The sequence below is a fragment of the Crinia signifera genome, chromosome 4 (genome assembly GCF_055691185.1).
Source record: "Crinia signifera chromosome 4, ASM5569118v1, whole genome shotgun sequence".
Taxonomy (NCBI): Eukaryota; Metazoa; Chordata; class Amphibia; order Anura; family Myobatrachidae; genus Crinia; species Crinia signifera.
Window position 1 is genome coordinate 243,105,207 of NC_139220.1, and position 144,179 is coordinate 243,249,385.

General features: G+C 43.4%; 1 protein-coding gene and 1 pseudogene across 7 annotated transcripts; one reads left to right on the forward strand and one right to left on the reverse strand.

The window, feature by feature from the left end:
- Positions 1-11,295: 11,295 nt before the first annotated feature.
- On the reverse strand, positions 11,296-11,431 carry LOC146076279 (U2 spliceosomal RNA; annotated as a pseudogene).
- Positions 11,432-11,537: 106 nt separating this feature from the next.
- LOC146075202 (uncharacterized) lies at positions 11,538-105,471 on the forward strand. 7 transcript variants are annotated; one of them, XM_083184185.1, is made up of 3 exons: positions 11,538-11,641; positions 73,413-73,591; positions 99,807-100,174. In XM_083184185.1, exons 1-3 carry the CDS (start codon positions 11,605-11,607, stop codon positions 99,834-99,836), a joined length of 246 nt encoding a protein of 81 aa, XP_083040311.1. In that variant the 5' UTR covers positions 11,538-11,604; the 3' UTR covers positions 99,837-100,174. The 7 variants fall into 7 exon arrangements, 2 of the variants coding, with proteins under 2 accessions (XP_083040311.1, XP_083040310.1); XM_083184184.1 differs by lacking the exon at positions 99,807-100,174 and adding an exon at positions 88,489-95,958; XR_014473523.1 differs by lacking the exons at positions 11,538-11,641; positions 99,807-100,174 and adding exons at positions 72,965-73,233; positions 105,259-105,471.
- The last annotated feature ends 38,708 nt before the right edge of the window (positions 105,472-144,179 follow it).

Below are 144,179 nucleotides of genomic sequence, written 5' to 3' on the forward strand. Positions count from 1 at the left end.
TAATGATTGTTTTAGCATCAAATTGCATATTAAAAGTTACTGAAGTATGAATAATAACGTAAAATATTATGTCTGCATACTGAAATAATGTAAGTTACAATGTGTAGCAAGCTGATAAACTTTTGCCTTGCACAATGACTTGTGAAGTGTCGTTACTCACTGCTCCATGTACCGAGCCTGTACCTTATATTGTAGTCACATAATAGACACCTCGAGATCTCCTTATCTTGCTGACAGAAGATTTCACAATCAATTACCGATATAGTATACCACACTCTATACAGAAATATACAACTTGTATGTAGAGGAGAGTGGAACAGATCTTTAAACAAAATCTAATACATGTTTATATATATATATATATTCCTTATTATATGCAAAACTCAATAAAAAACTATTGAAGTGTAAAGAAAAAAAAAAAGAAGCGCGCTATAATCCTTTCATTAAATAAGTAGTAAGCCAATAAGTAGATGTGCTAATTCAATACCTTATCATACTATAAGTAAATAGGTGATTGCACATACACGGTTCCATATGTAGAGTGTACAAAATATTCTCCTAGGGTACTGCATGCATCCTCTGTATTGTTAACAGAAAATGTATCACCTAATAATATGTATATGACTTCATGTATTGTAACGCATCAAAATGAAAATCAAAGCTAACATAAACGGTGTATACTGTGTATATTATATTCACCAGTACCTTATAAACTCCACACTATACAGGAGCAGAGCAGGTTCTCATAACTCAATGCTCACAAAGCAGGTAGTGCATAGCCGGATCACTGCTGTTACTACCTACTCGGGAAATGTGTACAAAATGCATGCAATAGAACATTGTTGAATGTCTACAGTAGCGTTATGGAACACATGTCATATTCTGTATACAAGTGTGTGTGTGTTTACAAGCACATCATATTTGAAACCGTTCTGTGTATATATTCTGTGCATATAAAGTAAGGAAAGTAAAAACTAGGTGCCATATATTTAACAGCAGGCTCAAGATGATCTTCTGACGTCAGCCCCTAATGAGATGTTAATCTTATGCAAATATACACGAATCCTCAACTTTTAGTGCCGCAGATAGCATTGCCATACCATTTGAGTCAACAAATTTGCATTAGACGTCTTATGTATAACCTAATTTACCTGTGCAGGTGGGGTGTACGTAAGGATTAATAATCCTGTACCAGGTTAAAAGATCTATGTTACACACACACACACACACACACACACACACACACACACACGTCAAACATGTGAGCTCTGTCTGGCACTAGATTTGTATGAGACACACATTCTATTACTGATCTGCTATTATTTCCCCTTGCCTGCGTGGGTTTCCTCTGGGTACTCCAGTTTCCTTCCACAATCCAAAAATAGACTGGGAGGTTATCCAAAAGTGTAAGTGTACAGGTACAGTGTACAGTGTAAATGTACATGTGGCAGAGAATATATATATATATATATATATATATATATATATATATATATATATATATATGACACTGCAGAATTTGTGTGCGTTATATAAAACATTTGAATAATAATACAAATTAAAATAATAATAACACCAGCTTTATTATTGTTTGTTGCAAATTGTCCAATTATAAAATGCAAAAGCATTAGGTGTGCATGAACCAAAGTGAGATTTCTGATGACACCTACAAATATGCATGGTTTCCAAAATCTAGAATTACAATGTACCTGGCATTGCTATATACTGCACTAATGACTAAAACAACATACAATTATCACAGTCAGATTGTCTACTTTACAAAACCTGTTTACATCAACTACCAACACTGCTGTACAAACTAAACTGACATCATACAAATAGAAACCAAATATTTATTTAATGTCCTTTCCTGTTTTAGATGTCATGTAGCCGAGTGTTGTTTAGCGAGTTCCATTTTTATATAACTTACAAAGAAGTAACCACTGTTCAATGTACATAAAGTCGCTTTGTAGTGCACAGCTGTAGGCCTCATTTAACATTGCGTGTACATGTAAAATGCGCACGAACCCATGGCAACTAATCAAACAACACTGACTTTGAACCTGCTGGCTGACTGTTGTGACTTGGGGAAAACCTCGCAATGTTAGTAAATGGGACGTTCTGGGTTACTAAAATTCTGTGAATTGTAAGCCAAGTGTGCAGCCAGCATGAACAAGTATTGGAACGGCTGCACCTGTCCTTTATAAATAGGAGAACGTCCGAAAATGAGAAATGATTCATGGATGCCAATACACTTGTCCTTTCATAAATCTGCCCTTAGCTTTGAATATGTTTGTGTGACAAGCATACCATTTTGGCTGTAATAATGCTCTTCTGGGCACACACAGGGTTATTACGATGTGTGTACACAAAGCAAATGCTCACACATGTGTGCATATATATATATATATATATATATATATATATATATATATATATATAAATAATACAAATAGCTGCACCCAGTGCACTCACCCCAATGGGGTAAATATAGTGTGAATGGTGTGGTACTCCTAGTAAAAAGCAGACAACTACAGTCAACGTATTTGTATCAACGTTTCATTCTTTGTTAGAATTTCATCAGAATGTATATATATCCTGATGAATTGCTAACAAAGAATGAAACATTGATACAATTACGTGATTACAGTTGTCTGCTTTTTACTATGAGTGCCACACCATTCGCCCATTCGCACTATATATATATATATATATATATATATATATATATATATATATATATATATATATTATTGTTAGATACACCCCTGTGTTACTCTTATGGCAATAGTGATGTCCTCCAAATAGTGAAGGATTATAAATCACTATTAATAATAATAAAAAAAAACAATATACATAACATAAGAAATTCTAAGGTTAGAATTCAATTTATTTTCTTTATCAAGTTTCAATTGACCTGCAATGCCTTTTTAAATTTGCAAAAACATCGTTGAATGAAGCCTGCTCATGGATTTAATACAGAAGTATTTATTTATTTATTTTAGTGTTGAGTTTTTATTGATACTCATTTTATTTAGTTTTTTGCCTTGGTATATTTGTTTATTGTCTAAAATTAATAGAATGGAAAGTCTAAATGATACTATGCATTTGCAAACTGACCAGCTGAGTCTTTGACTGGTTGGATAACAATTATGAGGCTTAATTGAGATGCAAAGTAGTTCGTTTTGTGCCAGGGTTCTCTTTGAAAATCGTTCAGACATTTTTTTAAAGGCCATAGCGGTGACCGTGCAAAGCTGAACAAAGCCTGCGGATGTCCCCAGCATTGTGCATGCAGACGCTGAATTTCTGTTTTTTTGGGGGTTAAGAATTTTCAACAAGTAACAAATTATACCTATCAGACAGCCATAATGCCCTTCCTAGAGAGAGGGGCCAATATTTCCAAACAGCCTGGAGTTTTAAGGCTCAATCTGCTATTTATAAAGCACAAAAGCTGAAAGAATGGTATATCCAACCAAACCTGCAATCTTCTGCCCAATGGAGAAGATAATTACAAAACAATAAAAATACTTATTTTACTACTCCAAGTAAGAGGTATTTTATCAAATACTGAAGCATGAAAAACAGGTAAGGCTTTCTAACTCACACATATACTCTACATACACAACAGAGAGATAAATACACGGTGGGTCTTTGAGAAAGATGTGGATATAGATTGGTAGAAATGCACTCTGTGTTACAATAGTAATAATAATAATAATAATAATAATAATAATAATAATAATAATAATAATAATAATAATGGTATAAGCAAGTACTTGAGGTACATTACAAGAGATGCCATTGCTTAGGGGGTTCATGTTCCATATCAAGTTTACCTGTATTACTATACCCAGCTGTCATGTGAACCCTTTATATGCTCTTTGAACTACAGTAGATTCTACAGGAAACTCTGGTTTATTTGGCTTTATACAGTAGTCACAGGTGAGGCCCGGACTGCTTTAGGTACAACACTGGATTCTAGTACTGCATAGTTTTGGGGCAGAAGTATATAGACAAATCACCATGAAAAGCATCCTTCTAGTTACCAGCAGCTTCACTAGAAACTCATATATAGGGCAGCTCTGGCAGACCCGTTTTTGGAAACGTTTCCAAATACAGGGTCAAAGCCAGTTATGCGGTCTGAAAGCAGCATAAGAGGATCAGTTAATGGATCAGTGTACAGGCACTCCATAGACGTCAGGATAACACAGTGAGCAAGAGCTCACATTCACAGTACACGATGCACTGTATCAGATCCACAATCCTCACATATTACACAGGTGTAATCACAGGAGCATCATCACTGTCATAGAGAAGGAAGACCAGGCTGCATGCGGGTGCTGTACTCACCCCCTGCCATCAGCTGCTCAGAGTCGCTTGTGCAGCTACATGATCGGGTGCTAATAAGAGCAAGTATAACTCTATTCTGCTCCTAATTTTATGCTATAGAATGAAAATCGATGTGTATGTTGCATGGTTGCCACTTATGTCACCGTGAAGACTTTGCATTGCCAGATAGACAATTCAAGCACGTCTCATTGGCTAATATGATTGCAGAACAAAGTTGCACAGTGCACCAATGTTAGTGAATAGCTATATACTTCTCATTTATCTCACCCTCACCTGTTTGATTTTTTTGGGAATGTCCTTGCTCTTTTACATACACGCTGCTAGACGCTGTCCAGGGTAACCCTGTAGCCCTCCTATCAGCTGCACCAGATTCGCCGAGAGACCCATTAACCTATCACCTTGATCTACATCACCTAAAAGGGTTCTTTATGTGAAATGTATCCTGGATCGTCAATGCAAACATCTTACCACACGTATTTATGATATATAGGAAAATGGTCAAGGAATACAATCATCTCCACTCTCCTTATATATACACAAACAGTTGCAGTATGCGGTGCCAGTGTGTCTGTGGCATATAACATTCTAGTACTTTCCCTGAAATGAAGCACATTTATTTCCTGCCCACCAATGGCGTCCATCATTTTTGTCCGATGAAATGTTCTCCGTTCCTTTCCATTATTTGCACAATAGATACACAGAAATGTAGAAAATCCCCCTTAAATGTCTCATAGGCAGTGATGGTGAATTAATCACGTTATTAGGACAAGCAGATGCCCCTTTGAAGGCTTGCTCGTTAAAAAAAAGTCAACATATTGGACCTAACAGAAACCCTGCATAGGTCCAATCAAGTTAAAAGCTGGAATGATTAAGGGATTACAGCATCTCCTCCTCCAGTTGCTACTAAAAGAGCATTTGCCATGTACTATGAGCAGCCCTGCTGGCCTGGCTGCCTCTGCCTGAATGCAGGTGTAAGGTCACGTGATCCGTGTTGATGACTTGTTTTAATTCATTTATTCTTTGGTGATTTTCTGCTTGTCAGTGAGATGAATAGATCCCATTATACATAGCACCAGACAAGATCTCCTTGTTCCACGGAGGCATCTAGAAATGACTGTGTACATGTGAGAATGCCTAATAAAACTTCTCCCATCCAAACTGTGTGTAAATTAATTTATAAAGCTGAAAGCTGATGATATTATCTATTTTGTATGGTGATGAGCAGAAGTGCAAGGATTTCCAAAAACACAAACAATAATTGCATGTTTTCCAGGAAGACAGTAAATGCCATAATGAAATGTTTTCTGCTAAGTACATTTTTAAACAGGATTGAGTTCAGGCAGAGGGCTGTGTGCTAAGCCAAGCAGTGTGTGTCTCCCTATTGCAGCATGCAGTGTTATGCTACCCATACACTTGCGCGATTGCATTCGATGCAAAATCGGGTTCCATTTCCCTTGAAGCTCACCTTGCGATAAATCGCATCGAAAATGCTTTTTTTTGGCGTACAGTTTTGCATATAATCAAGCGATTTATCGAATGCCCCTTGCGATAAAAAAATCGTGCAGGGTCGCATGATCGAATGCTGTAAAAAACACACTAGATTTTCGAACAGATCTGTGCACAGTGGGTGGAAGAGGCGTAGCCAGGTAGTGACCAGAAATCATCCGGAATTGAAAGTCGCATTTAGAAAAATCGAATGCCCACAAAACAGCAATCGACCGCATGTACAATTAGATGAATATTATGTGCAGAACATAAGATCATGAGGCGCGAGATTCGACCGTCGTGTCCACACATCTGGTCGAATGGTACACAAAATGTGCATAGATTCAATCGATTTATCGAACAGATGTGGTCAAAATCGAATGATTGCATGCAATATCTCACAAGTGTATGGGCAGCATTACACATACTGCCACGCTACCTTTTGGCAAGTTTCAAGCATTGTGAGACTGCAATGGAAGGAAGTGGGTATTTATGTGGCTGTTTATGTCTTTGACATCGTTATATATTGTACGTCATCCTTGTAATGAAGATAATATCAAGCCAAGGTCCTTTTATCGGTTATAGTATAGATGATGGACAATGTCAAGGTCAACATTCACTAGGTCGACCACTAATGGTCGACAGTGACTAGGTCGACACGAAAAAAGGATCGACATACCTTAGGTCAACACTGCCAAAAGGTCGAAAGCTTATGGTCGACATAGGCAAGGTCAACAATCAAAAGGTCGACATGAGTTGTGCATGAGCTTTGGAGTCTATGTAATCGACATTGACACCGAATATATGTACCGTGTGCCCTTGCAAGACTCACTATGGTTTGGGGACGGTGCCTATCTGCACTCGTCACACTGTTATATTCCCACTCTATGCCCACTTGGATAGTAAAGTGTGGAAAAAACACCTTTTACAAAAAAACACCTTTTAACTGTCAACTTTGCCTATGTTGACCATAAGCTTGTGGGGAAGATGTGCGCCAACAATCTGAGCAATTTAGATTGCTCAGATCACTCAGCACACAGCAGCGATGTTTGCTGAGCGATCTATCAGGGCCAGTGTTCTCCGGTGAGAACACTGGCTATCTGACTAGTTTTATCATGCATGCATGATCTACATTGGCCGGTGATAGTGATGCGTGGGGCCACGCATCACTATCGCTATGTCCCCTACACACAGAGGGATTGGGTAATTTCCTAAGCTATCTAGTCAAATTAAGTCAGATTGCTTAGAAAATGACACAATATTGCTATGTGTGTAGGCCCCAATGAGCCTGATTTGGCGTTGGCAGCAAACAAGGTTCCTGGAGCAAACCATGCTGGAATGCAAGGGGTGCAAATGCATTTATTGTTTTGCACGCAGGGACAATACTGGCCACTTCATCACAAATATTGCGCAGTTGTGTTTTGACAATGAAATGTAGAAATAAGGATGGACACACACGTTCCCAACTATGAATATCTCTTCTCATTTTAAACCTGCACCACCTGCAGTGCATTATGGTTCTGCCAAAGTGCAAACTACTCCATTTTTTTTAAATTTTATTTAGCTCATGCTATGGATTTGCTCCTTCTCTGATTCAGGCCGTGTGACTATAGTAGCAGCAGGGGCTCAGCATCACGCTAGCACTAGGAATTAATCACTGAGCCATGTAAATTATTTCCTTTTTAATCCATCTGTATTTGGCTTGTTTCTGGATAACAGGATTCAGGATAACCCCAACCCCCATAAATGTGCTTATTTTAATACTAATTCTAAGGCCAGTGCTGTGTTTCTGGCATACTGTATGTACTAAAAAGGCATTCACAATTGCTATGGCTACTGACAAGCATCTATGCATCTTTGTACAGGTCTGCATGTCTTTGTAATTGTATTATTATTTAATTATTCTATTGAAGATGAGATGTTGCCCATAGCAACCAATCAGATTCTTTCTATTATTTTCTAGAATAGGGGTGGGCAATAGACGGCCCTCCAGTTGTTTATGAACTATATATCCCAGAATGCCTTGCATCAGTTTCAGCATTACCAAATAGCAAAGCTAAGGCAAGGCATGCTGCATACCTGCCAACTTTTTGAATGGGGAGATCGGGACTCCTGCGCGGCGAAGCTGCGCGCTCCTGAAAAGGGGTGTGGCCTTTAAAAAGGTGGCGTGGCCTCGCGGGATGAAGCGTCCTCCGGCCACACACCCGTTTTCCGCCACTCTGCGGTGCTGCATGCACACAGCGTCTATTCTTGCCAGGCTGGGGGGATTACCAACTGCCCCCCCCACCGCGGGACAATGGCGGCCCCGGGCGGGACGCGGGAACATCCCCGAATACCAGGACGTTCCCGTGGTAAGCGGGACAGTTGGGAGGTATGCATGCTGGGATGTGTAGTGATGAAGGACCGCTTATTACCCACCCCTGTTCTATAAGGTACTAAATAAATAAGAAGTAGAATCTGATTTGTTGCTATGGCAACATCCCATCTTCATTAGAACACCCATCTTAAGGCCCTCATACACGTTGCGATGAAAAGCCTGCAATGCAACGCGATGCGATGTGCGTTCCCGCAAGCATCGCACAGTACAAAAAGTATGTGCTGCACATACTTTTTGTACTGCCCTTGGATCACAACGCACGCAAATCGCATGCAAAACGCATGCAAAATGCATGCGTTGTGATGCTATCTGCCCGGTAACGCATTGCATTGCACGCTGTTATCACAACGTGTATGGGCACCGGTACTCTTTACCTAGAACGGCGCCCACGATTGAAATCGCGGGCGTCGGGGGTAAAAATCGCGGTGATCGCGGTAATCGCGGGCATCGCGGGTAAATCGGGATGGCCGCGATGCCCGCGATGACCGCGATCACCGCGATTTTCCCATAGGGAACAATGTTAAAACGGCAGATTGACCGCGATTTTACTGTTAAATGCCTCAATGGACCCGATTTGGGGCCAAATAGGCCAAATTAACCCTTAAATGTCCCCCCAAATTTTTAACGCCACCCCACGATCCATGCCAACCCGAAGCGTGGCGAGCGCAGCGAGCCCGCGAGGGGCGGCGGTATGCGTCCTCCGACCTTTTCATGCCCTACTATCCACTAGGGCGTGGTGTGAGAATATAATAGTGTGGCGAGCGTAGCGAGCCACCGAGCCCGAAGCGTGGCGAGCGCAGCGAGCCCCGCGAGGGGACGCGGATACCTTCACAGGTAGACGCGTCCCCTCGCGGGCTTCACAGGTGTCCGCGTCGCCACGGACACCTGTGAAGCCCGCGAGGGGACGCGCATAACTGTGAAGGTATCCGCGTCCCCTCGCGGGGCTCGCTGCGCTCGCCACGCTTCGGGCTCGGTGGCTCGCTGCGCTCGCCACACTATTATATTCTCACACCACGCCGTAGTGGATAGTAGGGCATGAAAAGGTCGGAGGACGCGTACCGCCGCCCCTCGCGGGCTCGCTGCGCTCGCCACGCTTCGGGTTGGCGTGGATCGTGGGGTGGCGTTAAAAATTTGGGGGGACATTTAAGGGTTAATGGGCTCTGTGGCCCATTTAACATTGATTCCTATGGCCAAATCGGGTGGATTGAGCCATTTAACAGTAAAATCGGGTCCATCGCGCCTTTTAACATTGATTCCTATGGGAAATCGGGAGCATCGCGTCGCGGGCATCGCGGGTACATATATGGCCGGCCGCGACGCGACCGACACGATTTCCATGTTTAACATTGGTTTCAATGGGAAATCGCGGGCATCGCATCGCGTCGGTCGCGTCGCGGCCACACATAAATGTACCCGCGATGCCCGCGACGGGCGCCGTACTAGGTAAAGAGTACCTGGGCACCTTTAGTAAATTTACCCCTCTGCCTGTAGTCCGCGTGTCAGGGTTGCCTACTTTCTGGCTGCCCACTCCGGGAGATTCAGCCAGTTCAGTGAGGCAGCGTGGGAGGGTCCGCCGATGGGACGGGAAAGGAGAGGGATGGGGCTGGGGCCTCCATCTGACATCATGTTTGGGGGCAGGCTCCCTCTCCTGAGGCCGCTCCCACTCTCCGTGTTGCACTGCTGCTACATGTCAAAGCTGCAGCCAGCGCTACCACGACACAGAGACACACGGTGGCTGGCATTTAATAGGACTGCCGCAATGTTATAATGTGCTACATCATGACATTGCGCTTATAGAACCCGCCCCCGGCACTTCCTGACTTGCACATGCGCAATCACAGTTTATTGCCGTGCAGCTAAAAACTGGGAAGATCCGGTGTATTCCCGGGAGACTGGGAGAAATACTCAAAAAGCAGGAGACTGCTGCTAAATGCGGGATGGTAGGCAACCCTGCAGTGCATGTTATGAGTTTGAAAAAACTCAGGAGCCCGAGGTGTGCTCCCCACCACCAGTGCTGTGCCTAAACACGTGCAAAGGGGGCCATGCGATCGAATGGGTCCGTCTCCTAGGAGACAGGGCCCCGTTTTTTCCCCTAACCCCTCTCAACCATAAGGCCGAAGAGGGGAAAATAGGGAACGGTGGGTCCTCTTCGCCGAAGCTTAGAGAGACCCTCATTCCTCAACCCCCGGAAGGGTTAGGACGGTGGGTCCTCCGCACCCGAAGGTTTGGAGAGACCCTCAGTAGACTTCCCTCCGCCTTGCGGCTCGGGGTCGTCCTCGGGGGGCACGAAGCTCTCCCCAAAAGGCGAGAGCTTCGGCACATTGGGGAAATGGAAGGCCCGACGTGACAAACTACAAAAAAACAAGGAACGTGAAAAGTGACAAACGTGAGAGGGGAAGAGAAATAAATAATAAAGGACCCTAGCCAGAAGGCCAGGGTGGGGGTGTGAAAAATTGTCCTACCTCATCCAAAAGGACGAGGTAAGGACGTGAAGCGTCGCCTGAAGGGAAAGTGCGCAGTGCAAGTGCTTACTAGTGCATGGTGATTTTGGGATCACCAGTGCATGTTCGGCACCCCCGAGTTTCCCCGGGGGCACAGTGCAGCCTCAGACTCCAAGCAACCGACCGATCAGCGTCCGACCAAGGTTTCTCTGTTTCTCGTAGGGCATTTTCCAGCCCCTGGCATGGGAATGGGTACTCCACTGGGCTTTTCGACCAACTCCCTTAGGGGCTGCGACCCCCTCGGAAGAGCAATCTACTCAGTCTCAGTGTTTCTCCGATCCCAAGGTTAAGGTACTAAGCTGGGCCTTTTGCGGTCTCCCCATCAGAGGCTACGAACCTCTGGAACAGGAGCCATCTACTCAGTCCCAGCCTTTCTCCGCTCCTTGGGAATGGATACTAGACTGAGCCTTTCGCTGTCTCATCCTTCGGGGGCTACGAACCCCGTCAAGAGAGTCAAATTACTAGGCCCAGTGTTTCTCCCCCCTCTTACCTCTTACCAGTGGATTTACGGAAACAACACCTCCTACCAAAGGCAGAGGTGAAGGTACTCAGCCAGACTTTTCACCACTCCCAGGCAAAAAAGAGGGGTCCCACACCCTCCGCCCATCAGAGCAGCTACTCAGTCCAGCCTTTCTCTATTCTCTGCCAGAGGCCAGTCCATACCCACTGATAAGAACAGATACTACACTTGATCTTAGCCAAAAGGCAGAGAAGCGATGTTATACACCACCACAATTGCCAATCCCACATTACAAGTCACAAGGGGGCACAAGTGGCAGATGCCAGAAAACCTACATATTAAAATGCTTGCTGCTTTTTTTTGTAGGCATGAACAGTGCACATTTAAGGATGCTACACTACATAAACCAATATATAGCAGCATGAGAACCAATGTGTATGAGACCAATACCAAGAAGTGACGAGGAAGGTGGGTAGACTTTGATAAAATATGGCAACAAGCAGTGAGCTGCATTGACATTCAAGGAAAGGTGTGACAATGCAAACTATGCTGCTCTTCAAGAATTTATATTTTGTTTTATTGGGGGGGCACAGGGGGGAGTTTTAATCGGCAAACGCATACATACTTGACAATACTAGCAGCGATGGAGTAGGGGCAGGGGTCATGCTACATTTTGCAACAGTGCCCTTGCTTTCGATATCCTCTATCATCTTGCATGGACAGATGATATACACTAGTGACTAGAAAATATGAAGATTTTGGTGTTCCTACTCATCAGAATTGGCATTATCATTTATATTATCGTTAACTGTATATTCAGCTTTAGGATACCTTGAGGGCCGAATTTGGGAACCACATATTTATACAATATACATAATAGCACAAGCTCAGAGAAACCTGCGTCAGTGCAATGTCATGTCTAATAGTCAAAGTGCCCAGGTCAGTTTTTAAATGTCAGGCTTATCTGCTACAGAACACAGGAGAGACCGTATGCCAATGCCAACTGTTTTCAAAGTGGAGTGCCCACAAAATGCATCTCTGGCTCCACTTGAGAACTGCTTACGGCACACTTGTGTGGTTGATTTAGAGCAGGCCTGGCCAAGCTGTGGGTCTCCAGCTGTTGTGAAACTACACATCCCAGCATGCCTTGCCATACTTTTAGCATTCTCTAAAACAAAATTGTAGCAAGACATGCTGGGACTTGTAGTTTCACAACGTCTGGAGAGCCACAGGTTGGCCGGGCCTGAGCATCAGGGTATGCGGTTTCAAAGCAGTTTTCAAATGTATAGTGCAAATGTATAGAGCAACGCTCTGCCACAGCGTCTGCGGTATGGATGTAAATCATCCATACCGCAGACGCTGTGGCAGAGCGTCGTACTGAGCTAACAACAGTAACAAGCTACGGTGTGGAGGCGGCTCTTGCTGGAATATAGGGATGCGGTAATCTATTAGAATGAACTTAGGTCTACAGTCATTAGGTCGACCCCACTAGGTCGACTGGCAGGAAGGTCGACCTGACTTAAGGTCGACATGGGCCAATGTCGACATGACTTAAGGTCGAATTTGCATAAAGGTCGACATGAGGAAGGTCGACTGGTCATAAGGTCGACATGGGGTTTTTTACTGTTTTTTGAGCCGACATGTGCCGACAGGCGGTATTTCATGCCCTACCATCCACTAGGGTGTGGAGGAGGTTATTAAATCTGTGGCGAGCGAAGCGAGCCACCGTGCCCGAAGCATTGTGAGCGAAGCGAGCGATGCGAGGGTCCGATTCTCATTGCCAACTGTGTCCATGTCGACTGTGTCAACATTCGGATAAAAAAACAGTGAAAAACCCATGTCGACATTATGACCAGTCGACCTTCCTCATGTCGACCTTTATGCAAATTCGACCTTAAGTCATGTCGACCTTAGCCAATGTTGACCTTAAGTCATGTCGACCTTCCTGCCAGTGGACCTAGTGGGGTCGACATAATGACTGTAGACCATTCTGACAGATGTACCGATTCCGGAATATCACAGCTGGCTGGATCCACACAGAGGTTCAGCCGTGAGGTACGGACGGAGCGGGCGCTGCTGCGCACTATACATTTGAAGACTGCTTTGAAACCGCATACCCAGCAGAGTGGTAAGAGATACCTGTGCCTACAGTGCCTTATACTGTCACTCTGCAGAAAAGCAGACAAATGCTTCTAAATTAACGGGTGTCCACATTACACATTTGCTACAGAGACATTGTGGTGTTGCCCTATATCTTACAGTGTGTACACTTGTTATACAATTGGATGCTGTATGGTCCAAAGGAAACCGAACCCACAGCTTTAATTAGCTGGACTTGAACTGGTCTATTAAATATCATCCTAATCAAATCTAAAGGATATAAGGCTTATTGTGTTTATGCTCACACATCCAGTGTTTATGAATTTATTTTAACTAACGTAATGTCATTTTACACATTAAATATAAAATGAAGCTAATGAGCACAAGATGTTTTTAACATACAAGAGTTGTAGTAAACGGAGTACAGTCAAAGGAGGGAAAGGTTACAAGTGGAGTACCCCAGGGATCTGTACTTGGACCGGTGCTTTTTAATATCTTTATTGGTGATATTGCAAATGGAATTGAGGGTAAAATGTGCCTTTTTGCAGATGACACAAAGTTATGCAACAGGGTAGACACACCAGGAGGGGTAAAAGAAATGATTGAGGATCTAGGTAGATTAGAGAAATGGCCAAGAGAATGGCAACTACAGTTTAATGCCAAAAAATGCAAAATCATGCACTTGGGTCTCAGAAATCCAAAGACTCAATATAGTATAAATGGCACTATAATGGAAACTTCTGAGGAAGAGAGGGATCTAGGTGTCACTATTTCAGGGGACTTAAAAGCAGGTAGGCAATGTAACAAAGCAATGAAGAAGGCAAGTCAGATGCTTGGTTGCATAGGGAGAGGTATCAGCAGTAGAAAGAAAGAAGTAATAATGCCACTGTATAGGTCATTGGTACGACCTCACCTAGAGTATTGTGTTCAGTTCTGGAGGCCATATCTCCAGAAGGATATAAATACATTAGAGACTGTACAAAGAAGAGCAACTAAAATGGTGCATGGCCTACATCACAAAACGTACCAGGAAAGACTAAAAGATCTTAATATGTATACTTTTGGAGCAGAGAAGGGAAAGGGGGGACATGATAGAAACCTTCAAATATATCAAGGGTATTAACAAGGTACAGGTGGGAGACATTCTTCACAGGAAGAGGAGCAACAGAACACGAGGACATGCACTGAAACTAGAGGGAGGAAGAATCAGGGGAAATGTGAGGAAGAATTACTTCACAGAAAGAGTAGTAGATAAGTGGTATAGCCTACCATCAGAGGTGGTAGACGCAAATACAGTAGTACAATTTAAACATGCTTGGAATAAGCATATTGATATCCTTACAAAAAATAAGGATCAAATATGGTTTGAGGTAACATGTTTAAAAAAAGGGGCAGACTAGATGGGCCAATTGGTTCTTATCTGCCGTCTAATTCTATGTTTCTATGTTACAATACGGAGCTCCACATAAAGTGGCTTTCTTGTTGAATGAGAACTGAATAAAAGTATATATTACCATCTGATGTTTATCTGGTATTTTTGGTGTATACACCAGATAGGGGTGATGATGGAGTCCCAAATAAAGTTCCCTTGCTGGGATATAGGTTTTCTCCCTATTAGGCGTCTTCTCCTTTAAACTGGAAAAATTAGGAATATTGCGAGAATCCCATATAGTTGTAATCCAACCAGATCAGGAGGTTGTGGGCGTCAGTGGGAGTAGGGACATCACTTCATGGCAGATGGACAGTGGTCATTCAAATAGCTCAACGCGTTTCCCAGGATGTTTACTGTCCGGCTTCCTCAGGAGCTTCATGTTATATTTAATGTGTTTTATATGATTATATTTATGTGTATAATAATAAATTGTTTAACTTTCTGAGAAACTGTCTGGTCTATATATTTGTTCAGCCAGCGCTGGCACACCCTTTTTCTTCTACCACTATAATTATTTGGGCTTGACAACCCAGTGCCAGCTGCTGTTGATAGCGCACCACCCAACCTATCTTTTTCGCTTGTAATGTCATTTTAGGTGTATGTTATTTGTTTTGTTTTTTAATAAATTGTATATTCATCTTGTCCACCTTTGATCACCCCATGTTTTCTTTTCGTTCTGGTTTTACTTGTGGCAGATGATCACATCTGGAGTCACTGGGGTTGTTGGATAGGTGAGCAGGGGTCAGCTGATCGCAGGTGTCATGGCATTGCCCATGTCCGGTAATGTTTGTAAACAACGCCTGGTGACATGTAGCCATGTAGCGACAGTAGACATGTAGGACACAGGAACATCATGCCAAACAACGCCAGTGGCCACTCTGTGGCGCAGAGTGCACGAGCCGGTCGGTAAGTGACATGCATGAGCAGTGCGATTACCTCAGCCACCGCGATTCCTGACAGTAAACTATTATGACACTCACAGAAGGCCACCAGAAACCTATGTTATCCTAATGGTCTAGCTTTCCCTGGTAGCAGCAGTGTTAAAACATGATTCATTAAAGTCTTAAGCCCCATATATACTAGAAAATGTTAGCTGCAGTCGATATAGGGAACAATATCAGCTGCGGGTGGCCAATATTATGTGTACACACTGAACGATTTCGGTAAGCGATATCGTTCAGTGATGTCATCGGGACCCACTGAACATGCAGGTTGTTGGCTTTATAGTCAAATTGACCTGCATGTTCAGAAGAGGGCAGGAGTTGTTAATGATGCGCAGGTGTGCGCATCATTAAGGATACTGAGTGTACACACTAGAAGATATAGCCCTTTCTGAGCGATTTATTTTATTACTTAATCTAGTGTGTATGGGTCTTTACTCCTGCTTTGTCTGTTCCAGCAGCTCATTAGTACAGGAAAAAATCCCCATACACACTAGAGGATATTGTGAATAATATCGCTCATAAAGGAGTTTCTTAGCGATATCATTCACAATATTGTCTAGTGTGTACACTTAATCAGGGCTGCCGTTAGAAATGTTGGGGCCCGGGACTGATTTCTAGTCCAGGCCACAGCCAGCACTCCACCCTCAGCCAACGCCCGCCACGATGATTGATGTTTTCTTAACATTCAGGTCAATTTGGCTATACAGGTTGAGTATCCCGTATCCAAAATGCTCGGGACCAGGAGAATTTTGGATAACGGATTATTCCGTATTTCGGAATATTTTAATATTTCAATGATGTATTTTGAAGTATCTTGCATTTATGCTGTATAAACACATAATATACACACAAATATATTTTATTACCACATAAAATACACACAAATATATTTTATTTGTTCAAAAAACAAGGTTTCAAAACGTGAAACAAAATGTGTGTACTATCTCAGCACTGAATTTGAATGCCAAGCAATCATTTTCTTGTACATATATAGTGCCAGTTACATATCATGTCCTCAGTGATGCTGTTACAAATGTCCCCAGTGAGTTTTTAGCAAAAAAAAAAAATTTTTTCACTTTCTGGAATGTCCGTATTTCGGAATAATTCGGATAACGGATATTCGGATACGGGATACTCGACCTGTATAGCCAAACGACCTGCCTGTTCATCAGGTCCTAGTGACATCACTGAAAAATATCACGTTCAGTGTGTAGATGCAATATTGGGCCCCCATTATTTGGTGTATATGGGTCTAAACTCTTAAGCAGGGGCGTAACTAAAACTTTTGTGAGTCCCATAGCAAAATCTTGATGTCTGTTGTCGCTACAACATTCTTTTGGAGACAGGAGTGTACGAGACGAAGAGTGTGCTGGGGAGAGGAGATAGAGTGGGTCAGGAAGAGAGAGGGCTTTTCTGGAAAAAGAGGGAAAAAGAGAGAGAGAGTGGGTTGTAGGGAGACAGAAATGGGAGAGAAGGAGAGAGAAGGAATCAGAGAGACAGAGAGAGAGGGAGGGGTGGGAGCAGGAGTGAGTGTCAGGGTGGAAAGGAAAAAAGAAAGAGAGGGGGGGAGAGAGAGAGAGAGAGAGAGAGAGAGAGAGAGAGAGAGAGAGAGAGAAGGAGAGTATCAGGGATAGAGATAGAGACCCAGTGCCAGAGACTGTATCAGGGAGAGACAGGGAAAGTATGTGAGGAGAGAGATAGTCAGAGATAGACAGTATCATGGAGAGAAAGTGTCAGAAAGCAGTAAAGAGAAAATTGTGTGTGTCAGGGAGATAGAGAGGAGGAGAGAAGTGAGGGGGAGCGAGCAGGAGAAACTCTACCAGGAGAGGAAGTTCAGACGGGCATAGACAGATGGATAGACTGGACAGACAGAGCATCATATTAGAGCATAGATGGACAGACAGATGGATGGGGTGGAGCATAGATGGCCAAACAGATGGACAGAGTACCATTTGGGTGCATAGACAGATAGAGGGACAGATAGGGCATAAATGGACAGGGGTACATAGGTGGAAAATATATATATCCAGGGCCATATTGGGAACTTAAAGTGCCCTGGAAAAAAACTCTGAAAATGTAAGTAAGAACAAATAAAATATAGGAGTGGTCCAGCAAAAACACCGGTGGGATGGCACTTAGGAGAAAAAGGGAGAGGTTATTGCACAAGGAGGGGAGAAAGCAGGGAGGCTGAAACATACAAAGGCACAAAGGGGAGATAGGGAAAGGATGGAGGTGCATCACTGCACACATATGTGCTGAGCAATATTTTGCCTATTCTTATAGGTGATCTTTGCAGGATAGACAGTGCATGCACTGTCTATCTGAGCCGGACCGTGCATTGTCATCACTATAGGGTGTCACACAGAGCGATCTGTGCTTACTTTTTAAGTGATCCAGATTGCATAGAAAACAGCACAAAATCGCTATGTGTGTGCCCCTTTAGCCCAAATCTAGCACAAAAATTATATAGGACACTCCAGCTAGAAATATCTGAAAATATTCAGTTCCTTTTTATTATCTAGACATTGCACACTTTTTAGAGCTCAGTACTAAGAGCCATATTCATCCCTCATCACTATATTACAAAAAAAAATCTATATCATGTTGGAGATTAGAATATTCATTACAGAAGATGAAGACACATCTTCAGATAATACTGCTTTATTCCATTATTTAGATAAGGTTTAGCATTGAAAGCTAGTCACTTATATACTAAAATGACAAACCGAAATAATTCTTGATGCTATGGACCAGTGGGACTCATTCCTTAATGTTGTATAAGAATGATATATACAGTACGAAGAAGTGTAGTTCAGCAATAGCTTGGCTGACACCTGTTATATGCAGACAGGGCTGCCACTATGAACTTTGGGGCCCAGGACTGATTTCTAGACCCCCTCACTTACCTCCCGTCATTTGGGGTGGAGCGGAGCGAAGCGCAGACCCCCCCCCCTTCCACTGCACTGTCCCCGCTGACTGCCAATTAACATATGGCGCCAACTTGTAAGACAATTGGGACTCGCCACCCGGCAGCCGATCAGAGTGGCTGCTGGTATGCAAGCTCTGATTGGCTCACAAGACGGTGCTTAATTTTAAATGGCTGCCAGTGCCTGAGGGTGAAGGAGAAGCCTGTGCTGAGTGCTCCGGGAGCAATGGGCTGTAGCAGTGGCAGCTCAATGGATGTAGTCGACGGGTTCAGTGGGCGGAATAAGTGGCCTGGGCCCTTCACTCTCTGTCAGAGTGTCCGGGCCCGGGACAGCAGTGCCCGCAGCATCCCCTTGATGGTGGTCCTGTATGCATTCCATGTGGTCTAACCAACCGCATAATATCGGCTGAAAATGTCCCTCCAAAAATGGCCACTGCCTAGGAGTTGACAGATGCTAGAGGGCCTTCTTTACCTGTAGTGTTTGTCAGGGAAGTGCAGTGTGTACAGTGCCATGATTCCAGGCACGCTGGTGTACTGGTAAGCATAAAACCACTAGTGATGAGTATGAAACCTCTTTCAAGAAGCATGAAACCCATAGCAATGAGCATGAAACCACAAGCACGAAATCCCTGGCACCAGAAATGTTTTTTGGCAGGTGGGGCGCAAAACTTCTAGTTATGCCACTTTTACAAGTTCTGTGGTGGATGAAAATCAGGTGAAATGCAGGCATGAAGTTAGGAACAGGGGCGTAACTCCCAGAAGCAATGGAGTCACCTGCCTCCAGGCTCCAAGCCCTGGAGGGGCACGTGCATGTACAGCAGCACCTGTGTGACTGCTGCTCTTCCAATGGAGCTCTGTGACGGACCCGCTGCATAGTTTATTGTCTCTGTCCCACAAGCCCTGGTCACACCTTCAATAGGGGACAGGACCACTCCTGTCTGGTACCACTCAGCCTTCTCTGCAGCAAAAAATGGTGCACCACTACTGCTGCTGGACTGTTATATTGGACTCACCAGTGAATGCTTATGATGAATTCTGCAGACAGGAGAAAGCGCTATGGGGAGGGGTCACCAAACTCCAAATTTCCTCCGGGGGCGACTGGGATGAACTTACTATTCGCCACTGATTAGAATAGAATCTATATTCCCTTCATGAAAAGAACCTGAATGTGACAGGTGAGGGCAAACTTTCTTTCATGCCGTTAAATCATTTTTATCATTTTTATTTGTATTTCTTCAGTCTAGGTTTATTGTAGATTATCTTCTTTTATTTAGCTGCATTGTACCTTTGTGGGATCTCTTTTCTTGCCACACTTAGAGCCAGATGGTTTGCTTTGCTATGCTTGCCAAAAGTTACTTTTCCCAATAGAGGATGATGTGTACCCAGTGCATGATGGGAAAGGTCACTTCGGTAAAGGGGATCTAGGTGTTACCTTGATGTCAGCCAGCCACAGAACCTGCGTAATACATTAAGGCCATATTTAATTGTCATATAGCACCCAACCTCCCAGCGACAGGAGATGGCGGGAACATATGCAATTGTTTTTTGCTTTTGTACTAATCTCATTAAGGCCGGGTTTAGCTAATGGGCGCACCGTGAATAGTCCTGTTTCAGCCTTTAAATGGGTAACTTTTCAGACACTTAAGCTCGTCACGAGGGTGCAAATTCTGGCACCAATAACAAGATGCGCTTGAATGGAGCTACATTTGAATAGATCCGTTGAGCTCACTCTATTGGCTGCCTGGCATATGAACATTTCAAAAGGGATAGTAGGGCAATCATAGTTATGGCATTCCTCTCATTAGCTATATTTGCAAGTGCATCGAGGACATTTTTACCAAAATTAACATCCGCACATACACAAACCAGAAACCCTGGATGAGTGTGGAAATACGTGCTAAACTTAAAGTGCGGTCTACTGCCTTCAACTCAGGGGACTCTGAGGCCTATAAAACAGCCAAATATGACCTCTGGAAGAGCATGTCTACTTACATCTTCTATCTCTCCCTAAATCAGTCGGTGGTTCCAACGTCTTTTAAAACATCAACGAATGTGCCCATATCCAAGAAATCAACGGCTTCCTGTTTAAATGATTACCGCCCAGTAGCACTTACGGTACTTATGTACTAACTGGGCTGCCGATTTTGAAATCAGGTCCATCGCATCGCATCCGACCATATCGCATGCGATGCGATGGACCCGATTTTTCCATAGGATTCAATGTTAAAATGGACTGAGTCCATTTTAACATGGAATTCAATGGGAAAAGGGGTCCTTTTCATACCCCTACTATCCAAGTGGGCATGGAGTTGGATATAAACCTGTGGCGAGCGTAGCGAGCCACCGAGCCCGAAGCGTGGCGAGCGTAGCGAGCCCCGCGAGGGGACACAGAATACCGTCCCCTCGCGGGGCTCGCTTCGCTCGCCACGCTTCGGGCTCGGTGGCTCGCTACGCTCGCCACAGGTTTATATCCAACTCCATGCCCAATTGGATAGTAGGGGTATGAAAAGGACCCCTTTTTCCCATTGAATTCCATGTTAAAATGGACTCAGTCCATTTTAACATTGAATCCTATGGAAAAATCGGGTCATCGCATCGCATGCGATATGGTCGTATGCGATGCGATATCGCATCGCATCTGATTGTATGCCTTAAGTTAAGGCATACAATCAAAAAATCGGCAGCCCAGATAATACATAAGTACCGCACTTACTTCTCTCATCATGAAATGAGCGGTTAGTGACCTACATTTACTCCCTTCTTTCTGATACTCTAGATCCATTACAGTTTGCGTATATACAGAATAGGTCTATAGACGATGTCATAGCACTGGCGACTCATACTGCCCTAACTCATTTGGGAAAGAGGAATACATATGTGAGAATGCTGTTAATTGATTACAGTTCCGCATTTAATACCAATATCACTTCCAAACTCATCTCTAAGCTTGGTGATCTGGGGCTGATACCTCCATTTGCAGCTGGATTTTTGACTTCCTGACAGGGAGGCCTCAGGAGGTGAGAATAGACAGTCATACATCCTCTTCTCTGACTCTCAACACAGGTGCTCTGCAGGGCTGTCTGCTCAGCCTTCTCCTGTATGCCCTGCTCACTCATGACTGTGTTGCAAAACACATCTCTAATGTCATCCTCAATTTTGCAGACGACACTTCGATCTTGGGTCTGATCATGAACAACGATGAGACAGCCAATAGAGAGAAGGTCAAGGCACTAACTTGATGGTGCCAAGATAACAACCTCTTCCTCAATGTCAGCAAAAAAAATAGATGATTGTGGACTATAGGAAACATCAATTTTTATCGGAGATACCAAGGCCAAGGTTGAAAAGGTGAGCAACATTTGGTTCCTCAGTGTTTACATCACTGAGCATCTTTCTTGGACTTTTCATGTAGACACTGTGGTAAAGAAAGCTAGTCAGCGGCTCTATTTCTTGAGAAGATTGAGGAAGTTTGGGCTATGGGCTCCAAAATTCTGACCAACTTTTAAAGCTGTACCATCGAGAGCTTGTTGACTGGCTGTGTTACGGTGTGGTATGGGAACTGTTCTGCTCAAAGTTCTGCTCAAAGTTCGGCTGTGCGAACCAGTGGCAACAGACTCCCTGCAATCCAGGATATCTATTACCAGCGGTGCCTGGGAAAATTTATTAAAGACCATAGTCACCCAGTTCGCAGCTTTTTCTCCCTGCTACCATCGGGGAGGTGGTACAGGAGCATGGTTGCTTGTACTACAAGACTCAAAAATAGTTATATCCTCAGTCGATTAGGTTATTTAACACTGTATTTTTAATCCTGATCTTTGACATACATTACTGATGACATGGTTCTTTTATTTGTGCCATTTATATTTTATTTAGACTCTGTATCCTTAAATGCATACCTTAATTTTTATATTCAGTATTTTATTTTTTGCTGAGTTGACCGACTTTTTCGTCTAGCACATTTCAGTGTATGTTACTTTGCGTTAAAGTGCATACGACAAATAAACGAAACTTGAACTTGAACTCAACATTTTCAAACTGCATTTCAAGGACATATAGGTTTTTAGAGAATTTGCTGGAGGAACAATTATTTCTACCTTTATACCTGGCCTGTACAATATTATCCTTTAGAATCCATACATATGTAAATTATAAATGAAAATTGAATAAAGCTGGAAAAGTATTAATCATTATAAACTGAATATATATATATAGATAGATAGATAGATAGATAGATAGGATGTTGCTATGTGCAACCAATCAGGTTTTATTATCTTCTAGAAGGTACTAAATTAAAAAGAAGTAGATTCTGGTTGGTTGCCCATAGCATACTTGTCTACCATCCAGGAATGGCTGGGAGGCTCCCGAAAATCGGGTCCGCCTCCTGGCCCCCTGGAAAAGTGGACAAGTCCCCCAGAATGGAGGCAGCCTCCTGCAGTCCCTCCTTGGCAGGGGGTCTGTGGGGGCCAGATGATGCAAATTGCATCATCATGGCCCCTGTGTAATGCCTTTATTACCAGCATTAAACATCGGTGGATGTGACTACTATGATGCAATAGCAATGACTACACCAACTTGTGCACTTATTTGGACAGCCCCACCCCTGGCTCTGCTCCCTTCTGTGGCCCGTTCAATGGCCCCGACCCCTACCTCAAGTAGCTGGCGGCCCTCTCCCTGGGAAGGGCAGCCTCAACCTCAGCAACCCTGGTCCATAGCAGCATGCCATCTGAAATAAAATTCCCATTTTAGTAGACAAACCCCATTGTTTCTATCCTGCGTTACACAGCTTCACCAGTCTGTGGCAAACCAATTTGTGATACCAGGGGACAGCTGGGTCCAGTGATGATAATAAACCATTCTTTCCTTACGTGCAACAGGATGCAACATTTAGGTCAACATTTCTATCCCTTCCTTCGGAATATTTCCGAATGATGATTTCAGACATCCTCCTTTTACTTTTACAGAGCAAATAAAAAGGCAGAAATTGAGCAAAAAAGAACATGAATGTCACGGCAATCATCAGCCAAGCAAAGAGTTGATTCTTTATTACAGTCAGAGGGATTTCAGGCATTCCCACACCCAAACACCATCACCTGACTCACATAATATTGCCAAAGGAAAAATGCTTACTTGTCACAGGAATCATAACAACCCTGATTGTAATATAAGTAGGCAGAGATGCAATTAGCTATAGAGCTACTACTCTCACAAACAGAGGGCCCAGGATTATTGCAAAACCATTTATATCTTCCAGGCCAGTAAACCCCAGTGTCTGCATTATGTGTTAGCATAAGAATGGGAGCAGGTCCTGTGAACCTCTCTGACCCCATGACCTTCTCCCCAGAAATGAATAGCTGTACTCAGTCTCCCCAGCCTCTCCAACAGGATTGAGCTATGCCTAAATTCCTAATCATGGTAATTTAATATATCTTAAACCCCTGGCTGCTTTATTTTAGCTGTTCTATAGTTTGTTTTAGGCATTCACTGGCTCTCACCCCATCATTAGGGCTCCTTATTTGACGAATGTAAGAGTTTGCTATGAGACTACAAGTCTCTTTTCATCTTCTAAGTAAGCTGTGCTCCCATGTCATTAGAATGGTATTCCCAGCCATTGAGTCTTTTCATAGCAGCTTAACAAAAACTTTCAGGAGTTGAATATTCCCAAACTATAAACCCAGCGTCTTAAGCAAATATGTTCAGTAAAAGGAGTTGGCAGCGAGTGTTTTCTCCTGCTCTGGGCAAGCTCGGAAGTTGGAGACGTGTATTAGTGACGGTCAAGGAGGAAGAGAAAAACTTTTATACTTCACACTTTTTTTTATTAAATGATATATTATTATTGTATTCCATGTGTTTTTTTTAACCCCCCCCCCCCCCAAACACACACATAGGGCCTTATTCTAGTTTACTCTTTCTGACAAAATCCTTCTTAGATGGACAAAACCATGTGCACTGCAGGGGGGCAGATGTAAAATGTGCAGAGAGAATTAGATTTGGGTGAGTTATTATTTTTCTGTGCAGGGAAAATACTGGCTGCTTTATTTTTACACTGCAATATAGATCTCACTTTGAAGTAAAACCCCACCCAAATCTAATTCTCTCTGCACAAGTTACATCTGCCCCACCTGCAATGCACATGGTTTTGTCCATCTAAGAAGGAATTTGTCAGAAAGAGTGAACTAAAATAAGGCCCACACACACACACACGTGCAGTTTACCCCTTCAGGACCACATATGTTTTTATAACATAAGACCAAACATATTTTCTGAATATTTCTATTAAATGAATGGAAATGAAGGGCCTGATTCAGGCAGGCTCGCTAGGCTGCGTATATTAGCTGCCTAGCCAGCAGGTAAATGCTGCCCTGCCGGATGCACGCCCACCCCGCCGCACTAATCCCCACACTACACTGCAAACAGATGTGTACGCTTACACATCCGCATGCGCCCGCACAGAGGGAAAAAAAAAACCCGATCGATGGTTGCTGACTAGGGTGGCCAATCCCGGGATCGGGATTGGCGGGATCCCGGGATTTGGCCTCCAAAATGCCGGGATTTCAATCCCGGGATTGGAGATTCCAATCCCGGGATTTTGGGATTAGACTGCACATGTGCAGTCTAATGCCGGGCAGCGTCTGAGCACCCGCTCAGACGCTGCCCGGCTTCTCCCATACCCGGCGTGCGGCCTGCGCAGCGTGATGAGGTCAGCTGTCACGCTGCGCAGGCCACACAGCGGAGCCGCCCACACACCCAGCAACCCGGCTTATCAGCACACAGCACACGCCCGCCCACCCGCCAAGCTACGCGACCACCCGAACAGCTACCCAGCCGAAGCTGCCCGCCTGCCCGCCCAGCTGAAGCTGCCCACCCGCCCAGCTGAAGCTGCCCACCCGAAGCTGCCCACCCACCCAGCTGAAGCTGCCCACCCGAAGCTGTACACCCGCCCGCCCAGCTGAAGCTGCCCACCTGCCCAGCGGACATACCTGCAGCCCACCCGGCTCCCAGCAATATCTGCACGCTCGCCCACCCACCCACAAATGTAAGTTCTGTGAATGTGCAGGGTGGCCGGGGCGTTTTTTTTTTTCAAATTAGGGAAGCCAATCCCGGGATCCCGGGAATCCCGGGATTGAGCATTTTTCAATCCCGAATCCCGGGATTGAAAAAATGCCCCGGGATTGGCTTCCCTATTGCTGACCATCGAATGATTTTTCCTTTGTTTGTTATGAAAAGTACGCCAGGACTAACTTTTCATTTGAATGCTTTCCGACAAATTGATGTCATGTGACGCCACTAGCCTGCCCGAGCAGGCAGGGGCATGACTGCGTTTGCTAGGGTCCGCCCAGTGTTTCTCTGAGCACACCAACCGTTTTTGTGGGCACGCCCTTGAAATGCTGGGCAGATCTCAGCGAACGCCCCCCCGGCTGTCACTCAGGCTGTGAGCAAACTTAAGCAAAGGTGCTCACAGCCGGGGCCTGCACAAGTGGATTAGCAACAATGCGCGTGTGCATACCCAAAACATCGGGAACGTGGCAGAATTCAGTCCTGTACAAACCATGTAACATCGCTAAATTATGGGGTTAAAAAAGTAATATTGTATAGCTGAATATAACATCTTTATTTTATGCAAAAGCAGGTATAAAAATATCAAATAATAGTGGTGTCGACCTAATGACTATCGACCATCTTATGGTCGACCCAATGATCCACACCCGATCCACATGGCCTCATCTTCATCTTATTAAAAAAGTTTAACAATAAACGTTTAACCAAAACATACAAAGCTATTACCAAGCACACATATCACACATTAATCTGCTTGTGTCAGTTAAAAAAAAAAAAACAACAACAGTAAAGTGGAATGGAGTACTGTATATAAAGATCTATGGACACGCTGGGTTCATGGATACTAATACATGTTTGCTCCATCGTTACACTTTTGTATCCACTCAGTTTCTCTCAGCTTCATGACACTATTAGCTATAAACCCCCAGAAACCCCCCTCCTCTTGGCAAGTGCCTAAAATTATGACAATAGCATTGGTATATAATATGAGCAAAAGAGCTGCCACCACATCATGCAGTGTAACGGACAGAGCAGAGCTGCTGCACATGCCTAGTGTACCAGCTTCTTCTACCACATTTACTGTATGTGTGTGGATCTGAGTCCTCAAACAACGCAATCGACCAGAGAGTAGCTGCCAGGAGGAAGAGACAGGAGCCTTACCATGAAGTGAGAGATTGTGAGCTTAGAAAGTGCAGTACTTGTTCTATAATGTTTGTGTATTTATTTATTATGGCATGTTTAACCTTTTCCTTACCACTTATCTTATTTAAATGTTTGAAACCGCCTATACTATAGACCACCTTTACTGTTAAATATTAATACTTTATATATTACAGTATCCAGTGTACCGTGTTACCACTCCACCAGACTCCCGCACTTACTCCAATGCGCTGCAAAGTGGGAGATTATGGGTTATATTTGGAAATCCCCCTCAAAAAATCCTGCGTTTGCCACTGGTGAATCTAGGGCAGGGGTGGGGAACCTCCGGCCCGCGGGCCGGATCCGGCCCCCGCACCCAGTTTGCCCGGCCCGCCTGCCTGCTCGCCAACATGAACGCCTGCCCTGCTTGCTTACCCTCCGGTTGGAGGTGATGCGCAGGCCGCCCGCCCGGATACAAGGAGAGACCAATGCACGCGCCGGCCGTCCAATCACTGCGACCGTGGGAGGTGATGCGCCCGCCAATCCCTGCGGGCGGTAGGGACTCTCGCAATTATTGTGATGCGCCCGCCATGCACTGCATGGACGGGAGCATCAGCCCCAGCAGCAGCCTCCATCAGCCGGACTCTGCCGGAGACAAAACAGGGTAAAAAAAAGTAAATGCTGCTGCTCTTGTGCCGCTCCTCTCACCCAACTACTCATTTCCCCAGTGACTGAGAGATCCAGGGGTTGTCATTTACCCCTGGATTCACCCCCAAACAGGTTTATGTGATTATGTCTGATTATCATAATCATATAAACCTGTTTGGGGGTGACTCTGCCACTTTCTCCACACTGCCGCTGCCCATGTGTATAATATGCCCACATGTATATGCCGCTGCCCGTGTGTCCGTATGTTTAATGCCCACATGTATATGCCGCCGCCCATGTGTACAATGCCCACATGTATGTGCTGCCACCCATGTGTATAATGTCCACATTTATATGCCACTGCCCGTGTGTACAATGCCCACATGTATATGCCACTGCCCATGTGTATAATGCCCGCATGTATATACCGCTGCCCATGTGTATAATGCCCAAATGTATATGCCGCTGCCCATGTGTATAATGCCCACATGTATATGCCGCTGCCCATGTGTATAATGCCCACATGTATATGCCGCTGCCCATGTGTATAATGCCCGCATGTATATACCGCTGCCTGTGTGTATAATGCCCACATGTATATGCCACTGCCTGTGTGTCCATATGTATAATGCCCACATGTATATGCCGCTGCCCATGTGTATAATGCCCACATGTATATGCCGCTGCCCATGTGTATAATGCCCACATGTATATGCCGCTGCCCATGTGTATAATGCCCGCATGTATATGCTGCTGTCCGTGTGTATAATGCCCACATGTATATGCCGCTGCCCGTGTGTATAATGCCCACATGTATATGCCGCTGCTCCTGTGTATAATGCCCACATGTATATACCGCTGCCCATGTGTATAATGCCAACATGTATATGTCGCTGCCTGTGTGTATAATGCCCACATGTATATACCGCTGCCCTGTGTATAATGCCCACGTGTATATGCCGCTGCCCTGTGTATAATGCCCACATGTATATACCGCTGCTCGTGTGTATAATGCCCGCATGTATATGCTTCTGCCCGTGTGTATAATGCCCACATGTATATACTGCTGCCCATGTGTATAATGCCAACATGTATATGTCGCTGCTTGTGTGTATAATGCCCACATGTATATGCTGCTGCCCGTGTGTATAATGCCCACATGTATATGCCACTGCCTGTGTGTCCATATGTATAATGCCTACATGTATATGCTGCTGCCCATGTGTATAATGCCCACATGTATATGCCACTGCCCCAGTGTATAATGCCTGCATGTATATACCGCTGCCCGCATGTATATGCCGCTGCTTGTGTGTATAATGCCCGCATGTATATGCCGCTGCTTGTGTGTATAATGCCCACATGTATATGCCGCTGCCCCTGTGTATAATGCCCACATGTATATGCCGCTGCCCTGTGTATAATGCCCACATGTATATACCACTGCCCGTGTGTATAATGCCCACATGTATATATCACTTCCCGTGTGTATAATGCCCACATGTATATACTGCTGCCTGTGTGTATAATGCCCACATGTATATATCACTGCCCGTGTGTATAATGCCCACATGTATATGCCGCTGCCCCTGTGTATAATGCCCACATGTATATGCCGCTGCCCTGTGTATAATGCCCACATGTATATACCACTGCCCGTGTGTATAATGCCCACATGTATATATCACTGCCCGTGTGTATAATGCCCACATGTATATACCGCTGCCTGTGTGTATAATGCCCACATGTATATATCACTGCCCGTGTGTATAATGCCCACATGTATATACCGCTGCCTGTGTGTATAATGCCCACATGTATATATCGCTGCCTGTGTGTATAATGCCCACATGTATATGCCGCTGCCCGTATGTGTATATACCGCTGCCCGTGTGTATAATACCCGCTTGAATATATTGATAATTTTTATACGGCCCCCGAAGGATTTTATAAATATCCAAATGGCCCTTGGTAGAAAAAAGGTTCCCCACCCCTGATCTAGGGGGGTATAGTTACTAAAGTGCTATCCCAATACCCCTATGCAAGGAGCAAGGTAGGTGCATTTCTAAGTAATCTAGTGAGATTGCTTAGAACCTGGGTAGCCAACTCCAGTCCTGGAGAGCTACCAACAGTTCATGTTTTCCAGCTCACCTCACAGGTACACAGGTGCACTCATTACTGACTGACACATTTAAAAGAGCCACAGGTGGAGCTACCCCTGACTCTCTAGTGTCGGTTTCATTTTGTGCATTCAAACTATCCTGGTGCTCTATTAGTCTCTAAATCCCATACACACTGGCCAATTTTGAGCTGAACGAAGCTCAGCATTACCCTTTGGGTTGCTTTCAGCTCAAAAACCACCCAATGTGGGCCACCCGGCGATGAACGGTGATCGCTGATGTGTGCTCCCGTATCATTGCCGGCCACCATTGCTCATCTGCTGGAAATCAGATGAGCAACAGGGTGGACAGCTTTGCATAGAGTCCTGCTATGGAAAGCTGTCCACCCCCGCGAAAATCGATTGGATGGGCAAAAAGTTCTCAGTGTGTATTTACTGAGCAATTTTGAGCCCAGAGATTTTCTCCTCTATCGCGGTGAATACATGCTGGGCAAAAATGCCCAGTGTGTATGCAACTTACAAGCATAGACAAACACAGGGGGATTTCTGGTTGCCCAGCAACTCCCCTTCTTTTGTTACCTGGCTAAAATTATGACACTGGTATATAATAAGATTACTAGAGCTGACACAACATCATGCAATTCAAGGAACAGGGCAGAGCTGCTGCACATGCCCAGTGGTAACAGCTTCTTCTACAAAGTGTATGCTGTGTCTGAGGATCTGCACTGGACTAGATACAGTAGTATCTACCAGGAGGAAGGAGCCTTATCATGAGTTGGGAAAATTTGTGCTTAGAAAGTGCAGTACTGATTCTATTATGGTTGTGTATTTTTTTTATTATGGTGTGTTTAACCTTTTCCTAACCACTTATTTATATCATTTCAATGTTTGATACACTCTAAACTATAAACCTATATGGTTAGATATTAATACTTTATTCCAATCAGTATCCATACCTCCCAACTGTCCCATTTTGGTACTTGTATCCTAGCAGGGCGCCCAGTTTTGTTACGTACACGAATGTAGTGAAATCGCATCGCATTACATTATAGTAGCATGCGATGCAATGCGATTTTCCTGCTCCCTGTCATTCCCGCCCCCTGTCAGATCCTCTCAGAAATCACTCTGAGGTGATATTCTGACAGGAGTAGAAGCATACCTCAGAGCTGGTGGTGATTTATTGAAAGTTATTGAGATGGCTGCATCTTTGACCATGTTTACGCTGCCTCAGATGGAGGAGGAGGCCTTCGCCTTTTTTCAAGGACACGATCTCCATCCGGTGGCGCAGAATTGCGCGAATGGCCACGTAATGCTCCTTTCTGTGAAGGAATGCATGTAGCGATGCCAAGTAAAAGCGTGCCGACTGAAGGTGAGCCTGAGAGTGGCCCACCGGCTTCCTGGGTGCCGCTTGTCCTTTCTTACCATGCTGTGGTTCATCTATTCCTGGGCCCAGGAGCTCACCTCTATTGAGTATTGTAGCCAGCAGCTGGACATTTAGAAGAAAATGGCGGTCCCCTATAACCGCTGGATGCGGGAGGCGTGCGCAATCGACATTATGGCACAGCCCCAGCGGAGGATCGGTGGACCTGGCCACATTGTGGAGGTAGACAAGAAGCTGTTTGTGAAGCGGAAAAATAACGCAGGCCGCATTTTACCACAGCAGTGGATTTTTGGTGGGACATGTCAGGACACTGGACATTGCTTCCTGAAAATGGTGCCCAGGCGGGATGCCACCACATTAATGGACTGTATCCTGGACAATATAGAGTCGGGCACCACTATCTATATGGACTACTGGAGGGCATACAGCACCGCACAACTGGAATTGGCTGGCTATCAGCACAGAACCATCCCTTCAATTTTATTGACCCAGTCACAGGGGTCCAGACACAAAATGTGGAGCGACTGTGGGGCGCATGTAAGTGGCGCAATAAGCGCCAAAGAGGCACTGTCGGAGTCTCGGCAAGGAAGCCGGAGCGTGGTCGCGCCCACGGCGGCCAAAAACCCCAAGAACCCGGCTGAAGCTGGGAGTAAACCACAGACCAAAGTCCATTACCTCGGAGCCCCAGGAGTTGACAACTTGCCCTAAAGAGGGCAAAGAGGAACTCTGGCAAAACTCTTTATTTCAAACTTATGCACTCAATAATCCCCACAAACACATATCCAAGCCCAGCCTAGCCCAATATTGATATAATCAAAGACCTGCGGCAATAATCGCAAAACCTGCAGGCAACCCGAAGGGATTGTACACTCTGCGAACACATGAGCTTACATTACATTGCAGCCCAGCAGAGATTATGTAAAAATCCAGGCTGGATAAACTGGATCACTGAGCCACACCGGGCCCAGTAGTAAAGAATGACAGTTAAAATGTAAAATGTTAAACAGTAAACTACCAAATATATAGATAACATATAAAAGGAGGGGGAGGCGGATAAGGAGAAAGGAGAAGGGAATGGGAGAAGGGGTAAAGTAAAAGGGAAAAAAAAGGGAAATACAATGAGATAAAAAAAAAAAAGATAAAAAGTCCTAAAGGAACAAGTAAGACAGAGCTGGTGATTAAAGGATAAAACACAGAGACTGGACAAAGCCCTAGAATCTCCACCTATCAGTCAGAAATAAATAAAGGAAGGCAGGAAGGGAGAAAGAAAAGGGGAAGGAAAACGGAAGGGAGAGAAGGCGAGAAAGAGAAAGAAAGAGAAAGGAGAAGGGAAGGAAGAAAAAGAAAGAAAGAAGGGAGTAGAAGGAAGGAAAAGGGAAAAAAAACACAGACATAAGAGAAAAATGACCGGCAAAGGTTGCAAGGGCAATGCCCAGGAACCAAGCAACCAAACAAGCAAGCCAACAGGCGGCGGCAGCGGCACTTGCCATGAGCCCCTCCAGCTCTATTTCCAGGTCAGACTCATCTCAGCTGACAGATCTAGACCCATACGATTCACTTATCCAAAGAATCACTAATTCCTTTAAGACAGAACTAAAAGCTGCAGTGACAGAATTGAAATCGGAGATATTGTCTCTGGGGGTCCGGATAGACACCCTGGAGCATAAATCCGATGAAATATGTAAATTTCAGGCAGATCTTTGCCAGGACATTACAGAGATGAAAACAGAAATCTGCCTTTTAAAAGAACAAGTAGAAGACCTTGAAAACAGGTCAAGAAGGCAGAATCTATGCATAGGTAACGTGCCAGACTCCATTGACAATCAAACCCTACCTATGTATCTAAAAGGGCTCCTGCAACACATGCTGCCAGATAGCAAAGAGGACCAGCTTATCTTGGACAGAGCACACAGAGCACTAAGAGCGAAACCTGCAGTAGAGCTACCCCCCAGAGACATAATCATCCGAGTCCATTATGATTACATAAAGACAAAAATTCTGGACTATAGCAGGGCAACCCCAGTTATTCAATATAAAGAATCAACCTTGTTAATCTTCCAAGACCTTGCCCCATCCACCCTTAGGAAGAAAAGAGAGATGGGGTCATCACCAAAGCCTTACGAGACCAGAAGATACTGTATAGATGGGGCTTCCCTTTTTCCCTAATTTTTTCCTATGATGGAAAGAAATACATGATCAAAGATCCTGTTTCCGGAACAACAACGCTAAAGGGCCTAGGCATAGATCCGGACCCCCGAAATACGACCTCAAAGGACACTAGAGGGACTTCAGAACCCAGGAAACCACCGAGCACGGAATGGTCCCAGAAATAAACCCTGTGTATTATATTGTTGCTACCAACACTATTTCTAAACTTTCACGTACTTTCTTTGCTTTGTTTTTTTTTTTCCTATTTCTGGCTATCGTATAGAATATAAGTGCAAGTGGGTTGATAATTAAACACAGTAGATGTGTTTTAGTAAAAGCCTTAACCAGAGGCACCTAGGGCTTATAAAAATAAGATGGGGTAGATACCCTGTATAAATCCCCAGTAGAGGGCTCCGGAAAAGCTTATTTTCCCTTTGTTTTTTTTTGTTTTTTTTCACAGTAAACAAATCTGATGTGTACATAGGCAAGCGAGCTGATAATTAAGCATAGTAGAGGTATTAAGGAAAAGCTTAAAGGCATTAATCTTAGGCACTTAGGACACGCAAAAACGGGAAAGGGAAAATACCCTTCATAAATCCCCGATATGGGGTCTTAGAAAAAGTCACCTTGGTTAGGCACATTAAAATAAGTAGTCATGTATTTTTGGTTGTGTTTTGTTAAGGAAAAGTAATATGGTGTTGGATAGTTTTTTGTAGAAATACGTAGCGCGACGGTTTGTGTTAAAGTATTAACCGGAGGCATCGTGGGCCCACAAAAACAACAAAGGGGTAGATATCCTTCATAAATCCCCGCTATCGGGCTTTAGAAAAGGTCACTCCCAGGTTGGTCACAGTAAAACAAACCTGTCATGTACATAGGCAAATGATAGGAAACTTAAAAACAATAGAGGTAATAATGAAAGGTTCTAAGGCATGAACCTTAGGAATTCAGGCCACACAAAAATGGGAAAGGTTATACACCCTCTATAAATCCCCAGTATGGGGTCTTAGAAAAGGTCACTTTGGTTAGCACAGTAAAATAAGTAGCCACGTAAACTTTTTGCATGTTAAGTAATTTGATTCGTGAAATTATATAGCAGAAATAGCTTGCTCTATACAACCCCCCCCCCCCACCCCCTTACATTTTATTGTAGTCAGGTTTTTTTTTTTTCTCTCCCCTTTTTATTGTACACTAGGAAACTACGGGGAGAAATTCCCACATAGGACAGCCTAAATCAGGGGTTGGGAACAGTGTTCCCTCTAAGCTGTGCGCACGTGCGCGCGCACACAACTCGACGAGCGTGCGCACAGACATGACAACAGAGCGCACAAAGCAGCAGTGGTCCCTTTTTGCAGTTGTGGACTCTATTAATGTGTGTTTCACCCATTAACTACATTGTGTGCTGTGTTTTGAATGTTTACATGTTTAATATCATTTTGAAGTAAAGTTAACACAAATGCTGAACGTCATTTTCCAGTTTTATATAAGTGACGCACAAAAATTAAAATTTCATTCCAAAGTTGCACAGCCAAAATCTTTTGCCGCACACAGCCTTCATAAAATTAGAGGGAACATTGGTTGGGAACCTTTTTCGTGCCAAGGGTCATTTGTATGGGGAAAAAAATCCTTCGGGGGCCATATGTAAATATTTCTCTGACAAATTGTCCTGCTGCAGCTGTCCCGTGCACAGGCGGCTGCCACTGAATAGGACTGACAGTCTGTGGCTGCTGTTGATTAAGAGGAATCTCGCAAGAACTACTGGCCTCTTGCGAGAATTTCCCTGTACTTTACTCCCAGCATAGCCGCCAGGCGGGTGGGAGGGCCACTCAGACCGGCTACAGGGGCCGCATATGGCCCCCGGGCCTGAGGTTCCCTACCCCTGGCCTAAATGGACAACCCACAATAGAAACTAAGGGTTTATTAAAACTATACTTAGTAAACTCAGCGAAACCGAGTAATACATATTCAAAATATTTTGAAGAGTGTTTCTTTTTTTTTTTTGCTTCTGTATGGTAGCAGTTGGGGTCTATGTATAAATAACCCCACAATGAATTAGGCAATTGGAGAAGACGGAGGGGGATACAGTAGGGTCTAAAACTTAATAGGTAAAGACACCAAGGAAAAAGAGAAAGAAAAGATTGATGCCCCGCTCACCCAAAAAATTGGGTGACTGGGTGAAAGAGAGAGGTATAAAAGGTGCCAAGACAGCTGGCCCAAATATTAAAGGAGAAGGAAAGTGGGAAAGGAAGAAGGAAAAAAAGAAGAAAAAATTGTAATAACCGGTCCCCTTTCCCCTAAACCTATTCTCCCACATACTCATATATAAAAAAAAAAAAAGGAAATATTCCCCACTCCCCTAGATTAGTCCACCAGCAGGTGGCAAAAAGAGAGGTAGTTTAACCATATTGCTGATCATTCTACTACTCCCCTTCCTTTGGTTGTTGGTGTTATTGGTTCTTCTCCCTCCCCACTGAGATACCCCACCCCGCGAGGAATCCCTTTAACAAGGGATCCTCAAGGGGTTGTGTCACCGTTTACTAAAATTTAACGGTCTGAATGATGCGCATAGACGCATCAAATAGTTTAAGTTTTTTATGTGTGTGTTGTTAGTACCAGTATATGTTGTGTTATGTCTAGTCCGTCTTCCCCAAGGGTGCTGTCAGACTGTGTACCGATATAGAAACATGCAGTTCTCAATTAAAAAACTCCCCCTACAGTTTCCATGTCAATAAGTATAATGTCGCTGAACGTTAATGGCCTAAATTCACAGCGGAAAAGGACTATGGCGCTTCAGTTCTTTAAAAAAAAAAAGATAAAGATCTTACTACTTCAAGAAACACACTTTAAGAATGAGCATCCCTCTCTGGTGTCACGAGCGTTCCCAGATGTATATTATTCTACCTTTGTTTAAAAAAAAAGGGACGGCAATTTTAATACACAATTCTCTGGCGTAAAAAATAAACCAACAATATTCAGACCCAAGTGGCCGTTTTAACATTATAGTCATCTCTATCGCAAACAACGTATTTACAGTAGCCTCAGTATATATCCCAAATTTAGAACAAAATAAGTTTTATGTAGACTTCTTCAAACAATTAGATAAGATATGAAAGGGTAAAATAATTATAAGAGGGGACTTTAATGCTATAGCCGATCCTAAAATGGACAGAGAAGCTGAACCCCCCCCGAGCTTAGTGGTGAGAAAGGAAACAAAAAGGTTATATGAAAATATAACATCAAACAATCTCTACGATGCCTGGTGGGTTCTCTACCCAAAGGAACAAATATTTACGCACTTCTCAATCCCGCACAAAGTGCACTCCCGTCTGGACTACTTCTTTGTAAACGCACAACTAACTAAAGACCTGACTAAGGCATGGGCTACCCCAGTAGTCTGGTCAGATCACTTAGCGATCACAATAAGTCTCCAATCCAACAACCTGGACCCAGCGGGATATAGGTGGAGACTAAACTCCTCAATTCTGTCCAAACAGAAGGACAGGACGGAGATAGAAAACTTGCTAATAGAATTTTTTGAGCTAAATAATACGGAGGAAATAAAGCCCGCCATAATATGGGAAGCCCACAAAGCGGTAATCAGAGGCCAGATAATAAAATTAACCAAAATTCAAAAAATAAAAGATGAAAAACTAACAAAAGAACTAGAGCAACAGATCAGTATGCTAACATTCAATCATCAAAAAAAAACCAATCGGACTATATATAGTAAACTTCTTACATTAAAAAGTCAACTATTCCAATTATATTCAAAAAAAGCTGCTAATACGATGAAATGGCTCCAATATAAATTCTATTCCAAAGGAGATAAAGCCGACGCCCTATTGGCCCATCGAATACAGAAAAGAAGGCAGAGAGACCGAATCTTGTCTATTAGGGACTCTAATAACAATTTAATATATGATCCGAGGGCAATGTCGCAGCAGTTCAGAGAGTTTTATAATCTATTATATAACCTCCCAAATGAAATGATGGAGGATGAACGTAAAATTAAAACCGAAGAGTTTATTTTATCATGTAACCTTCCAAGGCTGTCAGAGCCTCAAATTTCAATCTTAGAAGCCCCTATTTCGCTGGAAGAGATAGAACTCACTATCTAATCCTTAAAAAATTCTTCAGCACCCGGCCCGGATGGCTTCTCGGCCATATATTATAAAAAGTTTAGCAAAATCTTAACCCCTAATCTAAAAATTTTGTTTGACTCTATTTTGGACGGACATCCATTAGATCAAGCTACAACCACAGCTGAGATAATAGTGATCCTGAAACCAAACCCGAGATCATACCCTCTGCAGTAACTACCGGCCGATATCATTATTAAATTCGGATCTCAAATTGTTTGCGAAAATCTTAGTAAACCGCCTTTCAAAGGTCGCACCCTCTATAGTCCATCCGGATCAGGTAGGGTTTATCCCATCGAGACAGGCCTTCGAAAATATTAGGAGAGTAATTGACACAACTCAGGCCATACATAACTCCAAGACTCCTGCCCTACTAATGAGCCTAGATGCAGAAAAGGCCTTCGATAGGGTCTCATGGCCCTATATGTATCAGATACTTCTAAAATACGGAATCAGCGGTAGATTCTTAATAGGTATCCAAGCATTATACAAAACACCATCGGCAGTAGTTAGTCTTAACGGGACCAAATCAACTCCAATAATGATAAACAACGGGACCAGGCAGGGATGCCCACTCTCACCCCTTATTTTTGCCCTCATGGTGGAGCCCCTGGCGGCCAAAATAAGAAATGAGAGAGAAATAAGAGGAATAAAAATTGGGAAGGAGACATATAAAACAGCCCTGTATGCCGATGATATACTCATAACGGTATCGATGGGGAGGTTGTTTGAGACTATCCAAGAATTCAGTAGAATATCAAATTTCAAAATTAATGCAGATAAAATGGAGGTCCTGGACTTCTACCTGTCATCGGATGAGAAAAGGAGTATATCACTGGCATACCCAATAAACTGGAAGAAATTTCAGTTAAAATATTTAGGAATAAATATTACAAAAAATTATAATCAGTTGTATAATGCAAACTTCCCGAAAATAATAAATGAGATCACAAATGATATTAAGGGGTGGTCAAAGCTCTTTATTTCATGGACAGGAAGAGCTAATGCCATGAAAATGAATATATTGCAGAGAATGCTGTATTTATTTCAAGCATTGGCCATTAGAATCCCAGCAGGGATATTTAAAAACCTACACGGCATCTTCACCCGATTTTTATGGTCAAGGAAAAGAGCCAGGGTGCGCCTCAAAACCTTGCAATTTGGTACAAAAGAGAGTGGACTGGGAGTCCCAAACCTAAAAAACTACTACTATGCGGCACAGTGTGCACAATTGATCTTGTGGCATTCTGACCCTGTAACTCGGAGATGGGTGCAGCTGGAGTCAGAATTACTCCAGCTGCACTCCATCTCAACACTTCTATGGCAGACAGGGCAGCCGAGAGGAATGCCGGGCCCCGGTAAAATGTTGGGGGCGTGGCCTAAGTGTGTGTGTTGTGGGAACCTCCCACACTTAGGCCACACCCCCAAAATGTTTAGAGGAGGGTGAAAGAAAACTCTAAAAACTGTAATCTCAGAAGCAGCACACACCTACAGCATGTGCTGTGCTGACTGCAGGCTCAGCATGACCTCTCACACTGTCAGTGAGACACTCATGCTGAGCCTGCCGTCAGCACAGCACATGCTGTAGAAGTGTGTGCTACTGTTGCTACCCGGGAGGGATGGAGGGGAAAGGGAGGGGTCAGACCAGGGCCCCTGCGGGGCCCCTTCAGCAAGCCTGGGCCCGGGTAATTAGTACCCTCTCCCCCCCTCTCTCGGCTCCCCTGATGGCAGACCAAAAAAGAAAGACCAGGAGCGGTGAAGAGATTCCCAACTTTTATGCATTCGCTAACAATATGGGACAAACTAAATAAGGATTATAACTTGACCCCCTATCCATCTACCTTGATCCCAATGTGGGATAACCCACAACTTCCAGTGAGCAAAGAAACAAACTTTAAGAAAAACTGGGCGAAAGCGGAAATTTTATTTAACAATGAACTGGAAACCTCGGGTGGGTTTCCCTCCTTTGAGGACCTTAAAGTCAAATATGACATACCATCTAAAGCCCATTATCAATACCTGCAAATACGCAGCTATTTTGGGAAAACCAGAAAAGACCAGAGTAAAACTATAATAGAAGGTCTTTGTTAGAGGAGGGCAACATCCAGAGGTTTAATATCAACGATTTACAAATTATTGTTGAATCACAAAAAACAGAGTAAATTACCGCATGAAGTAGGCTGGGAAGAGGAAATTGGGAAACAACTGACTCCGGAGGTATGGAATAAAATTAAACAAAACTTAATATCAGTTTCCCAATCGATACGATATAGAGAAAATATCTTTAAGATATATTCACGCTGGTACTTAACTCCTAGCAGATTGAAACATATATACTCAGATACCAGCGACTGCTGCTGGCGAGAGTGTGGGGAACGGGGCACACTAAGCCATATCTTCTGGGGATGCCCCAGAATTCAGGAGACTTGAAAGAAAGTGGGGAAACTAATACACCAGATAACAGGAGTAGATATCCCCATGGCACCGGAGTACTTTATATAAAAATACCAGGGGTAGACATTGCAGGACAAAAATTTATATGGTTTGTGTTGGGTGCAGTTAAGATAAAAATATCTAGTAACTGGAAAACAAAGGCCACTCCATCTATTAACGCCATAAAAGAAGCCATCTGGTATTTATACTAGATGGAACTCTTGGCAAGTATAGTAGATGAGAAAATAGATAAGTTCAATGAAATCTGGACCCCATGGTTAGAATATCATAATATCCCGAAGGAATAAAAAAACCCCGAGAGGAAAGAATAATAAAGGACGGGAGGGCCGATAGATGGCCAACCCTATAATAAGACATGGAAATTAACACATAGAGAACACTAAGATAAGAGGTACAGAACAGCCTGACAGCACCCCAATCCCCCCCCAAAAAAACTTTTTCCCTTGTCTTCCCTTGTTTTGTCCTGTGCGTCCGATGTAAAATATCAGAGAAAGAAATTATAAGTGACTAATTAACTCATAATCAGATGCTTAGAATCCTTAAATAGAACACCAAAAACACATCGAAACTAATCATTAAGTAAAGAAAAATGATGAATAATTGCATCCAAGGAGTGTAGAGAAGGAAGAAAGAGAAAAAAAGAATTTGCAGCTATTACAGTTTTGGAATGTACAGGGGAGGCGGGATCGACCAGGGATGGCGGTAAAAAGAGAGCTAGTGGATAACGGCTATAAATTATAAAATATATAAGACAAGATACTAAGTTAAATGAGAACAATAGCCAACCTAGATAATGAGGAGAGAAAATACCAGAAACAGATTGGAAATAAGAACACGATCCCAGGTCCATGCGCCTACCCCTACATGTGAAGGATCTCTATGTAAATTTGAACATCACTTATAATTTCTGTATGCCACAGACAGTGTTGAGTGTAATGTAATGTTTTGTATTATTGAAAACAATAAAATAAGTATTGTAAAAAAAAAAGAAATATCGAATCGCATCGCACCTGGTGCCCTGCGATTCCATGCGATATTTCATTGTATAATCATTCCTGTGCACTTCATGTGGACATCGAATTGTATCGCACGCATCGCACAGCACTATACACGCTGCGCGATGCGATTTCACTATGGAGAATAGCCCAGTACGCTAAATGCGTACTGGGCACCCTGCCAGGAAACAAGTACCCCCATTTTTTGTGGGACCATCCCAATTTTTGGTACAGTCCTGCTTTAAACATGCAGTGTCCTGCGGTGGGTGGGGGGCAGTTGGGAGTCCCCTTTGCCCGGCGCTGCTTGCTGAGCAGAGCAGCTGTGAATAGATGCTGTGCACATGTGCACAGCATCTATTCCTGGAGACAGAGAGCTGGAGGCATGGCCAGTAGCTCACAGAGCACTGGTCATGCCCCCTGTTCACTAGGCCATGGCCCCCAAATTTTGAGCGTTCATCGCGTGCAAGGGTCCCACTTAAAGTTTAACAAAAGTTGGGAGGTATTCAGTATCCAAAAAAAAAAACCCAGTGTTTTCAATAATGTCCACAGTCATAATTAGGTTCTTCTACCATTCCCCCAGACTCCTGCACTTGCTCCAATGTTCCGCATATTAGGAGATTGTGGACTGCATTTGGAAACCCCAATCTAGAAATTTTGCGTTTGACACTGTAGAGGGTTATTTGCAAGATCTCTAATGGTTGGGGTTTGGATGATAAGTCAACAAGGTCTAGGCGGGCAACTTATAGTTGGCATGGTCTAAAGGCCGATATAATCACATAGAAGGCATGGCAAGGGTCCACTCATAAAAAGGTCTTCCTGACTTTTTGTGAATTATTTCCTTCTTGCAACCTTTTTCATACTTTACCATACACGTGGTCGTTGATTGGGAAGGGAAAGCATGCCGTGGGGTAAGAAAGAGAACGGGTGGCCACACAACTTGTGGCCACACAACTTGTGTTACATGTTCGCACCCCTTAAGCATGGGCCCTTATCACTGCCTTCCACCGGTAGGCCCTTCTTGCTTCAGTCCAACACTGTTCCATATTATGCATTCTTTGTCATAATTTAGCTGTGTGAAAAGTATTGTTTCCTGGTACCAGCCATTTCAGGCCAAAAAGACAGATAACCCCTAACTCCTTATCTAGTATTTTTAAAGTATCAGTCCATGAGAAATATCTACTACTTCTAGTGGTGTTTTAAGAGAGGATGCGGAGAAAAGTCCTGCGCACCACCAAATTGACTATGTATTAATAGATATTAATTTATTATTTGGTATTCCAAGTCGGCCAGAATTTTCTCACAGTTAGGTACTGCTGCTCTAGTTGGGATTGCTCAAAGTCCCAAGAGAAGAGAAGAAACCATAGAAGAATAGAGCCGCGCACCCAACTGGAGTATAAAAAGACCAATTTATTACAATTGCATAGTACAATACAGAAATAAAAAATATGTAAAAATACAATAAAAAACACACACAAAATATGAAAATGGGGGGGGTGGGGGGGTGGGTGGGGGGTGGATTATACAACCGGTTGTATTCACTGTAATCCAATCCTGGTATTATTGGTTAATGTCAGGTTAGTATTGTTAAAACTTAAGATGTTATTGGCAGTCACTATGCATTCCTGGATTTTTCATAGTATTGTTAGAATTGTGGTAAACTGCAGTATTTGTTAGTAATTAGGTGGAGTATTAGTAACTTGTTACGTCTGGCCAGACAATATGGGTACCTTACAGATGACCTGATGCTGCTACGTCCTGTCCTCCCAGTTGATGGCGCTGATTAGCCAGATTTTCAACTTTATCCGGAGTATGGTTATCTCAGGCAAGCTGGTCACAATGTAATCAATGGTACCGATCCTCTTAGGTATATTGCCAGTGGGCTTGTACTCTAACGCGTTTCCCCGCCTTAAAATTCTCAGCGGCTTCTTCAGACAGTCTGCAAGTGCAGCCTCCTCCGTCCATGCCCCCCTCCCTCGCCCGGAAGCCGCATGCAGAGTCAGAGCCATAGTTGCCATTTTTTTCCCCAGGGATTGCTGCCATCATCAAGGCACTCTGGAGGGGTAAGTATTAAAAAATGGGCACCAAACACACTGCACCCATTATAAATACACCGCTGACTGCACGTTCTACACTTTTAATATTTATAATAGATCTCTGAAGCTCATACATATTTGCAGAATGGCATACGGAAAAAAAATACTTCTGCCAGCCATACACATACCAGTATTAGTACATAGTACAAGTACATGTCTAGAACTCACACACAAATTATTTATTTTACAATTATATGCAAATTTTGCTTAATTTTGCTTAAGGGGTGCAAACGCAGCTATTGTTTGCATGCGGGGCAGTGAGGTTAGCATTTGACATTTTCCCATATGCAAATCAATGTGGTTGTTCCAAGGGAACATTTTGCACCCAGTAGATTAATATGCTCCTAATTCTAATTAGGTGTGTACACACTGGACTATCTTTAATTATATGCATGCTAATGATATATTGTGCATATCGTCTAGTATGTACTCACTACATTATTAACAATGTACGCTCCCAAGGCTCAGTAATGTCCCCTGTGTACATGCAGCTCAATCCTTCCTGATGATATATTGGCAATGATGACAGCATGTTGAGAGCCATTTCAGGATGACATCACTGAACAATATCGTTAACAATATCGTTCAGTGTAAATGCGCTACATCGTTTGCATCAGAGTTCAAGAGACAACACTAATGATATCGCTCATGGAGCTTATCGTATAGTGTGTACCCAGCATAAATCAGTCCCTAGATGTCTGAAACTAATACAAATTATTATTTTAGTCCATATTAGGCGAGTTGAACTCATATACATACTATGCATATGTATATATATATATATATATATATATATATATATATGGATGGATGTATGGATGTATGTAAAAGATGTCTAAATGTCCTAAGTATACTAATATTAGTCAGCTCTAGTTATATTCAACTCGCAAACTGTATTATTTTATGTATAATGGTTTTCTACAACTCATATGCATATTCAAATTAGTTCCCAATACAAATCATGCCACGATGAACCCAGATCAATTCCAACACGTAATGGATGAATAATGTTAAGGGAATAAACCAGAAGAGTTGTATGTTTTTTCCTTGCTGCCCTCTGTACACAGGTTCTCCTGGTCTGCCATTGAGCGGGCTGGCATCAATATGCATGCTTCCTTGGGCTTGATTGAATGGACTTCATTAAAACTGCGGGCCTCAACTCTTCTTTGAAATAATCAAAAGAGTCTTGCTTAGAAAGGAAATGCTGCTGATAAATACAGAAATAGGATCCTGAAAAGACGACGAGAGAGTGCAAACAACAAGCTGTCAGAACAGAGTAACAATCATGAGAACGCTGGTTCCATTTCAATGGCTGTCCCATTTTGTTGCTTGAGGACTGTTACAACATTGTATGCTTTATAAAAAAAAAAAACACACATACACACACACAAAAAACATCGCTTAACAAAACAAATATATGTTTTTGAAATTTACGCTTCAGCAATTATTCTTTTAAATGTTAATCCGCCGAGAGTATTGTTTACAAGGATTCATTTACCAAAGACACAAAGTTTCATAGGCGAATGAAGAATACGTCTATTGACCATTTTCTTGCTGTGTGTTTTCTGAAAGTGTATTCAGCTAAAGGATGTATTATTGTGATTCAAGGTCTCTTATGGTCCTTTTGAAGTTTAGACTAAATCCATTTCTTAACTGTTTCAATTTATTTCATTCAACAGTTTAAAAATCTATTGTATTAAGGCATTTTGTTTACAAAAGTGCAATGCTTCAATTCAAAAAGATCCGTATCCGTAGTGTATAGTATATACCTGGAAAAAATAAAAGGAATAAATATATCATTAAAGGTAAGTACTAAGTTAAAATGTTGTATAGTGTATTGGGCACATACCCAGATGCCCATGTATGGTGGCATGCTTGTGTGATTTTTAGTCAATGCATGCTTAACAAAGAAGCTTGTGGTTTAAATGAAAGGATTTTTTTTTCTTTATTTTTAAAGATCCTAGTACATTTGAAATCAGAGAATTAGCAGTGAGTTTAAAAACTCACAACAGCTCAACAGACTGGGGATATATTATTATTATTACTACTACTACTACTGTTTCTGTTATTTTTATTATGCATTATTTATATTGCACCTGCATTTTTACATGGAAGGTTTCATCATTCATATAGTCCTGGTTTTCATTTACCAGGAGAAATCCTAAATATGAATCAGTACAACAACATGGAATTGCAGGCTTAGAGGCATGCCAATGGGGCGCAGAAGTATAGCATGGGGTGGTAGCTGGAAGCTATATTGGAGTAGAAAACAAAACACAGTGTTATCCAATGGATGCTTAGTGCGATTGTTTGCATTAGTCTGCTTGCTTATGCTGCTACCTTTATAAAATATGCCCCGATGCTATTCTGGTACCAGTTCAACATTGCAGAATGGGTCAGTACTGTACAAGGAGAGGATAACATTGGTGTATTCTATTATAATAGCTTCGCCAAGGGCTATCCAATTAGCGCAATGCTCTCTCCGATGCTAGCACTTTTCAGGGACTATGCTTTGGGGGCCTCAGGCTTCTGAAGCATAATCCAAAAAATTCGGACCCTCAAATAACACATATACCGGATCCCGTGTGCTATGGCTTCATCGCAGGTCTTTTTTTGGCTACTTAAAAATGGCCTCTAATTGGATACCATGTTAATGACTATTGGAAATAAATTGCAATGTCCGGCCGTTTTATACATCTGAAAACACATTGGGTGAAATTTACTAAGATGTGTTTTCTACTTCACATGTGATGTTGCTATGGGCAACCAATCAGATCCTTTCTACTATCTTCTAGAGCTTGCTACATAAATAAGAAATAGATTCTGATTGGTTGCCCATAGCAACATCACATGTGAAGTAGAATACACATCTTAGTAAATTTCCCGCATTGCCTCTAATTGGATACCTACAAAGTGTAAAATAATGTATGATTTGAGTTGTGGACTGTTAATGACATCTATCTCGCCACATTGGTAACAAGCTCTGTTAATCAGTCAGCTAATTCCTTTTAAAGTATTTGACATATCTGCAAATGCCAGCAAGTATTTTTCTTTCTCTTATTTGTGTCTTAGGGGCCCAATAAATATTCAGTATTTGCTGCTAATTCCCAGAAAACACTTGTTTTCATCTGTCAAATATAAAGTACCACCAGCATGTATCACGGGGGGGACTGTAGCAGGAATCTCTGATACCCGCTGTGATCCTTCCAGTCCCACCCGCAGCTGCATCCTCCATAGGTTTCTTTATGGGATGCAATGCTGCCCTATATATACAGATATCAGGCAGCTCCGCATCGGCTCCTGCAGCTACCGTCATTCTGAGATGGCGGTAGCCCATTGTATTCTACAGGCTACTTATTGAATCGCCTGTGGGGCAGTGCGATCAGAGCGGTTGAGCTGGGGTCAGCGCCACCCATAGAGCAGTCTGTCCAAACTGACTTTTATTTGTGGGTGTCGAAAGGAAGACGGGGCTGGCAGCTGACATCATGTAACCTTGAGTTGCCCACCCCCGGCAGGCATCGGGCCGCCTGTGTACCCATGGGAGTGCCCAGCATTTTCATGGGGACGCCCACAAAATGCTGGGTGTTCCTATGGCCCAGCGCAGCCACTGCCCCTGTCCTTCTCTCCCTGCTGTGAATGGCCTGACGAGTGAGTAACTCGCAGCGCCTGTCTGCAGTCAGGGGTTTTGCACATGCGCAAACCCCAACTATTGGGTCGTAGCCAAAATTTGGATCACCACATGTGGTCCTGAATTGGCCTCATAGTATCATATTATTTTAGTAGCAATAGTTGACTGAATGCGCTTAGCTTGATGTGTTATTAGACATTGCTGTCTCTTTGTTGCGTTCATATTTTTTTTTAATGGTATTTTGCAATTATGTTTGTGATTGCACCCAGGTGGATGAAAGCTGGTTTATCTATAAGAGAGCTGAGTGGGTCTATGGCAGTGGTATCAAACTCATGGCCCTCCAGTTGTCATGGATCTACACGTCCCAACATGCCCTGCCACACTTTTAGCAATCCATTATATAAAATCTGTGGCAGGGCATGCTGGGACATGTAGTTCCACAACAGCTGGAGGGCCATGAGTTTGACAACACTGGTCTATGGCATTTCCCAACATGAGCATCCAGTTCATCCACACTGCATTACACCTGCAATATCGTGTACTCTACTCCAAGTTATGAAACAAAACTAATTTCATTTAGTGAATAGTATAAGATGCATTGAGTAATAAACAGCACACAGTATCTAGATAATATATCACAAGAATGAGGACATCTACTTGTCAAAACATACCCTTAAGTAATGTTATATTTGTGTAAATATGATACATTTGGAAAATTAGATATTTTCTTAACTAAAATGATAAATAAGGTTAAATGTTACAGTTTAGTTGATATGCATGTCTATCCTTCCATTGAATTAAATGCCACCAAAGTTTAATAATATACAAACAGTCTGTGGTTTTCCTATTAGCCATATTAACCTAATAGTAAAACTGATTCCAATTCAGATGTCCCAGTGATTAATAAAAATACTGCCTGGCCAGACAATGATCAATTTCATTCCATGTGCTGCAGAGTGGGAATAAGGTGAGAGGAGACGCTTTATTGTGGATGTTCAGTGGCACAAAGGGAATTCATCTCCCCCACTCCCTCCCTTTACAATTAACTCTCCATCAACTCCAGCACTTGATGTTATGTCAAGGATGCAGACATCTGCAGCAGGGGGAGAGTGGGTGGGCCCAGCAAGATGTCAGGTGGTCATATCCTGGCTGTAATGTGTACATACAGTTCTAGAGCCCACTGCAGTCACCTGCGTAACAATGCTGACAGGCAGGTGAGCGCTGACAATGTTAACCAGCATCAGTGCCAAAGGAGATGGAGAAAAGACTGAAACTGCTTTCATTCCTGGGTGCTGTCTGTTAAAACTCAATAAAATACTAAATATATATCAATGTGACATTCCATATGTGCAAATAAAAGGGAGGCGCTAAGACGGAATACAAATATCTGCTTGTCTAATATGTGTGTATGAAACTCTGGTAAAAAAAACATATTACTCTCCAAATATGTCTCTATGTTGCCCTCTAGAGCACAAAAGAGGTTGTGGCTCTGTATCTGTGATGCTCATAGCTAGCAGGTTAGGTTTGTCAGGGAAGAAACTAGGATTCTCGTCACCTGGGGCAAGGTAGTATTTTGGCTTTAGGTTAGATGTTTTTAAAAGGCTGCTGGGGAAGGGCGCACTTGATTGGATCTACACACTTCACCCTATTTCGTTACAACCCTGTGCTTGCCTAGTATTGGTATATTAGTACACACGTGGATCTAATTTGACTGGGGTGACTATGTTGTTGCCATATATTAGTATACCCATGTGTACATGTGGATCTAATGAAACTGTGATGGCTATGTTTTATCCATCCTACAAATTTGTGAATCATCGCAAGTGAAGCAGCCAGTCAGAAAGCAGCTTCAAAGTCCTTAGCAACTGCGTACAGATATGCAGCATCAATGCAGAAACCAGGAACAAGTGGCAATGCTGGGACCAGCTTTCTCCATGTACAGGGTTGCAGGTGAAGTAAGAAATATGCCCCCGAAATGTCTGTGACACATATGCCTTTTTTGGTTCTGTTCGCACATCTACAAACTGACTCCGAAAAAGGGGAAAAAAACTCACGTCAACCTTTTTATATGTTGACCATTTCCAAGTGGACCTTTGCTTGTGATTACCTTTTCTCCAATGTCGACCAAATTACTGTAGACCCTATGATACAAACCCCTGTAGATACCCATCTGAATGAAATCACCTTCTTGCAGTAGATAGGTATTCACAAGATATTCACAACTTGATCAAAATGTACACTTATATCCTAACATTTTTCCAAATAACTATTACGCTACTCTGTGCATATTTTATATGAATTATGCTACTACTATGTCCTCTCTTCAGAACCTTTACCTGTCCAGAGCAAAAAAGCAGGCAGCGTAGATAGTCAAGGACCAACTACAGCCTTGCCAACTACATACTGCCTTCAGGCAGATGCTAGAGGGCCATTCCCACCAGGTCCTCCAGAAGCCTAAAAAGTTTCTTCCCACAAGCGGTTCACCTGCTGACACGTGAACTTGTGAACATCTCACTGTCTAGCCGCACCATAACCCTCTGCGCATGTGTCCCTATAGAATACCTTTCTGTAAGACTGTACGTCTTCCCCACCTGATTATATTGTTTATTGCTTATTTTGTATACTGTTTACTTGTTACTCTCCTGGATGTTGCACAGCAAACCCAAAAACAAATTCCCAGTATATGCAAGTATACCTGGCCAAAAAAGCTGATTCTGATTCTGATACATGCACTACAGCAGATGACAGCTTCATTTATGTGTGTGTGTGTGTGTGTGTGTGCTTAGTTGTGCTTAGAAGGTTTAAAGTGGTTTATGTGTTCTTTATATCTTACATAGCCAGCCAGCGCAATGTGTCAATACATACTGTACTTTTGCTAAATTATGATTTGCATGTCAAATATTCCTACTGTGTATTTTTATATATCTATAATTAGAACAGCTAAATTATTCTAATGTATGTTGCCCAAAGCCTAATATGTGGGTTACATTTACAATTTAGGAAAATATGCACTACACCAATAATTTCATGCCCAGAATCAATTTAGAAAATCTATGTGTGCATGACATAAGGAATTTCATTTATAATATAACATATGTATTAATATGAATTAAAAATTGCCAATCTTTAGACCCAGACAGACATCCAAAATGTTTAGAACCAGAGTTGTTTTGGGTTTTTCTGTATTTTGTAATATTTGCAGACTACCGTAATGCGATAAATTGGGGATGAGACCCAAATCTAAACACAAAATACATTATTGTTTCATATACACTTTATGCAAACATGTTTTACAATCTTTTAAATAATGTTTTTGCATACAACTAAATTTGTGTACAATGAACCATTGGAAATCAAAGGTGTCACTATCAAAGTCACACTCAAAATATTTTAGATTTTTAAATATTTTGGATATAAGATTTTCAGATATGGGAGAATGGATTACATTCTTTAAGACCTACAGGGGGGAATTGATTAGCCTGGAAGTTGCAGGGTGTGCGGGACAGTGTTAGTTGAGCCGCCGGCCCGATAGAGTAAAAACACACCTTGAGGATGAATGTGCAGGTTGTGCGTGTGGATGTGTATTGCTACACATCCATTTGCATCCATACAAAAATGTCCAAAATCCATCGTAACAGGCTAACCATCTTAGATTTGACTTAGATTTTTACACTGCGATGTAATCGCAGGCACCGTGTAGCCCTGGACTTACTCGGCAGTGCGATGGGAAAAGGCATATCCGGCCTGGAGCTGATGTCGCAAACACTCCCCTAAAACCTAGTGTTTTCCCCAGACACTCCCACTGTTTTTCTAGACACGCCTGCGTTTCTCAGCACTCCCACTAAATGGCCAGATTCCACCCTCACAGGCCTACTTCATGTCAATCACCTTGCGAGTGCCGTGTGGTGTTTAGAAAAAGCTGCCGGACTTCAGGTCTGAATCATGCCCCTTGGGCGAGTCTACCTGGTTCTGACGTGCAAATGATTGCCATTTTATGCAGGCAAACTTGCGCAAGTCCCGCACAGCCTGCATCTCCTAAGATATTACATTTCACTGATAATTTGTTAAAAATTCTATATAATGAAGCCAATTATGCTGCAGCATGATGAAACGTGTGTCCACTTCTCTAATTTGTCTCAAATGGTTTAATTTCTAGAATTGATCTAGAATTGATCTAGAATTGATCTCCTATTTTCAAACTTAGAACCTCTTCAAGAACCACTGTAAAACAATTTTGAGCATCTCTACATCAAAAAACAAACTAGCAAACAAAAATATCTTACTACTAACTTTGTTTACTCTTCGTTTAGTAATAATTCATTGGATGCTTTGCAAACCAGTGTATGCCAAAACTGTTATGCAAGATGCCACACTAGACAACCTCCACCATCATTTGCAACCTACAATATACACACACACCAAAATGCCCATACAACATATAACAAAAAGCTACAGAAACCTTTTAATCTACTCGATTAGATATTCTGTCTACTTTACCTAAAAAGCAGGTTGTAAATTTAGCCACGCATTACTAGAACTGTTGACGTTGATTCACTTGGAAATATTAGTCTGTTTAACAGTTTCAATTGTTAAAAATATCACATTTTTGAGTGATTCGAAAGCTATTGTACAAACTATAATGGCTCAATAGTATTAGACAGCTAGGACCAGTCACATATGTGTACCCAGCAGGTAATGGGTGGTTACACTAAATTGTCTTGCATTCACCCTGACATCTTTCAAATGTAGAATGCCTTTAAAAGGCGTGAGACTTGCATGTAGAGAGGGTTAAGCCTGGTGTGTAACCAGCTGCATTTCTAAATAATTATCCTATAGAATGTATGTATAATTAATAGTAGGGATGTGCCAGATCAGACAGAAGGGGATGGGAGAACACTGGGGTTAGACTAGAAATATAGCATTACAAAAAGTATCTTGCCTAGATCCAGCTAATAATTGGGAAAAGAGATGCAATTATGTTTATATCAATATAGTGAATGTTAAACATTGAGTTCAATACTAAATAGAAAATTATGGAAGAGAGATATTGAATATTTTTTACAGTTTATTAATTGTTCCCTTTGTTTAATAATGCTCAGTAAATTAACTGGGGCAATAAACATGTATAAAGCATAGTATTCACAGTGATTTTCTATGGAGTGATAACAAATTAGACTACAGACCAGGGTTGGGAATAGGTAATTTGGAAGGATCTTAAATTGAAGTTATATTCCACACACAGTGACCACTAAGGGGTGGATTTATTAAACTAAATTATTTTTTTTTCTAAATGTTTGTAATATTCTAATGATTGTATACATTGGAGATATCCTAAAGGCACATACAACAGAAAATGTGAAAAACCCAACTTTGAGACAAATGTAATAGGGTGGGAGAATCAGAAAGTGGGAGATTTACGGAAGGGTTTTTTTTCATATTTTTTTTAAAGCGGCAATCAATTACATGGCTAAATGTATAATTTGTGTGTGTGTGTGTGTGTGTGAATGATTGCTGTATCAACAAATATGGTAACACTCTCCCAACATCTCTCACTTCCTGATTCTCACATCCTATTACATTTGGCCTATAATCATGCAATAAACCATTGGACCAATTTTTTTTTTTACATAGACAACAATAAAAACCTCAAATTTATATCACATTAGGTTTATAAAACCAATAGGAACTGATGAAACATTGTAGCAGAATAATAAAAAAATAGACCTTCCCGCGGCAGGTGAGATTGGCTATAGCACTGCACAGATCACTTCAATTTGTTAAGTCGTCATATGATTAAAAGTTAACAAGCACCTGGCTGAATCAGGAGATACCTCTATAGCAAGGAGACACACAGTGGGAAGTTCACCTGCCATAATGTTAAACAGCTCCATACAGGTCTCCCACAGATTTTGGCAAGACAAAATACCAGACGAATGTAACCGCAATTTTGTGATTGGTTAACAACAATTAAATGATAGGGAATGTGCTGATTGGCTCAGAGAGCTGCTCCCATGTTCTCAGCCAATCAGCACATCCACATTCATTTCAATAGAGAGTGACTGTGAGTAACACTGGGGGTTATTCTAGTCCATTCTTTCTGACAAAATCCTTCTTAGATGGACAAAACCATGTGCACTGCGGGTGGGGCAGATGTAACTTGTGCAGAGAGAATTAGATTTGGGTGGGGTTTTTCTTCAAAGTGAGATCTATATTGAAGTGTAAAATCATGCAGTCAGTATTTTCCCTGCACAGAAACAAAATAACTCACCTAAATCTAATTCTCTCTGCACATGTTACATCTGCCCCCCTGCAGTGCACATGGTTTTGTCCATCTAAGAAGGATTTTGTCAGAAAGAATGAACTAGAATAAACCCCACTGTCACATTTGTCATGGCTCACCACAAAGCTATTGTGGTAAAATTTACTAAGATGGGAGTTCTATTGAAGATGGAATGTTGCCCATAGCAACCAATCAGATTCTATCTATTATCTTCTAGAAGGTGATTAATAAATAAGAAGTACAATCTGATTGGTTGCTATGGCCAACGTCCCATCTTCAATAGAACTCCCAACTTACCTCAGTGAGAGAGAGAGTTGCGTGGTCCGGCACTCAGAGGTAAGGTGGCAGCTGTGGGGTGCATTCCAGAAATGTTAATATATGTATGCACTCCACTGGTTTAAGAATGAAGGACAGGAGGCGGCACTCTCCAAGTAATAAATAAGTGTATTCAAATCAGATCATAATAAGGAAAAAAACGCTTCAGGGAGACGGGCAGGGTTAGGGGGGGGGGGGGTCAGGGCGGCGAGGGGGACCGGCGGCAGCGTGGACCTGGGGGGAGCTCCGTAGACACGGAGCCCTCAAGCGTCTCGTGCGCGTGTGTCCCCTGGTGGGAACTGGCAGCTTGCGGGCTCTGGTGAAGATTTCGCCAGCCCCTGCCTGGATGAGCCTGGCTCCATCTGTACAAACACACACACACACACATATATATATATATATATATATATATATATATATATATATATATACGTTTTAGTTGTATTTTAGTAGGATGAGGAATAGTTTATTTCCTAGGGCTATTTTAGAATTAAATGCTAATTTGGGTCATGGGGGGAGGGTTGATGGGACTTAGGTTTTATTGTTAATTGTATGTGGATCATTCAGATTTTATTGTATGTACGTATTTGGATGGATGCTAAACTGAGTTTTGTCGCCCTAAACTTAGGGTGATGACAATAAAGTTGAATCTGAATCTGATATATATATATATATATATATATTTTACAGATAAACTACAGGTGCCATTGGGCCCTTAATCTCACTTATTTCTATGAGTGGAGGGCCCCATGCTGTAGGTCTCCCTGCTATAGTGTTACCCATCTGGCTGCTTCATCCTGGTGCTATTACTGGAAAATAGGGAGAACCCCATGTTATTTTTTTACCTCCTTATTTTCCAATACCAGCCTAGTCTGAGAATTCTGGGGATGATTAATGATCTGGAAGTAGAACCCCATGCATTATTTTTTTTAAATGTTACCAGTTTTATAACATTATAATAATAGAACGTCTGCACAGATCTTAGTAATCGTAGACTGACAGCGTATTCTATTGGGGGAAAGGGGTATATCTGATATGGTTAAACAGAAAATGAGCCTGATTAAGAGTTGATCGCTGATGTGCAAATTGACAGATCAAGCGATTATTGAATGGCTGCACATGTATATTTAAACCTTAGAGCAGGGGTAGCCATCGCCAGTCCTCGAGAGCTACCAACAATTCACATTTTCTAGACAACCTAGCTGCTGCAAAGGTGCACTCATTACTCACTGACACATTTTAGAAGATCCAAAGGTGGAGCTAATTATTTCACTTATGAGTCTGTGAGGAGATCTGGAAGCACTAGGTTTGACATTGATACCCCTTTCACATCACAACTAATTACCCGGTGCAAGACGGTTTCTTGCTGGCTCGACCAGGTATTTAGTGCGATGTGAAAGGGGTTACCGTGTCCCGCAAACGGCAATAAGAACTGGTAAAAAAACCAGAGTTCTTACCGGCACGTTGCCGTGCTGCTGTGCAGTGTGAACGGGTTAAATGGGTCGAGCAACCCGTTTCCCGTTCACACTATGGAGGAGACAGCCCTTGGAGCAGCGCCAGCACTAAGCGCTGCCTCCTCCCCCGATGACACGCCGACTCCCCATCGCACTCCCGGATGACGTCAGTGAACCGGCCGGTTCGCTGAGGGGATGTGAACATCCCAAAATGCAGGGTCCGGCCCGGACTGAACCGTTTTAAAGTCCCAGTGCAACCGTGCATTTTGCCATGTGAAAGCAGTATACGTTGTGTAAATAAGGCATGTATTATAACACAGTATGACAGTATCTGATCTGGTTCTCCCCAATGAGAACAGTACAATACAGGTCACAATGGTATAGTAACAGATACTGATATATAGTAACATCAGTGTATAGTAACAGCATATTGTAACACATGGCATTAAATAATGACACAAGGTGTGAAATTTAGACATGCAAGAGCAGGCACATAGAGACACATGGTCAGTCCCCGGTAGAACAGATGTGTTAGGCTTGAGACACTCCTTGCACTATACTAATAAACATGTGTGTCTCAATTAAATAATTGTTATAATAGTCACACCAAGGCTGCTATGAAGTATAAGAGAAGCAAACACATAAGACACATGCACACAGTTATACTCTGCCCAACTGTCTTTATTGTCATAAACACAGATCCATCACCAGACTGATAAATCTCTGGCCCTGTGTCTGTCCCCTTGGAAGACCAAATCCCCTGGCCCTGTGTTTCTGGTAATAAGGACCTGTACACAAAGGCAGGGTAAACGTTATGTAGAGGTCTGTTCACCAACTGCTGCCATCTCGCACACTGCCGCTGCTGGGGTTGTTTTGTTTAATTAAACTCAATGTCAGATTCTATTTTCTGCATGGCTGCTTATCCCTTCCTATATTGAAATGAACTATTTATTTAGATATGCCATTGCTTTATGTGGAAACAGTAACATCATATGTTATACTGTACATGTGTCTTGGAGTGCTCACTATACAATTATAATAAATAGGAGAGAGGCAGAGGGTGAGATGTGAGGAAATGAGAGAGAGAGAGAGAGAGAGAGAGAGAGAGCGAGAGGGAGAGATAACTAATGGTACATTTACTAGAGTGCAGAGTTTTACAATTAGAGATGTTGACCATATCAACCAATCAGATTTGACTTATCATTTACCTAGTGCTTACTAGAAGGTAATAGCTAATATATAATTGGTTGCTATGGGCAAGTTTTCTAGAAACCTGCATAGTAAATATACCCCTGAGTGACAAAGATTAAGAGAATGATACTGCGAGAGGGATATAAGTGTGTATGTACTAGGGGGTAGGGGTGGGCAATGGGCGAGGCAGATTATATAATTTGTTGCTATAGTAAAATCATTTGCACATTTTCCCTGTATGCTTCCCTTTCTCTCACTCCTCTATAGGCCCAGATTTGAAGTGACTACGTAAGCCCAGGTCTTACAAATTTTGCACTATATTTTAATATATTCATTACTTAAATATTATTGTATATACAGGGGCCAGTTGCACTAAGACCCAAAAGTGATAAAATGGAGAGTGATAAACAGCCAGCCAATCAGCTCCTACCTGCCTTGTCACAGACTGTGTTTGAAAGATACAAGGCAGGAGCTGATTGGTTGGTTGTTTTTCACTCTCCATTTAATCAATTTTGAAGCTTAGTGCATCTGGCCCCAGTCTCTTATGCTGCTTCCACATCGCAAAACCTACTTTGACCCAGTATTTGAAACGTTTCTTAAAACACTGCTCCCTTGCACACTACTAGGGAGCCATATTTGGAAAGTGTCAGGAGCAGCTTCTGTCTGTGTAAGATAAACTGTGACCGGTGGAGTGCTAGCAGCGGGTGCCAGGCTGTACATCCACAGGAGCTGGCACTACCATTTCCGGGCACACTGCCACATGCTGCAGTCCCTCCTAATATGTGTCCACGGGCAGAGTCGCTACCGGAGAGTGTAACACTAGTACGGGGGTCCCACTAGTGCCGGACAAAGGTGGCGATATGCCCGTCAGCTGAGGTGGTGCCAGTCCCATAAGCGGTACCCGGTGGTGGAGGCGGTGCCCAACCCTGGAGGTGGTTCCATCCAACACGACTCCTGCATACTTTATTCTCGCAGCTTAGTGTGTGGATGCTGGGGAAGGACCAGGGATTTACCACTGCCGGGATATGAGTGACACGAGAAGCTCCGCATCCCAGACCCGCACGCCCAGCATCTTGGTGGCCGCCAGTGTCGGAGTGAGCACAGACGTGGATCAGCCTCTTTGTTCGCATATGGGACCCACTCATTACATATGCAGGGGGCGGGGACCCGCTCATTAAATATGCACTGCGCTGGGTCCCACTCGTGCATATCTAATGAGCGGGACCCAGCACAGTGCATATTTAATAAGCGGGTCCCCGCCCCCTGAATATGTTGTGAGCGGGTCCCATATGCGGACAAAGTGCTCAATGCTGCCTGGATACCAAATACCGGTTCTGAGCCATTCACACTGCAAAGTAAATGGCTCAGAACCATGTAGGATCCTTCTTTTAAACCGTTTAGAAATACCAGTTTTCTAGAACCGGTAAATTCAATCTGGAGCTTTCGCACTGCAGCTATAACCGTTCCAAAACTTTTTAAAAATGGCAATATACCATGTTATAGCTGCGGTGTGAAAGGGCTATTAATAAGGCCTGGGTTATACATACGCAGATCTTCCTTTGATACATATGGCAGTCAATGCAGGTAAGCTTTTTAAATGTTAAGGATAAAAACCTAGTGATGTATTTTTCTACAGTACTATTCAAATGGACATCAAATACATTAAAAAAAATCAGTAAAATCAAATTGGATAGTCTGTGTCCTTAGTATACATATATTACAAAAAATGTGAACTCCCAAATGTATATGTATCTATCATTACACAACATATTGTTTTATCAGAAGCAGAACTTTTCCCACTTTTTAGTGAGATTGTGTATCACTGTGCTAAAATAGTGCTGGGGATTGATAGTAATGGTTGGATGCGAAATATCAGCAGTTACTATCCCGATGGTCAGGATGCTGACAACAATATGCCAACAGTCACAATCCTGACATCCAGATATTTTAACCCTAACCATCCCCTCCCACAGACTAAACCTAACCCTTCTCCTAGTGCCTAACCCTGTACTTACCTTTGGAAACTGTTGGGATTTTAACCATACGGATTCCACTGTCAGTGGGTTCCTGACTGCATCTCGATAGTATAATAGTGCAGGCATTCCCAACCTCATTCCACAAAATGTACTAACAGTGCAAGTTTTAGTGATATCCACAGATGGTTAAATCGAAATAACTCAGGTGCTATATAGGTCACCTGTGCTCAATCATGGATATCGCAAAAAACCTGGGGTGTTAGTGTGCTTTAAAGATTGAGGTTGGGAGAGCCTGAGATGCATCAGTGTGATAAGATAGCATATCACTGTGGTGATATAGTGCATCACTGTGGTAACAGAGTACATCAAAGTGCCAACCAACCATCTGAGTAACCCTATGGTGGTGCAGGATTGGCATGGGAACTGAGATGCCAGTGTCAAGTTTTCTGTGTATAGGATTCGAGTTGTATTCTATGACATGCCCCTAAAATGGTTGTGAGGCACCTGCATTTCTGTTGCCACTCACCATTACCTTCCCAAACTGTCCCTGACTATCCATCTGTCTTCTAATAAATCCTCACTGTGAGCAACCTTGCAAAATCCCCGAAGCATGCAGAGCCAGATGATAATCACTGAACTGTATAAACTTCAGCTTTGCGTATATCTCTGAAGCAGGCCCATAGTACATCATAAGATAGGGGGTGGATCCTAGTAGCTACGAAGGGTCAAATAGGCAGGTCCGGATTATAATGGGGGCACAGGGGGTCAGTACCCCTGGCCCCCCTTTATCTAGGGGCCCCCTGTGGTTGGCATGTATTTTTCCCCAAATTTTTTTTTAGCTAAAGGTTTTGTGCATGGGAGTGGGGTAGTGCTGCAGCTTCACCTATCTGCCAATGTGACAATGATTAATGGGGCTGAGCATCAGGAGTCAAGGCACACTGACTGCACAGGTGTGCAATGCATTACTGGGAGTTGACTAAGTCCCATAACACTTTCCACAAGAGGTCAGAGGCTGAGAGGCGTGTGCTGAGCTCTGCTTGGTGGAGCTCATCATGTGCTTCTCAGGCCCATGAAGGATAGCAGCAGCAGCTGCCTTGTCATGGGAGGGTTTTTAATCAGAGGCAGCGCTGAGCCTGTCAGGGCTCCTACAGAGTAATGGAGTAAGGTACAGAGGGACAGACAGAGGCTTTTCATGTGGAATTATATATATTTATTTTAATCCCCTTCCCCTGCAGTTGACCATTGACCAAGTTTATACTACTTTTACTCTGTGTTTTGACAGTGTAATATTCACCCATGCAGTTTGCGGCCAGTAATGACAAGTAGGAGGAGGCCCCCCTTTCTAAAGTGCCCCGGGCCTCCAGAAGGCTTAATCTGGCTCTGGTGCTAGGTGCTGTTCGTGTGCCCTTCCAATGTGTTTAAATGCTGGCAATGGCACCAAAATTAGCTGATCTCGCACACTTTGCTGCGCCAAATTCACTTAAAATTGTTCAAACCCTATGGAGGTGCGAGTGCTTTTAGGCAAAATCTGTCCACCGTAAAGTGCACCCGGTGCTATGATGAATCGTACTCTCTAATCACCCGCACCTAATAGGATCGAACCCAATATATCAGTTGTATACAGTAACTGTGATAGGATAAAAGGTCATGTGTCACTGTGATAAGACTGTAAGATATTGTATCACTGCGATAGGATAGTAGAGTAGAAAGATAATGTATCACTGTGATAGGACAGCAGGATAGTGTATCACTGTGATAGGACAGTAGGATAATGTATCACTGCAATAGGATAGTAGTAAGATAATGTATCACTGTCATAGTACAGTAAGATTAATGTATAACTGTAGTCACTTACAGGAGAAACAATGTGTATCTTATTTTATATCCAAACCATATTGATATGAACGTAGAACGTTAGTTGCCTAATTCAGTACATTAGGACAATGGATATATGTATTACAATATGAAGAGGAAATATTAAAATCCAGTACAAAAAACACGAGGGCGGATGCTACAGTACACCGTGACTTCCTTATTGTACTGTGTAGTGGTAGTATGGTGTATTATACAGTTCATCTGGCTACTGCGGGGATCTGTCTGCGTTGGTACGTACAGTGTCCAACATCGTGAGATACTGTACATGGAGATCAAGCCCTGACTGGATCATTCGCTGTGAACTAAATACCTTTGTATGCTAATTTAGCACCCTGAGTAAATCCTAGTTATGCAGTACTACTTTATTACAATAGCCTGTCCTATTACACAGCTTGCTTACAAATGAAAGTGGCAACAGAAGCAGTAAAATAACAGACAGAGGTCAGTATATGAAGGGTGGTAAATGCATGTTGGGAGTACTGCGTGTCAGCATCATACATTAGGTACTCCCGACACTGGGATTAGCAATAACTCCTGAGGAAGGGGTTTGCTTCCCTGGGTGCACGGCTTTGATCTCCGTGCAAACCCCAAGTTCTTGCTTTCCACAAAACTGAGAAATCCAAGTTGCAAGAATTAAAAACATTAAAAAAAAAAATCATTTATAAAATTATTATTATGTATAATTAGGAGATTTGGTCACAATCAGGACTAATCAGAGGTTTACTAAATCATGATATTGCAGAACTGTACCCGTTGTTAGCGATACAATATATAAGGAGGATAGATCCATGACATACATACAGCCATTAAATATGTATATTATCTCTCTGTCTTATGTCCACAGATAGATAGATAGATGTTAGATAGATAGATGTTAGATAGATATACATACTGTATATTTTAAATGATATTACAACAAATGATTGCAATTAAACTTGACGTTGCCGCTTTTCAGGGCACCCAAATAATTTCTTTAACTACATAACCAATAATTCATTTAGCAACGCTCAAACAGGGAAACCCACAAAACCTGTGGGGACCCGATTTACTCTCATTTAGAAGGATGGGTTTAAACAGTGACATCAGTAAAACCTGCCTATTCCTGCATCAAAGTGAAAATGACCGTACAGAGCATTATCCAAGAGATGAAGCAGAATGAGAAATTCTATAGAAAGTGCTATAAAAGGCATTTGTAAGCGGGGTGCAGGGGGGGGGGGGGGGGCGGCTCACATCACAGATCTACAATGGGGAGCTGTTATCAGAGGTGACAACTGCTAATTATCAGTCATCCTTATAGGCAGCAGCTACAAGACAGGGGCCGCGGAGGCACAAAACAGACAGCAAAGAAAGTAAACTCAGAATTAGGTTCAGAGACTTTAATAATACACAATGAATACAGTGCGGTAATATAAGAATAACACATGCAGTCTATACAAAACAAGCTATACCGACACCATAACACATGAATTACACAGTCTGTACTCTTGTAGAATGTATCATTCTCGTGTACAAGAAAGGCGAGTTCATAACCTTTAGCACAAATACAGTGACTTTCAATGTATACATTTCTACTATAGTAACATTTGCTGCAGTATCTGTAATACAATACAGAAAAAAATACATTTACCCATTACGCCAAACTGACGTATAGAGAAAAGTATTGTATATTTGACATGTGATGTACTGTAAGCATCACGTATAAAATATACGTGATGTAAGCATTTCTCTATTATAATCTAATATATCACCATTTTTTTAACCGAAATTGTAAAGGTCAGAACTGAGAATAATTTGGAAACTTTTCAAAGAAAAACTCGGTTTTTACTGGTGTACACGACCACCCGCATCTATGTAGTGTAAAATTGTAATGTTCCCAGTGTTTCAGCCAGTTACTGTAAACGATATTATATATCATGTTTTGGAAATTATTATTTCAATCAGGGGCAATTAAACGCAATCTAAACTACACTGCAATAAAGTTAAATACATATTAGCTGAAGTAACTTGCTACATTATTAGATTGAAAAGTACATACATTTTAAAAAAATCATTATAAAATAATGTTTTACTTAATTACTGACTGCATCGATTGAGTGTAATGTACGGGGTGTGTGCACCTGACGGGTACCAGGTACAGCGCGATGCAATAGAGGCTGCTGTCCAGCTCTCTGTGGTGCTGAAATTGTCAGCTCCGTGTCTCCAGCATTCTCGCTAAAATAGCTCGCTAAATAGCTCCACACCGGTCTTTTAAAAGTAGACATTAAAGATGCAAAAGTTTATATCAAAATGGTGTAAAACAATGCACATTGCAGAGGCTGAACTAAATAGCCGTGTTCCTTTAATATAGATATAGATATAGTGAGTATAGAGTTTCCAACACTCCTCAGAAACTTAGAATGTAAGGGATTACTTTTGTGTGTGCCGTGAACGTTCAGTAGGAATATTTTACTTGCGTTTTACATACAAAATAGCCGGAATGTAGTATGTCAATAGAGTTTCTTTTTTATTTAAACTTAAATATTTTTCAATTATAAAGCACAATTTGAACACCTCCAACACCTGAGTAACATTAATACACATCTGTAACGTTATCAATAGTTCCCAGCCAAGAAGTGGGCTCTTCACTGTGTATGTGAAATTATAACAAAACTTCCGAAAAGCAATTCCAGACAATTAATTACACATCCCGATATTTACAATGTAGCAATATATGCAATTAAGCAGTTATATCTATAAAATATGCGGCAATGAGTACACAGTTGATTTCACTAACGTGTGCGTTATATATATATATATATATTATAGATAGGTAGCTATATATATATATATATATATATATATATATATATAATATGCACACACAATTTTTATGAATTGATATTTATAGTAGCACATTTCTAAACAAAATCCCACAGAACTAAACGGTGTAATGTGTAGCTGTATTGCTGGATCAATTATCTTCACTCACACATAAACGAATGTGATAATCTGGGGTTAGCAGGTGCGCAGTTAGAGTTGCGCTTTAGCAGGTGCGCAGTTAGAGTTGCGCTTGCCAGGCAGCACCGCGGAGTATACTTACCAGACGTCACACATGAAATATGATTATTGTGACAATATAAGGAGGAATAATTTTGCTAGCCAAGAAGCTAGCACACGGTCACACAGGGAATGAGGAGAACGGAACATGATTAGTACAGTCATGAGGATATAGTAGGTTCAGTAAGGAGAAAGTAAGGTTCGTGCAAAGTATACGAACTACATAAATCAAAAGTCTATATTTCATGTAACTATAGATAAATGCTTTTTTGTAAAACAGACAGTTTAGATCAGACACAATTAATTCAATAAATATCGATTTGTACTTTAAAAACAAACTAAAAACACTGGCAGTGGCACCGGGTATGAGGGGGCCAATGGTCGCTTTTCACCATACATATTATTTGTGAAGCGCACACACTGCAAACATAACATTTGTGTATCAGACAGTCCCCTTGAGCCTTGTATAGAGACCTCATGCACAGTTTTATTGACTGTAGTCACACTGCAGCTTTGTATATAGTCTTCAGCTTCAATGCAGACACCCCACCCCCTCCAGCAGCCTTCCTGCGCTGGTCTATGCACAGTACCACCTCTCTTTCTCTAAGTATTTCCCAGTGTCTGAGCTTGTCATAGCATGCAGTGTAAGTTCCTGATTGATCATAAAAACGGGCGTAGGGACAGTTTGGTATTACAAAATAATATTATGTAATAGATAACGAATTATCTATCTATCTATCTATCTATCTATCTATCTATCTATCTATCTATCTATCTATCTATCTATACAACCTTTAGAAAAAAATACTAATTAATTAGTAAATGTTTGCTTGCATTATTTTAATAACAAGAAACTAATAGGTACGATTTAAAATAGATAGTGCTGTAAGGTTTGATTGAAATTAACACTTTAAATGCAAATCAAATTATGTGGCCAGGTTAGATATGGGGTTGTAATGCCCAGTGACAGTTTACAAGCACATACATATAATATGTATAGTTTCTGCTGCCCATTAAAAGAAAAACACCCTAGAATGTACATGCTTTAAATAGGATAGGAGATAGGAACTTGTCTTACAGTGTACAGTATATTCTACTGTACATTAACTAGGAACCATGCAGAGGAATACTTACTTTTGTAAAACATGAAGCAAAAAACAACTCCCCCCAACAAAAAAAAACAAAACAAAAATAGTTTATGTTGCCCATTAAAATAAAAACACCCTAGAGTAAATGTACAGTACATGTTTCAAATAGCATAGGTGATAGGAACTTGTCTTACAGTGTACAGTATACTCTACTGTACATTGACTAGGAACCACGCAAAGGAATACTTACTTTTGTAAAACATAAAGCAAAAAACATCTCCCCCCAACAAAAAACAAAAACAAAACAAAAACCAGGAAGGAACTTTTCCTATGACCTATTTTCCAATGACCTATTCTATCTAAGTGGTGTATGGTAATACCTTTAAGCAACTTGTGGTGAGTTATACAGTTTGGTGAATACTATGGAAAATGTACCAGATGTATATTATTTATTTATTTATTTATTTATTAACAGTTTCTTATATAGCGCAGCATATTCCGTTGCGCTTTACAGAGGAGACAGTGATACAACAAACAGGGTATTTACAGACAGTTAAAATGTAGGAGGGCCCTGCTCGCAAGCTTACAATCTATAATAAAAACATGACATTGAAGTACAACTTCCACCAGTTCCAATCACTCCATTAAATTATTTCATTTTTAACATACATTTTGTTCAGTTTGGTGTATAACTAAATCATGAGAAGCAGGGGAAGTACACTAGATACATTACATATGTTATATTTGTGTGTTTGCCGACTTTTATTACTTGTCAAAAGTGTGCTTAATAAATAATAATGCACTTTACTGAAGTAGTACACAATATGTCCCTTTATAACAAGACCTGAACCCTATGTCCAACTCTTCCAAACAGACAGTGCAGTATTTTACTTCCCTGCAAACCTGTTTGTCTACCTATAAAAAACTAGATGCATGTTCAACTGAGGTTTCTATATTCTCCAGGTCATTTTGTTTATTTCCTCTGGGTACCTTCATTTCCTCACACACTCCAAAATATACTTGTAGGTTAATTGTCTCCCAACAAAATATGAACCCTAATGTGTGTGTATGTGTGTGGTAGGGAACATAAATTGTAAGCTCCTCTACGGCAGGGACTGGTGTCACTATCCAAATATTCTCTGTAATGTGTTATGTAATATGCATGCACAGTGCACTGGAGCGCCCCAGGCGGGGGGTTGTCAGGTGATGCGGCGACCGCCGCTAAGTAAGTCCAGGGGTAGGGAGGGGGATCGGGGGATGCGGTGGCCGCCTAGTCAATCCGGGGTGGAGGGGTGGGAGTTGCGGCCGATGCCACTCACCTCCAAGGGGGGTGGGGGGACCTGCTGCAAACTGGTGCCTCCAGTGGCCGCATCCCTGGCAGGTGACTGGCAGGTCGGACTTTCAATAGGAAGTCACTGCCAGTCACAGTGAAGCCACTGCATCTGGCTTCACTACAGTGGCGGATTTTACCTGGGGGGGCTGCAGCCCTACAACCCATAGGTAAAAACTGCCACTGCCAGTTACACTGTTGTGGCCAGGTAAGTGACTCATTGGTCTATAAATTAACTGGGAAAGTGTAGTTCTGGCGATGCAACATCAAGGGATGTCTATATAAACTAGCAATGAAAGTAAGAGCTTGCTGTTGAAAGGCAGAAAAATGTGACTGTACTCAATGCTGTTGGGTACCGTAAAAAAACACAAAAAATAAAATATAAATACATAAATAAGCATAACCATGGCCACAGATCATCCCTTATCATTATCTAAATTGGGGATTCCCAAGCACTGTCCTCAAAGCACTCTGACAGTCCAGGTTTTAAGGATAGCTATACTTAAGCAAAGGTGACCTAATTAGTAACTCAGTTAGTTTGATTTAATTGTCTGTGCTCAAGCATGGATATCACTAAAACCTGGACTGTTAATGGGCCTTTAGGACAGCGGTTGGGAATCACTGATAGATTATGCTATCTGTTTGCAATGCCTATTCAGTTATGTTATAATCTGCCTTCAGATTGAGCAGCTCCCAATGGAGCTGCTCCTGACGATAGAATCGTCATTCGGCAGCCGCCGCCAGCCAACAGAAGGGGGCGTGCGTGCCGATGTCTTAAGATACTTGCGGGGTGAGGCGGCACTCCAGTCATAAAAAAAAATACTGAAAGCCGAAACTTGGTAGACAACATTTCAGCACCTTTTATGTGGTCACCTAAGTTTACCACAACATATACCCCTTATACAAATCATGCAACACAATAGTAACCCCCTTATACTGTACTTGCCTCTTACACATTATGCCACATGGAATGAGCCAAAAGTCACACCGACTGAGACAAAATTCACACTATGGCACACAGATTGAGTTACAATTCACGTTATCCCACACATATTAAGGCAAAATTCACATTTTATCTATACCAAACAGATTGAGAAATAATGCACAATATGCTTCATAAAAAGGGGCATTGCGGGCCGAAGGCGCACATTAAAAATTTACATCATAATCCCCATTACATGTTAAGCCACACCATAATGTCCATTACATATTATGCTACATAAGTGCTTCTTACCTACATGCTCATTGCCAGAGTTTTCATGCTCATTGCCATGTGGAATTACATGCTCATTGCCAAGGGGGAATACATGCTGGGGGACAGCCGCCGCCGGGCAGAAATGACAGCCATTGACAGCTGAGCAGAGAGCAGGGGGCTGCCCGGCTGTATTCAGAGCACTGCAGGTCCTGGCTATTTGAAATAATACCCCTTTCACACCAGAAAATGCAGGGACTTACCAGGGAAAATGGTCCCAGGATCATGCAGGGACATTTCTGGGCTGGCCCCTTGTACACCAACCTAGTCCCTGCATTTTCTGGTGTGAGGGGGAGAGAAAACAACCCCCCCCCCCCCTTTAAACAACCAGCTATATTTTCAGAACCAACTGACCCATTTACATGTGGGCTTCGAATGATTTTGGTCACATGAAACTGGGCCATTTGGTTCCAGAGAAATCTGTCCTCAAACAACATGAACAGCCATGAAATAACATTTCAGAAATGAAAAAATCAGTTTACCCGCAATATCTCTAGAACCAATGAACCCATATGGACTAGCCTGGTATCAGATTGAAGACCCAGCGATTTGGGTTCGACTGAGATAAATCTCGAGCTTCTGTGATGCCGGAGGGGGAACTGGCAGCCATGGAATTAGCGGGTTCCATGTTATCCTATAGGGAAAACGTTCCAGTTTGCCTGGTGGTATCTCCGGTTCCCGGGGGGCTAGCGAAGCGGAGCGAGGCTCTTTGGAAAGCCCTGGCCCTCAGCTACAAAATGGGCCTATTGGAGAGTGGGCTTGGAGCTGTAGCCCCATCAGGCCCATTGTTAATCCGGCCCTGATCCTAATAGCTGCAGGAAACTACCCTTACTGTATGTGTAAATACTGTCAGCACCAATGACATTTATCAGAGATCAGATTAAGACAATTATAGCACAGCTTTGTGAGCAGTTTTATCTCTCATATAGGAAATGGTACATGTGATAGCAGCAAGTATGGAGATATCTCAGCTGCACTATGCTTTCCTATGGCTGCCTTATTTGTATATCTGTCTGTCATTAAGTCATGAAAGTGAATCTGAAATTTGGTATATTACATCATGTAAAGGTAAAACATTTAGAAGAAACCATTAATATTACTACAATGGTTCAAATGAACTTTCTTATTGCAAGGAGAATTAAGTCCCATTAAACTGGTCACTAATGCTGCAGAGATGCTAGGTTTATATCTGTCTAATGTTATGATTGAGAGTCAGGGTTGTCATAACAAAAGCAACAATGCTTATAGCGGCACAGTACCCCGGTTCTCCTTGGGTTGCAAATCACACAGGAATCAGACAATAGGGAAGGTTATTATTTATTTACAGTTTCTTATATAGTGCAGCATATTCTATTGCCCTTTACAATTGGAATCAACAGTGATAAGACAAACTGGGTAATCACAGACAGGCATAGATGTAGGAGGGCCCTGCTCACAAGCTTACAATCTATAAGGAAATAGTAAAGAAACAAAAGGATAGGATTCCATAGCATGCCAGTCCCACCAGACTACAAAGAAGAGTACTGATGGGATGTAGTTGAATATGAAAGCTTTTGAAGGTTATTTGGGCAGTTTATGAATTTGCTAGGCTCGACTGAAGAGGTGAGTTTTCAGGGAATTTTTGAAAGTTTGGAGGCTAGAGGAGAGACTTATTGTGCATGTGAGGGCCTTCCATAGGGTGGGTGCTGCCCAACAAAAGTCCTGCAATTGTAAGTGGTAGCAAGTAATGAGTGTGGATGAGAGATGCCGATCTTGAGCAGAGTGGAATGGTCAAGTTGAGAGATATTGTGAGATAAGCGAAGACATATATGTTGGTGTAGCTTGGTTATTAGCTTTATATGTGAGTAGAGAGAAGATATACTAGCGCAGGCTGAAAAAAGGGTTTTAGAAGGTTTTCTCACTTTGACAATTTATTCTTTACAATAAAAAATCATATTAAAACATAACATGTAAAATTATATATAGGGGGCTATGAATACCACTAGATTAGTTGGGAGCATGCATATCACAACTAAGACCTTTTTCCAATAACACTGGGCAGCATATGGTTGTTGCCAGTTCCTGGGATAAACGGGTTGATCAAATTCTGTTGTGCTTTTAGGAACAGGCTGTAGTCCCACAGTAGTAGCACAATTACACTTTCTCAGGTGGAGCCGGATGAATCAGAATATGTTGCACATGAATTTCTGAAGTTAAATGGCTTAATCCAATCCTGCCGTGCTTTAGGAACAAGCTGTAGTCCCACATTGGTAGCACAACGAAAGCTTGTTCAGGTGGAGCCAAGATGGATCAGGAGGTGCTGCATGTCTAGGAATCAGGTCTCAAATCAATATTCTGACCCAAAGGTCCCAGAGCTGGATAAGCTCTCAAATGTCCTAGTGGTAAATGTATAAGCTCAACGCATTTCCCTAGTTAGTATGGGATACCAGTGTCTTCAGGAGCCAGTCTTAACTTCAGAAATCTCCTGATTCATCCGGCTCCACCAGAGAAAGTGTCATTGTTCTACTACTGTGGGACTACAGCCTGTTCCTAAAAGCACAACAGGATGGGATCAATCTGTTCATTCCAGGAACTGGAGGGCTGACCACCCTCTGACCTAACACAGTTGTTTGCGCATCTCACCATACCCTTTGCCTTATATCTGAGTAGAAGTATTTTATATTGAATACGGTAGAATACAGTAGAATATGGGCAACCAATGGAGACCCTAACAGAGCGGATCAGCGGGTGATTAATGCATTGCTGGGGAGATTAGCCTTGCAGCTGTATTCAAAATGAATTGTAGTGGTGAGTCTTTTCTTGGAAAACCCATAAGGAGACTATTGCAATAGTCAATGCGGGAGACAATGAGTGCATGGATTAGAGAGTGTATTGTGTAAGATATAGTTATATTTTTTATATGTTTTTTAGATGCATGTAACATGATTTAGAGAGATAGAATGTGTGAAACAAAGGGCAGTTCAGAGTCAAGGATGACAGCAGGCAGCGAGTTTGTGGGGTAAGGTGGATGGTCAAGTTGTCAACTTGACTATCAAGCTATGGAGATATCAGGTTGGTGACTTCTCTTTCGCTTTCGGAATTATAAGTAAATCTGTTTTCAATATGTTGAGTTTGATTTGGCGAGATGACTTCCAAGGTGAAATACAGAAATACATTTATTGACATGGACCAATACAGATGATGACAAATCTGGGGAAGATTGGTAGATTTGCGTATCATCAGTGTACAAATGATACTGAAATCCAAATGAGCTGACACCTTTATTGCATGGCATAACAGTATATAAAAACATAATCTACATACCATACCATATACAGCATCTGAATACAATATGCAACAACATCAACAGAGTGCCCTGCACACCCTAGCAGTTCAGCCCACTGGCCAAAGGTTTTCCATGGATTACTCTCTGCTGCTGAGGTATCCAAAACCCAATTGATTTTGCCATTCCTGGCTGTTGAGCCTGTTATTTATTTTACCCGGATTCCCAATCCCCCTTTGATTCATTGTTACCTTGTTGACACCCCTGGATGTAAAAGTGTCAAACTCTTGGTTGGGATTGGGACCTTTAAATAAAAAAAAAGTTGGATGACCGTTGACGAGGAAGAAGAATTACTGGGGTTAAGGCTCCTGCAAGTCTAGTGATTAAAATAATATGTCTAATATAGAAGTGAAAGTCTACCACGTGCTTTCAAGTGTCTCTGCATCTAATTGGAGGGAGCTACTGTAGAACGGATTTACTGTGGAACAAAGTTTTGTCCCATTGTCACCTGCTCATATTTAGGAACATAGAAACTAACGTTATATATTTATGTAATAGGGTCTCCCAGATTCCAGATTGGGATAATCAAACCTACATTGAAAAATTAAAATCCAACTCTATTTAATCAATTTTTAAATGTTTTAGACCAATTACAGAATGGGATAACACATAATTTAATTTAAGCTTCCATTTAGGGTCCATTGGGCGCCTGATAAATTTCAACCAATTTTATTTGGCTTTTATGGCAATAACTGGAGAGTAAGGTGACTTAAACTTATATCTTGGCTTCCTAATCAGCAGTAAGAAGTTAATTGAGTTGTTCCTTGTGAGCTAAAAATAAAGACAAGGAAGAATAAACAAGAGAGAAACAGAATATGGGGGAAATTTGATGAAAGAGAGGTGGGGAAACCAGTAGAATCACACGATTCAGATATGACAAGCCAGCAGAGCTTCACTCACTCACACACAATTTATAGTTGGGGAATACATAAAAGGGGAAACCCACAGTCCAGAAAAGAGTGTCAACAAAATTAAGGGGTAAAGAGTCTCAACATTTGCTAAAAATGATAGCAGTCAACTTTCTTTATGTTGTCCTTTCTTGCTGTCAACCGCCATAATAATAATTTATTCAGTTAAAAGGATATGGAATTATATAAAATTTGATACATTTTTCAACCAACTCTTGTTGTCATGAGTTTTCATTTATTAGATATGCATGTTATATATCTTGAAGGGTATAACTGATCATATAAACCATGAGTGTATAATTTATATTCCTTCTTAAAGTTTTTATAACATGTTTTTTGCTTTCACTATTCACTTTTAAGGGTATATATATCAATTATAGATTTACTTATTTTCAAAGATGTCTACAAAAGCATCCACATTATGGCCCTTATTTTAGTTGACCCGGTCGGATGCGTATTTCGGACGGCCACCGAGTGTTCTTAGCCCCGCCTACCATAAAGGATTGCACAGTCCGAATGCGGTTGGACCAAGGAGCGTTTCAAGAGCTTGGTGCTGGCTTTTGAAATACGGGGGGACTGCAGCACTTTTGCCCCCTTTATTTCTGCAACCAGGACCTGCTCAGAGAGTCTGAGGCTAGTAATGATTGGGGGTAGGGACCTTACGCTGTTTTTAAAAAAAAAACTTTTACAAAAAAAAATTGGACACTCCCATAAAAAAAAATCACACCTTTTACTAAAAAAATCGCACATTCCCATTACAAAACAAAGCCAGAAATCACAAGTGATTTCTCGCTTGTTCTAAAAATCGCACCCTGTTACATGTGCTATTTTCAGCTGAAAGTTGCAAATGTGACGTGCAATTTGGTGCGATTTTTTAACTGTCTAAAAAATTACACCCTATCACATCTCACCCTATATTGTGTGACGGGGAAAATTATTTCATTTGTATTGTGTAGCTGTCACTGTATGCTCCCTTAATTTTTCATAGGTCTGTAAATGCCTGCCGTGTAGATAGGTCCTATGCCTGCTGTTATTGTGACTCTACTTACCAATGTTTGTTGCTGTGGCCTCCCCTAGGGGTTACAGTGAGGCGGAACGGGGTGGAACTGAGTTCCACCACCTCCAATGGTGAGGTGGAACATTTTAACCTCCACTTTGGCCCTGCACAGTAATTCTCACAGAAAAGCATTGCAGTTTCCAGGGGGATGCCAAAAACTCTACCACTGGCCCTGTCTCGGCCTAATGGGGGAGGGGATGTAATTAGGTGGCATACAGAAATGAGCATTATGTATATGGAACCATGGGGTTATTATGTATATGGCACCATGGGGGCATCGTGTATGAGGCACCATGGGGGCATTATGAATATGGCACTATGGCCTTTGGTGCGCACTGTCCCTATTTTGAGTAGTTTGCACCAATTCCTTTTCTGACATAGGCCACCAAAATATATAGCTACGGCACTGCATAGGGTTTTCAGATTTGCACAGCTTGCCCTGTTTCTCTGCATTATAACTGACTTTTAATAACCTCTTAATTGAAATAATGATTGGCTAATTATTACTGCAATGTCAATTAAAGACATTTACGAAGAGTTTTCAATGTTAGTGAAATTATTTTGCTTTGCATTGGGCCTATGGTGGAGCCAATGAATATCAAGATGCCTTCCCTGTGGGCCTGATTCAGACCTGATTGTAGAAGTGTGATAATCTGTACTCTGGGATTTCCACACTTCTGCGCATGCGACGAAGCATGCATGAGCAAGCCCTGAAGCTGCGATCACAGGAAATCGCAGTTTCAGTGCTGGACAGGGGTGGCGGCGACGGCTGACCCTTTTGCGAAAGTGTATCTGGTCTGGTCTGCATGGGGGGGGGGGGTGCCATGGCGGCTGCGTGAAGTCACACACAACATTTTTCATTGAGGGAGGCCTTTCCCAGGGCTGCCGAGAGGTATGCTAGGCCCCAGTAAAATTTTGGGGGCATGGCCTAATCGCGGGAGACGTGCCCACCTCCCATGATTAGGTCAATTGCGGGAGGTGGTTTCTCATTTTGTCCCAAGAAAAAGGGGAAACTTATAAATGGAACATTATCATACGGTATACCTACATTTTTTAATAAACAAATACAAGGGGGGGGGGGGTGGTTTATAAAAATAGTGGAACGATTCTTTTCGGAGACAATCTTACCTGTCTTGGCTGCGGCCTTCCCTTGCTTATGCTGCATGACAACATTCTCACAAGCATGCATGCGTTAAATGATAATCTTTGGAATAAAGGACGGGGGTTAAATGTATCTATATTAGCGGCATAACTTTATGTAAGTACTGAGTAATTTGCTTGCACTGTACAGCAATTGATTTTCTGCTGTTTCTATCATTCGGAGTGATAATAACAATTCACACTGTCTGGGGATGTGTACCTGCTTATAAATGTATGTAATAGTATAACAAAGATGCATTGAACCAAAGAAGAGATGTAGACGAGCAGAAATCAGCATACCAATCCAAGGAGGTGTTGATTGTAGCCTACAGACATTTAATTGGCTTATTTCTGTGATATCATAGGGGATTTTCATCAGTGGTTTAATATGACCCTGCACGTTATAAATTATACCTCACCACACTGATACACTGGATGTTATAATTACGGTGAGAAAAAAAAGAACATCACCATGTTCTTGACCAGGAGCTATCAAGGTCAGCAAATGACAGCATCACTTTGAAAGCAAACATGGTGAGATGAAAGCCTGTTCTGCTAGCATAGAGGACAACGATACATCATACTAAAAGCCAGAGGCAAATGCTCCTTGAATCTTATGGATATCTTTTTATTGTAAGTTGTTAGGAGTACAGCACAATCACTGTGGAGATATGTGTGATCCCTTTCTTATAAATGCAACTGGACTGAAGACTATAACAGATTACGTTCCTTGCCGGCTGTTTGGATTGCAATAAATTATAATCAAAAAATGCTAATGCCTCAATGACTAAAATGTATTTATGTTCTTGTAGGTCTGGCACCCATGCAAGCTGGGATGGGAGCAATAATGCAGAGGGATACGCCACGCATGGTTTGCTGTGACTACGGCAGTTTAGCCTGCAGGATGAGAGTGGAACAAGCAGCGTGTGGAACAAAGAAGAAATGCACTGTGAACCACCTCATTTACCATTTAGCAGGGAGCTCAAATATGGTAATGAAGCACACAGAGCGACGTGCTAATACAGAATCGTGACTGATAGGCTTGCTGCACAATTCTACTTGTCTGAAGCATATTTCAGGTGCGGAAGATAATTAAATATGGCTGGCTTGTTGAGGTCATTGTCTTGACAACAATTAGGGATGAAAAAAGGAAAGTCCAGGGGTATATCAAAAAAATAAAGGAGCTTTCATTCCAGGGAGAATGGACATACTGTAGATGAATTATATAAGGTGGAAATAAAAACTGAACATATATTTAATAAGTAAAATAAAGAGTTTTTCTGTTTGCATTTTTATTTTTAGATATCAATCGATTTACAACTTAGCTATTTAGCTATATACAATGTTTATTACAAATAAGACATTTTCATTCTACATTGCCGATAATTGCTAGTCTTTGCTGAACTACAGATACCTGTTTACTGCAAGTATAATAAAGATGCTGTCAATATACCGGCAGTTGGGATCCCCATAGTGGGATCACCGACAGATCACATCGGGGAGTATTGTGGTGGGACTATGTAAAAACCGGACCCGGACTACACTCCGGACCGCCGGACAGGACATCAAAATCTGCAGTCCGGAGCTTGTAGGGTCCTGTCCGGGGGGGTCCTGTCCGGGGGGTCCCTGTTATAGCTATCACCAGGGACATGGGGGAGGGGAGATTACAGCCTCCCCGGGTGGTCCGGACCGTCCGGTTTTTGCTACATGCCCGGACCATACAGGGAGGCTTTATTCTACCCCTCCTCCTCTACCTGGTGACAGGTGTCACAGGCAGCCTCCCGGACAGGACACCCCCGGACAGGACACCCCCCGGACCGGAGGCTACAAGCCCCAAAATGCAGAGTTTGTTGTCCGGTCCGGCGGTCCGGGGATTTTGTCCTGGTCCGGTTTTCCCCCGATACCCTATTGTGGTTGAGGTTAGGCACTAGGGAAATGGTTAACGTTAGGTTTTGGGGGTTATGGTTAGGCTGTGGGTGGGGGTTCAAGAGGTTAGGCTGCCAATGGGAGATGGGGGTTAGGGTTAACAGGAGGATTAGATAAGTTATAAAAGAATGCAAGACTAATTGCCAGAAGGTATGTTGACTGAGGGGTAAGATGTGTTGTGTTATACTTATGCTGTCCTGGTTAAATACAGTTACGTTTAGGACAGTCTGGGCCTGATTCTGAGATTACCTCAGTTTACAGCGCTACAGCAAGAGGCACCTGTGGGAAAAATACAGGGTTGGACTGGCCCACAGTTGTACAGTGTAATTTGCTGGTGGGCCTTACTGCCCAAGGGCCACATCCTTTTCCCTTAGAATGTTAAATTTCAGTCAGTGCACCGAAATTACAGTACACATTGCTGCTACTCTATTAGAAGTTCAGATACATGGTCCCTAATGGCTGTCAAAGTTTTTGTGTGGACTTTTCTTACCTCATGGTAACTGCCCACACCCCTTAAGCATGAACTCCTACCTTTGCATTTCGCTGGTGGGTCTTTCATGCACCATTCCGACACTGGAAAAAGATGCCTAATGCCAGCAGTGCTGATCTGATTGCTGCGTCCTAAGAAACTGGAGCACTTTTTATACAAGGTTCCCTGGCCAAAGCATTCTCCCTGTGACTGGTCAGCCCTGGTCAGGGTTCCTGGGGGAATGGGGCTGCCCCCAATAAGCCCAGGGCTAACCCCTGCAGCCTTGGTTGGTGGGTGCCAGGTTGATAGCTTTTAAAGTGTCAGATGCACTAAGCTTCAAATGTGATACAATGGAGAGTGTTAAACAACCAGCCAATCAGCTCCTAACTGACATATCACAGACTGTGGGGCAGATGTATCTGTTAAATACATTAAAGGGCTGCTGGAGAAGTTTTTGTGCCTTTGTAGAAAATAGATTGCGTTTCCTATAGGATGGAAAATATGATTTGGCTGCATTTATTTAAAAAAAAGTTTGAGCCCTGTGATAATAATCCCAGCTTCTACTGGTAAATACAGGGTTCACAGCGAATCTCATACCCCATGCACTGCTTTATCTGCAAATAGCTAGAGGAAGCAATGTAGGGATGGGGCCAATGTGATCAGCTATGTGTTTCTGATGAAAAAAAAAAAGTAAGTAAATGATACTCGCCTACCCAGGGTCCAATGATTAATACTCTGATGAGGACTGGCGGTCATCGGGGCTCTGCGCTGCAAAGCGGCAGCTCACTTTACAGCACAGGGTTTACGGATGTAGGAAGCCCCAATGACCATCAGCCCTCCAGGAATTGATCCCCGGGTAGGTTAATGGGGGATAGGGGGGGATGTTCCCAGGTGTGGGGTTTCATTGCAACGGGGAGGGCAGCGGTAGTATCAATGTCGGCAGCACAGGCTCGGGGTATATTTTACAGAAAATGCCCCGATAATACTGCAGAGTGCAAGCTCTGTCCCTGCATGTGATAAATTAAACATCCATGCCATGTAATCAATTTATGCATTGCAATTCGGGACGATATTATTACAGCACATCCGCATCTGAAGATGGACATGATAAATAAGCCCCTAAGCAGGAAGATAGTTACAATAGAGTTGATGCGTTGGAGTCTATACCTAAAGAAGTGAAAACTTTCCAACTTTCCAGACTATTATTAACTCACACCAGCGTTTCTGAGAGACGCCTAGTGACTGCCTGACCTACTTATAGTGGCTGATTATAAATTAGGACTTTATTTAAAAAAAATACAAAATGCTGGAATTTGAAATTCAAATGCAAGTAAAATTCTCCTGAATTGTGAGTGAATTGAACGTTTTGACAGCTGATTGGGATGGCAGGTTCAGTGTATCTCTGACAGCTGTCTGAATGCTTCTTGTATGAAAGATGGGAATCAGGCAGCAGTGATGGCTGAGTGTGACCAAGCACATCAGAGTGGAACAATTCATTACGATACACCAAACTACACACTCATTCTCCCCTCATCACATCACAGATGGCATTCCTTGTTTAACAATGTTCTTCAATATAAAATGTCTTTACTCTCACTTCATGGTATGGAAGGGGTCAAGTGAAAATAAATAGAGGTTTTTCCCTTTATCAATAAATGAAATAACATGTTATTGTGAAGATTAGGTTTGTCATCTTGTCTAAAGATTAGCATCACCCAAGGCGAATAGTTTGTTCAACCTGAAAACAAGCCGAAGTCCACTCATCTACAGTACTAATAGAATTGGCTACTTACTTAAGTTAAGACAGGCATGTCCAAACTATGGCCCTGCACAGTGGCGTAACTATATATTCTGCGCCCCCCCGCCAAATTTTTTCGGCGCGCCCCCCCCCCCGGCGCGCCCCCCCCCCCCCGGCGCGCCACCCCCCCCCCGGCGCGACGCCATACCCCCCCCCCTCCCCTTCATACCCATACCTGTCGCGCTGCTGCCCGGCCGCATCTGCATCACTGTCCCGTCACTCGCTCCCGGCACCGGCTCCTGCTGATAATGAAAAGTGACTCTTAGAAAATGGCTGCCAAAACTGTCTGCAATACGGGGGCAGCCATTTTCTAAGTGTCACTTTTCATTATCAGCAGGAGCCGGCGCCGGGAGCGAGTGACGGGCAGTGACCGCAGATGCGGCCGGGCAGCAGCGCAGCGGGTAACTATAGCACCGCAGCCCCCCAGGCGCCCATAGTTACTCTGCGCCTCCCCGCCATGGCGGGGGCTGCGGTAGCTTAGTTACGCCAGTGGCCCTGCAGCTGTTGTGAAACTACAAGTCCCATCATGCCTTGCCACAGTTTTGCTATTATGTAATGCTAAAACTATTGCAAAGCATGCTAGGATGTGTAGTTTCACAACAGGTGGAGGGCCACAGTTTGGTTGGTTTTGGTTCAATCGCACAAGATCATGTATTTTTAATAGTATTTATATAACAAGAAGACCCCCTGCATATATGGTCCATTAATGTAGAGGTGTGCTACCACTGACAAAAATCATTTGTAACAAGACCATGAGAAGAAAGAAAGATTTGTCCTATTGTGGTGCACCTACAATTGATTGAGTCCTAAAATATACCTTTTATTGTGATTAGTAAAAGCAAGCGAAATAATAAAAGAAACACAAATAAACAGACAAGTGAACGTGTGTGTGTTTTAAAACTGCACGTGCGGGCGTGCCGTGTATGCTTATTGTATTATAAATGTGATACAATATCCTTATATAATATTGGACAATGCTAAATAAGCTCAATAGGGACTCTTAATCACATCAGAAAGAACTGTACTGCTGTTTGCATCAGGGGATGATACAATGTATCTTCTATTAGACAATGTTACCAGAAGACAGTAATTGTTGATGTTCCCTTTACTTATTGAGTATATTTAACTCCTGATTTGCTGCGTGGTGATAGAGTGTATAACACAAACGGAATCCTCTCACCCACAGTGCTTCAGGGGAGGTCCAGGGTGTCCAGGGCATTCAGGAGGCAGCAGTTACATCCACGGCACACTAAGTGTGCTGTGGACGTGACTGCTGCCTCCTGAACGGAGAACCGGGTACCTTGAGCCGGCACTTGGACGCCCTGGACCTCCCCTAAAGCACCGTTTGTGTGAGCCCAGCAGCACTTGGCACTTTGGACTTGTATCATGCTTTATATTTTACCACGTGTTTGAGAGTGTTTTTAATTGATTAAATACCTTGTTGGATATACTGCACCAATTGTTTCTGTTTTTTCTCCAACCAACCCTATCATTAAATACTCTGTTTGGTAGCTTGGTTTGGTGGCTTACTAATTGCAGATTTGGTGCCCTCTTTTCTGCCAAACAAAGTGGAATGCCCAGCAATATTTGCCTATTGGGAAACAATTACGCTATACTATCCTCACTTGTTTTTGAGTGCATTTTTAGAAAATAAAAATCTTGCATTGTGTTGGAAGCATTGCACCAATTGTATCTCTTTCTTTTCTCCCAATCACCCCACCCTGGAATTATGCCGGTATGGGTTGAGATTGGAGATTGTATCTACAGATAAATTTGGACTGTTGGATTAATAATACAGTGACTTCATACTGATTAAGTTATGTATTAATTTATGATTTTATGATGAAACAGGAGATAGCGCTCTTGGTTGGATAAATTCTGTTTTCTTGCATGTGTTCTCTTTGGTGGTGGTTGACAGCCTCACTTTTTATACAACCTTAGCTGCATATTCTTTAATTAGCGCTCTAGTTCTGAAATATTCAGTTTGGAGGATTCACTTACAAGTACAAAACTAGAGCACATTTGTAACAAATAAACATAAAAAAATACTTACCTTTAAAATTCTAAATATTTAAAAAAACCTCATGTAGTGTACATGACTTTGTTAATTGTTTTTGTTTAATTTAGCTGCGAGTGTGGTATGAACTTCCGATAGTGGGGATTGGGGGGGCGTGGGCTATGAAGCCCCTTGGGTGCGCGCTGCACTGCCCACACTGCAGGCTCGGTTGCTCGTTGTGCTCGCCAAAAGGTTCTATTCTCCCTCTATGGGGTAGCAGATACAGTCACAATAAAAGGTTCACTTACAAAATTCTCTTCAGACTTCTCGCCCTCAAACACAAGGCCCTCTCTAACTTCACCACTCCCTACCTCATTTTTCAACATACACCCTCCCGCTGTCTTAAATTGGCCAATGACCATCGTCTCTTCTCTGCCCTGGTCACTGCATCCCATGCAATTATCCAAGATTTTACCCGTGTTGCTCATCTTCACTGGAATGATCTCCCTCACTTCAAACGGGCACTGAAAACCCACCCGTTCATCAAAGTGTGCCTTTTACATAACCTGGTACTAAGGCCACTCACTGCACCTGCCATTTCATGGCTTGTCTATCTCTTTCCAGAGCAGTCTCTACCATTAGGCAACATTAGATAGCTGCTCAGATCTGTGGGGGCACCACTGAGTTTGCCTATCAAAAACATAAAGATGTCTATGAAGAAAATATCCTTATTGTACTTAATGCAGAGGACAGCTGAGAAACTTCGGTACTTGTGTAATATTTGGGCGTCCAAGTTTTTCATTGTATTGCATCGCATGCAATATAGTGGCACACAATTCATGCGATGCAATGCCATTTTTCATTGTAAAAACCCGATTTTTAATTGTATAGTCACCCATGGGTGATTTCATACCCCCACTATCCAACTACGCATGGGGTTGAGTTTATATAGTGTAGCGAGCGCAGCGAGCTACCGAGCCTAAAGCGTGGCGATCGGACACAGAATACATGTAAAGTAATCCGCACCCCCCGCGGGTCCCCTGTATGTCCTATTGTAAGCTATATGTATGGTGCTGCAAACCACTTGTGGTACCTTATAAATAAAATGAAACAACAATAATAATATTGGAAGGGTTTGTATTTTATGTACTGTCATTTGACATTTACCTCTGTCATGTGCGTATTTATTACCAAAGCTCTGTATCATAGTTGCTGACATACTCTGTACCTGACATGCTTTTATAACCTTTTTGCTGTATCATATTTGTTCTTGGAACAAAAAAAAAAAAAAAACAGAATAAAAAAAGATTTGAAAAAATAAATAAATAAAACATTTAAGTGACAGCCATTTTTGAGACATGAATGCTTACACCCACACCTTTAATATGTGCTTCTCACAGTTTTCTTACAGTTTCTGCTTCTGTCAACACCATGACACACAGATTGACATTTAAAGGCTTGGCTAAATTTTTAATTAAAAATATATAAAAATATTATCTTTAAATTCTATACTTGCAGCTATTTCAAACCAGGGCCATTTTTTTATTCCCATGATTAAAAACTGTCAATCCAGATATTCCCAGGATCCTGGGATTGACCTCTTGAAGCAGTACTTCAGCGGGCGGGCCTGGCAGAGGGGTACGGCTGGTACATGGCTGCGCATAGTTTTTTTCCAGTTTCTTATATAGTGCACACATATTCAGCAGCGCTTTACAGAGTATAGTTGTATATTATGTACAGTATGTATGCTCTATGTGTGTGTATTGTATGTGTTTCTATGTACGTATGTATGTATGTATGTGTGTAAGTATGCTCTCTGTGTGCATTGGATGTATGTCTGAGGTGTGTGATTAATGTATGTATGTATTCAGTGTATATATGTATGTATGTATGTATGTATGTTTGTTGTGTGTCTTGTGTATTTATGCTATGTGTTTTATGTGTGTATGTATGCTGCATGTTTTGTGTATTGATGTATGTACCGTATATACTCGAGTATAGGTCGACCCGAATATAAGCCGAGGGACCTAATTTTACAACAAAAAAACTGGGAAAACTTATTTACTCAAGTGGGACTCTCACTCGAGTATAAGCCAAGGGGGACTTTTTCAGCATAAAAAATGGTCTGAAAAAGTAGGCTTATACTCGAGTATATATGGTATGTATGTATGTATGCTGTATGTTGTGTATGTATGCATTAATGCATGTATTTGTGTTTGTGTGTTTATCTATGTAAGATGTGTATGTATGTATGTATGTATGTATGTATGAATGTGTGTGTTGGGTGTATGTATGCTGTGTGTGTGTGTGCATTTGGTGTGTGTATGCTGTGTTCGTGTGTTCATTTTTCCTTAGGAGCCTCCCTTGTCTTAAGTACCCCCTGGAGCTTTAATCCAGCTCTGGCGCAGAAACACAACATGTTTGCCAGGCAGTGCCTGAGTTGAGCACTGTTGGAGGCTCCAATCATGGGATTGAAATACTGGCCAAAAATTCTGAGGTCCTGCCGATCCTGGGATTGTTATACCTTGTTACATCAACTATTACTGGGATAGACCCAGGCTGAATACATCGGACTCTTCAGGATTTGTATAATCGAAAGTAAGCAATCTGGGCATCTCTGACCGGGGATCATAATAAGCTAAAATAAAAAAATTCTGTCCTGCACTTGGCTGTACATTGCTTATGCTTAGCAAGTTCCATGTTACTTTAGAACCAGCTGTGGCTATATAGAAAGTGAATGATAATACCAAATTACTTTAAGGGGGGTATGCAATCTGGGATTACGGCTGTCGATCCCCGCCAACAGCCTTGATCCTGGCACGACAGACGGGATTCAATGTCCCGCCTGCCGATGGGCGCAAAGTGGGCGAGGCTGTACATTTTTCACCTGCGGCCTGGATCACGACAATCCACGGCTTTTATCGGCAGAACGGGCCAGACAGCTTCTGAAGTCGGGCCCGTTCTGCCGTGATTCCGCATCAATGCTGTCGTTAATGAGAGCATTAAATAGGGAGCCAACGCTATTTCCCACATCGGAAATAGCGGCAGCACATTGCATACCCCTAAATCTTTTATAATGTCAGCAAATGATAAATCCACAAAACTAATCCCTGATTTTACACATTTATGGACTTTTCAAAATCCAGAACTAAATTACACAAACACACAGATCTGGTTGGAGCAACAATTAGTTTACACATTTTCAGAATTCTGGCATAGCTACAAATAATTTGCATAAGCTGGGACATAAAGGTGCAAAATAGAACAAGTCTATTTCCCATAAGGCAAGCTGAATCCTGCAAATTAGCATCCAGGAAGGATTCGTCTGCTTATGCTTATATGTATTTTATACATTAAGGGGCTAATGTAGAGAAGGCAGGAAATTAGGTATTACATAGTAGGTAAGGCTGAAAAAAGACTTGCGTCCATCTAGTTCAACCTGGTATAGATATCCATTGCTGATTTGGTTGGTTCTGGTATTTTACAGACAAATTATATTTCTTATTTGTACCCATGGATGTTTTTCTCCAGTAAATGTTTGTCCAACTTTGCCTTGAACGCATTTAATGAGCCAGCCGTTACCACCTCTCTGGGAAGAGAGTTCCAGAGTTTGACTGTTCTGACCGTAAAGAAATTCTTTCTACTAGCTGAAAGAAATCTTTTTTCTTCTAATCTATACTCATGCCCTCGCGTCCTAGATTCCTTTCTAGTAGAAAATAGGGTGTGTGACAGTTCCTTATATTGGCCCTTGATATACTTGTACATGTTGAGCATGTCCCCCCTTAAACGTCTCTTTTCTAATGTAAATAGTCCCAAATTGCTTAATCTCTCCCCGTAGCTTAAATTCTCCATTCCCCTAATAAGCTTTGTTGCTCGCCTTTGGACTTTTTCTAATTCTATGATGTCCTTTTTATAGTGTGGGGCCCAGAACTGTACTCCGTACTCTAGGTGAGGTCTCACCAATGCTTTATATAGTGGCATAATTACCCTCGAGTCCCTAGTTTCCATTCCCCTCTTAATACATGCCAGAATTTTGTTGGCCTTTTTTGTAGCTACATTACAATGGGCACTACATCCTAGATTGCTGTCTATTTGGATTCCTAGATCCTTTTCAAGTATGGAATTACCCAGTTCCTCTCCGCTAAGGTTGTAACTTGCACACTGGTTGTGTCTCCCAAGGTGCATAACCTTACATTTTTCTACATTGAACCTCATCTTCCATTTTTTTGCCCACTCATCTAGAATTGCAAGATCATTTTGAAGCATGGTGACATCTTCTGGTGATTTGATGACTTTGCTAAGTTTTGTATCGTCCGCAAAGATGGATACATTGCTGAGTAACCCTATCCCAATATCGTTAATAAAAATGTTAAACAAAATGGGCCCCAAAACCGAACCCTGGGGCACTCCACTTAGTACCGGTATCATATCTGATACGGCACCATTCACAACCACTCTTTGTTCTCTATTACATAGCCAATTCCCTACCCATCTGCAGATATTTTCACCCAATCCTAGGTTCTCCATTTTATTAATCAATCTCTTGTGTGGGACAGTATCAAATGCTTTAGCAAAATCTAGGAAAATCACATCTACAGCATTTCCATTATCGAGGTTTTTGCTAACCTCTTCATAGAACCCTAGTAGATTAGTTTGGCATGAACGATTTTTCACGAACCCATGTTGGTTAGAACTGAGTAGAAGGTGATGATCTAAATATTCCTGGATACCATCCCTTAAAAATCCTTCAAATAGTTTACCCACAATTGATGTTAAACTAACGGGTCTGTAATTAGCTGGATCTTCCTTTTTTCCTTTTTTGAATATTGGCACTACCTCTGCTATTCTCCAATCTTTTGGTACTATACCTGACGATAGTGACTTGCTAAAGATATAATGTAGGGGGGTAGCTAGTTCATCCCTTAATTCCATTAATACCCTCGGATGAATCCCATCTGGCCCTGGTGACTTATTTGTTTTGAGTTTGCTTAGCCTCAGTATTATTTCTTTCGGCGTGAAATCCACAATGAGATCTGGCTTATTTGTCCCGTTTGTGGTAAATGTTCGTTCCACAGTCTGCTCTCCCTTAGTAAATACTGATGAGAAGAACTCATTTAACAGTTTTGCTTTTCCCTTGTCCTCAGTAACACTTTTTCCACTAGTATCAGTTAGTGGGCCTATGTTTTCCTTAATTAAACGTTTACTATTTATGTATTTAAAAAATTTCTTTGGGTTGTTTTTGCTTTCAGTGGCTATGCACTCTTCATATAATATTTTAGCTGCTTTGATTACCCCTTTACAAGTTTTGTTTGATTCTTTGTATTTTGCGAATGCCTCCTCATTCAAGTTATTTTTATAGAATTTAAAGGCTCTGGTTTTATTGTTGATAGCTGACCTTACTTCTTTGTCCAACCATGGTGGCTTTTTTTTGTTGAATTTACCTTTAGTTACTTTAGGAATGTATTCAATAGTTAGTGAATCAAGCACCTTTTTTAGAGTATCCCACATTTCCTCTGCATTTTTTCCCTCCATAACCGTTTCCCACCCAATTCCTGTTAGGGCTTCCCTGAATAATTCAAAGTTCGCTTTTCTGAAGTTTAGTATTTTTGCAGATCCTTTTTGATGTAATTTACTGAAGTTGATTTCCAGTGAAACCATATTGTGATCACTATTCCCTAATTGTTCAATTACTTTTGTGTTTGAAACTAAGTCTGTGTTATTTGTTAATACTAAGTCCAAGAGTGCCTCATCACGAGTTGGAGTTTCTACCGTTTGTGTAATAAACTGGTCTTTAAGTAAGCTTAAGAACCCATTGCTTCTTGCTGATTTACCTGTTTCGTTTTCCCAATCAATGTCGGGTAAATTAAAATCCCCCATAATTAATACCTGACCCTGATTTGATGCTTGTTTGATTTGGTTTAAAAGAAGAGACTCTTCCCTTTCATTTATATTTGGTGGTCTATAGCATACCCCTATTATAAATTTGTTTTTTGGTTTCTTATTATTGTCGGTTATCTCTGCCCACACTGTCTCCGAGTTGTCGTCTTCCAGGTCTGTGCTCATATTTTTCTCACATGATGTTAAGTTATTATTTACATATAGGCACACACCCCCGCCCCTTCTATTTTCCCTGTCTTTCCTGTAGAGTGTATATCCCTCCATGTTTAATGCCCAGTCATGCGACTCATTACACCATGTTTCTGTAATACCAATGATGTCGTAGTCATCCCTACTGATCACCGTTTCAAGCTCCCCGATTTTACTCACTAAGCTTCTTGCATTAGCCAGTAAGCATTTTAATTTATGTTTATTTTTAGATATGGCTCTAATATTGTGATTAGTTTCACCCCAGGACCCATTTGAATTCTTTACTAGCTTCCTCTTTCCCCTCTCCCCTTCAATAGACTCTCTACAGGCCTCCCCACCATGCACACTGCCTGCCCTCTCCATAGTTCCGGGAATTCTTCCTCTGTCATTCCCTCCTTCCCGTATACTAAGATCATCTGTACCTAAGAACTGTAATGGGGTAACGTGACTGTTACAACATAACATTTTATTACATGACATTCCTGATGCACCCTGAGAGTTACCCCCGATTATACCCTTGTTATGTCCCAGGACTTTGTCTATGTCTCCGTCCCCCCCCCCCCCATCTCCTTCCCCCATATGATTCCTGATCCCAGTCTGGCTTCTCTCCCTGATGGTCCCATAATGTCTTGCTGCCCCCACCCCCCGTTGCCTAGTTTATTATGTCTTGCTGCCCCCACCCCCCGTTGCCTAGTATTCATTAATTAGATGTGGCATTGTGGTTTAATTATTTCTCACCCATATATTTAAAAATATTAGAGCAGTGAAACCGATGTCATAGTCATAATTTTACGCACAAAGTTGGCCCAATATTGCTTTTATATGATTGCCAATAAATGAGTGTTCATCAGTGGTATATCCCTATAACAGGATCTACACTGCCTTTAACCATACCAAAAAACAATACCATAGACTGTGCTCATAGTCCTAATGATTATGAGATTGGGTTCCACCTAAGGCTGCATCTGAAAACACATCAGCTGTCGGGTCCATTGTACTCTTATTACTATCTTAGTTATTAAACGCATCATTATTTTGGGAATGATGTGTGTGGCTCCTGATTATTTCAGATAAGTATATACAATGCAGTACATACTTTCCTATTCATACACCCATTAGCAGACACAGTTTATAAGACTCAGCACCTTCTACGGGCACTGAGCAAAAGCAGATAGTGAGATATTACAGCAGACAGGCGTATGACTTCCCCTGATTGAGGTTGTTGTGTTGTTTTCTAATGGAAACAAAATCTATTACCCTTTTTTTATCACAGGGTATTTTATCAACTCTGCTTTTCCTTTGTTAAAAAAAAAAATCCTGCAATGTCTAGGATATGATTGAGAGGAAGAAATAATGAGAGCTGATATATGATACACAAAAGAGCAAAGTAATGGGAACGTCTAACCAGCTAAGGATGTGGAATAATCACAAGGAAGACAGAGTTGACTGAACATTTTATGAACCATAAAACTATCTGGAGGTCCTGGAGGAACTTATTAAATCAACATTATCTCATCGTTGGCCTTCTGAGAAACAAATCAGTTAGCATATGAAATGTTTAAATAAAGCAAATCCTTTGAAGTGATCAAAAGTGGGATTGTATAAATGGGTATGGAACGTTTTATTACAATGTTCATCCATAGCACTTGTAGAGTTTTAACCGAATATTACATCCACCATTCTACGCAATCCTTCCAACATTTCTTCAAGCTCTTTCCTAATTAGTTATGTTACCACTCATCTTCTGCCTACTTCTCCACACACACACCTCACACCCCCTTCTGCTTGATGATAATGGTTCATACACAGACTTTGCAACCTCTCCCAGAGATGGTTATTGTGCTGAGTCTAATGCACTTGTGTAAGAGGAAATTATACACTTACCGGTGGAGTCTTCCATAGCTACAATTCCTAAGTACAGAATATTTTGAGTGAGACTGAGATAGTGACACCATGGGTGGTTCAGTGTACATAAACTTAGTTTCATGCACACAATTATTAAAATATTGCGTAAAATGATATTTAGGATGCCTGCATGAGGTGTCATGAAACATAATTGTATTCGGTGTTTAGACTTGGGTCTCATCCCCAGGATATCTCGTGGTGGTATGCAACTATTCCAAAATACAGAAAGTCCGATATCTAAAATACCTGTTATCACAAGCACCTTGGATATGGGATACTCAACCTGTATCTGATTATTGAGCGTTGAATAGATTTTATGATGCGTAAGATGGCTGTCTCGACATTGGATACTAAGTGTATCTGCAAGAAGACACCTTAGAAGCACACAAAGATACACCACTACTCTATTAGGATTATGATGATACAGCCATTGTAATAGGGAATACACACACACATACATATATATATATATATATATATATATATATATATATATATATATATAAAACACTTAGAGAAGTGATCTAAGCACCATATGCTACTGCATGATACTTATCCCAAACCAACGATCCAGGCTTGCATGGAAGCCCACAGTACATGGAAGCCCACATTGCGGTTTCCTCCGTCAGAGTGGGACACAATCACAGCATGTTCAGTATGGTGCTTAGTTCTCTAATGCAATCAGGACCCCATCCTCATGGAATTAACAGCCTAGTGCAGTGGTTCCCAAACTGTGTGCTGCGGCTCCCTGGGGTGCCTCGGGATACATGCAGGGGTGCCGTGGGTTGGTGGTCCAGGACCAACTAAAATTATTAATGGTTAATTATTTATGAGCAAAACCAGTGCTAGTGGCTGCCAATCATAGAATGTGTACAAACAGAAGCAAATCCTGCCCTTTACCACATAACTGCCGCTAAGAATCGCATATAAACCCAATCTACTTAGGGGTGCCGTGAAAAAATTCTGATTCTCTAGGGTGCCGTGAATCAAAAAAGATTGGGAACCCCTGGCCTAGTGCTTAAAGCACTGGAACTAATCCCAATACTCCTGTGTAGTAAGTTTTATGGAAACAAGTATCGATGTATGTTGTACAACAAGTCGCAATGAGAGGGGAACTAGCAGGCTCAATTGGTATGCTGGTGCTTGTAAAACTACAAATACCAGCATTCCTATGACTCGCAGGCATGCCATGTCCTGCCCCACTACAAGGCCCTGGAATCCAGGATATGCTGGCATCTGTAGTACTGAAACTGACAAACAACAGTGGCCACTTCCAGGAGCATATAGTCAATGATGCTATAGTCAGGCTTTTACTGCATGTACAAACAGCAGAGGGTGTTGTTAAAGACCAACAGGAGCACACATTCATAATTATGTAGTGCATATACACCAGACGATAGGCACAAAAATATCGTTAATGATATTGTTATAGTGTGTATGTGCCTTTATATGGATAGTTCCCACTGATGATGCAAACGAAACAGGAGGACCCATCTGTGCTTTATTCTAATATCACTACCAGAAAATCAAATTCAGGGTTCAAGCTTTGCAACATAGCCATAGTCAACTCTTCATTGTCTACCTTGACTCCAACATATGCCAATTGTTGGGTGATGGACAAAATCTTATCAATGTATTCATTAATATCATTACATTTCATTTGTTTAGTCCCATACAAAGTACAAATTAACTTTTTCTTCTTTTCAGAGCTACCCACATGTCCTATGCAGATGCCTTCTCATTTATGATGGAATATCTTTGCTGCTCTACAGCTTGTTGAATGATTCCAATTGCTCTCTCCACCTCTTCCGGATCTGGGTTATCGCTTGGATCAATAGTGACCTTTTATAGCTCCTCATGCTTTAACTTCATTTCGACCACAAATTTCTGTAGCTCTCTGGGCCTTTCCATTTTAAGAATGTCATACTTCTGCATGAAGCAGTGGTTTCCAAACTTTCTGAATCACTGCGACCTAGAAGTTAAAGTCTACATTTTTGACTCAGTGTCCCTAAAAAGAATATGGGGGGGATTCAGGTGGTTTGCAAAGTACATTTGGTTTGTTCATGTACAAAACCATGTGCACTTCAGGTGGGGCAGATGTAACATGTTCAATATACAGTAGATATCAGTTTGAAGTAAACACCCCATTCAAATCAAACTCTGTTACATTAGGCCCCCTTGCATTGCACATGGTTTTGACAATTAGAAAACAAAATGTGCTTTGCAAACCAACATGAATCACCATGTTATGTTCAAGTCTAGTGCAGTGCAAAGACCATTTTAACAGTCTTGGACCTACGTTGGGAGTACAAGAGATTTTTTTTTGACATGCCTCATTTTATTATGTATAAGAATGTACTTACCCAGCAACTGTACCACTGGCACCACAACAGGAAGCGGATTCCAGTTAGCTATAAATATGATCCAGCTTTATTTAAATCAGAGGTGCACCAGTCTGATAATTCTAATGAGGAGAGAACTACTGAGCGTGTAATTCGGTGTCCGTTCTATTACAACTGGTAAGAATGTAGGGTTAAGAACCTGAATGTGTATATAATGACTTCTAAATTCAAAACAGACAGTTAACCCCATTTGCTGTGGAAAGCACCAGAGGTGAGCTGAGGGGGCGCGCACAGAAGACCCCTTTGCGGCAGCTAAAGGTTTTATACTTAAATAGGATGTACAGCGGTATAGCATGAGATCTATATCCACTGAGGCTTCCTTTGATCTCAGTCATTAGGCAGGGAATTTTGTGCTTGATTTCCATGTTAAGGATGCATACAATTGCCCGGTGTACTTAATATGAAAATCAAGAAATGGCTTGGTGACAGTGTATGCCGAGGCACTAGCCATTCATCTGCTTTAAACAGCTTGAATTCAGGCACAATCTACAAGTAAAATGAGTTTAGTGGTGTCTGCTCCTTAATAAGCAGTCAAATGAGAGTGGCCCAGCATTCTTTTGGCCCTTTTGGGCACAGTAACAAGGGAAATGTAAGTTTTTAATATGAAAGAGTTCTAAATCCAAGGCAGAATTCTCCTCTTCTATTGCTGCTTCCTTGCAGACAGCTGTAGCATTAGTAATCTAAGATTAGCTTTTATATTTAAAATGGCTGGACATAGAAATATTTTTTACATACACGTAATGAGGATGAGGTAGGGATACTGAAATATGTTAAATAAAGAAGCCTTTTAACATTGGAACACTCATCTACCATTTTCACTGTCTAGGCTAGTGACATTATTTGAAACTTTGATTATTTATATTAAAAGGATAAACCGGAGCATTTAAATTGTATTGGAATGTGTTGGGATGAATTGTACAACCCATGGACAGGAAAAAGGAATTCTCTGAACACCTTATACATGTAGAACATACGTCCTACTATTTTCCTTAGTAGACAACTATAATGATTACATTTAATAGACCTATTTACAATCTCCAGGGGATTAAAGTACTTTTCAGATTAAAAATAAACCATCATAACAGCTCAGGATGGGGCAAATGCCCAAAGAAAATGTCAAAGTATAGCAGTGGTTATAGAATGAATGACTTTCTAAATGGTTGTGCTATATTTATACGTGTTTAAACCAGCATTAGGACCCTCTGTGTAAATTAAATAAGAGAAATATGTTACACTGTGTGAGGGAATATTTAGTTTAGTCTATTTATGGAGCATCATTATGCATTAAAACATAGAATATAAAGAAAACACAAATAATGGATAAAAGCACATTAGAAATATAAAAGGAATGCTGAAAATTAGTATTTTCTGTCCCTATGAGCTTGCAATCTAATTTTTATATTAAGAAAACACAGAGGGTGAAATTTAATAGGATGATAGATTCAGAAAGTGAGAGATTTGGTAAGAAATCTCCAGTTTTTTTAAAGCGGCAATCATTTATACTGCAAATCCAGTTTGATTTTGAAGTGTAAATTATTGCCGCTTTGAGAAAAAAAAAACCCTCAATGGTACTGCTTTCCTAGCACGGCGCCCACGATAAGCATCGCATGTATCGGTCCTTAATCGCAAGCATCGCATGCATCTTATGTGTTTCTGCACCATAAGATGCATGCGATGTATACGATTTATGCGACTACAGTGATTTTTCATCGTATCCATTTTTATCACATGTATCGCATCGGTCGTACTGTTTTAATGTCATAAGATGCATGCGATGCATACGATTGATGCGATGAAAGTATTTTTTTATCTTGGGCATTGTAAATCCTATCACATGCCTTCACATATCATAAGTAGTGGTATGTCATGCAATGTGATATGATTTTCATGTTATTTTACTATGGTGGTGGTGCTTATACGGTAAAGAATCAAATGTGTTTCCTGTCGGTTGTATGTGAAGTGATTCCATGTGAAGCAATTCTTGACACCACCCCCACTATGACCGTCAACACGAAGCGTGGCGAGCGCAGTCGGTACGCGTCCTCCGACCTTTTCATACCCCCACTATCCACGTCGGCGTGGAGTTGATTTTATAAAGTGTGGCGAGCGCAGCGAGCCACCGAGCCCGAAGCGTGGCGAGCGCAGCGAGACCCACGAGGGGACGTGGATACCTTCACAGGTATCCGTGTCCCCTCGCGGGCTTCACAGGTATCCGCGTCCCCTAAAAACTGAAATCGCACGTATCGCACAGATTGTATGCCTTAGAAAAATGTACACGATTAATGCGATGGGCGCCGTGCTAGGAAAGCAGTACCACCTCAATTTCTAAATCTCTAATCCCATTAAATTTCACCCAGTCTCACTAATGCACCCACGTGAACACAGGGAGGGAGATTGTCTGGGGAATCTTCAGTAGGAGAACATTACGTACAATGGCTTCAGGTGGGATAATGCAGTAGTAGTGGAAGGAGTAGAGTCCTCAATGGAGAAGACATAACCAATGTTCTATCCAACATGAATCCAGAAATGCTTCAGGGCCCTTTGCCACATAATAACTAGGGACAAAAGGTTTTAAAGATCTTCTTTAAATGGTGACAGGTTTACAGCTACTATAAAAAAAACATAACGTGATAGAAACAAAAATTATTTAATAGTGTTTTTGTTTTATTTTTGTTTTTTTAAATCTTTCTAAAAATGATGCTTCCCTTTTCAATCTTTTTTTCTTTAGAGAAAACAAAAAACTGCAAGGATATTGAGCCTCTCTTTCAACTATTACAGATAAAATATTGATTCATAAAAAGACCACCCACCCCACCCACAAAAAAAAAATACTAACACAGCCATTAATAAAAGACCCACAGTATCGCTGTTCTAGGCTCACCTCTTACATTAGTGCGCTGTGAGTAAAAGTACCCTTTTAGCAGTATAATCAGTTGGACATTTGTATCAGTTTAATTGGGAGAATGAATCCTATTGAGCCATTAATTTGCTTGATTGTGTCTATTGATTATCTGAAAAGAATTCTCCCCCACTCTACATTCTATAAGCATTCTAGAGTATTGGCCAGCTGAAAATTTAGAGCTCTTCTATCCAAGTCGCGGAGCAGATTGAATTACTTCCCATAGTTCCTGCAACAGCCATGTTGACCTTAATCTCTTGTGCTACCATTTCCCACACTGTGGAATTGTAGTCCACACTAGAGATAAGTCTCAAGGTCATAGACCTTCCTTGGCTAGAAAGGTTGCCGACTGTGCATTAGTGCGTCAACGATGTAAAGGTGGGGGTTGTGGATTTAGTTTGTCAACTGACTGGATGGGCAGATGGGCTGAACAAAAAGGGGGTGGAAGAGCTGCATGTTCTCTTTACAATGAATCCACTTGACCACCTGAAATTAAGCCATGTTATGACCCTGCTAATACAATTTTATGGACATGAGAAGTGGGGGTCATTCTTTTGTGTCCACTGCATAAAAATGTTAGCAGCAATTTAAAACTAATTAACAAGCTATAAACTACACTAATGCTCGCACTTCATTAAGCTGCCATAAAGAAACTTTATTCCTATGCCAGCACTCAATTAACTGGGACATTCTGAAAGTATGTCATTGTCAGTGGGAAAAACATTAAGAAAAGAATTCCAAATCAGCAAACATGTTTCAGTTATTTATATAGAATATTTATAATTTAAAAAAAGCAATGCATGGTTTAGTTTTTGTTGTTATAAAAATAGTCAAGAACGTGAATGGGCATTATGACTTTCTATATAGTATGTGTGTCACTGGTGTTTTGAATTAATTATTATTATTATTATTATTATTATTATTATCATTATTATTATTATGCCTAGAAATCTATTTTCCAAAGAGTAACTACAGTGCGCAAATTGTGTCCTTATCTATATACAGCAGTGATTTTTAACCTTTATCAACTCGCGGCACAGCAAACAAGATTTTAAAATCAGCAAGGCACATCATCAGGCCTACACAGGAAAAATCACATTAGTCCCCCCAGGAAAAAAGAACATGTATGAAAAAACTATCACACTGGTCCCCACAGGTAACAAAAATAAAATACATTGGCCCTCACATGAAAACAAATATCACACATAAAATAAAAATATTGCTTTGTCCCCCATAGAACACAAAGCGAACACACAACCCAAGATGGACACAGTACTAGGCTCATCTGCTTGCAGAGCACAGGAGAAACCTGATTGCCAATGCCAATTGTTTTCAGTGTGTAGTGCCCCAGTGGGTAGAGTTAAAAATGGCTGCATGTGAATACCATAGGAGTTTCTGCCCAGCCGTCATTATGTTCTCCTAGGGAGCTAGTGGGGACAGTATAACAGCTGGACACCCAAGCAGATTTTCATCCAGCTCCCTTTGACCTATCTTCTCTAACTGTGATTCATGTCCTTTGCAACCTCCAAGCAGCTTCTTAAACAACGAGCCCATGAACCGTGACACCGGGACTGACACTGACACCATCTATGAGAGGTGTGCGACAACAGCCACCAACAAATGAGGATTAGTGGATGATGAGGAGCAGGGGCCAGCAGACAGATCTGGACCCACTGACATTAGTAATGGTGGTCTCATATGCCCTGGATTCAGAAAATGATTGGAGCAGGAAGAGACCAGTAAATAACAGTTGAACTAGTGGTGGTGTCTGTAAACTGGTGTGGACATCTCTAGCTGCTCTAGGGGCACACTTGAGAACAGCTCAAGGCACACAAGTGTGCCACGGGGCAATGGTTGAAAAATGCTGATGTACAGGCTCAAGGGCAGGGTAGAAGTACTGTAGACTACATTGCCACACCCCCACATTTTTCTTTAAACTCTTTTTATTAAAGCATATGCATCATATAAAGTTATACAATTGGCAAATACAATACAGAATCAACACAGCTAGGCAGAATTAAGGTATACTTTACAATACAGCTGAGCTACACAAATAATTTGCCAGGCTAAAAGAAATATAGAGCAGACTATATAGAATGACAATTAGTTGAATAAAAGATGGAACAAGTAATTGCTGAAATGTACAGCACAAATAGATTATATGCTTCTATCCAACTTATTTTCTATTTTACCAAACCAGGAGAAAAGGACTGGAGCTGCGCCCACAGTCCATGCCCCAGGAATAAAGCATTGTGCGATCATGTACAATGGGTGCCATCCATAGGAAATAAACTAACAATGTCCAGAGGTGATCCAAACCAGAACATATAGCCATATATTAACAGTTATGTCACGTAGCCTAGTGGACCCCGCAACATAGGCAGAACAAATTATGTAACGGGAACACGCCAAACTGTAGTAAGAAAGGTTGCCAGGAGTAAAAGTATATTAATAATAACCAGTGAATCTTATTAAAACAAAGAGAGGTGGACAGATATTGTACTATGACTTTTGGGATGAAAAGCATTAAGTCAATGCTATTGTTATCAATTCTAAACCATAGCACATACTTATACTTTCATCTGTACCACTTTGGCCCAGTCCGAACCTTCTTATTTACTGCGAAGAATATTGCAGTTATGTGAAATGTGCGTGTGTGTTTCTTCATTTACTTGTGTATGCACATGGAAAGGGGAATCTTTTACCAGGGGCTAACTTGGGAGACTTCTTGAATACACAATGACCTACTCAAGGAGTGCATATCTGCAATGGTTTTATGGTAGGTGTGTTAGGAGTCCCAGTGGACTGCAAGACTAGTGGAAATATACTTGCTGGAGTTAAAGACAAATGGAGGCAGGATGAATGTAACTCACTGCTTTATCAGGATAATGAATCAGGTACAGGTATTGGAACAGAAACAGGGTACAGGACTCAAGTGCAGGACTCAAGTGCAGGACTCAAGTGCAGGACTCAAGCAAGCTACATCATTACAGACATGGCTGAGAAAGCTATAACTGGCCCTGAGCTCAGGGCAAATGCAGTTTTAAAACCAGAGACAGCCAATCCCTGCAGCACACAGAGACAGGATCCTCAATTATCAAAATGTGCTGCAGCTGGGAATGCCATTCTGAGAAAAGCCCAGTCCAGCTGATTACACCAGCTGGAACTGCTCTCAGAAACCACAGTTCTGCAGGCAGAACCCAACAGCAGCACCTCTGGCCACCCATAGGTACTGCAGACCAAGAAATGACAGCAGCACCTCTGGTCACACAGAGGTACTGCAGGCTGAGTATAACAACAGCAGCACCTCTGGCAAACCAGAGGCACTGCAGAGCAAACAATGACAGCAGCACCTCTGGTCACATAGAGGTACTGCAGGCTGAATATAACAACAGCAGCACCTCTGGCAAACCAGAGGTACCGCAGACCAAACAAGACATAAACGGACTATGGGTTGACATGCATTACGTTGACAGTGAATAAGTCAACCACTACATGGACAATAGGAATAAATAGGAATGAATGAAAAGGTCAATATGAGTTTTTCACAATTTTTTATTTATTTATTTATTTAATTGTTTCATACTTAACCATCCATGTATGGATAACGATTGGGATTGGTAAAGCCAAAGCTTGAAGAGGGCCACGTGGTACATTAATTGGGGATTCCATGTGCTCAAAATTACGGATTGACATGAAAAAAAAAAGATGAAAAACTCATGTCAATCTTTTGATGTGTCAACCATTTCCATGTTGACCTTTTGGGTTTGTTGACCTTTTTTGCCATGTCAACCTTTTGGGGTCGACCTAGAGACTGTCAACATAGTTACTGTAGACGATGGTAATGTGGGCAATGTTGAATAGAATCCCAGATTGGATTGAATAGGGGAAAGCAGACCTCTTACTCACTAGCTATGTGGGATGCGTGCGGCAGGCTGTGGGGAGATGCGCCGTGACACGGCGCATCTCCCCACAGCCTGCCGCACGCAAGGAGGACTGTGTTACCACGACCTTACACGAGAGCTGAGTACACGCTCACCGCAATAAGAAAGTACAAGCACAGGAGCCGGTGTACTTCTACCTGCAATCGGCGTGCTGGCCGGAGCAGCAGCTGCATAATATTGGACACCACAAAGTAACTTACCTGACGTACCTATCCATCTCGTGGGAGACAGTGCCACCCAGCATTAACAGCTCAACGCCACTAACCACCATTGGGCATCCCACATAGGGTAGTGAGTAAGAGGTCTGCTTGCCCCTATTCGATCCAATCTGGGATTCTATTCAACATTGCCCACTTTACCATCGTGTTTTTTGGAAAAAATCCATACCAACTGCAGGACTGTAACATCGGTTCTACCTCAGTAACCACACCATCCAATCAGGACGTGGTAATTATTTGTTACATATTTTACCCATATGCAATCGCATTGAAATGGCTTTTCAATATATATTTTTTTGCTTTTTGCATGCATGCAAAGTTATTGTTTTATGCTTTTGTGATTTGTGATATATGTTTTGTGTATTGTCTATTAAATTATTTTAGTGTACAGAAGGCGCCCACTGGTTTTTCCTTTTTGTAAAGCTTTCCTATTTGAGGGCGGCAACCCTCTACCAGAGGGCAGCATTCTGTACAAAACACAGCATACTTGCCCCTAGCGCTCAAAAAAACCCTGTTGATAGTTACTGTCGACCCTATGATCCACGCCACTATAATCATGACAATTATATCCCCATTTCAGAAGGATAATGTGTGGTATTAATCAATGGCCCAAAATCCCTCGAAACTGCTGATTGCGCCACCTCGTCCAACAGTAAAATTCCAGCACTGCCAGCAGCTTCTCCCTGCAGGCAGTTATGCCAGAGAGATCATCTCCTTTGAAGTAAATACTCACCGTGATATCCTGATAGTGGGCAATCACTTTATAAAAATGGCTATAAAAGGGGATCTTCTGATATGCTGACCTATGGTGTGAGCCAAGATATTTGTAGGAACTCTCAATATTTACATATGATTGGACAAATTGCCTGATTCAGGTTAGTATGCACATGGTGGTGGCAGGAGAAGATGGGGGTGGGTTCCAATTCCAGTCTGAGTAAGCTTTGTTTAAGCAGATGGCCAAGGGCTGCCACCATCGTCACCATTGTGACGCAGAATGCGGATCACAGATGCTGGCAGGTGGTGTCCTACAGATGCCTCATGCAGCATTACCATATTAGTCCATTGTGCGGTACTGCACAGCAGCTTACCTGCGGCTCTGCAATACTGTACAGATCGGAATCAGGCCCAGAGTTCCTTAAGGGCCATTATTTTGTGTTCTGTTTATATGAACACAAAAAACAGCGCCATTAAATCAATCGAATGGTTAGTAAATTACTGACAATACTGAAAGCAAGCAAAGGAATAGAACTTCCCAACCAGCCTTTTGCTACTTCATACTGAACTATTTCACTTTGTAGTCTTTGTGGATTTGAAAGAAAAACAAGCAATACTAAAAATCATTCTTCATTTAATTTAATAAAAAAAAAGGATTTTAACAACCTGAGTACTGAAGTTTCCTTTCTACATTAGAAGCAATTTGCACGTCATTCAATGCTGAAGAGGATAAGGGCCTTTAAATTAGCCAGGCTCTACCTCCGTTGATGTCTGTCATTAGCACAGCAGTCTGCTTTAGCACGGTGTACTAGAACTGGAATAAAAGGAATACACTCAGCTAAGTTAGCATTTGCTACACTGGATACATAATCATATAGTGTGGGATTGATAGCCTTTTTTTTAAACCAGTTCTCAAACAGCACATTTTGCATAGCTCTATAGCCTTCTATATAGTCTTTCTCTGCCAATAGTCTAGTGCTAAAGACAGGGGCGTGGAAACACATGATAGGCCTAGGCCTTTCCTTTGGCCCAGGCAGCCAAAGAGCTGGCCTCAGTCACAAGACATACAATTATGCTACTTCAGCAGGAGGTGGAGCATATAGTAACCGGTATTCAGAGCAAGGTATGCCCACAATCATATATACTTGGCTATGTACCCTGCTATCAGGGCCAACCAGGGGCGTAACTAGATATTCGTAGGCCCCATAGCAAAGGTTTTAAGGGCCCCCTATTTAGCAACGGCAGCAGTATGAAATCCCGGCGTTCAGAATCCCGACGCCGGAATCCCGACCGCCGAAATCCCGACAAGGGGGGGACGTGGACCGCCCCCCCTTGCGGGCTCGCTGCGCTCGCCACGCAGCGGGCCCGGTGCCTCGCTACGCTCGGCACGCTAATTTATTCTCCCTCCAGGGGTGTCGTGGACACCCACGGAGGGAGAAAGTGTCGGGATTTCGGCGGTCGGGATTTCGGCGTCGGGATTCTGAACGCCGGGATCCCGACCGCCGGGATTTTAACTGCATCCCTTAGCAACTGATGGTGACAAATGTATGTAAAACATATTACTTAGACAGTAAAGATGGCCCCCCTTCAGCTCTGGGCCCCATAGCAGCTGCAGTCCTTGCACCGATCATAGTTATGCCCTTGGGGCCAACTGAACTACTAGTGGCTGGGCCTAGACCTTTTAAAACCAGAGTAAATATAATAATAGCAATCCCACATAAACAAGCAAGATTACAGATCTCACAAAGTTCTAGAACTGTTTATCATAAAAACACCCTATCAGCAGAAGTAAGGATGAAAAATTATATGCAGGCAAAAATTATTGCAACTTAAATACTCTAAATTTATCAAAAATAATGACACAGACAACTAAGCTGCATTAAAAAATTGTCTTCGTTTTTATTTTAAAACCAATCAAAAATAAATACGTATTTTGCCAGAAAAAAATGACCAGATGGAACATGGGCAGGGGTGTAAAGGCCTGCTAAACCGATGGTGAAACACTGCATATGCTCACATGTCACCCCCTTGCAAAGGGGAATCCAACGCTGTCCCTCTTCTTCACCACCAGCTTGAGAGGGTAGCACTGGGGTAAAGGTACTCACTACAGAGAGCAAGAGCCCTGCTGCCCCAAGGTCTAGCAAAGCAGTACAGTATGATTATTAATATTAACTAGGATGCTGCAGATACAGTGCATCCCTTAGGCCTCTTTCATTTTTAGGAACTGCACAGAGAGCATGAAATGGGACTATGGCAAACAGATCACCCTGTGCACTTAGTCAACATTCAACCTCCCACAAACTTCACCAACTATCATTATCGTTGCTGGATTCCTCGCTGGGATCTGGTGCTATTACACACAAGCCCTGCCTCCACAATAATCAGCCAATAGGCCCCTGGCATTGTAACATAGCGGCATCAGAGGATGTCCCAAGGTGCAGATATGACTCATGTGCTCTATTATTAAGCCACAGCAGACAAACTCCCTGGACCCCCTGGGGGAAGGCAGACGCCACCTAGGGCTCACCACTAGGCAGTGACATTACCCAGCTGCTTGACAGAAAGAAAACAGTAAGGGGCATATTTATCACAATATTCATCTCAGATGCAGGTTTTTATAAATTCCACCAAATCCATAATACAACAATTGAATACATCACGAGAATATATTAATTATCACATGCAGGTACATAGCTTGCCAGAAAACGTTGTCCCTGCAAATAGTTTACTGCAATTCTCAGGGTATTTTTCATGACACATACCCCAAATGGGACTGTACATGTGCCGCTGACAGGTGCAGGTAAGTACATTTTTTATTATTAATATTATTATTGGTTTTTTTTTCCAGGCTGCATGTCCCTTAGACACAAATGGCTGATCAAAAGGGCCAGATCTGAACGTAGCCTTCGGAGCTGTACAAGAATCAAGGAATTGTAGGGAAGTCTGGGCAACGCTACCCAAAGAATTAGTTCTTTTACAACTTTTTGTAGATTTGGACAGATTGTACTGTTCATTACAAGGACATTATCGGTCCTGCTATCTGGAATGTGACTTTAAAAGCTTGGAGGCGAATTTTGCTAATTCAGTTGCCTTTTAGTACATTCTGATGATATAAAAAAATAAAAGCTGCCTTTTTTCACATTCATTTTATTAAAAATTATGGTACTCTTTACCTAGCACGGCGCCCACGATTTTGATCGTGGGCATCGCAGGTAAAAAAATCGCGGGCATCGCGGCCATTGAATGCACTAAAAATCGGGTGCGACGCGACCGACGCGATGCCCGCGATTTTCCATAGGGATCAATGTTAAATTTCTCAATTGACCCGATTTTACTGTTCAATGCCTCAATGGACCCGATTTTTCTATAGGAAACAATGTTAAATGGCCCACAGATGCCAAATAGCCACCCTGAAGTGTGAAATGGCCCCCACAATTGTTAACGCCACCCCACGATCAACATCAACCCGAAGCGTGGCGAGTGCAGCTAACCCGCGAGGGGCGGCGGTACGCGTCCTACGACCTTTTCATACCCCCACTATCCACGTCGGCGTGGAGTTGAGAATAGAATAGTGTGGCGAGCGCAGCGAGCCACCGAGCCCGAAGCGTGGCGAGCGCCGCGAGACCCGCGAGGGGACGCGGATACCTTCACAGATAAACGCGTCTCTTCGCGGGCTTCACAGGTATCCGCGTCCGCTCGCCACGCTTCGGGCTCGGTGGCTCGCTGCGCTCGCCACACTATTCTATTCTCAACTCCACGCCGACGTGGATAGTGGGGGTATGAAAAGGTCGTAGGACGCGTACCGCCGCCCCTCGCGGGCTCGCTGCGCTCGCCACGCTTCGGGTTCACGTTGATCGTGGGGTGGCGTTAATAATTGTGGGGGCCATTTCACACTTTAGGGTGCCTATTTGGCCTCTGTGGGCCATTTAACATTGTTTCCTATGGAAAAATCGGGTCAATTGAGGCATTGAACAGAAAAATCGGGTCAATTGAGAAATTTAACATTGTTCGCTATGGGAAATCGCGGGCATCGCGTCGGTCGCGTCGCACCCGATTTTTTAAGTGCATTCAATGCCCGCGATGGCCACGATGGGCGCCGTGCTAGGTAAAGAGTACCAAAATTATTTTGAAAAATATGCCCATATCAATAATTCCTTAGCGGTAAGTTCCCTCTTGCTCATACGATCACTCGCTTATCAAGATCACCAAAACACAAACAGGATTTGGAAGACAGGAGAGGAAATCTGAAACCTTGACTGTATCATTGAAAACCAGGCAGGTGGCAATCCTACACCAGTACTTGATAATGGGCAGCTTCCATTATTTTTTTGGCATGAGAATACATAGGTGAACTGAGCCAGCAAAAACATAAAAAGTCTCTGTTCTCAGTGTGTCCATGGAAGTGGAAAAAATCTATTGCTTTGAAAGTGGTATTTATACCCAGTGCAAAATAAAGACGTTGTCAAAAAGATAAATAAAGGAGGCGAATGATGACAGAACACATAATAACAGACAATAATCCGGCTTCAAATGATATCCTCAGTGTGCTATGTAATTTATTTCACGCACACAAACATCACCTGTCTACGAAAAAAGGAGCAATCATGTCTTTGTATATTATGCATACAAATGTTGTAGTTGCCCCTAATTCCATTTAAACTATTACAGGCAAACATGATTGCAAATACAACTGCATGAAAAATGTTTCCTTTTTTGTTGTCTTGTTGAGAGATTTTTGTAGTAATAAATACAATACTATTTAAAAAAATAAAAAATAAAAAAGCAAAACAAATAGATTTATAGACTTGTTCTTTTTTTTACCCCACTTTTCTGATTTCCCATACATACCTTTCCACTACCATGCCCTTCAATGTCCAAAACACTATGGGGAATATTAACATAAAAAATTTGCAGGATACAATTTTGGGGCCATTTACAAATATTAAGCATATCTAGGATGTATCTATGGGAGACCGTAGCAGATATCAGAGGTTGATTCCAATAACCAATACAAGTATTCTCATGCATCCTAACAAGGAAAAAAAAAAAAACTCCAGATCAATATTATATGATACTAAATGTTATTTTTATAGTTCGTGGTGAATTTACAGGAGAGGGTGCCCATAGGGTTCCCTATTTTTTTTCTTTTCATTGGTTGGTTATAAGCCCTCATTTAGGTTTTTGCGATTGAATAGAATAAAGAAAAGCCACTAACTGACCTTTTTAATTTAGAATTATTGGTACTTCTGTACTTTCACGGCGCCAGCATGGCGCCGCGCGTCAGAGTCCCCTTGCGGGGCTCGCTTCGCTCGCCCACGCTGCGGGCTCGGTGGCACGCTACGCTCGCCACGCTAATTAAAATCAACTCCATGCCAACATGGATAGTGGAGGTATGAACTATCCATGTTGGCATGGCGTTAACTTAGTTTATTTTACTTAGTTAGTGGCGAGCGTAACCCGGAAGTACGCGCGGCGCCATGCTGGTGCCGTGAAAGTAAAGAAGTACCGAATTATTTACACATGGCCAGTCCGGTCATGGTTTCTTGAATACCCCCCTGTATTCAAGATTTTTCACCCTATATGATTTTTTCCGCTGGTATTTGAGAAACCAGGACCGGCTCAAAGAGCCCAGGGCTGGTTATGCTTGTGGGTTGGGGGTGTTGGACCACAAGCCCAAATTATTTATTTATTTTTCTACTTTTTACACAGAGAAGCCTGCATGGCTCGTTTCCTGCTCGTCCGTATTTGGCTGCTGGGGAATCTTGGCTGATGTGACATGTGCAGAGAGAGTTAGATTTGGGTGTTTTTGTAAAACAATATGCCAAAAAAATACGATTTCATACGAAATTGAAAAACACGAATCTCAAAAATATGACACCTTTGTAAATTATGCTCCGGAATAGAAATTTATAAATGAAATACTCCACCGATACCAGTCGTATTCAGTCGTATACAAAATACAAATACGACTAAGACATAGTCGTATTCTTAGTACATTTTTGCCAATTATGTTGTAAAACAGAAATGAGAAATGGCACTTGGAGTGTTGCTGTGGTGGAGAATGTCATTTCACATATCCTCAACTTCCACTTTTGCTTCTCCATTGCAGCAGTGACGTGCGGTGAGGTCAGCCACTGGTGAGGCTCTGATTGATACCAAGCACCCTGATATTGACAGAAGACTTCATAGGAGACATTTTCTCAGTCTTTGAAGGAATACTGATATATATATATATAGCGATTCCAAAAAGACACGTCACTCCGGGTCTGGTAAACTCAAAACGTAGTTTTACTGGTGTCTAGTGACGTGTCTTTTTGGAATCGCTGTATGTGGTCAGGGTTCCCCTGATCGTTGGACGAGCACCCGGGCAAGCCACATTCAATACACTGGTGGGCAGTGCCGGATCGAGTGGAGATATATATATATATATATATATATATATATATATATATCAACCTTCTAATGTGCGGCACTCGGAATTGAGGTAAATAACGCAGGGTAATCAGCAACGTTTCAGTTTATTTAAAACTGTTTTCAAGCCAATGTGCAAACAAAAAGTGACTTACCTAAATACCAGGAAATAATTACAGGACCCCAGGAAGTTACTACAGAAGGTCATCACATCACATGTGTGGTCAGCACACAGTGCAATCATGGCAGCATTGTGGAGGCACAAAATGATGGGAGGAGTCTGACATAACAGACAATTCAACAGATTTCTCAGACTCCTTGAATCTGACTGAGATTAGAAAAGTCATCAGCCTGATGGTCAACAACATGGAGTCGCGACCCCATGCTGAGATGGTCGGGACCCACAGTTTGAGAACCGTTGGCTTAAGATATACAGTACATGACCGTATACTGGTTTGCGCAATCGGTATATATACATATATTGCTACCTGCTATGAAGCCATAGATTTTGTATGTTTCAAATTCACTGAGCTTTAAATGGATGAGACGGAAACCACAGTGTGCAAAGCGCAACACGTGCGCTTGTATTATATTTTACATAAGAGGTATTAATATTCTGCTCTAATAAAGGTACTTTGTGTATTTTAAATCCAACATCTCCAAGAGAAATGTGTAGCGCAGAAGGCTTTCATGAAGGTACACAGTCTGCTCAGCTGTGGCAATAGCTCAGCAGAGGAACACAGTGTATGTGTGAGGTAATTATTTATCTGCCTCGTTCTACTATAATTGTCCTTATTTATTCTGAGATAAACTAAACAAGCTGATTTGCTCTCTGTTGACCACATGTTTAAATGCACACATTTAAAAGAAAGTCTGGATGTATTTTAGCCACACACTGAGAAGAGGAAATAAACACAGAAATAATAAAATGGAGATTTTACATTCAATTTATGTAGATAGATGCCAAGGGCTTTACTGCTTTGCTAGAGCAGCCTCCAGTGGTTGCAAAATATAGTGCAAAATAATAACCTGACATACTGTAAGAATACGCCAAGAAGTTCTATTTTCTATTTTTCAGCAGCACTTTCCAAGAAACATGAAGTAATATCTCAAATGACCTGGGACGTAATCCAGCCACATTTGCTTTTAAAATATGAAACAATACACACATACCATCCAATATTTTTACTTATGCTGAAAGGTGGGCATAACATGGCAATGCCCCCATGCATAATGGTGTCCAGGTCTCTCTAGGAACCCGGGGGTGCAGGGAATGCATAACCCCCACAAAGTGGTTATGCCACACAGTACTGCATCCCACCATTTTTATTTAGCACCCCTGCATGGCTGTTCCCCACCATTCTTCTCTCAAAGGCTATTGAGCCAGAACTGTTGTGGTAGTAGATTAGCCCCTAAAATCAGGACAGTCTGCCCCATAAAAATGGGTCCAGGTCCATACAGAGGTATGATCTGGCTAAAATATATCAGTTACTGAAAGGGCTGACATTTCTCTCTATTGTAACTGTTCAAGGACCGGTCACTGTTTGGCTACATAGGGTTTTTAAAAGCACGCACATGAGCCTGGGTCCATGGTGTCAATGCTCATGCTTTTAAGTACATGTATTTCTGTATTGCCTTTTACTATGCAGCCATTAGCCAGTTAAAACAAGAGTTAAAACAGACCTTTAGCACCACAGCATTTAGTCCATGCAGCAGTTTTAACATGGCTAAATAGAAGAATTGCAGCAGGGCATGCTGGGATCTTTAGTTCAACAACAGCTGTAGGGCCAAAGGTTCCCATCCATGACAGTGACTCTACTGTTATCTGGCCAATATGTTAATACATGATTGGCCTGATAACTGCAAAGTGTTTTGCATGTTCGTTTCAGATGCTCCTGCTATGGTGAGGCCAGGAAGTCAGGATCCGATGTGCAGCACACAATATCTCTTCCCGACCTCCCAATCCCGATGAAGACATCTAAAGACACTGAGCAAAAAGTAATACCTCTGTGTGTATGGCTACATAATTATCTTATAATCTCTCTGTGATGTCTGAGGACAAGGGGTTGCACCTCCATTCCTGATGATGAGAAAAGTCAATCTAAATTTCCAGCTTCCACAAAAAAAAAAATTCCTGTAAACATGTCATTATGGGGGGTACTTGAGGATTGGAGTTCAAAACCGCTGTCTTTGGGTTACACAAATCCTGAGTACCATATAGATCAAAAGTCCTGTTTTTGTTGGAAGCAAGGGCTGCATTAGAGCACAACACGCCTTGTATGCACATCTTTCATCTCTGTCCTCCATCATAGAAGGACATGCCCTGGAGTCTCTCTCCTGTGCTGGTATTACAGTGCTCTGCAAGTACACTGTGCCACCACCGGTACATATAATGGCCGTACTCTATACTACTTTACAGCCTTAGATACTTACTACATTATATAGCAATTTCAAGGTATATATACCTTTATGTTCATGTGATTTAACCCTGTGTTATTCTGCAACTTGATCTACCTGGTTTATAAACCAGACGCTGGATAAATTGTTCATCATGTAGACCGACCTCCATTACACACTGTTAAAAACCTATATCAACACCTATAGGTTCTGCTAAAATGTTATCACTGGGATGGGAGTGACAGACTGTGGAACATTTCCGTTTGCTAATGTTTAGACAAAAAAAATGATAGATCCCATAGTTCACTACATTGAATCTTAACTTCTAAATTGGTTGATGGGAATTAGTTGAGATAACTCTCTATTTCAGTGGTTCCCAACCCGGTCCTCATGTACCCCTAACATGTCATGATTTCCAAGTCACCCAACCAGTGCACTGTGTATCACCAACTGTCACATTTTTTAAATCCATAGGTGACCTGGAAACATTAACTGTTAGGGGTACTTGAGGACCAAGGTTGGGAACCACAGCTCTATATGAAGCATTCTCAATCAGTTTACACTTATCCACCAGGTTACCTCCATAAAGTGCCTAGCTACAAAGGCTGAAATAACAGAGACATCATAAGCTACAACAATTAAAGACAGCAAAAATCTAACATTTGCGATAATCTTTTCCTACAGAATAAATACAAATATTTTTAGTTCAAATATGATAACCAGAAATGATGTATGATTATAAGGATAATGCATGTCCTTTTAATATGTAATATTGGATCTGTTGGGTAGATACTTAAGAGGTAATTTTAAAAGCATAATCAATGTCCTGGGAAAACTGCTTTCTATCTATGCAGCTCACGGTTCACTCCTGTTTTCTCTCTCAGGATATGCCCTGCCATGCCCTGCAAATGCAATGGCTGTCACTTCTGCTGATGCATCGTCCCGACCTATGGGGCCAAAGAGGATTATAGTACTGTATATGCAAAAGGAGGCTCAATGCAGAAGGGGGAAACAGTGACAGTCCAACAATAGTGTAATAGATGACTGCTAATCTACAGCCATATTGAAAGGAGGACAAAGTATATGCTGACTGCAGACAAGTATTACTAAGTCCATCAAGTGTCTCAGAACAAACTTCCATCAGTTTTGGTGTTAGGAAGTTGCAAACTGTCAAGTGAGAGTCACAGTAAAAAAATATAAATTACACATTAAAGTCTTTCTAATACAGTATTTTATGGTTTACCCGCCATTATGGGATAATTGTGATAGTGAGGATACATCAGCAATTAACTATTCCATATGGTACTGGATATGTTTGATGCCTAGGTATAAACTGTGCACAAATGCACCCTTAAATGTTGTTGACAATAAGAGGCATATTCAAATAACTCAGCATTCGGTTAAGTTTTCGGAGCTATTGTTTTATAACCCATAATAAGCGACAGAGCAAAGCTTCTGGGATAAGTTCCCAGAGCTATGCAGTTCTGTGTTTGGGAAGCCCAGAGGGTGCACTTAATGCAGATTTTTGTTTCCACTCTTTTGAGGTGCAAGCAGAAATCAGCATTAAGTGCACCCTCAGGGCTTACTGCAGGCAATAATTGAATAGTTCCATGCACTTAACCCGGCTGCTAAAAGGCCGCAGTAAATCCCTCGGCTAATTGGATATGTCTCCTAACAGACAGATATCAGTCAGCTCATTGCAGGTGCAACGTGAAGTGTTTTTGTCAAGAGGAAATGGCTTTGCTCTCTAAGAAATACCCAACCCATCACATCACCTGCTGCAAACTTGTGCTCATTTGCAAATCCTGCCATTTTGTTGCATAACTCTAATGTAAGGGTGACCTGTATGTTCAGTTTCTCTCATTTAACGGAGATAGGATCTTAAATTGAAAAAATGGCGATGATGTATTGTCACTGGCCTGAAGGGGATCCTGCAATGTGAACCAATGTGCCCGACTTTAATGTACATGTACAGGTTCCGTGCATGAGTAGAAAAAGTGGATACTCTGCTGCTTTGAGCATAAGCCCATGAGGTGGGTTGGGATCATTTGGTCTAAAGCATTAGGTCAACTTAGAGGAAGAGGTAAATTGCAACAAATGTGGCCCCTTGATAGCTGACTTTGCTCACTGCATGTGGGACTGCTACAAGATACGGAGATTTTGGTGTAAAACTCTTAATTTAATTAATGAGATGTTTTCTGTGAAATTACTATGGATACTTCGGCCTGCATGGGACTTAACTTTCAAAATTGGCCAATGCAAACTTTCGACAAAAAATCTCTCCCTCTACTACTAACGACGATAGTAGTGGCAAGGAAATGTATCCTAATCTTCTGGACGAAGAGAGCAGCTCCAAATCGGTCGAATGTTAAACAAAAACTTCTGCAAATCCTCTACTTCGAAAGAAAATATGCAAGATTAGATTTACAAAATGGCGTGCAACATTTTTATTCAAAATGATCACTGTTCATTGATATACTAGACCAGTGGTTCCCAACCCTGGTCCTCAAGTACCCCCAACAGTGCACGTTTTCCAGGTCACCCGGCAGGTGCACTCATTATTCAGGCACATTTGAAAAGATCCACAGGTGGAGCTAATTATAGCACTTGTGATTCTGTGTGGAGACCTGCAAAACATGCACTGTTGGGGGTACTTGAGGACCAGGGTCGGGAACCACTGTACTAGACGACACTACCAGAATGCATGTAATCTCTAACCTAGATATTCCCCTAGAGCAGAAAAAAAAAAAAGACTGGTTATACTCTTAGGGCCTTATTCTGGTTGGTGCAGCCGGGCCGTACGCGTACGTCCCGGGGTTTTTCATGATCTGCGCATGTGCAGATACGCTAATGCGCCGGCGCGAACACTCCACAACGCTTACGGCCGGGCTCTCAACGTGCGAAAAAACCTGTACGCGAGTGTACGGGTAATGGGGCGGCATAGGGGCGTGTTGATGGGAGCGGCCGAAATAATGAGGGAAAATGGGCGTAAATATGGGCGTACATGGGGGTGTGCACCAAAAATGAGCGGTGCTACTACCGCACGATCGACTAAGGCACCGTTCATTTCGGACACCAAACAGGCGGCCGCCAACCGCCAGCTCAAACCACCCCTACAGATACCGCATGCCAGCGTGCGGCTGAGTTGGCTAATTAACGCTGATTACTACTCAAACACATACACCTGAATGTAATAAGCAATGCTGCAGTCTATTAAGTCCAAACCATGATTTCACTGCCTGCAAGCCACACACACAGCACGCAAACACATTGGAAGCTTATGTTTCTATACTTCTCCACATTTAAAGGTTTGTTTAATTTAAGGTAAGAATCTTTTTATACGCTAAGGTAGGTATTTGCTAAACAGTTAGACACATTCACTACGTGCTTTCATAGACTTTACGCAGTAGCACACTCAATCTACACAAGTCGACATGTGTCAACGTGTTCACTCTAATACTAACATAGGTTTTGTATTTAGGATACAATAACATAAACCACATCTAACACCTACAAAGGATGTTTCAGCAATGTTTGAAGCCCATGACCACTATTTTCCACACAATCTTTGTATAGTACCCAAAATAATGACCTGTACCACTATCTCATCTGCTATGATTTGGATTTGACTACACTCTGGATGTAAGATGCCACCAATCACATTATTGCACTCTCATCTCTCTAACAAAGGATTCCTACATCTGCTTATGACACTGTAAAATCATATATATTTAAACAGTTATGCATGTTTGTTCACAAGCTAATTTATCATGTTTGGCCCATTCACACATCTTTTTTTAGGGAGGACACATATGCATTCCTACACAAATGTACCTTTTCACCCTTGTTTGTCTGCCTCACCCACTCCATGAGGAAAGCATTGTTCTGGACCTGCTTTTACCTACTACTGTAGGAGCTACCTCACCTGCACACAAACTGCTTTCTCACCTATTAAGTTGCTCTGCACATGTGCTGACACAAACTAATTAGCAGGGAAAAGTTGGATAGGAACATGGGAATGGCCATGGTGCGGGTTACACATGGGAAACTTCGACCAAACTTCAACAAATGTTCAAAAATACCCTGGTCAGTAAGTACACATAAATCTAGTATTTGTTTCACACAAGAAATGACACATACCACAATTTAGATTTAATTTGTAAAATAAATGTATTTGCTGTTCAGCATCACAGCTTGACACTTTAATGTGAGAAATCAAATAAACAAATAAAATAGACACACAAATAATAAAACAGCCAGAACAAGAGGTTGCATATCTCCAAACATGTGTTACCCTGCAAATGCAATGGTGAAAGAAATGGGGACACCAGAATACGTACTGCAACAACCAGGGTGAATACTAAGCAAGATACACACCACCAAAAAAAAATATCCTGCATTTGTAGAGGTCAAAATACGAACTTTCATGCCCATGGCACGCAAATGGATCGATGGGCAACTCAGGAAGCGGATGTCCAGTGCAATTTAAACCTTTGGGCTCCAACCACAGAGGAAGTGAACCAGGTCTCATTTGGGCCCTTTTTTGCCCCTTTTAGATGGGGCCTTGGGGACAGGGGCCTTTGGCTCAGCTGGCTTTCGGCGTCTTCCCCTAGTCGACACAGGAGGGTCAGCCGAGGTGGAAGGTTGGGGAGCAGCTTGGGGTGGGGCAGCAGATGGGGGATTGTCCCTTAGGGACCTGGCGGTGGACAGCTGCTCCGCAAGAAGTTCATTCTGGCGGCTGAGGTGTTGGCCAATGCTTACTATGCCAGCCGCCAGAGTTTCATTAATGCGGTTCAAGGCCTCAACCTGCAGATTGTTTGTGGCTTTCCACTCCGCCAGAAAATCCGCCACCTGCTGCTGACGGATCGCAGCATCCACCCCTTGCTGCTCGATCCTGTCCAGCGTCACCAACAGGCTCTCATCCCATGTCTCCTGTGGCTGGGGCTGGGGGCGACGTCTTGGTGGAGGCTGGACCACTTGCTCCACCTGTGGCTCTGCAGAGGAAGATGCTGCCGGTACATCCTGGCTTTCTGCTTCTGCTAGGATAAGAATTGAAAACAATGTCAACATCACATACGCAATAAAAAATATCTTTCTAAATACAATGCATTACTGTGACTTACCATCAAAAGGAGCATCAAAGACCTCCGCCGGGAGCTCACTGTCCATATTGGAGATCCCCCTGATCTCCCCCACATCAATCACGTCCACGGAGTCCTGCTCCAGGGGGGTATACTCCAAATGGTCAGGCATAGGACCGCTCCCGGTGGACATGCTGTGGTTGTACCGGTCAGTCATCTTCCTCTTCAGTGTACTTTTGAAGTCAGTCCACCTACAAGTTTAAAAATACAAATATCACCATGAGATATGTGCACCACTGTGCTACGTGTAGGGTTACCACCTAGTCCCTTCAATTCCGGACACATGTTAATTACACAGGTTCTGTGGCAGTTTAAAATTAGGTGAAGTGGAGTCTTGAAGTCAGCCAGCCACAGAACCTGTGTAATTAATATGTGTCCGGAATTAAAGGGACTATGTGGTACCCCTAGCTACGTGACATTTCCTAGTGTGGGTGCTCTTATGTTTTTTTGCCATATGTGTCCCACACACACATTCATGTCTAAATTAGGAGGCATTTCAGTGTCTCATCTCATTCATTAGGCCACTAAATGCACATACATACATCACTATGCAGAAATGACATCATCCATGGCCAAATTAGGCACCTCCACCTGGTGTGAAACTACACATTCCACCATAGCTTGACAATGTGGTTATTATGGAGTAATTTAACTATGGAATGGCATACTGGGATGTGTAGTTTCTCACCAGCTACATGTGCACAGTTTGCTCATTCTTGTTTCAGTAGCATCATATGGAACATGTTACAACAACTCTTTCAAAAACACACTTTCTCTTGTCCCATCACATACTTCACATGAGCAGAACTGTGCCCATAACCTCACATCACACCAATGGTGCATGTTTCATATATCAATGTGGGTTATTAGACATGGTTGTGTTCACATGTGACATTGAAGTGTAGCACTATCTACAAACCCACCTTTCTATTAGTCTCAAAACATACATGTAACATATGTACACACATATGACATCAGGGGGACAAAGACCAGGGCAATTTTTCAGCAGTCTCCAGCAGGAACTGAGGCCCTTATTCTAGTTCACTCTTTCTGGCCAAATATTTCTTTGATGGACAAAACCATGTGCACTGCAGGTGAGGCAGGTGTAAAACCCCACCCAAATCTGATTATCTCTGCACAAGTAACACCTGCCTCACCTGCAGTGCACATGGTTTTGTCCATCTAATAAATATTTGGCCAGAAAGAGTGAACTAGAATAAGGGCCTCAGTTCCTGCTGGAGACTGCTGAAAAATTGCCCTGACAAACACACTAACCTTTTCTTCACCGCGTCCCAATTTCTGACCACTGGTGCCACCTGGTTCACTTCCTCTGTGATCTTGTCCCAAAGGTTTCTCCTTGCACTGGCACCCGGCTTCCTGGTTGCCAATTCAATCCATTTGCGTGCCCTGGGCACTAGAATTCGCATTTCGGCCTCTACAAATGCAGGGTTTCTCTTTCTGGTGGTGGTATCCTGCTCAGTCCTCACCCTAGATGTTGCAGCTCGTTTTCTGGTGGCCCCAGTTCTCTCACCATGCACCTGCTGGGTCACACCTGTTTGGAGAGATGCAACCTCTTGTTCTGGCTGGTTGCTTGGCCCTTGTGGAGCTGGTGGAGGTTCACCAGGGCCTGTTACTGAGGGGCCCGCTTGATCTTGCAGGCTACTCCTCTCTTGGGCCCTCCTTCTCCGCTCCTGTTCCCTCTTGTTCAGTGCATCAAGCAGGGATTGTGCTGTAGCTCTCTGCAGAGCGTCCTCAGCTGCGGAATCGTCTGAGTCAGACATGTTTGCAGCAATTGTGGGCTGCATCTGACTGAATATTTATATGTTAATCTCCCGCCATGAACAAGGGGGCGTATATTTTTTCCCGCAATGTAGATGCAAATTTACGCCGATATTTCCCGCCGATAATTCCCGCTTAAATTACGCAGGTCTCAACGCACCTGATCAATCACCTGTATATGCACATACACAGGTTGTGGAGCATTGTGGGCTACATCGTGAAATGTGTGCACCTGTCATTCCAATGATGAGTGTTGTCAGCTGGTATCTGTTGGAGTTCGTGTATGCCTTGTGAGTCACATTTGAAAACATCACGTTACAATGCTTTCCTTACATATGTAATGTGTATGAAATTGTCATACAGCAACATGTCGCATTGTGGCCCTTTAAGCAGCGTAGTTATGACTAGAGGGTTGCGTGTATTATTTTCCGCACACTGTAAATACAGTACTCCTCTCCATGCATATCAGTGTATCGTGCCCCCTTTAAGCAGCGTAGTTATAAGTAGAGGGTTGCGTGTATTATTTTCCGCACACTGTAAATACAGTACTTCTCTCTTCATTGAATGCATGCTGTTGGTTGTGGTGTGTGTATATCGGAACGGTCCGCGTAAGTTTCTATTCGCATCCAGTTTGTTAATGTAAGAGGGATTAATAAAGTTAATACCAAACAAACAATTTTTTCGACCAATCAGCAAGCACCAAAAGTGATATATGTACCTGCAATTAATAACTGCGCCATTGCCACTATGACTTGTCCTCGAGCTAGGCCCTTTTCCACCTCAGAGCTTTTGGCCCTGGTCGAAGTTATGGACCGTCACCTGGGGCCCAGGGGCCCATATGTCAGTAATGCGGACAAGCGGCGGGCGTATACTGCTGCCCGCCGCCTGATCTTCTCGACGACCGGCGTCCGCAGAAGCCTGGGGCAGGTTGAGCGGCGCTGGTCAGACCTGCGCAGGCGGCAGCCAGTGTTACTCAGCAGCCTTCGCCGCCATATTGCCCGATGTAAGTTTTGATTACTAGTATGTCAGCGTTTTTTAGCAATGTTTTGTGTACTTTTTATAAATATGTTCCTGAGTATGGGGGTGTATATGGGTGTATATGGGGGGTATATGGGGTGTATATGGGGGGTATATGGGGGTATAGGGGGTGTATATGGGGTGTATATGGGTGTATATGGGGTGTATATGGGGGTGTATATGGGTGTATATGGGGGTATATGGGGGTGTATATGGGGGTATATGGGGGTGTATATGGGGTGTATATGGGGGTGTATATGGGTGTATATGGGGGTATATGGGGGTGTATATGGGTGTATATGGGGGGTATATGGGGTGTATATGGGGGTATATGGGGGTGTATATGGGTGTATATGGGGGGTATATGGGGTGTATATGGGGGTATATGGGGGTGTATATGGGTGTATACGGGGTGTATATGGGTGTATATGGGGTGTATATGGGGGTGTATATGGGTGTATATGGGGGGGTATATGGGGTGTATATGGGGGGTATATGGGGGTATAGGGGGTGTATAGGGGGGGGGTTTTAAGTAGTTGCTCAGTTTTTGGGTGTAGGATATCAATTAGTTTGCATGATAAATGTCTGAAATATCACAGCAATGATAATTTTGAAGGTTATGAGCATGACTAATGTGAATTTTTCTTTCCCCCTTTTTTATGAAACCCAATCTTCGATTTCTATGCCATCAACATGAACATTTCAGCACGGGCAAGAGCCGCCAGAGAAGCCCGGGAGCAGGGACGCCGGGACCAGGCAGCCCAGGAGCAGCCGGAAGAGGAGGAGGAGGAAGAGGAAGAGGAAGAGGAGGAGGAGGAAGAGGAGGAGGAGGAGGAGAAGAAAGAGGAGGAGGAAGAGGAGGAGGAGGAGGAGGAAGAAAGAGGAGGAGGAAGAGGAGGAGGAGGAAGAAGAGGAGGAGGAAGAAGAGGAGGAGGAAGAAGAGGAGACACTGGGTGCAGCTTGGACCCACACAATTTCCCCATCCCCTTCCCCCTCCACAACCCCCACCCCCACCCCCTCCCCAACCCCCACCCCCTCCCCAACCCCCACCCCCTCCCCAACCCCCACCCCCTCCACAACCCCCACCCCCTCCACAACCCCCACCCCCTCCCCCTCCCCAACACTGGAGACACTGGGTGTAGCTTGGACCCACACAATTTCCCCATCCCCTTCCCCCTCCACAACCCCCACCCCCTCCACAACCCCCACCCCCTCCACAACCCCCCCCCTCCCCAACCCCCACCCCCCCCCTCCCCACCCCATTTCCAACCCCCCTACACCTCTCCACCACCCACCCCCAAACCTCTCCACTCCCCACTCACACCCACTACCTCGGTCCAAACTCCAGGACCATCCCCCTTGCTCCTGACCCCCCCAACCACTGCACAGCCAACCAGCGGGGACCAGGATGGCTCAAGTAGCCGTAAGTAAATAATGTGTCTAATGTTGACCTACACATTTCTACACATAAACAATCACAACAACCACATATGTGTATCCAACATCAACATTAGTTGCAACATATCACTGCAGGCCGACCATGAGGTGTGTCCTGTCCTTCTCCAGGAACAAGGGTCCCCTTGGTGGTTTTTTTGAGTGTGGCCATGCCTCACCCCTTGAATAATTGACATAACAGTACATCCAATGAGATATCCGACATTAGTGGTGTGGTAGTTATGTGGCTCCAGGTGTTGGGTAACTCCAGTTCCCAGCATGATGTGCAACACAGGGCCGGATTATAATGGAGGCGCAAGGGGTCAGTGCCCCTGGGCCCCCCTCTAGCTAGGGGCCCCCTGTGGTTGTCATGTATTTTTTTAAAAATAAAATGTTTAAGTTATGTTTTTTTTTTTTTAGCTAAATGTTTTGTGCATGGGTGGGGTAGTGCTGCAGCTTCACCTATCTGCCAATGTGACAATGATTTATGGTGCTGAGCATCGGGAGCCAAGGCACACTGATTGCACAAGTGTGCAGTGCATTTCTGGGAGTTGACTAAGTCCCATGACACTTTGCACCAGAGGACAGAGACTGAGAAGTTTGTGCTGAGCTCTGATTGGTGGAGCTCATTACATGCTTCTCAGGTCCATGGAGAACAGCAGCAGCAGCTTAGTCATAGGAGGGTTTTTAATCAGAGGCAGCACTAGGACTGTGAGGTCTCCTCCAGAGTAAGGGGCAGAGGGACAAACACAGGCTTTTCATGTGGTGTGTGTATATATATATATATATATATATATATATATATATATCCCCTGCAGGTAACCATTGACCAAGTTTATTCTGCCTTTACTCTGTGTTTTTACAGTATAATATTCGCCCATGCAGTGTGCGGCCAGTAATGACAAGTGCAAGGGGGCCCCCCGCTCTAAAGTACCCCGGGCCCCCCAAAGGCTTAATCTGCCACTGGTGCAACTTAAATGTAGAGATTGTTTTGGTAATAGTGTGTGAGGCCATGCGGATGCATGCTTTACAAACATAGCTGTAGGCCTATAATTTGTACAGCAATGTCCTAAATTTAAAATACCAAGGAGTGCTTAAGCCACAACAATGTCATAACCCTTAAATAGCACAGGCTAATTGTGAGGTTAGAGGACAGTCCCCCAAAACCAAAGTACCAATTGGGATACAGCATACATTCATTGATGAAGAAGTAATTTAATTAATGTTATTTACTATGTACAGTATGTGTGTGTTAACATATTATTTTTTAGTACTGTGTTTACAGCAGACCCATCTTCAATGTAGTTTACAAATGTATGTGGCCTTCACACATAACTCTGAACTTTTTATTATGTACAAATACAACAAACTTTTGTGTATGTTATATATTAATTTTTTTTTTTTTTATCCCTTCACTACAGACACTGAACAGCAGCAGGAGGAGGTGGCAGCCCTTATTCAGGAGATATTCTTGACACTCCTCTATCTCCAAATCCTTTTTGGCCTTCTGGAGGCCCGCATTTAATTTTTTTTTATCCCCCCCCCCCCTTATTATTTTTGTTCAAAATAAAAGTTTATATTGTCTTATTAATTGCCTGTGTTTTTACTAATAAATATGTTAGAGGGCTTGTAAGGGTAGGTACATACAGATGTGTACTGTACGTTATACTTGTAATTTGAGGTGAGGGGTAATGATTGATGTGTGAATGTGTGTGTTTTTGAGTAAAATAACACATAGTGAAAATGCATGCATGTTTAATGTTGTTAGATTAAAACATCACACATAACATCAGGGTAGGTATACATGTTACACATTGTGGACAAAGTAATTATGGACATAATTTAGTACATATACAGAAACACCAACATAACTTGATTTAAAAGTAACAGCAATATGGGGACACATAGATAGTGATTAAAAAGAAACACAGAAGGCTGATTAAGCCTGAAGTGACATAAACCACTAAGGGTTCTCACAGGGTGAACTCTGCTGTTGGTCACATGACTATGATAATGAGGATGGGCACAAGGCCTATCAGAACAGGGGGGAGGGTCCAAACAGGGTAGGAATGATCACGTTGTTAGAGTGATCTGCCCCTGTCCAAGAAGCTGTCCACCAGGCCATACCTGTGGTCTGCGTGCATTCAGCAGGGTAGCTTGTAGCGATAGCAGCGTGGTGCACGATGCCAAGGCCAGCCAGGCTCTCCCGCTTGCCTGCCCGGCTCGCGGATGCTGCCTTCACTGCTGGGGGGCCCGCTGTGTCCGGCTTCGCCGCCCCTCCGGGTCCTGTGGTCCGGGGGAGGGCGCGGCGGGGACCGGCGGCTCCCAGCGCACGTGTGCGCGGTGATCCGGCCGGGGCGCGAGGTGATGACGCGGCCGGGCGCCCGGCCGCGTCACACGCCGGGAGAGGCCGCGGCCGCGGCGCCGCAGCTTCTCAGGCTGCAGGGGGGTCGGGCAGGGGTAGCGCCCGTGGTGCTGGTAGGCGCGGGCGCGGGCTGGGTACCCGCAGCCCGCGTGGCACAATAATTCAGCGGGTGGCGACCAGGTCTGGCGCCCGCCAGGCGGGGCCTGATTCAGGCCTGGTCGCGCCTGCAGCATCCACTCCCCCAGCCCATAGAGATAACAGGCCCAGTATAAGGGCAAGGGGTAGGGGGCGCCCCTCTAGGTTACAGCAGACGCCCAGGGCCCCCGCTGCTATTCCCAGGGGGGAGAGTGGGCAGAGGGCAACCCTTCCGGTAGCTGCCCCTACTGCCACACCCACCAGGGCAGGTAGACTGGGGGCCACATCTTCACTACACCTCGCTAGGAGGCGTTTGCTGCAGGTAGCCAGGAGGATTCCCCAGCGGGCCACCGGGGGCGGGTCTCCAGCGCCCTCCATTAGTGGGCCCACGTCTATAGTTCAGGCAGCCCCGGCCCCCCAAACACCTATGGCAGGGGAGGAGGCAAGGCAGTTCCTGGCTATGCTGTCTTCCTTTCTGGGGCAGACCCCAAATGCATCATCCATCCCTTCCCCCTCTGCGTTGCCCAACGTGACGGCCCAATCATCGGGAAGAGTCGGTGGTACCCATGCTCCGGAGGCTTCCACATCCGCGGCTGCAGCTGTCCGGCCAGCCTCTACGGATGCCCTTAACCAAGGAGGATCGTTGGAATTGAGCCTCGTGCCCCGGGACGGCACTTCAGGTGGGTCAAAAAAGAAGGGCAAGAGGCGCAGGCGTAGGGAGTCCCGCACCTCCTCCTCATCCTCCGGCCGTTCAGAGTCTGCTACGTCCGGGGAGGAGGGAGGAAGAAGGTCGCGGAGGCGTCGGCGTCGCCACGGGCGACGCCGCCGCCATTCCAGCTCTAGCGGCAGTTCAGGGTCCCCCCTATACCCTAGAGGTCAGGTGGTGCAGTGTGAAAATACCGCGGTGCTGAGGGGCCTGAGGCGCAGCGTGCAGGAGCGGATCAGGGATGGAAAATATGTTAATTTCTTTAAAATGACAGCCCAGGACGAGAAGGATTACCGCACAGCGACGCGGAAAGGGGGGATTGGGGAGGAGGCCTTTTGCACCTACCACCGGTGGCAAGCGGGCCTCTTCATGTTTGCCGCCTGTTACCTGGAAACTAGGCCCCAGGAACACATGAATATGGTGCGTTATATGCACATGATTCATGCTATGTTCCTTACGGATGGGGACTCGACATGGCGATCCTATGACGAGAGTTTCAGAAGGAAACAGTCGGGTTTGGCAATCATGAACCTAGGTTGCAAAGACGTAGAGATTTGGATGGGCCCAAAACCTGCAGCTCCATCCACCGCGGCCCCCACCCCTCCTCCAAAGAAGACCACGGCGCCCTTTCGCGCAGGAGGGGGGGCCGGGGGACCCTCCGCCGGTCGCTGTTACGCATACAACGGGGCGGGTTGCCCTCTAGGGGCGCGATGCAAGTACAAGCATTGCTGTTCTAAGTGTTGGGGCCCCCACTCCGTTAAGGAATGCAAAAAAGGGAAGCAGGGAGGCCCTCCAGCTGCACAAGCGACAGGGGGACACCCTCACTAAGGCCCCTTCCCCAGTAAGGCTCGATCACATGGCTAGTTGGCTGGCAGCATACCCCAAAAAGGAGGAGGCTTCCTTCTTACGGTCGGGATTCGACGTGGGTTTCCGCCTTCCCGTTGACGGGGAGGTGGCGACCTCGTCACCCCGAAATTTAAAGTCCGCCATTCAGATGCCCGGGGTGGTCTTGGAGAAGGTGGCTAAGGAGGTTTCACTGGGTAGGATGATAGGTCCTTTTCAGTCCCCCCCAGTGGCCAATTTAGTTTTATCACCAGTGGGAGTGGTTCCCAAGAAGGCCCCGGGAAAATATCGGCTCATTCAACACCTGTCACATCCGGTGGGCAGTTCGGTGAATGACGCAATCCCCGAAGAATTGTGCCGGGTTCGGTACCAATCTTTCGAACAGGCTTTAACAATGGTTCGGGGCTTTGGCCCTGGTGCGCTGCTGGCAAAGATTGACATCGAGTCGGCCTTTCGCCTCCTTCCCCTGCACCCGGAATCGTTTCGGTTCATGGGCTTTCGCCTTCCCACAGGTTTTTACGTGGACAGGGGCTTGCCCATGGGCTGCTCGATCTCATGTGCTTTCTTCGAACGCTTCAGTAGCTTTCTGCACTGGTGCGTTGTTACAGGATCTGGGGAGTCCGGGGTGGCCCACTACCTGGATGATTTCCTGTGCGTGGGCCCCGCGGAATCAGCGCGCTGCGGAGTTTTGCTCGCATACATGCAGGGCCTGTTTCAACATCTGGGGGTACCGGTGGCTGCCGACAAGACGGAGGGGCCGGTTTCCTGCCTTTCCTTCTTGGGCATCGAGATCGACACCGTCGCCGGATGCTGCAGGCTTCCTCTGGACAAACTGGCCCGTTTGCGGGCGGCAATAGCCCTCGCGCTCTCCACAGGTAAGCTGCAGCTGCGCCAGATGCAATCATTGTTGGGTCTGCTACATTTCGCCTGCAGGGTGATTCCAATGGGACGAGTTTTCTGTAGAAAACTGGAGAGATCCGTCTCTGGGGTCAGACATCCCCTACACTTCATACGGCTCTCAGCCGAATTGAAGAGGGACCTGCGAGTGTGGGGTCCTCATATGGCCTCCCCCCCCCTGCGACAACCACCAACTGCAGTTGTTCACTGATGCCGCAGGAGGGGTGGGTTTTGGAGCCTTCCTGGATGGGTCATGGTGCGCAGCACCGTGGCCTCCAGAGTGGGTCACAGAAGGCCTCACTAAGAACTTGCTGCTTCTCGAGCTGCTCCCCATAGTGGTAGCTCTGGAAATATGGGGCAATAGACTGCGCAATGCTAGCATTGTTTTCTGGTGCGATAATCTGGGAGTGGTGCACGCAATCAACCGCCAGGGTTCTGCTTCCCTTCCAGTAGTTCGCCTTTTAGCGCGTCTGGTCTTAAGATGTTTGCTGCTGAACGTTCACTTCGTGGCAAGGCATATTCCCGGGGTGGAAAACTCCTTGGCGGACGCCTTGTCCAGGGCTGACTGGGAAAAGTTCCGGGCCCTGGCACCTCATGCTTCTCCCGTTGGTGAATGTTGTCCCTCTTATGTTTGGCAGATGATCAGGCCGGAATGGAGGGGCTAGCCATGCGGGCTATTGCACCCACGACGCTGCAGTGCTATCGGGCAGGTTGGCAGGAGTGGGAACAGTTCCGGCTGTCTGCTCCTCAGTCAGGTAAGACACCTAATGCGGCCATGGTGGCCTTCGTATGGAGTCTATACTCCTTAGGTCGTACTGTCGCATCCGTGCGCAGGATATTGGCAGGGGTGTCTTTCTTTTCTGCCTTGCAGGGTAGGGCGGACCCGTCCCGGTCGTTTCTGGTGTCAAGAGCATTACGTGGCTGGCGGAGAGCCTCGCCGGCACTCCCAGACCGGAGACGCCCGATTGATATGACCTTGCTACCGGCGTTGCTGGACGCCCTAGGGGACATTTGTTGGCCTGCCTACGAGGTACTTTTGTTCCGAACGGCGTTTGCAATGGCATATCACGGGGCTTTCAGGGTCGGAGAGCTGGTGGCACCGTCGAAACGGGCTCCTTCACCTTTGTCCGTGGACGATTTAGTGGTCCAGGAGGATTCGGTGCTTTGTCACCTGCGACGATCCAAGACAGATCAGGCTGGTAGGGGGAGATGGCTGTCCCTGCTCCCATGTACGGTGGAGGGGGCGTGCCCTGTGGCGCTGGCCACGGCCTTGACGCAGGCGCGCCCGAATCTGCCTGGTGCTTGGTTGATGCATGAGGACGGGTCGCCTCTCACCAAATACCAGTTTCGGCACGTCTTGGGACGGGCGCTGGAGGCCATAGGCCTTGATCCGAAGGAATTTGGGTCGCATTCCTTTCGGATTAAGGCTGCTACCTCGGCGGCTGCGGAGGGCCGCTCCGACGCAGAGATTCAATCTCTGGGTCGATGGCGCTCGGCAGCATTCCGAAGGTACATTCGGCCGTCTTTGTCTATCACTGATTACCATGGTCGACTGGACGCATAAGCGCTCGCCAACTTCCAGTGGGGGCCTTGAGGTGTGTTTTCGCATTCGCCCGGGGGCACAATTTGGCTATAATTACAATCTGGCATGGCGTACTTGGTAGTTTACTCCGGGCGGTGTGTTTTGTGCCTCAAGAGCTGGTCGGCCACGGTTTTTCCTCCTCCCTATCTTCATAACCTGTTCAGCGTGTGAGTGCAAAGATGAGTTTTTCCTCCAACTAACTAACCTCTTGTATGCATATTTCAGATCGACGGGACGTTAAGTCCGTGTGGATGTTGGGCCATTCGTTTGTGTATTGGGCCTCGCAGGCACAAATCGCCTCTGATGTATGCATGTTTCCGCAAGCTGGGGAGGTTAGGTGGTTAGGAGTGAGGGGCATGAAGTGGTGTTCACTGCAGGCCCAAATGATCAGTGCCGTTAAGCAGTTTGGGGTCCCGGAGGTCATTATATTCCACCTAGGCGGGAATGACCTTGGACGGGGATCCGTCCTGGAGCTGCGCTCCATGATTGTCCGGGACCTTCACATCATCGCCCAGGTGTTGCCTTCATGTATGTTGGTGTGGTCCTCCATGATATCCAGGATAGTATGGAGGGCAGCGAGATCATGCACCAGCATAGAGCGTTCACGCAAGAAGGTGAACTCTATGGTGGCAAGATACCTGTTAGCTAATGGCGGGGGTGTCATCTGGCACAACGCCATCAGCTTCCAGCGCCCTGAGCTATACAGGAGCGACGGTGTACATTTGAGCCCAGAAGGTATGGCTCTGTTTTTAGGCAACATTTTTGCCTGGTTGGCGGCACGGTGCTGAGCGTTTTGATTATTGGTGGCGGTGGCTGCGGCCTAGGGCCTGGCTGTGGCGGTAAAGAACGGTCATGCTTTAAGAACTCTGTATGTGTGTAGGTAGTGGGGTACACTCTCCCTCGACAACGATTGTCATGGGCCACGCTTCTGCCCGGGGGATGGCCGTCACCACCAGGCCTGGTGGCTGACCAGGGAGAGTGGTCATCCAGCGTTGTATGTATGACTTAGTGATCTTTAACCCCTCCTTCCTATAATGACCGTTCTTTGGCGCCGCCACCATTCATAGTCTTAGTTTAATTTGTCAAATAAATTTGACATTCTGTTTTGAAACGCCAGCACTTGTGTCGTGTCTTTATTTTAGGTTAAGTTTTTAGATAAGGTTATATAGGTTATATATTTAAGTGTATCAACAGCAGGTGGGAACAAAGGGATACCCGATGGTGAGTTTAAGAAACACAGAAGGCTGATTAAGCCTGAAGTGACATAAACCACTAAGGGTTCTCACAGGGTGAACTCTGCTGTTGGTCACATGACTATGATAATGAGGATGGGCACAAGGCCTATCAGAACAGGGGGGAGGCTCCAAACAGGGTAGGAATGATCACGTTGTTAGAGTGATCTGCCCCTGTCCAAGAAGCCCCACCCACCCTTCCCTGTTTTTCTTTTCCTCTTCGGCGGCGGTAAAGAACGGTCATGCTTTAAGAACTCTGTATGTGTGTAGGTAGTGGGGTACACTCTCCCTCGACAACGATTGTCATGGGCCACGCTTCTGCCCGGGGGATGGCCGTCACCACCAGGCCTGGTGGCTGACCAGGGAGAGTGGTCATCCAGCGTTGTATGTATGACTTAGTGATCTTTAACCCCTCCTTCCTATAATGACCGTTCTTTGGCGCCGCCACCATTCATAGTCTTAGTTTAATTTGTCAAATAAATTTGACATTCTGTTTTGAAACGCCAGCACTTGTGTCGTGTCTTTATTTTAGGTTAAGTTTTTAGATAAGGTTATATAGGTTATATATTTAAGTGTATCAACAGCAGGTGGGAACAAAGGGATACCCGATGGTGAGTTTATGCCACATTAGAACATAACAAATATACATGTAATGAGGGTTAAAATGTAGTTTTATTAGGTCTTTATTAAGGTAGACAATTGAGTTAATAGAAAACAATAATTGAATAACAAATAGATTAATTAATCAATTGTCAGATTAGTAGTTGAGAGGCAAGATTTGCAGGTCCATATATGTGAAGGGTATGGCAGCGTACACGGACGTACGCTCACTCTCACGAGCGGTGACATAATCTGTGTTTTCCATTGAAAACAATAGGGACCCGTCCGTGCAAGCTGCCGTACGCTCAGATCTCCGCAGGAAGACGGTGGGAAGACGGACGAAAGACGTCCGTACACGGCGGCGTACGCTCAGTTGTACGCCTGTTGTCGGAGAGCAAGGGCTGGCCCGTCCGCGTACGGTGCCGTACGCTCATTTGTACGCCACTCCCCTTCTACGTTATTTCTGCCCGTACGTAAGCGGCTGATTTGTGGGTGGACCTAACCCTAACGGCCGCGTACGGCTAGCGTACGTTAATAGCGAACGTACGCACGTTTGGCCGCTCCGATCAGAATAACCTCCTTAGATCTTACGAGACATCTTTAGCCCTCCCCCCTCCTTTCCTCCCCACACTTTCCTGCCCCCCTCCGTATATTTGATTTTAGATATTAGATCTATGTAAATGTATACAAATTATTCTCCACTTACTTTTGAAATCTCCTACAAATAATAATTATGCTCGGTAAAACAGCTGATTGTATATTGCTTGTAGATTATATCCGGGAAACATCAAGTGTCTTACTATTCTGTAAACTAGCTACAGCATGTCGGATTGAACATGCATGTATACTGACTTTTATTTGGACTAATGTTGTTATATATAAAAATCTACCAATAAAATGATTTTTTTTTTAAAGTGCACCGCATCACCTCTCATCGCTCGCAATGCGTCAGGCATGGTGCCTCACTACGCTCGGCACACTATTTTATTCTCCCACCACACCCTAGTGGATGGTATTGCATGAAATACCACCTGTCTGCACATGTCGGCTCAAAAAACAGTGAAAAACCACATGTCGACCTTTTGACTGTTGACCTAGACATTGTCGAACTAATGACCTGTCGAACGAATGACCTTTTCGACCTAGAACCATGTCAACATTTTCCCATGTCGACCTAGACCCAGGGTTGACCTTTTTCATGTCGACCTAATGACTGTCAACCACCATGCTGTAGACCAAATGACCGCATTCCTATGAGGTTAGAGCTGCAATGTTAGACCTGGTGATGCACTGTTCAGCCTCTTACTGTTTCTGTACAATTGTCTGCATTTGTCTGACAGTTATGCATATAGCGCACACATATTATGCAGCACTTTACAGAGAATATTTGTCCACTCACATCAGGCCCTACCCTAGTGGAGCTTACAATCTATATTCTCTACCACATTTACACAGACATTTCTTAATTCTAGGGTTAATTTTGTTAATCTCACTCAAGCAAGGGGAGAATATACAAACTCATGACCTCAGTGCGGTGAGGCAGTAATGCTAACCATTACACCCTCTATGCTGCCCACTATGTATTATTATACCACAAAGGCAAAGCACAGTAATTCCTGTGCAAAAACATTTTATAAATGTATTTTTTTTTTTAATTTGTTAATTAAAATAATCTTGTCTGTAGAATATCCCTCAAATAAAACTATAATTCATTGAATACTATGCCCTCAAAATAACCTACTGTACAGATGACTGTGATCTATATTTAGGTTGCTGTTGCAGTTGCAAAGATTTTTCCCCCTACAATTTGATTAGGAATTAACGACTTACCAAAGTAAGTATTAGTAATATATATTGAAATAAATCCTTATAATACACTTCTTGATCTGTCTGTTCCAGGATTGTCAAACACTCAATCAGATAAGTGCTACAGTATTAGAATATAAACGAGAAGAGTAGTGTAATGGTAGAATAAAAGGAATCTTAGGTAAATATACCATAATGATAGCTGAAAACACAAGAGAGAGAGAGAGAGAAGAAAATGTACGCAAGTAGAACACAGACAGATACAAATATATTCAGATACCAAACTGAATGAACTTATTTATGGTTTATATTATAAGGCAATAAAGAGAAAAAAAAGTGTAACCTTTATCACATACAGAAGGTGAGTAATTACTGACTAAACTAATTGGAAATTTCCAATTGCCTAATTATTTATTGGGGGGAAGAAGGGCTGTTGCCGGGGTGCCAGAGTAACCCCGGTTATTTTTCTTAAAATTAAAGATTTTAGGAAAAATCTGCCTTGCTCTGGAGATGAATGAAATTCATTCCTCTTCATAAAATCATAAATATCTGGTCATGCACTGCTTAGTCCAGTGGATGTCAACCTGGGCGGTAGTGCCTCCTTGTCAGCGTTCTTGATTTCCAGGGGGGCAGTGAAACGAAAGGGGGCGGTGGATGTTTTACGGGACTTTAGGAGGGCAGCGGATCCAATCGGAGAGCTTAGGCAGGCTTTCTTCCTCCTTACATGGCTGCCGAGAAGAAGCTGGCTGAGTGGCTGCTGGCTGCCTGTTGAGGGAGCATCATCATCATCATCATCATCACAAAGCTCCTCTCAGGCAGATCAGAAGTCAAAGTCAACATGGAGCTTTGCAACAGTTACAGAGCTGTGAGAGGCAGTGGATGTCACCAGCATTTCCAGTGACTCTGCAGCAGCAGGTGGGTGTTACATATTTTCAGGGGGTGAAGGAAGGCAAGTACTGTCAGTGGAGTTACAAGATGTCCCTATTACAGCAGCAGTTTGTGTGAATTGTTTGAATAACATGTGTAAGGGGAAGAGGTGTGTAGGTGTATGTGTGTGTGTGTGTGTGGGGGGGGGGGGGTGTACTGTTTAGGGATGGCCATCGTTGCCATTGCCATCGATGTTTGCCAAGTGGTGGTCAGTTTTTTCTCCAATTTTAGGTCCAATAACACCAACATGTTTCGCTGTGTGTACTCATAGATTTGACACCTTGATAAAGCTGTGAGTACACACAGCAAAACAAGTTGGTGTTATTGGACCTAAAATTGGAGAAGAAACTGACCACCACTTGGAAAGTCGTTTGACCACCTGCTCAATCATCTGATCCCGTCCCTAAAGTATCATCAGAGTTTAAACTGTTGCGACTCCTGAATGCTGGACTGCTTCTACACAAAGGTCCCCCGGGCTGGATAATCACATCCATTACCAACGGGATTGGAACCAAGAATCCACCAGGAGATCCATATTAAACACATAACGGACTTCCTCTGTGACCATCTGGACGCAAGCTTCGATCAGTGCAAGTTTTATCAACCTACCAGTGGTGACTATATTACTCCAATAGGTCCCTTTGTTCCTATTGCCTCATGCATTTACTAATGTATTTTTAATGTGTCATTATATTTGTTATTTATTTTTTATTCCATTGATGCATATACTTTTTATTATTTTGTGGCGCTGCTTTATTTCTGTTGTTTCTGGTTAGTTAATAGTCTGGCGGCTGCATTTTGTACCAGCTGCAAGCGGTGCAATTCTTTTAATGGGAGACCCAGGCAGAGAGCATTGCAGTAGTCTAGGCGATGATACAAATGCATGTATGACTTTAGGCAGGTCTTCTGAGGGAATTAAGTGCTTGATACTGGCTATATTCCTTAGATGATAGAATGAGGATATGATTGTGGCTGACACCTGATGTTTAAGTGTCAGGCCACTATCCAGGACAATACCAAGATTCCGCACATGATCAGAGTTTTTTAGTGCTGTGCCCCCCAGCTTAAGACCTGTCAGTTGGCTATGCTGCCGTCTTGTCCTGTGATTTATCATCAGGACTTCTGTTTTATCTGGGTTCAGTCTCAGCCAACTGGCACTTATCCACTCCTGGAGCTCAGCTAGGCAGCCATTTAAGGTTGTTATTGTGTTATTGGTGCCTGGAGCAAAGGACAGGTACAGTTGTGTATCATCTGCATAGCAGTGGTAGACCAGGCCCTGACGTCTGATTCTGCCACCCAATGTATATTGCAAAAAGAATGGGAGAGAGTATAGAACCCTGTTGGACACCACAAGACAACGGCACTGGTGGCGAAGAGTATACTCCGGATAAAACTCTCTGTGACCTGCCAGCGAGAAATTATTTGAACCAGCTAAGGACTGTGCCACCCAGACCAAATACATTTTTCAGGTGGTCAATTAGAATCCCATGGTAAATGGTGTCAAATGCTGCAGAGAGGTCCAGAAGGATTAGGATTGAACAGTCTCCTCTATCCCTTGCATTTAGAAGATCATTGAGCACACATACCAGAGCTGTTTCTGTGCTATGTCTTCTCCTGAATCCTGACTGGAATGGATCATAAAGGTCATGGGTTGACAGGTGGGTCTCTTGTTGAGTTGCAACCACTTTCTCAATAACCTTTCCTAGATAAGGTAGATTTGATCCTGGCCTGTAGTTGGTCATGCAGTCAGGGTCTAAATCAGAGTTTTTAAGAAGTGGTCTGACTATTGCTTCCTTTAGCGGTTTAGGAAAAAAACTTGTCTGCAAAGAGCATTAAACTATTTTTGCAAATGCAGGGCCGATTATTTCCATACACCCTAAAAGAAAATGGAGTTTGACTCTCAGAACTTATGGCGACAATTCCTGCAAGAAAACTTAGAGTTTGTGGTACTTATGTATTATTTGGGCTCCCATGTTAAATGTAGAGATGTGCGGGCTCGGATATCAGAGATCCGAGCCCCCACGGACGTCATCATTCCGAGCCCGATTCCGAGCAGCGCTCGGAGATTCCCGCCTGACTCGGTCCGTCCGCGTGATTAGAACGTCATCTCCCGGCGTCGGATTTCGCGAGGCTTTATAAGCAGCTGCCGCGCCCCCGCCATCTTCACTCCAGTTAAGTAGTGGGTTGGGAGAGGGTGTGTTGGTGCTGCTGCTGGGGCTTAAACTTGAGCTTGTCCTTGAGCTTTTGCAATCGCTGGTGCTGTCTCTCAGTGCTGCTGTGTAGTAGTCTAACTGTGTACTTGTAGTACTACTGTCTCCTCTGTGCGGTCTACCTCTGGTGTGCTGTGCTGCCTGTAATTGATTATTTTATTTGCTGGGGCTGTCTCCCTCAGTGCTGCTGTGTACTCTGTTCTCAGCTTAGGACAACAGTCTAACTGTGTACTTGTAGTACTACTGTCTCCTCTGTGCGGTCTACCTCTGGTGAACTGTGCTGTAATTAATTATTTTATTTGCTAGGGCTGTCTCCCTCAGTGCTGCTGTGTACTATGTTCTCCTCTGCTTAGGAGAACAGTCTAACTGTGTACCTGCCTGTAGTACTGTCTCCTCTGTGCTGGGGCATACCTCTGGTGCTGTGCTGTGCCATTTATTATATATATAATTATTAATTAATTATATTAAATATAAATATATATATAGTCCACTGGTGCTGCACTGCTGCCTGCACTGAATCTGCCAGTCTGGCGGTCTGTGGTCTGGGGCTCACTGGCTAATAAATAATTAAATACTGCCTGCCTAATAAATAATTAAATACTGCCGTATATCTCTACCTTTGTGGTCTGGGGCTCACTGCCTATACTGCCGTATGTACCGTCTGGTCTGGGGCTCACTGGCTAATAAATAATTAAATACTGCTGTATATCTCTACCTTTGTGGTCTGGGGCTCACTGGCTATACTGCCGTATGTACCGTCTGGTCTGGGGCTCACTGGCTAATAAATAATTAAATACTGCCTGCCTAATAAATAATTAAATACTGCCGTATATCTCTACCTTTGTGGTCTGGGGGTCACTGGCTATACTGCCGTATGTACCGTCTGGTCTGGGGCTCACTGGTTAATAAATAATTAAATACTGCCTGCCTAATAAATAATTAAATACTGCCGTATATCTCTACCTTTGTGGTCTGGGGCTCACTGCCTATACTGCCGTATGTACCGTCTGGTCTGGGGCTCACTGGCTAATAAATAATTAAATACTGCCGTATATCTCTACCTTTGTGGTCTGGGGCTCACTGGCTATACTGCCGTATGTACCGTCTGGTCTGGGGCTCACTGGCTAATAAATAATTAAATACTGCCTGCCTAATAAATAATTAAATACTGCCGTATATCTCTACCTTTGTGGTCTGGGGGTCACTGGCTATACTGCCGTATGTACCGTCTGGTCTGGGGCTCACTGGTTAATAAATAATTAAATACTGCCTGCCTAATAAATAATTAAATACTGCCGTATATCTCTACCTTTGTGGTCTGGGGCTCACTGCCTATACTGCCGTATGTACCGTCTGGTCTGGGGCTCACTGGCTAATAAATAATTAAATACTGCCGTATATCTCTACCTTTGTGGTCTGGGGCTCACTGGCTATACTGCCGTATGTACCGTCTGGTCTGGGGCTCACTGGCTAATAAATAATTAAATACTACCGTATATCTCTACCTTTGTGGTCTGGGGCTCACTGGCTATACTGCCGTATGTACCGTCTGGTCTGTGGCTCACCGGCTAATAAATAATTAAATACTGCCTGCCTAATAAATAATTAAATACTGCCGTATATCTCTACCTTTGTGGTCTGGGGCTCACTGGCTATACTGCCGTATGTACCGTCTGGTCTGGGGCTCACTGGCTAATAAATAATTAAATACTGCCATATATCTCTACCTTTGTGGTCTGGGGCTCACTGGCTATACTGCCGTATGTACCGTCTGGTCTGGGGCTCACCGGCTAAAAAATAATTAAATACTGCCTGCCTAATAAATAATTAAATACTGCCATATATCTCTACCTTTGTGGTCTGGGGCTGACTGGCTATACTGCCGTATGTACCGTCTGGTCTGGGGCTCACTGGCTAATAAATAATTAAATACTGCCGTATATCTCTACCTTTGTGGTCTGGGGCTCACTGGCTATACTGCCGTATGTACCGTCTGGTCTGGGGCTCACCGGCTAATAAATAATTAAATACTGCCTGCCTAATAAATAATTAAATACTGCCGTATATCTCTACCTTTGTGGTCTGGGGCTCACTGGCTATACTGCCGTATGTACCGTCTGGTCTGGGGCTCACTGGCTAATAAATAATTAAATACTGCCATATATCTCTACCTTTGTGGTCTGGGGCTCACTGGCTATACTGCCGTATGTACCGTCTGGTCTGGGGCTCACCGGCTAAAAAATAATTAAATACTGCCTGCCTAATAAATAATTAAATACTGCCATATATCTCTACCTTTGTGGTCTGGGGCTGACTGGCTATACTGCCGTATGTACCGTCTGGTCTGGGGCTCACTGGCTAATAAATAATTAAATACTGCCGTATATCTCTACCTTTGTGGTCTGGGGCTCACTGGCTATACTGCCGTATGTACCGTCTGGTCTGGGGCTCACCGGCTAATAAATAATTAAATACTGCCTGCCTAATAAATAATTAAATACTGCCGTATATCTCTACCTTTGTGGTCTGGGGCTCACTGCCTAAATACTGCCGTATATCATTATCTACCTGTCTGGTCTGGGGCTCTCTGCCTAATACTGACGTACCTGTCTGGTGTGTGGCTCACTGCCTAATACTGCTGTATCTGTATAACTGCCTGCTGGTGCATACTCACTGACATATATAATTGCACACCAGTGGCGCTGTTCTGTGACATAACTCCACAATAATAATGGAGATCCAAAATATGGAGGTTAACAAACAAAGGAAAGATGAAGATGCACTTCCTCATAGTTCTGAAGCTGCTGCCACTAGTCATGACATAGGCGATGAAATGCCAACAACGTCGTCTGCCACGGCCGATGCCCAGTGTGAAGGCAGAGGGCATGTACAATTGAAACCAAACTTCCGTAAAAGGAATAAAACTATGAAATGTAAATCGTTGGAAGAGAAACTTAAACTTGGCAATATGCCATTTACGACACGGAGTGGCAAGGAACGTCTAAGGCCATGGCCTAACTTCATGACTAGTGGTGCAGCTTCAGATGACGAGGAAAGTCCTCCTCCTCCTCTCTCCCCGCCCAATAGGAAATCAAAGAGAGTTAGGCTGACACCGACTCAAAAAAGTCTGACAAAATTTCTGAAAAAGAAACAGAAAAAAATTCAGAAAATAAATCTGGAAATAACTCATCCTTCTAAAGACATATCCCAAATCCCCACAGAGAGTCCGAGGGTGGCGGTGGTTGTGATGCCGGACCTTCCTATCACTGTACGTGAAGAGGTGGCTCCTTCCACCATTTGCAGTATGCCCTCTGCATATGCTGGAAGGATGACCCACAGTCTAGTTCCAGATTTTATTAGTGAAGATGATGTTGTACACCAGGAGGAGGATATTGATGTAGCTGTCACTGAGGAGGAAGTTGTCGAGGAGGATGGAGACTTGGTTTGCTTAAATGACGCACCAGGGGGGAATGAGGCACCTGTGGTGGAAAAAGTTGTTGTCCATGGGATGAAAAAGCCCATCGTCATGCCTGGACAAAGGACCAATAAATCCACCTCTGCGGTCTGGAATTTTTTTTATCCGCATCCGGACAACAAAAGTATTGCCATTTGTAGCTTATGTAAAACTCCAATAAGCAGGGGTAAGGATCTTGCCCACCTAGGGACAACCTCCCTTCAACGTCACCTAAAGAAGCGTCATGGTTCAGTGTTTAGTCCAGAAAGTGCGGCTAGCAGTCCAGCGACACCTAAATCACTTGGTCCTCCTTTTGGAGCCAAATGCCTGAAAAGCACACCACCAACTCCCTCCTCGACAAATTCCTCCTCGATCCGGATAGGGGGGAGTCCTGCAGTCCATCTCACCTGCATGAATGACTCCATAGATTCCTCCGGAGGATCCTGCAGCACTACGCCTACTACTACTACTACTGCCGCTGCTGCTGCTGCTCCTGGAAGTCAGAGGGGAAGTCAGTCATCATCCCAGAGGGGAAGTCGTAAGACCGCTACGTCTTTCACTAAGCAATTGACCGTCCAACAGTCATTTTCCATGAGGATGAAATACGACAGCAGTCATCCTATGGCAAAGCGGATAACTGCGGCCTTGACAGCTATGTTGGTGTTAGACGTACGTCCGGTGTCCGCCATCAATGGAGTGGGATTTAAACGGTTGATGCAGGTATTGTGTCCCCGGTACCAAATCCCGTCTAGATTCCACTTCACTAGGCAGGCGATACCCGCGATGTACAGGGAGGTCAGAAAAAGTGTCCTCAGTGCCCTGAAAAATGCGGCTGTACCCACTGTACACTTAACTACAGACATGTGGACAAGTGGATCAGGGCAAACTAAGGACTATATGACTGTGACAGCCCACTGGGTAGATGCATCGCCTTCCGCAGCAGCAGCATCTCCTGCATGTCAGCTCCTTCTTAGGCAGGCTACGCTGTGTATCACCGGTTTCAAGAAGAGGCACAACGCCGACAACCTCTTAGAGAAACTGAGGGAAATCATCTCCCTGTGGCTTACCCCCCTTAGACTCTCCTGGGGATTTGTGGTGTCGGACAACGCCAGTAACATTGTGCGGGCATTAAACATGGGCAATTTCCAGCACGTGCCATGTTTTGCCCACACAATAAATTTGGTGGTGCAGCATTTCATAAAAAATGACAGGAGTGTGCAGGAGATGCTTGCGGTGGCACGCAAAATTTGCGGACACTTTCGGCATTCTGCCACAGCCTGCCGAAGGCTGGAGCGGGAGCAAAAACTCCGCAACCTGCCCTGCCATCAGCTGAAACAAGAGGTGGTGACGCGCTGGAACTCCACCCTCTATATGCTGCAGAGGATGGAGGAGCAGCAAAAGGCCATTCAAGCCTACACAGCCACCTACGACATAGGCAGAGGAGCGGGGCTGCACCTGACTCAAGCGCAGTGGAGGCTGATTTCCGTGTTGTGCAAGGTTCTACAGCCGTTTGAAGTAGCCACACGTGAAGTCAGTTCCGACACTGCCTGCATTAGTCAGGTGATTCCCCTGATCAGGCTGTTACAAAAGCAGCTGGAGAAAGTGAAGGAGGAGCTAAAGCGGAGCGATTCCGCAAAGCATGTCGCTATTGTGGATGAAGCCCTCCATACGCTTTGCCAGGATACGAGGGTGGTCAGTCTGTTAAAGTCAGAGGAATACATTTTGGCCACAGTGCTCGATCCTCGGTTTAAAGCGTATGTTGTGTCTCTGTTTCCGGCGGACACAAGTCTACAAAGGTGCAAAGACCTGCTGGTCAGGAGATTGTCATCTGAAGGGGACCGTGACATGGCCCCAGCTCCTCCTTCATTTTCTCCCCCACCTGTGCCTGTGAGGAAACAGCTGCGATTTCCCACACAACCCGCTGGCGGGGATGCAGGGCAGGCAGGAGGGAGTTTGGACATCTGGTCTGGACTCAAGGACCTGCCAACGATTGCTGACATGTCTACTGTCGGTGCATTGGATGCTGTCAACATTGAAAAAATGGTGGATGATTACTTTGGTGACAGCATCCAAGTAGACATGTCAGACAGTCCTTACCTGTACTGGCAGGAAAAAAAGGCAGTTTGGAAACCCCTGTACAAACTGGCTCTATTTTACCTGAGTTGTCCCCCCTCCAGTGTGTACTCCGAAAGAGTATTCAGTGCAGCGGGGAACCTGGTCAGTGAGCGGCGAAGGAGGTTGCTCCCGAAAAATGTTGAGAAAATGATGTTTATAAAAATGAATTATCACTTATTCAATGAAGAGCAGGAATTGCCTCCAGAGATTATAACGGGACCTGTGATTGTGGAGTCCAGTGGGGACGAATTGATAATCTCTGAGAATGAGGAAGTACACACTGAAGGGGGCGAGGAATCAGAGGAGGAGGAGGAGGAGGATGATGATGATGATGATGAGTGACGATGACATCTTGTTACTGTAGAGCCAGTTTATACAGGGAGATATTATGAATTGTTTTATTTTTTTGTGGGGGCCCAAACAAACCAATCATTTCAGCCACAGTTTTGTAGGCCCTGTCGCTGAAATGTTTGGTTTGTTAAAGTGTGCATGTCCTATTTTCGCAACATAAGGGTGGGTGGGAGGGCCCAAGGACAATTCCATCTTGCATCACCATTCATTATTCCTACTGCTGAGAGTCATTCATATGTGGGACTTGTCTTTTCAATGCATACAACTGTTTGCATTCCACTTGATTGCTGCACCTTCATGGGTGAGAATGTGATCTCCCTGACCTGGGGGACTCAGGGCTGGGGCAGGAAGGCTCAATTACACTTCTTTTTTTGGGCGGCTAACCTTTTTTTACCTGTCTGGTCTGGTGCCCACTGCTGAGAGTCATTTTTAATGCACATCAGGGTCAGGATCAGGCACATCATAATTAATAATCAATCAATCATAATCAATCAATCATAATCAATCAATCTATCATAATCAATCAATCATAATCAGAATCAAGCCTGGGCGGCTGCAATTAAAGTTCTTTGTGGGCGGCTAAAGTTTTTTTTAGTTTTCCAGTTACTGCAGTTTTATACATAGCTTGGTTTTTGTAAGTTGAAGACTTGTCAGTGCAATTTTCTTTTACAATATCCTTTATCTTTGCATGGACTTTGTGTATTTGGTTAGCATTCTGAGGTGTACACTGACTGCCTTCACCTTGAGCATGATCAGTTTCTGAAGCGGCAAAAATCCTTTTGTTTTGAAGATAGTCACTTTCTTTGCCGTTAGTTGTACAGGCTGACCTACTAACAGACACAGTTGCTTCGGAACAAGTTGTTGGAAATTTTTTAGGAGATAAAGCTGTACAAACCTTCTGGCCCCCCTTTTCAATTTTTAATTGATTTGCAAACATTTTGTAGTATTTGTCATATGTGCATAGCCTTTTAGAGAGAACTGCTTTTTCCTCATCAGATAACCTTTGTAATGATTTGACCTTCGCATCTCTCTCCTTTTTATTTAATGACAAGAACGATGAATACTTCTTTAATTTCTTCATCAACTGTTCTTTATTCATGAAATGGTCCGATAAAGCCTTTCCTCAAAACTTAAGTAAAGTTATGTTTCCTTGATAATACTTTCACAGCTCACAAAATTCTCATCACTGGCTTCCTTTTCTTTGCCACTTGATACCTTGTTTTCACAATAAAGATTGATTTATTTTTGATGACCAGTTGGGTACAATTAGTTACACATCTTTTTGGGCGGCTAAACTTTTTTGGGGGAGGCTGCATTTAAACTTCTTTGGGGGCGGCTGCAATTAAACTTCTTTGGGGCACAGGGGCACAGGGGGTATCCTGTAGTGGGCTGCCACACATTTTTTTAAATATGGATCTTTCAGCACAGAGACAAACTGCACATCAGGGTCAGGATCAGCCAGGTTGTTAAACGGGGTTTCGACCACTGTTGGAGCACTCCTCTTAAAGTAATCTTTTCACGAGCGTCCATCACTTTGATAGGCTTGTCTCCTGCCATGATCTGTTGCTTATTCGAATTCAGCATTTCACGGGCGTCCTGCACTTTACCCCTTATGCGGAAGCGAGCATCTTTGGCCACCAACTTTTCACGGGCATCTTTTATCCCTAGTTTTTGGCGTGCATCAGTCACACCAATTTTCTGACGAGCATCAAATGTTCTCTGAAAACTGGTGGCAAGTGGACGATTGTTCACAGATGGTTGGAGTCTGGATCTCACGTTTCCTATACCTCCCCTGTTACTGACCCTGCGGTACATCCCGGTGCCCACGGACATTCCCCGTTTCCTGATCAGTTCATCCAGCGACACGTCGGCCATATTCCTCCAACCACACAGCTGCTATATCTAATTTGATAAAAATAAAAATAATACTTGTGCTGTGTGGGACTGTAAAAAAGAATTCCATGCTGCTTGTGCACTGACGTCTGCCACTGAGTGCCACGGCCGAACAGTACCTAATAAGAAAATTAATTATTATAAATTCTGCTGGTGCACAATACTAGTATTGCTGACGTATCTACCTGTCTTGTGCCTAGTACTACTGTCTTATCTACCTGTCTGGTGCCTAGTACTGCCATATCTACCGTCTGGTCTGGGGCTCACTGCCTAATACTGCCGTATCTACCTGTCTGATCTGGGGCTCACTGCCTAATACTGCTGTACCTGTCTGGTCAGGGGCTCACTGCCTAATTTTTTTTGGAGCCTTGAGACTTTTAGGGATGCTGTACTAGCCGACACCTTTAGGTGGACTCTGGTCTGTCTTGTATCAAGCACAGTGGTCTCATGTGCATGAGATTGTTCTCTGTCCTCTTTTAAAATTGTGTCACCATCTTTATGGGTGAGAATGTGATCTCCCTGACTTGGGGGAGTCAGGGCTGGGGCAGGAAGGGTACAGGCTGAGTGGGGGTAGGGCACCCTTGTACTCTGCTGCTTTTGCCGGCTCCGGCCGGTAGCGTCTCCCTGGTGTCTCCCTGGTGTCCCTGGTGTCTCCTCCGGCACAGTTTCATTTCACCTCTGACCTCTCCTTTTGCGCTCCTGTGCCAGTGCCCCTGTAACTGTGTGGTGCAAAATAGTACCTGAATCTGGAGCTGATTACGGCGGCAGCTTCTGGATTCCTCACGGCTTCCCTCTTGCCTCCCTCATGATGCTGGCTGCTGGCTCTCTCTGTGTGCGCTGCTGTCCATCACCGCCGGGTCTCCTGCACGGAAACGCTGCCCGGCTCTCTCCTCTCTAGCGGGTCTCACTTCTGCACGCTTCCAGGCTGCGCACTCTGCTGCTCTCCTCTCTGTGGATCTTTAGGGTGCCCAGCCTGTCTTCTCTCTCTAAGCACGTGTCATCCTCTCTCACGCTGCTGCAAACCCTCCTCCGGCACAGTTTCATTTCACCTCTGACCTCTCCTTTTGCGCTCCTGTGCCAGTGCCCCTGTAACGGTGTGGTGCAAAATAGTACCTGAATCTGGAGCTGATTACGGCGGCAGCTTCTGGATTCCTCACGGCTTCCCTCTTGCCTCCCTCATGATGCTGGCTGCTGGCTCTCTCTGTGTGCGCTGCTGTCCATCACCGCCGGGTCTCCTGCACGGAAACGCTGCCCGGCTCTCTCCTCTCTAGCGGGTCTCACTTCTGCACGCTTCCAGGCTGCGCACTCTGCTGCTCTCCTCTCTGTGGATCTTTAGGGTGCCCAGCCTGTCTTCTCTCTCTAAGCACGTGTCATCCTCTCTCACGCTGCTGCAAACCCTCCTCCGGCACAGTTTCATTTCACCTCTGACCTCTCCTTTTGCGCTCCTGTGCCAGTGCCCCTGTAACAGTGTGGTGCAAAATAGTACCTGAATCTGGAGCTGATTACGGCGGCAGCTTCTGGATTCCTCACGGCTTCTTCCGGAGAACCTGTGGCAGGGAATGGCACAACCCAAGGAGAACCCACAAAAGACAAGGCTACTACGGCTAGCAGCAACAAATATTTATTTAAAGGAGATATGTAAATGGGTTGCTGCAATACACTCACGTACTTATGCAAAACAGTCACTTTATATCATTCAGTAATTAAAGCTATAACTAATCAATGACCAGATTAAAGAGAGAACGATTACGCAAAAAATTACATCACAACAATAACAATATGACAGAATAATATTACGTCACAACATGTCCGCCAAGTGGCGCTATGCACCCTATATACACTGCGCGGTAGTCCCTGGTGCAAAACAACACAGTTCCTGAATTTGAATAACGGTCCCGCGAAGGAAATCCTCACAAGGTGATTAGGCCATAACTTAGTGTGCACACTACTTTTATGTATAACAAAAGTGATCAAAAATCCTCTCTAAGAGGGGCAGGCAGATTCCCATCCCTTAGGGCAATCTCCTGTATCAGAGGCAAACAGGCAGTCCTGTTAGTGGGGGTATCCAACACCCCAGTACCTGAACAATCAGCTGCAGTTGCCAGCTCCTGCTGGTCACGACTCCTGGCTGGCCACTGCCTGTCTTGGGTGCTGTGTGGTCCTCTGGGTGACTCCCAGATGGGCGGCAATGTCCCTCTCTGCCTAGTTCCGTGCTGTAGGTCTCTGCAGTCACTCCTACTGGGCTCTATCTCCCTTCACATGCTGCTCACCCCTTCTTCTGGTCAGCAGTGCTGGCTGTCATTAACTGCTGGGTCCTTGCTCCCAGTGCCTGGTCTCAGATGTGTGCTTCTCTCTGCACAGCATCTCTGTCTGCATGCTTCCTGGCTCAGGATACAAGCTCTTCACCCCTCTGCACACTTTCTCTCTCTCTCACACACTGCTGCTGGGATCACCTCTGACCTCCCAGCTTCCTGTCTCATGTGCAGGGGAGCTGGGACACTAGGACACTAGCTGAGTCTGTTAACCCCTCACAGACCTGCAGCTTCCACAAGCAAAGGAGGTTTTCCTCTGAGCAGCATTGGCTGCAATTAAAATCTCTTTGGGGGCACAAGAGTACACCAGGGGTGGACTGCCACAATCCCTGGGCAGCCAATCGGGGGTGTCAGGCTCCCTGCACGTGGACTGAGCTGGGGCTGTTTAACCCCTCACATCCCTGCAGTTTTCCTCTGAGCAGCATTGGCTGCAATTAAACTTCTTTGGGGGCACTCCAGGGGCACAGGGGGTATCCTGTAGTGGGCTGCCACACAAGCCCATTCACATTTTTTGAAATATGGCTATCCACAGGTTGTTCAGTCTGCCATTTGAGATTGGGATCTTTCAGCACAGAGACAAACTGCACATCAGGGTCAGGATCAACCAGGTTGTTAAACGGGGTTTCGACCATGAATCAATCACATCAAAAAATTAATTAATAATCAATCAATCATAATCACAATCAAGCCAGATAGGGGTCTTGTTAAATATTAAACTGACCAAAACAGATACACACACAACTAATACTGCCTCATCTACCTGTCTGGTCTAGTGCCCACTGCCTAGTACTACCGTATCTACCGTCTGGTGCCTAGTACTTCCTAGTACTGCCTTATCTACCGGTCTTGTGCCTAGTACTGACTTATCTACCGTGTGGTGTCTAGTACTGCTTCATCTACCTGTCTGGTCTGGTGCCCACTGCTGAGAGTCATTCGTATGAGGGACTTGTCTTTTAAATGCATACAACTGATTGCATTCCACTAATGAGAGTAATTGATTGCTGCACCAATCGCCCACTGCTCCTCGGCTGCACTGTGTAAACAGTGCACAATCAAGCCAGATAGGGGTCTTGGTGCTTGTTTTGAGGTTGTAGCAGGGGAGTGCAGCTACGAGTCGTAACACCTTGAGAGAAGATCAGTACTTCTCTACCGGCAAAGGACATCCTCCTCGACAGAGCGCACAGCTTCACGAGGGACGCATGTGAAGCAGTGAGCAAAGGGAACACCCGCCTAGCGAGCCAGATCACCTGAATCCACCCTAGCGATCAATAGAGTTACAGAAGTCGCAGCCAGATAGAACTCTTCCAGCTGCCACCTAGTCATTGATTAGCCCCCTCCCCTCCACCCATTAGGCAATGATTGACGAGACGAATGGTAATAATAAATAATAAATGAATAATATTACTAATCACCAAATTAAAAATCAGATGAAATTAATTATAAATAATCATAATCACAATCAAGCCAGATAGGGGTCTTGTTGGATGTTAAAGTGATTGAAACAGTTACACACTTGCAGACAAACTCTGTGCTGCACAAAATGCCCACCGCTCCTTGGCTGCACATGGTAAACAGTGCATGATCAAGCCAGATAGGTATCTTTTATGGGCCTATTTTTTTAAACTGCCATCATGTCTGCCGCTGCAGTGCCACTCTTACATGAGCCACGTGTTTGTGCCGCACACTTGTGTGGCTTAGCATAGTTATCCAGCTACCTCAGTGCAAACTTTGGCAATAAAAACAATATTGTGAGGTGTGAGGTGTTCAGAATACACTGGAAATGAGTGTAAATGAATGTTATTGTGGTCAATATAGCGTAGGAGCAAAAAAACCACCAAATTCTGCCATTTTAGCTGTTTTTAGGCTTTTTTTAACAAAAAAATCAGAACCCAAAACCCAAATAAATCCAAACACAAAACACTTAGGAGGTGTTTTGCCAAAACCCATTAGAACCCAAAACCTCAAGGTAATCAGAACCCAAAACCCAAAACCCAAAACCCGAAAAGTGGCCGGTGAACATCCCTAGTTAAATGCACCCCATTTTTTCATACCCCTACTATCCAACTACGCATGGAGTTGATTATATATAGTGTGGCGAGCGCAGCGAGCCACCGTGCCCGAAGCGTGGCGAGCGCAGCGAGCCCCGCAAGGGGACGCGGTCTCATAAGAAAAACGGGAGCCCAGATATTACATAAGTACCGAGTTTGTTATATACGGGGGAGGTCACATCTGGACCCTAATACTGAATGAATCCATAACTTAACCCTTTGAGTGCCAAGTGAATTTGTCAAAAGTGGTGTGAAAATTGGCAAACAAACATTTTTATTCATCATAATGACCTGTAATGTTTACCTTATATAGGAAATATAATCTTTTTTTACACAACATTTTTTATTTGAATGTATATAACAAATGTGAGCAACGCAGGCATTTTTTAGTGGATATTTTGAACATCTTCCCCCGCTGAATTGCCCCCCCGGTGGGAAGAGGTGGAGGTTCTAGTAATTTCCTCAGATTCCCAGTCCATAGGGGGAAGGTGGCCATGCTCCTTGTGTGGCTGTCTAGTAGGTGGCCCTGTGTACTGAGAGCAGGTACCTTCGTGCTGCCTGCTTTGGGCAGAAAACTTTTGCCAGCTATGGGCAGGTGAACTGTGCTTGCTCTGAGCACTATCAAGTTGTCTGCTACGGACAATACCTGTGAATGGGGGAATATAACCTGGACAGGTATCCCTATGTAAAAACTTACTTTTCTCTGTCTTTTTTCTTTTTCGCCTGAAGACTCCCTGAATAGGGGGTGACATGTCTCATGTCTGAATCCATTGTGACCACCTTTCTGACTGGAAATATGTTATGGTTTTTTGGGGAGAAATATCCTCTGAAGAATCAGAGGATGAACAGGAAAAAGATCTTGCCTGGGGCTTTTTTTCCACTTGTAACTGCTAGCCATGGAGGACACTGGTAAAGAATCTGCTGCTGTGACAGAAATTGTGTCCTCCATTTCAGCGCTGACAGAAAAATCTGAACTAGCAGCCCAGGTACAAGCCTCCTGAAGAACAAATTCTAGTACTGTTTGTATCAGAAAGCTCTAGTACTGCCTAGCTCTACCACTTCCTGTTTTGAAAGCTTATGTCTAGAAATTCCGGTGTTTCTTGAGTAGGAAGCTCTAGCCTTTCTTGTGACTGAAAGCTCCAGGATACCTTTGTTCAGAATATTCTCCTTATGAATGAAAACTCTAGTATGCATAACATTACAAAACATTAGTTAGCACAGATCGCTTAGCACCATACTTGCCTCCTTTTGAAAACTAGGTTCAGGGAGATTATAGTTGGTAATAGACTTTTGAACAGCGCCCCATTGAGGGGGTGTGTCATGCTCCACTCAAAGGGCGTGTCTAGTCCAATATATGGAGAGATTGTGAAAAGAGATTGGGAAAGTGTCACCTAGAATTGTGGGTGTGTACTGCTACATCTGAGAGGAATGTTCTAAAATTACTTATATCCAGATGTAGATGAGCCCCAAAGCAGTTAGTAAGAGCTACTATACTTGCTAAAGTGCTGGGAAATGGTGCTGATGATTCAATGCAAATCCTCCCCCCCCCCCCCCCAAAAAAAATGTAACAGTGTAATGTGGGCTAGGTGACATGAGGGAGATTGCTAGACTACTGAGGGAGAGAGGGAGATTGCTGGTATTTCAGGGAGTCTCCTGCAGAATGCAGGAGGGTAGGCAACTATGCTTAGCACACATTGCAACATGTGTATGAATAATCTAGACACCGGGAAGTTCAAGGGAAATCGCAATCCTACCCTAGATCGCTTAGCACAAATGGTTAGCACAGTAGTTCCCAAAGTTATTTGAATTGTGACACCCTAGAGCAGTAGTTCTCCAACTCAGTCCTCAGGACCCCAGACAGCAGGTCACACAGCAGGTGCACATGTGTATTCCTTACTCACTGACACATTTGAAAAGATCCACAGGCGGAGCTAATTATTTCACTTTTGAGGAGACCTGAAAAACATGAACTGTGTGGGGTTCTGAGGACTGAGTTTGAGACCCTGAGCCTTAGAATATCAGAACTTTTTTAAGGCACCACTAGGCCAAAAGATTCATTTTAAATTAAGTAAATTGTGTTTGTCCATCACCCTTAGTATAGCACTTGTTTCTGTTTATCCACATATGCTACAATTGGAAGCCACAGGAACTGTTTTTTTCCCATTACATTCACCATAACTAATTTTAATTGGTCTACCCAAGGCCCAGGGCACCCCTGAAATTGCCTCTAGGCACCCCAGGATGCCACGGCACACAGTTTGGGAACCTCTGGCACTGGGTTAGCACATGTCTCAATGTGTGTAAAGGTCCCCGTACACGGTCCGTTCGTCAGCGGTCCGGTTTGTCCGTTTTGTACTTTGAGATGCGCGTTCCCGTGCATCTCATCGTTCAGTACAAAAAGTATGTGCTGCACATACTTTTTGTACTTGCTTTACATCGCATCGCATTGCATGCCCAATGCACGCACAAGGCATGCAATGCGATGCAATGTGTACTATATAAGTACAAAACTGATCCGTTAAACGAACCATGTATGGGGACCTTAAGTCCTTAACAGTTTGCTGGATTCACTACTGTCCATGGTGCTGAATAGAATACAACAGACAATTTGTAAAGCAGTAGAGGGTAATGAAGTATAATATGACAGTTAGGAAATTCATCATTCATGTCCTGGCTTACTGTAAGCAAATTAGTCATTGCAAAGATTCTGTTTAAAGGTCACAACTACTGCTCTTTTCCAAAGCGCTCAATGGGGAGAAGGATGCGGCTGGAAAACTGGGTGTTCAAAGCTTGTAATCAGTGCAAACAAAGCCACCTAAAATTGTTTGATGTTTTTTAAAATGACATACAGGTGCTGCTTTGTTTCCCTTGACAATGGAAACATGATTGTTCCTTATAAATCCTACTTTATTTTGTTATTTAGATGTTTACTGTATGCAAATATGTACAATTTGTGTATAAAAATAAAGCACTGAATGAAACTAAAAAGTTGCTTGAAGTAAATGGGATTTCACTTGTTTCTTATTATTGGACCTCATTGCTTTATACCATTCGGTGCAGCTTATAAAGAAATACATATGGATGACGTGTAACATCATGTATACTCATAATGGCTGGATATATTACTATATTTAAATACAGAGGTTGTCTTCCTGCACCTGTTTCGAAGACCTTAGTATCCCTACTCAGGACTGTAGGATGATGATAATTATTTTATTGTCACATTTTCAGTCTGCTGCTCTCGAATTCCTTGCTCACATCCTAACTCCTACCCTGTTACAAGCAGTCCTGCCCTCATTCATGGAATGCTCCCATTCACACAATTCCACAATGAATGAGGTAAAAGCTCACCCCACTCTTGTTATATTTAATAAGGTCCGGGTTCTTAGCATGGAGATGTTAAGTAAAATCTGATTGGTTGTTGTAAAAACCTGCAACATAGGCAAATGCGGCGGGGGGGGGGGGGGTTCTGGTTCCATGGAAACCCCCCTCCAGTTGGCAAGTGCCTTAAATTATGACAATAGCACTGGTATATAATATGATCAATAGAGTTGCCACCACATCAT

What these genes read in the sequence shown, in the direction of transcription:
- LOC146075202 (XM_083184184.1), top strand. Translation starts at nt 11,605, where the DNA reads ATGTGTATGAGACCAATACCAAGAAGTGACGAGGAAG. An exon ending in ACCAAGAAGTGACGAGGAAG is followed by an intron (nt 11,642 to 73,412) that starts GTGGGTAGACTT and finishes ATGTTCTTGTAG; the next exon opens with GTCTGGCACCCATGCAAGCT. An exon ending in TAGCAGGGAGCTCAAATATG is followed by an intron (nt 73,592 to 88,488) that starts GTAATGAAGCAC and finishes TCTTCTTTTCAG; the next exon opens with AGCTACCCACATGTCCTATG.